Genomic DNA, 142,617 nt, shown 5'->3' with positions numbered 1-142,617 from the left:
TTATGATGCTTTTCTTCTCCCATGATTTGAGCTCTGCTCATTAGACTGCAGCGGGTTTTTCTGCAAGTTACGTAACAAAAAACAGTAGTCCATGCCCAAAGAAAAAGATCAAAGAAAGATCACTTGTAATACTGAAGCATTCAGCGAATATGCTGACCAGACACCACTTAGGTGACCGCCAGGACTAAGAAAGGGACATCCAGTAGAAGAGAAATGCAGGCAAATTAGTTCTAGGAAAGGGGTGTTTGTGTATGAGATAGGAGGCACATTAAAACGAATCTGTATTTTCAGGGAGGAATAAATACTCTGGTGTGAACTTTCACCACACACATCAGATTCAAGGAGACACTCTTCCCTGTGTCCGACGCTGATAAAGAATGTCTGCTTTCTAATGCTTCAAGTGAACAAAAACATTTATTCTACAGCTACTATCCTACCATAAATGTCCTATCTTCTACCTAAGTTTCTACAACTATATGCTTCCCCTCCCACAGCTCCCACTCCCCAAGTCTTGAAGTTATGTACAAAAGGGCCGAAGGAAGCAGACGAGGCCCTTCTCAGCAGCCTGGATTTCAGTTCCGAGGGGCCCTGGAGGATCCACATCACTCAGATGACGGGCGGGCGGTGCTGGTTGTCCCCTGCGGGCATCGCTGCATCTCCCCACGGCGGCCGCTGTCCCAGCCCGTTTCTCCGCAGATCCTCCAGCTCTCTCCGGGGCCGCTGGCGGGGCACAGGGCTCGGTGCCCGGTCCCCATCGGCGAGTCTCCGGCGCCGGCCGCCTCCAGGAGCCGCATCCTCCTGCGCCTCCCGCTGCTGCCGCTGCCGCCACCGCACCACGAAGGGATGGAGGCGGCGGGGCCGACGTGGGGCCCGCCCGGCACGGTTCTGCAGCCCCTGCAGCAGGCGGATGGCCCCAATGGGCCCCTGGCAGATGGGGCAGGCGGCAGCGGGGTCGTGGCCGGCCTGGTGCTGGATGCAGGCGTGGCAGAACACGTGCCCACAGGGCTCCACGGCAGCAGCGGGGCTCCGCAGGAAATCCACGCAGATGCGGCAGACCCGGACGGCTCCTGGCGCTGGTGCCTCTGGCCCGACCTCCGCCATCGGTGCTCCCGGAGCTGCCTCCTCTCGGCTGCTGGCAGGACTTGAAGGGTTGGCTGCCACTTGTGGCACTCTGAGCTTCCTCAAGGACTCGCAGGGCTCCGAGGCTCCCTGGTAACTGCAGCACTGGGAAGCTCCTCGGCTGCCAGTGAGTCACAGCCTGAGTGCTCTGGCTCTGCCCAACGCTGGTGGTTATAGTTACCCAAGTGGTGTCACAGTGACCGAGTGGTGACATCACAGGGTTCTGCGGGACACGCCCAGCAGCTCCCCCATCCACAGAGATGGATCCTGTGGCACAAAGCCCACCTGGCAGTGGCCTGCACACCTCAGTGTTCACCCAGGTCCCTTCCAGGCGGTCCCTGCCGGGCTGGGGCTGTGCCAGTCCCACCACCAGGACCTGCAGAGGACCTGCTCTGCACAGCTGCTTCCCATGGCGTGTCCTGGGGCTGCACCTCCTCTTTGACATGGAAAAAGTATTTTCTCGGAAGGAAGAGGCCAATTTGGATATTGACCGATTGAAGGTGGACACGCCTCTGAGAACACAGAGAGGTTAAAAGCAGAATTCCCAGGAGAACTCGCTCTCTTTGGCTCCGGTCAGGTTGCAGTGCTGTGCTCTCCCCTGCCCGGCCGTGGCTGGGTGGGGAGGGTGAGGCCCATGGCCTGACTGAGGTGGGCCCAAGGGTGGAGGGACTGGAGCCGGGCTGGGCCCCTGCAGATGGAAGGGTGGAGAAATCTGGGATGTCTCCGTTCCCCCCCAGACTCTCTCTCTCTCTCTTTCTCGAGAGAGAGAAAGAGACAGCAGCAGCAGTTTTTATCAGCAGTTCACTGGGGGGAAGGAGAGGAACAGGGGGGCCGCAAGGTGCCCAGCTGCCTGTGGGAGCCAGAGCCTGGGCATCAAGCCATCCTTGGGAGTCGGGTCTTTTCACCCTTCCTGAGAAATGAAAGCTTTGTGAAATTCTTCCCCTCCTTGGTTTGAAAGAGAGCAAGAGAGACAGCTTGAACCCTGGGATGTTAGAAGGAGAAATTCTAGCTGGGAGGAGATGAGGAGTGGTTTTTTGGCTGGACTTTTCTTGCTCACCACAAACTGAACCAATTTTGTTCCTCCAAGAGTGACTGTATTTTAGGAGGATGCCAGTGAGCCAAAGAGACCTGCTTCAGGTGGGAAAAGATAGAAGAGGAGCGAACAGAGGAAAGTTAGGGGGTTTGTGGTGGTGCCCCCTGTCCTCAGAGAAGGAGAAGAGAAGAAGGTCTCTGTTCTTGGGCCCTCGGCCTCAGGGATAAACGGGGGGGGACTGAGGCGCCAAAAATGAAAAACTGAACTGTTGTTTTTTCCCCCTCTTGGCAGGGCATCCTTGAAAGGAAAAGTCCTAAAAGCAGTCTGTCCATCCATGCATTAGTGGTGAGAGCACTGTGCATGGAAAGGAGAAGGGTCACCATGGCAAACTTTTTCTCCGGGCGGTGCCATGTGTGACATGGAAGCACAGGATGTGGCAGCTGTGTTTCTTGGGCGGTCTGTGGCACAGGAGAGACTCTGTTCCCTTGATGGACTGAGTATCGATCGTCTGGAGGGTGGAAACCTGATTGGGGTCCAGATTGTGTCTCGCTGTGGTTTGTTGGAGTTGGGTAGTGGGAGGAGGAATGCTTTTCAAGGTTTTCATTTTGTGTGGGTTCATTTTCCTTTCTTTTTTTCCTTTTATAGTAGTAGCCTAATAAATTTTTCTTTCTGAAATTAAGCTTGGGCCTGCTTTGCTCTGTTCTCAATTGCATTTCACAGCATTCAATTGAGAGATTGCATTTTAATGCGGATATTGGCATTGTGCGGGTGTCAAACCATGACACCTGCCCAGGGGGAGGACTGCTCGGCCCTTGGTCGAACTTCAGGAGGTTCCATCAGCCCATTTCTCCAGCTTGTTGTGGTCCTTTTCTGGTGTCTCAGCAGCTCCTCCCGCTGCAGGAAATTCAGCCAAACTGCTGAGGGTGCCCTGGGCCCCATTAATCAGGCCACTATCAAGAAGGAAGAGGCCTGGTCCCAGGACTGACACCTGGGCTGCACTGCTGATGATCAGCCTCGAGCTCAGCTTCATGCTGCTGATCAACATCCTCTACTTAAAAACCAGGAACAGTTAAAAGCACCTCCTCACACGGTAGAGCTTATTTGCAGAGTTCTGCTTCCCCCAAGGCTCCTGCTTTCTTCAAACTGATGAGGAATGTCTGGGTGATCATTTATCAGCCCCAGTGAGCATTTTCCCCTTCAAATACAGCAGCTCTGGAATACAGCATAGGAGGATCTGTTGAGTCTCTTGCCTCTTCCACCACTTTTCCTGCAATATACCTTTTATCTTCCTGCTGAAAATGCCACTGTAGCACTACATATTGACACCACCTCTTGGAATAATTATGTGCCCTCTAAAAAATGCCAATCACTGTTTTTTTTTAAATCTTAACATTTTAATAATAATAACGTTATTATTAAAATAGTAATACAATTAGAGTAATAAAATTTAGAGTTAGGACAACTAAAAGACAATAAAAAGCAAAGAATTAGGGACGTCTGGATGCTCTTGGACACTAAGTCACAAATAGTATACCTTGTGAACAAAGGAATAACTTTAAAAGCAATAGCCGGTTGCATACTCATATATCTTTCATGCTTATGCATACGTTTTATTAAAAACAAAAGTTCTTGTATGTCAACTGTTTCCTTTAATACCCATGGCGCTTGGAGTCTGAGCAAGGCCTGAAGAAATTAGCTTCGTCAGATAAGACAGCAATACATTCTTTTTCTTTGGATGATTTAGGTATTCCTCAAAGTACGGATCTCATTCCTTAGAAAAACCCTTCACATAGCAGAGTTTCTATTTTAATATTATGTGAGAGCCTAAAACTATATGTAACACACTACTAAAGAGAATTAATGCAGCATAACTTTCTAACATTACACATCTAATATTAAAAGTAACAGTTGTGAAAAGCCAATCATATAATATGTATTTTTCACATACCCGAAAGTGAGATTAAAAAACAAACTAGGTTAAATGTTGAAACCCAAAGTGATATTGCTACATTTACTTTTTCTTAAAAGAGAAAAGGAAGAAGACAGGCCAGTGGGGCTAGCCAAGAATGATCCGGTGGAGCACAGGGAAGGTGTTACCAGCACCGTGGGCCCGGCGCTGCCTCACAGAGCGCCGTGGGTCTTTGGCAGCTGAAGTCCATCGGACAGCGGCAGTGCAGGAGCAGAGCCAGGCAGCCGGAGCTGCACTGGGGGAGGGCACGAGCACACAGCAAAGACTCCGACACTCTGCAGATTTGGCAGCTGCAGCTGCCAAATATTGAAGCATTCAGTGATTATGCCCTCCAGACACCCCTTTAGATGAAATCCGGGCTTAAAAAAGAACTTCAAGTAGAAGGCAAATGCATGCAAATTATTTGGAGGTAAGTGGTATTTGGGTATTAGACAGGAGCCGCATTGCAATGAATAAGTATGTTCAGGATGGAACAAATATCCTGTTGTGAACTTTCATCACACACATCAGATTCAAGGAGACACTCTTCCCTGTGTCCAACGCTGATAAAGAATGTCTGCTTTCTAATGCTTCAAATAAACAAAAATGTTTATTCTACAGCTACTATCCTAATATGAACGTCCTATCCTCTCTCTAAGTTTCTACAACTATATGATTTCCCTCCCACACCGCCCACTCCCCCAGTCTTGAAGTTATATACAAAAGGAGATGTATGTACAAAAGTTATGTACATAAAGCAGACGAGGCCCTTCTCAGCAGCCTGGATTTCAGTTCCGAGGGGCCCTGGAGGATCCACATCACTCAGATGACGGGCGGGCGGTGCTGGTTGTCCCCTGCGGGCATCGCTGCATCTCCCCACGGCGGCCGCTGTCCCAGCCCGTTTCTCCGCAGATCCTCCAGCTCTCTCCGGGGCCGCTGGCGGGGCACAGGGCTCGGTGCCCGGTCCCCATCGGCGAGTCTCCGGCGCCGGCCGCCTCCAGGAGCCGCATCCTCCTGCGCCTCCCGCTGCTGCCGCTGCCGCCACCGCACCACGAAGGGATGGAGGCGGCGGGGCCGACGTGGGGCCCGCCCGGCACGGTTCTGCAGCCCCTGCAGCAGGCGGATGGCCCCAATGGGCCCCTGGCAGATGGGGCAGGCGGCAGCGGGGTCGTGGCCGGCCTGGTGCTGGATGCAGGCGTGGCAGAACACGTGCCCGCAGGGCTCCACGGCAGCAGCGGGGCTCCGCAGGAAATCCACGCAGATGCGGCAGACCCGGACGGCTCCTGGCGCTGGTGCCTCTGGCCCGACCTCCGCCATCGGTGCTCCCGGAGCTGGCTCCTCTAGGCTGCTGGCAGGACTGAAGCCTTGGCTGCCACTTGTGGCACTCTGAGCTTCCTCAAGGACTCGCAGGGCTCCGAGGCTCCCTGGTCACTGCAGCACTGGGAAGCTCCTCGGCTGCCAGTGAGTCACAGCCTGAGTGCTCTGGCTCTGCCCAACGCTGGTGGTTATAGTTACCCAAGTGGTGTCACAGTGACCGAGTGGTGACATCACAGGGTTCTGCGGGACACGCCCAGCAGCTCCCCCATCCACAGACATGGATCCTGTGGCACAAAGCCCACCTGGCAGTGGCCTGCACACCTCAGTGTTCACCCAGGTCCCTTCCAGGCTGTCCCTGCTGGGGTGGGGCTGTGCCAGGCCCACCACCAGGACCTGCCGAGGACCTGCTCTGCAGAGCTGCTTCCCATGGCGTGTCCTGGGGCTGCACCTCCTGTTTGACATGGAAAAATTATTTTCTTGGAAGGAAGAGGCCAATTTGGATATTGACCGATTGAAGGTGGACACGCCTCTGAGAACACAGAGAGGTTAAAAGCAGAATTCCCAGGAGAACTCGCTCTCTTTGGTTCCGGTCAGGTTGCAGTGCTGTGCTCTCCCCTGCCCGGGCGTGGCTGGGTGGGGAGGGTGAGGCCCATGGCCTGACTGAGGTGGGCCCAAGGGTGGAGGGACTGGAGCCGGGCTGGGCCCCTGCAGATGGAAGGGTGGAGAAATCTGGGATGTCTCCGTTCCCCCCCAGACTCTCTCTCTCTTACTCGAGAGAGAGAAAGAGAGAGCAGCAGCAGTTTTTATCAACAGTTCACAGGAAGGAAGGAGAAGAGCAGGGGGCCGCAAGGTGCCCAGCTGCCTGTGGGAGCCAGAGCCTGGGCATCAAGCCATCCTTGGGAGTCGGGAATTTTAACCCTTCCTGAGAAATGAAAGCTTTGTGAAATTTTTCCCCTCCTTGGTTTGAAAGAGAGCAAGAGAGACAGCTTGGACCCTGGGATGTTAGAAGGAGAAATTCTAGATGGGAGGAGATGAGGAGTGGTGTTTTGGCTGGACTTCTCCTTGTTCACCACAAACGGAACCAATTTTTTTCCTCCAAGAGAGACTGTATTTTAGGACGATGCCAGTGAGCCAAAGAGACCTGCTTCAGGTGGGAAAAGATAGAAGAGGAGCGAACAGAGGAAAGTTAGGGGGTTTGTGGTGGTGCCTCCTGGTCTCAGAGAAGGAGAAGAGAAGAAGATCTCTGTTCTTGGGCTCTCGGCCTCAGGGATAAACGGGGGGGGACTGAGGCCTCAAAAATGAAAAACTGAACTGTTGTTTTTTGCCCCTCTTTGCAGGGCATCCTTGAAAGGAAAAGTCCTAAAAGCAGTCTGTCCATCCATGCATTAGTAGTGAGAGCACTGTGCATGGAAAGGAGAAGGGTCACCATGGCAAACTTTTTCTCCGGGCGGTGCCATGTGTGACATGGAAGCACAGGATGTAGCAGCTGTGTTTCTTGGGGGGTCTGTGGCACAGGAGAGACTCTGTTCCCTTGATGGACTGAGTATCGATTCTCTGGAGGGTGGAATCCTGATTGGGGTCCAGATTGTGTCTCGCTGTGGTTTGTTGGAGTTGGGTAGTGGGAGGAGGAATGCTTTTCAAGGTTTTCATTTTGTGTGGATTTTTTTTCCTTTCTTTTTTTCCTTTTATAGTAGTAGCCTAATAAAGTTTTCATTCTGTAATTAAGCTTGGGCCTGCTTTGCTCTGTTCTCAATTGCATTTCACAGCATTCAATTGAGAGATTGCATTTTCATGGGGACATTGGCATTGTGCGGGTGTCAAACCATGACACCTGCCCAGCGGGAGGACTGCTCGGCCCTTGGTCAAACTTCAGGAGGTTCCATCAGCCCATTTCTCCAGCTTGGTGTGGTCCTTTTCTGGTGTCTCAGCAGCTCCTCCCGCTGCAGGAAATTCAGCCAAACTGCTGAGGGTGCCCTGGGCCCCATTAATCAGGCCACTATCAAGAAGGAAGAGGCCTGGTCCCAGGACTGACACCTGGGCTGCACTGCTGATGATCAGCCTCTAGCTCAGCTTCATGCTGCTGATCAACATCCTCTACTTAGAAACCAGGAACAGTTAAAATCACCTCCTCACACGGCAGAGCTTATTTGCAGAGTTCTGCTTCCCCCAAGGCTCCTGCTTTCTTCAAACTGATGAGGAATGTCTGGGTGATCATTTATCAGCCCCAGTGAGCATTTTCCCCTTCAAATACAGCAGCTCTGGAATACAGCAGAGGATCTGTTGAGTCTCTTGCCTCTTCCACCACTTTTCCTGCAATATACCTTTTATCTTCCTGCTGAAAATGCCACTGTAGCACTACACACTGACACCACCTCTTGGAATAATTATGTGCCCTGTAAAAAATGCCAATCACTGGTTTTTTAAAATTCTTAACATTTTAATAATAATAAAGTTATTATTAAAATAGTAATACAATTAGAGCAATAAAATTTAGAGTTCGGACAATTAAAAGACAATAAAAACCAAAGAATTAGGGATGTCTGGATGTTCTTGGACACTAAGTCACGAATAGTATACCTTGTGAACAAAGGAATAACTTTAAAAGCAATAGCCGGTTGCATACTCATATATCTTTCATGCTTATGCATACGTTTTATTAAAAACAAAAGCTCTTGTATGTCAACTGTTTCCTTTAATACCCATGGCGCTTCGAGTCTGAGCAAGGCCTGAAGAAATTAGCTGTGTCAGATAAGACAACGATAAATTCTTTTTCTTTGGATGATTTAGGTATTCCTCAAAGTAAGGATCTCATTCCTTAGAAAAACCCTTCAAATAGCAGAGTTTCTATTTTAATATTATGTTAGAACCTAAAACTATATGTAACACAGAATTAAAGAGAATTAATACAGCATAATTTTCTAACAATACACATCTAATATTAAAAGTAACATTTGCAAAAAGCCAATCATATAATATGTATTTTTCACATACCCGAAAGTGAGATTAAAACACAAACTAGGTTAAATGTTGAAACCCAAAGTGATATTGCTACATTTACTTTTTCTTAAAAGAGAAAAGGAAGAAGACAGGCCAGTGGGGCTAGCCAAGAATGATCCGGTGGAGCACAGGGAAGGTGTTACCAGCACCGTGGGCCCGGCGCTGCCTCACAGAGCGCCGTGGGTCTTTGGCAGCTGAAGTCCATCGGACAGCGGCAGTGCAGGAGCAGAGCCAGGCAGCCGGAGCTGCACTGGGGGAGGGCACGAGCACACAGCAAAGACTCCGACACTCTGCAGATTTGGCAGCTGCAGCTGCCAAATATTGAAGCATTCAGTGAATATGCCCACCAGAGACCCCTTTAGATGAAATCCGGGCCTAAAACAGATCTTCAAGTAGAAGGCAAATGCATGCAAATTATTTGGAGGTAAGTGGTATTTGGGTATTAGACAGGGGCCGCATTGTAATGAATATGTATGTTCAGGATGGAACAAATATCCTGTTGTGAACTTTCACCACACACATCAGATTCAAGGAGACACTCTTCCCTGTGTCCGACGCTGATAAAGAATGTTTGCTTTCTAATGCTTCAAATGAACAAAAATGTTTATTCTACAGCTACTATCCTAATATGAACGTCCTATCCTCTCTCTAAGTTTCTACGACTATATGCTTTCCCTCCCACACCACCCACTCCCCCAGTCTTGAAGTTATATAAAAAAGGAGATGTATGTACAAAAGTTATGTACATAAAGCAGACGAGGCCCTTCTCAGCAGCCTGGATTTCAGTTCCGAGGGGCCCTGGAGGATCCACATCACTCAGATGACGGGCGGGCGGTGCTGGTTGTCCCCTGCGGGCATCGCTGCCTCTCCCCACGGCGGCCGCTGTCCCAGCCCGTTTCTCCGCAGATCCTCCAGCTCTCTCCGGGGCCGCTGGCGGGGCACAGGGCTCGGTGCCCGGTCCCCATCGGCGAGTCTCCGGCGCCGGCCGCCTCCAGGAGCCGCATCCTCCTGCGCCTCCCGCTGCTGCCGCTGCCGCCACCGCACCACGAAGGGATGGAGGCGGCGGGGCCGACGTGGGGCCCGCCCGGCACGGTTCTGCAGCCCCTGCAGCAGGCGGATGGCCCCAATGGGCCCCTGGCAGATGGGGCAGGCGGCAGCGGGGTCGTGGCCGGCCTGGTGCTGGATGCAGGCGTGGCAGAACACGTGCCCGCAGGGCTCCACGGCAGCAGCGGGGCTCCGCAGGAAATCCACGCAGATGCGGCAGACCCGGACGGCTCCTGGCGCTGGTGCCTCTGGCCCGACCTCCGCCATCGGTGCTCCCGGAGCTGCCTCCTCTCGGCTGCTGGCAGGAACTCGAAGCCTTGGCTGCCACTTGTGGACTTGGAGATTCCTCCAAAGTCACTGGCAGGACTTGGAGGCTCCTCAGTCAGTGGCAGCACTCAGAAGCTCTTCAGTCACTGGCAGCTCTCGGAATATTCTCAGACTCTGGAAACACAGAGGCTCCTCGGACACTGGCAGCACTGGGAAGCTCCTCGGCTGCCAGTGAGTCACAGCCTGAGTGCTCTGGCTCTGCCCAACGCTGGTGGTTATAGTTACCCAAGTGGTGTCACAGTGACCGAGTGGTGACATCACAGGGTTCTGCGGGACACGCCCAGCAGCTCCCCCATCCACAGAGATGGATCCTGTGGCACAAAGCCCACCTGGCAGTGGCCTGCACACCTCAGTGTTCACCCAGGTCCCTTCCAGGCGGTCCCTGCCGGGGTGGGGCTGTGCCAGTCACACCACCAGGATCTGCCGAGGACCTGCTCTGCAGAGCTGCTTCCCATGGCGTGTCCTGGGGCTGCATCTCCTGTTTGACATAGAAAAAGTATTTTCTCGGAAGGAAGAGGCCAATTTGGAGATTGACCGATCGGAGGTGGACACGCCTCTGAGAACACAGAGAGGTTAAAAGCAGAATTCCCAGGAGAACTCGCTCTCTTTGGTTCCGGTCAGGTTGCAGTGCTGTGCTCTCCCCTGCCCGGCCGTGGCTGGGTGGGGAGGGTGAGGCCCATGGCCTGACTGAGGTGGGCCCAAGGGTGGAGGGACTGGAGCCGGGCTGGGCCCCTGCAGATGGAAGGGTGGAGAAATCTGGGATGTCTCCGTTCCCCCCCAGACTCTCTCTCTCTTTCTCAAGAGAGAGAAATAGACAGCAGCAGCAGTTTTTATCAGCAGTTCACTGGGGGGAAGGAGAGGAGCGGGGGGGCCGCAAGGTGCCCAGCTGCCTGTGGGAGCCAGAGCCTGGGCATCAATCCATCCTTGGGAGTCGGGACTTCTCACCCTTCCTGAGAAATGAAAGCTTTGTGAAATTTTTCCCCTCCTTGGTTTGAAAGAGACCAAGAGAGACAGCTTGGACCCTGGGATGTTAGAAGGAGAAATTCTAGCTGGGAGGAGATGAGGAGTGGTTTTTTGGCTGGACTTTTCCTTGCTCACCACAAACTGAACCAATTTTGTTCCTCCAAGAGTGACTGTATTTTAGGAGGATGCCAGTGAGCCAAAGAGACCTGCTTCAGGTGGGAAAAGACAGAAGAGGAGCGAACAGAGGAAAGTTAGGGGGTTTGTGTTGGTGGCCCCTGTCCTCAGAGGAGAAGAGAAGATCTCTGTTCTTGGGCCCTCGGCCTCAGGGATAATCGGGGGGGACTGAGGCCCCAAAAATGAAAAACTGAACTGTTGTTTTTTCCCCCTCTTGGCAGGGCATCCTTGAAAGGAAAAGTCCTAAAAGCAGTCTGTCCATCCATGCATTAGTAGTGAGAGCACTGTGCATGGAAAGGAGAAGGGTCACCATGGCAAACTTTTTCTCCGGGCGGTGCCATGTGTGACATGGAAGCACAGGATGTGGCAGCTGTGTTTCTTGGGGGGTCTGTGGCACAGGAGAGACTCTGTTCCCTTGATGGACTGAGTATCGATTGTCTGGAGGGTGGAATCCTGATTGGGGTCCAGATTGTGTCTCGCTGTGGTTTGTTGGAGTTGGGTAGTGGAAGGAGGAATGCTTTTCAAGGTTCTCATTTTGTGTTGGTTTTTTCCTTTTTTTTTTTCCTTTTATAGTAGTAGCCTAATAAAGTTTCCTTTCTGTAATTAAGCTTGGGCCTACTTTGCTCTGTTCTCCATTGAGTTTCACAGCATTCAATTGAGAGATTGCATTTTCATGGGGACATTGGCATTGTGCAGGTGTCAAACCATGACACCTGCCCAGGGGGAGGACTGCTCGGTCCTTGGTCGAACTTCAGGAGGTTCCATCAGCCCATTTCTCCAGCTTGTTGTGGTCCTTTTCTGGTGTCTCAGCAGCTCCTCCCACTGCAGGAAATTCAGCCAAACTGCTGAGGGTGCCCTGGGCCCCATTAATCAGGCCACTATCAAGAAGGAAGAGGCCTGGTCCCAGGACTGACACCTGGGCTGCACTGCTGATGATCAGCCTCGAGCTCAGCTTCATGCTGCTGATCAACATCCTCTACTTAAAAACCAGGAACAACAGTTAAAAGCACCTCCTCGCACGGCAGAGCTTATTTGCAGAGTTCTGCTTCCCCCAAGGCTCCTGCTTTCTTCAAACTGATGAGGAATGTCTGGGTGATCATTTATCAGACCCTGTGAGCATTTTCCCCTTCAAATACAGCAGCTCTGGAATACAGCAGAGGATCTGTTGAGTCTCTTGCCTCTTCCACCACTTTTCCTGCAATATACCTTTTATCTTCCTGCTGAAAATGCCACTGTAGCAACTACATTTTGACACCACCTCTTGGAATAATTATGTGCCCTGTACAAAATGCCAATCACTGTTTTTTTTTAATTCTTAACATTTTAATAATAATAAAGTTATTATTAAAATAGTAATACAATTAGAGTAATAAAATTTAGAGTTAGGACAACTAAAAGACAATAAAAAGCAAAGAATTAGGGACGTCTGGATGCTCTTGGACACTAAGTCACAAACAGTATACCTTGTGAACAAAGGAATAACTTTAAAAGCAATAGCCGTTTGCATACTCATATATCTTTCATGCTTATGCATACGTTTTATTAAAAACAAGAGCTCTGTCTCTTGTATGTCAACTGTTTCCTTTAATACCCATGGCGCTTTGAGTCTGAGCAAGGCCTGAAGAAATTAGCTTCGTGAGATGAGACAATGATACATTATTTTTCTTTGGATGATTTAGGTATTCCTCAAAGTAAGGATCTCATTCCTCAGAAAAACCCTTCACATAGCAGAGTTTCTATTTTAATATTATGTTAGAACCTAAAACTATATGTAACACACTACTAAAGAGAATTAATGCAGCATAACTTTCTAACATTACACATCTAATATTAAAAGTAACAGTTGCGAAAAGCCAATCATATAATATGTATTTTTCACATACCCGAAAGGGAGATTAAAAAACAAACTAGGTTAAATGTTGGGATACAAAAAGAATCGAAAAAAGAGAGGCCAGTGGGGCTAGCCAAGAATGATCCGGTGGAGCACAGGGAAGGTGTTACCAGCACCGTGGGCCCGGCGCTGCCTCACAGAGCGCCGTGGGTCTTTGGCAGCTGAAGTCCATCGGACAGCGGCAGTGCAGGAGCAGAGCCAGGCAGCCGGAGCTGCACTGGGGGAGGGCACGAGCACACAGCAAAGACTCTGACACTCTGCAGATTTAGCAGCTGCAGCTGCCAAATATTGAAGCATTCAGTGATTATGCCCACCAGACACCCCTTTAGATGAAATCCGGGCTTAAAAAAGAACTTCAAGTAGAAGGCAAATGCATGCAAATTATTTGGAGGTAAGTGGTATTTGGGTATTAGACAGGAGCCGCATTGTAATGAATATGTATGTTCAGGATGGAACAAATATCCTGCTGTGAACTTTCACCACACACATCAGATTCAAGGAGACACTCTTCCCTGTGTCCAACGCTGATAAAGAATATCTGCTTTCTAATGCTTCAAATGAACAAAAATGTTTATTCTACAGCTACTATCCTAATATGAACGTCCTATCCTCTCTCTAAGTTTCTACAACTATATGATTTCCCTCCCACACCGCCCACTCCCCAAGTCTTGAAGATATGTACAAAAGGAGATGTATGTACAAAAGTTATGTACATAAAGCAGACGAGGCCCTTCTCAGCAGCCTGGATTTCAGTTCCGAGGGGCCCTGGAGGATCCACATCACTCAGATGACGGGCGGGCGGTGCTGGTTGTCCCCTGCGGGCATCGCTGCATCTCCCCACGGCGGCCGCTGTCCCAGCCCGTTTCTCCGCAGATCCTCCAGCTCTCTCCGGGGCCGCTGGCGGGGCACAGGGCTCGGTGCCCGGTCCCCATCGGCGAGTCTCCGGCGCCGGCCGCCTCCAGGAGCCGCATCCTCCTGCGCCTCCCGCTGCTGCCGCTGCCGCCACCGCACCACGAAGGGATGGAGGCGGCGGGGCCGACGTGGGGCCCGCCCGGCACGGTTCTGCAGCCCCTGCAGCAGGCGGATGGCCCCAATGGGCCCCTGGCAGATGGGGCAGGCGGCAGCGGGGTCGTGGCCGGCCTGGTGCTGGATGCAGGCGTGGCAGAACACGTGCCCGCAGGGCTCCACGGCAGCAGCGGGGCTCCGCAGGAAATCCACGCAGATGCGGCAGACCCGGACGGCTCCTGGCGCTGGTGCCTCTGGCCCGACCTCCGCCATCGGTGCTCCCGGAGCTGCCTCCTCTCGGCTGCTGGCAGGAACTGAAGGCTTGGCTGCCACTTGTGGCACTCTGAGCTTCCTCAAGGACTCGCAGGGCTCCGAGGCTCCCTGGTCACTGCAGCACTGGGAAGCTCCTCGGCTGCCAGTGAGTCACAGCCTGAGTGCTCTGGCTCTGCCCAACGCTGGTGGTTATAGTTACCCAAGTGGTGTCACAGTGACCGAGTGGTGACATCACAGGGTTCTGCGGGACACGCCCAGCAGCTCCCCCATCCACAGAGATGGATCCTGTGGCACAAAGCCCACCTGGCAGTGGCCTGCACACCTCAGTGTTCACCCAGGTCCCTTCCAGGCGGTCCCTGCTGGGGTGGGGCTGTGCCAGTCCCGCCGCCAGGACCTGCAGAGGACCTGCTCTGCAGAGCTGCTTCCCATGGCGTGTCCTGGGGCTGCACCTCCTGTTTGACATGGAAAAAGTATTTTCTCGGAAGGAAGAGGCCAATTTGGATATGGACCGATTGAAGGTGGACACGCCTCTGAGAACACAGAGAGGTTAAAAGCAGAATTCCCAGGAGAACTCGCTCTCTTTGGTTCCGGTCAGGTTGCAGTGCTGTGCTCTCCCCTGCCCGGCCGTGGCTGGGTGGGGAGGGGAAGGCCCATGGCCTGACTGAGGTGGGCCCAAGGGTGGAGGGACTGGAGCCGGGCTGGGCCCCTGCAGATGGAAGGGTGGAGAAATCTGGGATGTCTCCGTTCCCCCCCAGACTCTCTCTCTCTTTCTCGAGAGAGAGAAAGAGACAGCAGCAGCAGTTTTTATCAGCAGTTCACTGGGGGGAAGGAGAAGAGCGGGGTGGCCGCAAGGTGCCCAGCTGCCTGTGGGAGCCAGAGCCTGGGCATCAAGCCATCCTTGGGAGTCGGGACTTTTCACCCTTCCTGAGAAACGAAAGCTTTGTGAAATTTTTCCCCTCCTTGGTTTGAAAGAGAGCAAGAGAGACAGCTTGGACCCTGGGATGTTAGAAGGAGAAATTCTAGCTGGGAGGAGATGAGGAGTGGTTTTTTGGCTGGACTTTTCCTTGCTCACCACAAACTGAACCAATTTTGTTCCTCCAAGAGGGACTGTATTTTAGGAGGATGCCAGTGAGCCAAAGAGACCTGCTTCAGGTGGGAAAAGACAGAAGAGGAGCGAACAGAGGAAAGTTAGGGGGTTTGTGGTGGTGCCCCCTGTCCTCAGAGAAGGAGAAGAGAAGATCTCTCTTCTTGGGCCCTCGGCCTCAGGGATAAACGGGGGGGGACTGAGGCGCCAAAAATGAAAAACTGAACTGTTGTTTTTTCCCCCTCTTGGCAGGGCATCCTTGAAAGGAAAAGTCCTAAAAGCAGTCTGTCCATCCATGCATTAGTGGTGAGAGCACTGTGCATGGAAAGGAGAAGGGTCACCATGGCAAACTTTTTCTCCGGGCGGTGCCATGTGTGACATGGAAGCACAGGATGTGGCAGCTGTGTTTCTTGGGGGGTCTGTGGCACAGGAGAGACTCTGTTCCCTTGATGGACTGAGTATCGATTGTCTGGAGGGTGGAATCCTGATTGGGGTCCAGATTGTGTCTCAGTGTGGTTTGTTGGAGTTGGGTAGTGGGAGGAGGAATGCTTTTCAAGGTTTTCATTTTGTGTGGGTTTATTTTCCTTTCTTTTTTTCCTTTTATAGTAGTAGCCTGATAAAGTTTTCTTTCTGTAATTAAGCTTGGGCCTGCTTTGCTCTGTTCTCAATTGCATTTCACAGCATTCAATTGAGAGATTGCATTTTAATGCGGACATTGGCATTGTGCGGGTGTCAAACCATGACACCTGCCCAGGGGGAGGACTGCTCGGCCCTTGGTCGAACTTCAGGAGGTTCCATCAGCCCATTTCTCCTGCTTGTTGTCGTCCATTTCTGGTGTCTCAGGAGCTCCTCCCGCTGCAGGAAATTCAGCCAAACTGCTGAGGGTGCCCTGGGCCCCATTAATCAGGCCACTATCAAGAAGGAAGAGGCCTGGTCCCAGGACTGACACCTGGGCTGCACTGCTGATGATCAGCCTCGAGCTCAGCTTTATGCTGCTGATCAACATCCTCTACTTAAAAACCAGGAGCAACAGTTAAAATCACCTCCTCGCACGGCAGAGCTTAGTTGCAGAGTTCTGCTTCCCCCAAGGCTCCTGCTTTCTTCAAACTGATGAGGAATGTCTGGGTGATCATTTATCAGACCCTGTGAGCATTTTCCCCTTCAAATACAGCAGCTCTGGAATACAGCAGAGGATCTGTTGAGTCTCTTGCCTCTTCCACCACTTTTCCTGCAATATACCTTTTATCTTCCTGCTGAAAATGCCACTGTAGCACTACACACTGACACCACCTCTTGGAATAATTATGTGCCCTGTAAGAAATGCCAATCGCTGTTTTTTTTTAATTCTTATCATTTTAATAATAATAAAGTTATTATTAAAATAGTAATACAATTAGAGTAATAAAATTTAGAGTTAGGACAACTAAAAGACAATAAAAAGCAAAGAATTAGGGACGTCTGGATGCTCTTGGACACTAAGTCACAAACAGTATACCTTGTGAACAAAGGAATAACTTTAAAAGCAATAGCCGGTTGCATACTCATATATCTTTCATGCTTATGCATACGTTTTATTAAAAACAAGAGCTCTGTCTCTTGTATGTCAACTGTTTCCTTTAATACCCATGGCGCTTTGAGTCTGAGCAAGGCCTGAAGAAATTAGCTTCGTGAGATGAGACAATGATACATTATTTTTCTTTGGATGATTTAGGTATTCCTCAAAGTAAGGATCTCATTCCTTAGAAAAACCCTTCACATAGCAGAGTTTCTATTTTAATATGATGTTAGAACCTAAAACTATATGTAACACACTACTAAAGAGAATTAATGCAGCATAACTTTCTAACATTACACATCTAATATTAAAAGTAACAGTTGCGAAAAGCCAATCATATAATATGTATTTCTCACATACCCGAAAGTGAGATTAAAAAACAAACTAGGTTGAATGTTGGGATACAAAGAGAATCGAAAAAAGAGAGGCCAGTGGGGCTAGCCAAGAATGATCCGGTGGAGCACAGGGAAGGTGTTACCAGCACCGTGGGCCCGGCGCTGCCTCACAGAGCGCCGTGGGTCTTTGGCAGCTGAAGTCCATCGGACAGCGGCAGTGCAGGAGCAGAGCCAGGCAGCCGGAGCTGCACTGGGGGAGGGCACGAGCACACAGCAAAGACTCCGACACTCTGCAGATTTGGCAGCTGCAGCTGCCAAATATTGAAGCATTCAGTGATTATGCCCACCAGACACCCCTTTAGATGAAATCCGGGCTTAAAAAAGAACTTCAAGTAGAAGGCAAATGCATGCAAATTATTTGGAGGTAAGTGGTATTTGGGTGTTAGACAGGAGCCGCATTGTAATGAATATGTATGTTCAGGATGGAACAAATATCCTGTTGTGAACTTTCACCACACACATCAGATTCAAGGAGACACTCTTCCCTGTGTCCAACGCTGATAAAGAATATCTGCTTTCTAATGCTTCAAATGAACAAAAATGTTTATTCTACAGCTTCTATCCTAATATGAAGGTCCTATCCTCTCTCTAAGTTTCTACAACTATATGCTTTCCCTCCCACACCGCCCACTCCCCCAGTCTTGAAGATATGTACAAAAGGAGATGTATGTACAAAAGTTATGTACATAAAGCAGACAAGGCCCTTCTCAGCAGCCTGGATTTCAGTTCCGAGGGGCCCTGGAGGATCCACATCACTCAGATGACGGGCGGGCGGTGCTGGTTGTCCCCTGCGGGCATCGCTGCATCTCCCCACGGCGGCCGCTGTCCCAGCCCGTTTCTCCGCAGATCCTCCAGCTCTCTCCGGGGCCGCTGGCGGGGCACAGGGCTCGGTGCCCGGTCCCCATCGGCGAGTCTCCGGCGCCGGCCGCCTCCAGGAGCCGCATCCTCCTGCGCCTCCCGCTGCTGCCGCTGCCGCCACCGCACCACGAAGGGATGGAGGCGGCGGGGCCGACGTGGGGCCCGCCCGGCACGGTTCTGCAGCCCCTGCAGCAGGCGGATGGCCCCAATGGGCCCCTGGCAGATGGGGCAGGCGGCAGCGGGGTCGTGGCCGGCCTGGTGCTGGATGCAGGCGTGGCAGAACACGTGCCCGCAGGGCTCCACGGCAGCAGCGGGGCTCCGCAGGAAATCCACGCAGATGCGGCAGACCCGGACGGCTCCTGGCGCTGGTGCCTCTGGCCCGACCTCCGCCATCGGTGCTCCCGGAGCTGGCTCCTCTCGGCTGCTGGCAGGAACTGAAGGCTTGGCTGCCACTTGTGGCACTCTGAGATTCCTCCAAAGTCACTGGCAGGACTTGGAGGCTCCTCAGTCAGTGGCAGCACTCGGAAGCTCTTCGGTCACTGGCAAAACAGGGAAGATCCTCAGACTGTGAAAGCCCAGAGGCTCCTCGGACACTGGCAGCACTGGGAAGCTCCTCGGCTGCCAGTGAGTCACAGCCTGAGTGCTCTGACTCTGCCCAACGCTGGTGGTTATAGTTACCCAAGTGGTGTCACAGTGACCGAGTGGTGACATCACAGGGTTCTGCGGGACACGCCCAGCAGCTCCCCCATCCACAGAGATGGATCCTGTGGCACAAAGCCCACCTGGCAGTGGCCTGCACACCTCAGTGTTCACCCAGGTCCCTTCCAGGCGGTCCCTGCTGGGGTGGGGCTGTGCCAGTCCCACCACCAGGACCTGCAGAGGACCTGCTCTGCAGAGCTGCTTCCCATGGCGTGTCCTGGGGCTGCACCTCCTGTTTGACATGGAAAAAGTATTTTCTCGGAAGGAAGAGGCCAATTTGGATATTGACCGATTGAAGGTGGACACGCCTCTGAGAACACAGGGAGGTTAAAAGCAGAATTCCCAGGACAATTCGCTGTCTTTGGTTCCGGTCAGGTTGCAGTGCTGTGCTCTCCCCTGCCCGGCCGTGGCTGGGTGGGGAGGGGAAGGCCCATGGCCTGACTGAGGTGGGCCCAAGGGTGGAGGGACTGGAGCCGGGCTGGGCCCCTGCAGATGGAAGGGTGGAGAAATTTGGGATGTCTCCGTTCCCCCCCAGACTCTCTCTCTCTTTCTCAAGAGAGAGAAAGAGACAGCAGCAGCAGTTTTTATCAGCAGTTCACTGGGGGGAAGGAGAAGAGCGGGGGTGCCGCAAGGTGCCCAGCTGCCTGTGGGAGCCAGAGCCTGGGCATCAAGCCATCCTTGGGAGTCGGGACTTTTCACCCTTCCTGAGAAACGAAAGCTTTGTGAAATTTTTCCCCTCCTTTCTTTGAAAGAAGGGAAGAGAGACAGCTTGGACCCTGGGATGTTAGAAGGAGAATTTCTAGATGGGAGGAGATGAGGAGTGGTTTTATGGCTGGACTTTTCTTGCTCACCACAAACTGAACCAATTTTGTTCCTCCAAGAGGGACTGTATTTTAGGAGGATGCCAGTGAGCCAAAGAGACCTGCTTCAGGTGGGAAAAGATAGAAGAGGAGCGAACAGAGGAAAGTTAGGGGGTTTGTGGTGGTGCCTCCTGTCCTCAGAGAAGGAGAAGAGAAGATCTCTCTTCTTGGGCCCTCGGCCTCAGGGATAAACGGGGGGGGACTGAGGCCTCAAAAATGAAAAACTGAACTGTTGTTTTTTCCCCCTCTTGGCAGGGCATCCTTGAAAGGAAAAGTCCTAAAAGCAGTCTGTCCATCCATGCATTAGTGGTGAGAGCACTGTGCATGGAAAGGAGAAGGGTCACCATGGCAAACTTTTTCTCCGGGCGGTGCCATGTGTGACATGGAAGCACAGGATGTGGCAGCTGTGTTTCTTGGGGGGTCTGTGGCACAGGAGAGACTCTGTTCCCTTGATGGACTGAGTATCGATCGTCTGGAGGGTGGAAACCTTATTGGGGTCCAGATTGTGTCTCAGTGTGGTTTTGTTGGAGTTGGGTAGTGGGAGGAGGAATGCTTTTCAAGGTTTTCATTTTGTGTGGGCTTTTTTTCCTTTCTTTTTTTCCTTTTATAGTAGTAGCCTAATAAAGTTTTCTTTCTGTAATTAAGGTTGGGCCTGCTTTGCTCTGTTCTCAATTGCATTTCACAGCATTCAATTGAGAGATTGCATTTTAATGCGGACATTGGCATTGTGCGGGTGTCAAACCATGACACCTGCCCAGGGGGAGGACTGCTCGGCCCTTGGTCGAACTTCAGGAGGTTCCATCAGCCCATTTCTCCTGCTTGTTGTTGTCCTTTTCTGGTGTCTCAGCAGTTCCTCCCACTGCAGGAAATTCAGCCAAACTGCTGAGGGTGCCCTGGGCCCCATTAATCAGGCCACTATCATGAAAGAAGAGGCCTGGTCCCAGGACTGACACCTGGGCTGCACTGCTGATGATCAGCCTCGAGTTCAGCTTCATGCTGCTGATCAACATCCTCTACTTAAAAACCAGGAACAACAGTTAAAATCACCTCCTCGCACGGCAGAGCTTATTTGCAGAGTTCTGCTTCCCCCAAGGCTCCTGCTTTCTTCAAACTGATGAGGAATGTCTGGGTGATCATTTATCAGACCCAGTGAGCATTTTCCCCTTCAAATACAGCAGCTCTGGAATACAGCAGAGGATCTGTTGAGTCTCTTGCCTCTTCCACCACTTTTCCTGCAATATACCTTTTATCTTCCTGCTGAAAATGCCACTGTAGCAACTACATTTTGACACCACCTCTTGGAATAATTATGTGCCCTGTAAAAAATGCCAATCACTGTTTTTTTTTTAAATCTTAACATTTTAATAATAATAAAGTTATTATTAAAATAGTAATACAATTAGAGTAATAAAATTTAGAGTTAGGACAACTAAAAGACAATAAAAAGCAAAGAATTAGGGACGTCTGGATGCTCTTGGACACTAAGTCACGAATAGTATACCTTGTGAACAAAGGAATAACTTTAAAAGCAATAGCCCGTTGCATACTCATATATCTTTCATGCTTATGCATACGTTTTATTAAAGACAAAAGCTCTTGTATGTCAACTGTTTCCTTTAATACCCATGGCGCTTCGAGTCTGAGCGAGGTCTGAAGAAATTAGCTTCGTCAGATAAGACAACGATACATTCTTTTTCTTTGGATGATTTAGGTATTCCCCAAAGTAAGGATCTCATTCCTTAGAAAAACCCTTCACATAGCAGAGTTTCTATTTTAATATTATGTGAGAACCTAAAACTATATGTAACACACTACTAAAGAGAATTAATGCAGCATAACTTTCTAACAATACACATCTAATAATAAAAGTAACATTTGCAAAAAGCCAATCATATAATATGTATTTTTCACATACCCGAAAATGAGATTAAAACACAAACTAGGTTAAATGTTGAAACCCAAAGTGATATTGCTACATTTACTTTTTCTTAAAAGAGAAAAGGAAGAAGACTGGCCAGTGGGGCTAGCCAAGAATGATCTGGTGAAGCACAGGGAAGGTGTTACCAGCACCGTGGGCCCGGCGCTGCCTCACAGAGCGCCGTGGGTCTTTGGCAGCTGAAGTCCATCGGACAGCGGCAGTGCAGGAGCAGAGCCAGGCAGCCGGAGCTGCACTGGGGGAGGGCAGGAGCACACAGCAAAGACTCCGACACTCTGCAGATTTGGCAGCTGCAGCTGCCAAATATTGAAGCATTCAGTGAATATGCCCACCAGAGACCCCTTTAGATGAAATCCAGGTCTAAAACAGATCTTCAAGTAGAAGGCAAATGCATGCAAATTATTTGGAGGTAAGTGGTATTTGGGTATTAGACAGGAGCCGCATTGCAATGAATAAGTATGTTCAGGATGGAACAAATATCCTGTTGTGAACTTTCACCACACACATCAGATTCAAGGAGACACTCTTCCCTGTGTCCGACGCTGATAAAGAATATCTGCTTTCTAATGCTTCAAATGAACAAAAATGTTTATTCTACAGCTACTATCCTAATATAAACGTCCTATCCTCTCTCTAAGTTTCTACAACTATATGCTTTCCCTCCCACACCGCCCACTCCCCCAGTCTTGAAGTTATATACAAAAGGAGATGTATGTACAAAGGTTAGGTACATAAAGCAGACGAGGCCCTTCTCAGCAGCCTGGATTTCAGTTCCGAGGGGCCCTGGAGGATCCACATCAATCAGATGACGGGCAGGCGGTGCTGGTTGTCCCCTGCGGGCATCGCTGCATCTCCCCAAGGCGGCCGCTGTCCCAGCCCATTTCTGCGCAGATCCTCCAGCTCTCTCCGGGGCCGCTGGCGGGGCACAGGGCTCGGTGCCCGGTCCCCATCGGCGAGTCTCCGGCGCCGGCCGCCTCCAGGAGCCGCATCCTCCTGCGCCTCCCGCTGCTGCCGCTGCCGCCACCGCACCACGAAGGGATGGAGGCGGCGGGGCCGACGTGGGGCCCGCCCGGCACGGTTCTGCAGCCCCTGCAGCAGGCGGATGGCCCCAATGGGCCCCTGGCAGATGGGGCAGGCGGCAGCGGGGTCGTGGCCGGCCTGGTGCTGGATGCAGGCGTGGCAGAACACGTGCCCGCAGGGCTCCACGGCAGCAGCGGGGCTCCGCAGGAAATCCACGCAGATGCGGCAGACCCGGACGGCTCCTGGCGCTGGTGCCTCTGGCCCGACCTCCGCCATCGGTGCTCCCGGAGCTGGCTCCTCTCGGCTGCTGGCAGGAACTGAAGGCTTGGCTGCCACTTGTGGCACTCTGAGATTCCTCCAAAGTCACTGGCAGGACTTGGAGGCTCCTCAGTCAGTGGCAGCACTCGGAAGCTCTTCGGTCACTGGCAAAACAGGGAAGATCCTCAGACTGTGAAAGCCCAGAGGCTCCTCGGACACTGGCAGCACTGGGAAGCTCCTCGGCTGCCAGTGAGTCACAGCCTGAGTGCTCTGGCTCTGCCCAACGCTGGTGGTTATAGTTACCCAAGTGGTGTCACAGTGACCGAGTGGTGACATCACAGGGTTCTGCAGGACACGCCCAGCAGCTCCCCCATCCACAGAGATGGATCCTGTGGCACAAAGCCCACCTGGCAGTGGCCTGCACACCTCAGTGTTCACCCAGGTCCCTTCCAGGCGGTCCCTGCTGGGGTGGGGCTGTGCCAGTCCCACCACCAGGACCTGCAGAGGACCTGCTCTGCAGAGCTGCTTCCCATGGCGTGTCCTGGGGCTGCACCTCCTGTTTGACATGGAAAAAGTATTTTCTCGGAAGGAAGAGGCCAATTTGGATATTGACCGATTGAAGGTGGACACGCCTCTGAGAACACAGGGAGGTTAAAAGCAGAATTCCCAGGAGAACTCGCTCTCTTTGGTTCCGGTCAGGTTGCAGTGCTGTGCTCTCCCCTGCCCGGCCGTGGCTGGGTGGGGAGGGGAAGGCCCATGGCCTGACTGAGGTGGGCCCAAGGGTGGAGGGACTGGAGCCGGGCTGGGCCCCTGCAGATGGAAGGGTGGAGAAATTTGGGATGTCTCCGTTCCCCCCCAGACTCTCTCTCTCTTTCTCAAGAGAGAGAAAGAGACAGCAGCAGCAGTTTTTATCAGCAGTTCACTGGCGGGAAGGAGAGGAGCGGGGGGGCCGCAAGGTGCCCAGCTGCCTGTGGGAGCCAGAGCCTGGGCATCAAGCCATCCTTGGGAGTCGTGACTTTTAACCCTTCCTGAGAAATGAAAGCTTTGTGAAATTTTTCCCCTCCTTGGTTTGAAAGAGAGCAAGAGAGACAGCTTGGACCCTGGGATGGTAGAAAGAGAAATTCTAGATGGGAGGAGATGAGGAGTGGTGTTTTGGCTGGACTTTTCCTTGTTCACCACAAACTGAACCAATTTTGTTCCTCCAAGAGTGACTGTATTTTAGGAGGATGCCAGTGAGCCAAAGAGACCTGCTTCAGGTGGGAAAAGATAGAAGAGGAGCGAACAGAGGAAAGTTAGGGGGTTTGTGGTGGTGCCCCCTGTCCTCAGAGAAGGAGAAGAGAAGAGAAGAAGATCTCTGTTCTTGGGCCCTCGGCCTCAGGGATAAATGGGGGGGGGGGGGGAACTGAGGCCCCAAAAATGAAAAACTGAACTGTTGTTTTTTCCCCCTCTTGGCAGGGCATCCTTGAAAGGAAAAGTCCTAAAAGCAGTCTGTCCATCCATGCATTAGTGGTGAGAGCACTGTGCATGGAAAGGAGAAGGGTCACCATGGCAAACTTTTTCTCCGGGCGGTGCCATGTGTGACATGGAAGCACAGGATGTGGCAGCTGTGTTTCTTGGGGGGTCTGTGGCACAGGAGAGACTCTGTTCCCTTGATGGACTGAGTATCGATTGTCTGGAGGGTGGAATCCTGATTGGGGTCCAGATTGTGTCTCAGTGTGGTTTGTTGGAGTTGGGTAGTGGAAGGAGGAATGCTTTTCAAGGTTTTCATTTTGTGTGGGTTTTTTCCTTTCTTTTTTTCCTTCTATAGTAGTAGCCTAATAAAGTTGTCTTTCTGTAATTAAGCTTGGGCCTGCTTTGCTCTGTTCTCAATTGCATTTCACAGCATTCAATTGAGAGATTGCATTTTCATGGGGACATTGGCATTGTGCAGGTGTCAAACCATGACACCTGCCCAGGGGGAGGACTGCTCGGCCCTTGGTTGAACTTCAGGAGGTTCCATCAGCCCATTTCTCCAGCTTGTTGTGGTCCTTTTCTGGTGTCTCAGCAGTTCCTCCCACTGCAGGAAATTCAGCCAAACTGCTGAGGGTGCCCTGGGCCCCATTAATCAGGCCACTATCAAGAAGGAAGAGGCCTGGTCCCAGGACTGACACCTGGGCTGCACTGCTGATGATCAGCCTCGAGCTCAGCTTCATGCTGCTGATCAACATCCTCTACTTAGAAACCAGGAACAACAGTTAAAATCACCTCCTCACACGGCAGAGCTTATTTGCAGAGTTCTGCTTCCCCCAAGGCTCCTGCTTTCTTCAAACTGATGAGGAATGTCTGGGTGATCATTTATCAGACCCTGTGAGCATTTTCCCCTTCAAATACAGCAGCTCTGGAATACAGCAGAGGATCTGTTGAGACTCTTGCCTCTTCCACCACTTTTCCTGCAATATACCTTTTATCTTCCTGCTGAAAATGCCACTGTAGCAACTACATTTTGACACCACCTCTTGGAATAATTATGTGCCCTGTAAAAAATGCCAATCACTGGTTTTTTAAAATTCTTAACATTTTAATAATAATAAAGTTAGTATTAAAATAGTAATACAATTAGAGTAATAAAATTTAGAGTTAGGACAACTAAAAGACAATAAAAAGCAAAGAATTAGGGACGTCTGGATGCTCTTGGACACTAAGTCTAGGACAGTATACCTTGTGAACAAAGGAATAACTTTAAAAGCAATAGCCGGTTGCATACTCATATATCTTTCATGCTTATGCATACGTTTTATTAAAAACAAAAGCTCTTGTATGTCAACTGTTTCCTTTAATACCCATGGCGCTTTGAGTCTGAGCAAGGCCTGAAGAAATTAGCTGTGTCAGATAAGACAACGATAAATTCTTTTTCTTTGGATGATTTAGGTATTCCTCAAAGTAAGGATCTCATTCCTTAGAAAAACCCTTCACATACCAGAGTTTCTATTTTAATATTATGTGAGAACCTAAAACTATATGTAACACACTACTAAAGAGAATTAATACAGCATAATTTTCTAACAATACACATCTAATATTAAAAGTAACATTTGCAAAAAGCCAATCATATAATATGTATTTTTCACATACCCGGAAGTGAGATTAAAACACAAACTAGGTTAAATGTTGAAACCCAAAGTGATATTGCTACATTTACTTTTTCTTAAAAGAGAAAAGGAAGAAGACAGGCCAGTGGGGCTAGCCAAGAATGATCCGGTGGAGCACAGGGAAGGTGTTACCAGCACCGTGGGCCCGGCGCTGCCTCACAGAGCGCCGTGGGTCTTTGGCAGCTGAAGTCCATCGGACAGCGGCAGTGCAGGAGCAGAGCCAGGCAGCCGGAGCTGCACTGGGGGAGGGCAGGAGCACACAGCAAAGACTCCGACACTCTGCAGATTTGGCAGCTGCAGCTGCCAAATATTGAAGCATTCAGTGATTATGCCCACCAGACACCCCTTTAGATGAAATCCGGGCCTAAGACACATCTTCAAGTAGAAGGCAAATGCATGCAAATTATTTGGAGGTAAGTGGTATTTGGGTATTAGACAGGAGCCGCATTGTAATGAATATGTATGTTCAGGATGGAACAAATATCCTGTTGTGAACTTTCACCACACACATCAGATTCAAGGAGACACTCTTCCCTGTGTCCGACGCTGATAAAGAATGTCTGCTTTCTAATACTTCAAGTGAACAAAAACATTTATTCTACAGCTACTATCCTAACATAAATGTCCTATCTTCTACCTAAGTTTCTACAACTATGTGCTTCCCCTCCCACAGCTCCCACTCCCCAAGTCTTGAAGATATGTACAAATTGGCCGAAGAAAGCAGACGAGGCCCTTCTCAGCAGCCTGGATTTCAGTTCCGAGGGGCCCTGGAGGATCCACATCACTCAGATGACGGGCGGGCGGTGCTGGTTGTCCCCTGCGGGCATCGCTGCATCTCCCCAAGGCGGCCGCTGTCCCAGCCCGTTTCTCCGCAGATCCTCCAGCTCTCTCCGGGGCCGCTGGCGGGGCACAGGGCTCGGTGCCCGGTCCCCATCGGCGAGTCTCCGGCGCCGGCCGCCTCCAGGAGCCGCATCCTCCTGCGCCTCCCGCTGCTGCCGCTGCCGCCACCGCACCACGAAGGGATGGAGGCGGCGGGGCCGACGTGGGGCCCGCCCGGCACGGTTCTGCAGCCCCTGCAGCAGGCGGATGGCCCCAATGGGCCCCTGGCAGATGGGGCAGGCGGCAGCGGGGTCGTGGCCGGCCTGGTGCTGGATGCAGGCGTGGCAGAACACGTGCCCGCAGGGCTCCACGGCAGCAGCGGGGCTCCGCAGGAAATCCACGCAGATGCGGCAGACCCGGACGGCTCCTGGCGCTGGTGCCTCTGGCCCGACCTCCGCCATCGGTGCTCCCGGAGCTGGCTCCTCTCGGCTGCTGGCAGGACTCGAAGCCTTGGCTGCCACTTGTGGCACTCTGAGCTTCCTCAAGGACTCGCAGGGCTCCGAGGCTCCCTGGTCACTGCAGCACTGGGAAGCTCCTCGGCTGCCAGTGAGTCACAGCCTGAGTGCTCTGGCTCTGCCCAACGCTGGTGGTTATAGTTACCCAAGTGGTGTCACAGTGACCGAGTGGTGACATCACAGGGTTCTGCGGGACACGCCCAGCAGCTCCCCCATCCACAGAGATGGATCCTGTGGCACAAAGCCCACCTGGCAGTGGCCTGCACACCTCAGTGTTCACCCAGGTCCCTTCCAGGCGGTCCCTGCTGGGGTGGGGCTGTGCCAGTCCCACCACCAGGACCTGCAGAGGACCTGCTCTGCAGAGCTGCTTCCCATGGCGTGTCCTGGGGCTGCACCTCACCAGGGGATGGACTGATCGGCCCTTGGCTGAACTTCAGGAGGTTCCATCAGCCCATTTCTCCAGTTTGTCGAAGTCACTGAGGCTGCATCAGCATATCCTGCTGTCAGACGTTCTATAGAGTACTGCAACTAATCTTCTTGGTTTGGTTTCTAAACTTTATTTTTATATTTCATATCTTTGATATCTCAAAAGCAATGGAAATTCAGGGAATGTGGGTTTGAGAACCTCCTGTTTCTAGAACTTGCAAAACTTAGTGTTTTGTGTCTAACTGATGCTGTGGGGCAGCCACTGGGAGACTGATGAGATCTGGGAGCCTCCCCAAGGACTGTGTCTTTGCAGAAGCACTGCTGCTGGAATCACAGAGCATGATGTGCTCTCTCTTAGTTGTGAGAATAAAGTCAGAGGGACTGGGAAGAGCTTTCTTTTTCTGTTGCTCAGGGTGCTCAGGGAGCAGATGTCTTCTCACTTCTGGAGACCCATGGAGCAGTAAAGGAGGCCAGGAGGAATCAGTCAGTGAACACCTCAGGAAGAGAAGGAATGACCCCACACACCCCATACCAGGGCACTGGCTGCAGACCCAGCCCTGCTGGGTGGGCTCCGTTTTCTGACAAAGGCTGTATGTGAAGCAGGAGCTCAAAAGTCACATGAAGATCAGACAGGAGAAGGGCATTGCTGCTACATTTCTGCTGCAGTGCCCAGCGATAAAGCTGTAGAAATGGGGCTGTTGGGTGCTTAATGCTGCCACCTTCCTATATTTCCCTGGAGCAGGACTTAGACTGCAGGATTAATAAGAAACAGGAATCATCCTGCTATTGAAAATGTGAATATAAAAACTTCAAAGGGCAGAAAATCTGCCAGAGCTGTAAATCCTGATCCTGAGTTTTAAGGAAATATAGACTATATAACTATTATTAGTTATGTATGCTATATAACTTAGACCAAAGTTACAAAGTGCTTATGGGACGTAAGTTTTAAGATATCAATATAACCTGATATATCTATCTAACCCGGCATTAATATAACCTAAATAATGATTTTTTATATATTTAAATACCCTGATACCTATATAAGCTGAATTATAGCTTTTTATACATATATAATCTGAATCATAACTTTTATACCTCATATCCTGATATAAAAAACGTTTTATACAATGTAATGGCTAATATATGGTTGATGAGTTCATTAACGCTGAATAGACAAAAAAAACCCAAAAAAACAAACCCTAGACACGTGGATAGCTTTAGAAATAGGTAAGTATAGTACTAATGAAAAATAAATAAATAAACAAACACCTGCTCTACATAGACCTCTACATGCTGGATTTATTTCCAGCCTAACTTTTGGCCATCATATGCAGCCACTCTTCCAAGAACCTTAAAGCTTGTTTTAGTAATCTATTTCTCTTTTGAAGGATTCTGTAAAAATTGCTTATGTCAATAAATCTGTTAAAACGGAGAGTGAAAAACTGGGTCACAACACGCTCTATGCTTGCCTTAAATCTGGACAAGAATAAAATCACTTGCAATATTTTCCGCTGCCCAGCCCAGCTGTTTTCTGCACTTTAAGCCCACACCTCAGGTCCCGCAGCCCCCTCATCTCCTGCCACCGGCTTTGCTGCCCGTTGTTTGCCCCGCCGGCTGTGCCCGCCTCCGCCATTCCCGCCAGCGCTGCGGGGCTGCTGCTGCAGCCCATTCTGCCGGCTGTACCCCGTGGGTTTGTGCAGCCAAGCCAAGCCAAGCCAAGCCAAGCCAAGCCAAGCCAAGCCAAGCCCCTTTTCTCTCCCTGCCCCTCACCAGCGCCGCCATCCCCGTGTGAGGGAGGCGGCCGAGCCCGCGCCACAGCGCCCCCTGCCGGCGCGGGGGAATCACCGCAGCCCTGCCCGCCCATAGCCAGCAGCGCCCCTGGCGGCAGCGGCCGGCACTGCACCAAGGGGAAAGCGCCGCAGCCGGGAGCGGCGGTGGGGTTGGTGCTGGGTTTGGGGTTGGTGTTTCGTTTGGGGTTGGTGATGGGTTTGGGGTTTGTGTTCTGTTTGGGGTTTGTGTTCTGTTTGGGGTTTGTGTTCTGTTTGGGGCTGATGCTGGGTTTGGGGTTTGTGTTCTGTTTGGGGTTAATGTTCTGTTTGGGGTTTGTGTTCTGTTTGGGGTTTGTGTTCTGTTTGGGGTTGGTGCTGGGTTTGGGGTTTGTGTTCTGTTTGGGGTTTGTGTTCCGTTTGGGGTTGGTGCTGGGTTTGGGGTTTGTGTTGGGTTTGGGGTTTGTGTTCTGTTTGGGGTTTGTGTTCTGTTTGGGGTTGGTGCTGGGTTTGGGGTTTGTGCTGGGTTTGGGGTTTGTGTTCTGTTTGGGGTTTGTGTTCTGTTTGGGGTTGGTGTTTCGTTTGGGGTTGGTGATGGGTTTGGGGTTTGTGTTCTGTTTGAGGTTTGTGTTCCGTTTGGGGTTGGTGCTGGGTTTGGGGTTTGTGTTCTGTTTGAGGTCTGTGTTCTGTTTGGGGTTGGTGCTGGGTTTGGGGTTTGTGTTCTGTTTGGGGTTTGTGTTCTTTTTGGGGTTGGTGCTGGTTTGGGGTTGGTGCTGGGTTTGGGGTTTGTGTTGGGTTTGGAGTTTGTGTTCTGTTTGGGGCTGGTGCTGGGTTTGGGGTTTGTGTTGGGTTTGGGGTTTGTGTTCTTTTTGGGGTTTGTGTTCTGTTTGGGGCTGGTGCTGGGTTTGGGGTTTGTGTTGGGTTTGGGGTTTGTGTTGGGTTTGGGGTTTGTGTTCTGTTTGGGGTTTATGTTCTGTTTGCGGTTTGTGTTCTGTTTGGGGTTTGTGTTCCATTTGGGGTTGGTGCTGGGTTTGGGGTTTGTCCTGGGTTTGGAGTTTGTGTTCTGTTTGGGGTTTGTGTTCTGTTTGGGGTTGGTGCTGGGTTTGGGGTTTGTGTTGGGTTTGGGGTTTGTGTTCCGTTTGGGGTTGGTGCTGGGTTTGGGGTTTGTCCTGGGTTTGGGGTTTGTCCTGGGTTTGGGGTTTGTGTTCTGTTTGGGGTTTGTGCTGGGTTTGGGGTTGGTGCTGGGTTTGGGGTTGGTGCTGGGTTTGAGGTTTGTGTTTCGTTTGGGGTTTGTGCTCTGTTTGGGGTTTGTGCTGGGTTTGGGGTTGGTGCTGGGTTTGGGGTTTGTGTTATGTTTGGGGTTTGTGTTTCGTTTGGGGTTTGTGCTCAGTTTGGGGTTTGTGATCTGTTTGGCGTCTCTGCTCTGTTTGGGGTTTGTGTTCTGTTTGGGGTTTGTTTTCTGTTTGATGATGCTGCTGTTGGTGTTTGTTTGCCTTGTTTTATATATATTTGTAAAGAACTGTTATTCCTTTTCCAATTTCTTTGCCCAAAAGCCCTGTAATTTCAAAGTTATAATAACTTGGAGGGTTCCCACCTTCCTTGGCAGACACCTGTCCTTTAAACCAAGATAACATGGTACGGTGATTTGGGAAGACAAACAGCATCACTCCACACATCCCCATCTTCCTCCTTCTTCCACCCAGATTTACATGCTGAGCATGATGCCATAAAGTCTGGAATATCCAGCTGGGGTCACCTGTCCTGGGTGTGTCCCCTCCCAGCTTTCCATGCACTCCCAGCCTTCTTCCCAGTGCACCCATAAAAGGGGCAGGGAAGGCTTTGGCTCTGTGAAAGTTCTGTTAGCAATAACAAAAAACTTTCTAGATTAGCAACCCTGTATTCAGCACAAATCCAAAACACATTCATGCCAGCCACTGCCTGGAAGAAAATTAACTCTACCCTGGCCAAAACGAATACACCTATATAACCTGAAATTTTATTCAAGTTGGTGATAGAACAGATATACATTAATATTTTTTTATCAATTTTAATCCTCTGACTTTTATTTGGAATACAGTACTAGTTACAGATATTCTGCCACATGGAAGGGAGTTTTCAATTTTCCCTTCATAGATTTTAAAGCATCTTTAGAATCTCCCAACATTGACAATCTCTCCCATCTTACTAGACTTAGAAAGGATTTCTTCTTTTTCTCATGCTCATCCTGATTATATATATGTTTATTGCTTCATTCACAGCCATTTTCAACTCATATTTGTCCTGGTTTGTAAGATAAGCTTGTATTCTATTTGCCATCTGTTGGAGGTTGGGCAGGTTTGTTATCTCTTCCAAGAACAATGGTTTGCTTGGAAGAGGTAATCGTTTGTTAATGGGCCATTGACTGACTCAATGCAAGCCTGGTAACGTTACACCATCCCACTGTGAGATGCTCCACCCAGAGGGGGAAGCCAAGCACTTTTTATTGTATAAAGGGGTACCTTTTGGGGGACAGAGCAGCTCTCTCTTTGTGGGATTTCCCAGAGAAGCAGCTCCTTCGGCAGGACTCCCGAGAGAAGCGGCCGGAGCGCGCTGAGGCGGCGGCGGCGGAGCTCGGAGGCGGCCCCAGCACAGAGGAAGACCAGCCCCACTGCCACCAGATCTTCAGAGGAAAACTATACCCTTCTAAAGATCACCACTTCAGCTGCAATTCATCAACCACTGCAAGAGGAGCAGCTATCATTTCAAACGGACTGCTACCAACACCCCGAATCCTCAGGTTGTGGACTTTATCACTAGTTTTGTTTGTACCAATTGCATTTGCCTTTTTAAATTGTTATCTAGTTTTCTCCTAGTAAAGAATTGTTACTCCCATTCCCATATCTTTGCCTGAGAGCCTTTTAATTTAAAAATCCTGGTAATTAGGAGGGAGGGGGTTTACCTTCTCCATTGCACAGGAGGCTTTTGCCCTCCTTCACAGACTCCTGTCTTGTCAAACCAAGACAATATTTTAAGCCTAAAACAGGATTTTTCAACTCTCAAGATGCTGAAAACCATAATTTGATTAAACAGCCATATTTGATATGAATAAATCAGAAGCAAAAGGAAGTGCATGCCCAAGCTTCTCTGTATCCTGACTGCTGAGTCTGGACCACATGTGCATGTGGTCAGGAATGAGCCCAGGCACCACTGCCCCTGCCATAAGCACCCCGAGGCTCTTACACTGACTCACAATGAATGAAGGTGTTGATAAAGTGAACTGAGAAAGTATTTTTCAGCTCTTAGGGCACTCCTCTGGGTCTGGGAAACTGCAGATGTGAAACTTGACCTACCACTTCCTGGAGATGCTCTTAGCAGCAGATGGCCCCTTCTCCCTCTTGGACCTCTGGTTTACCTGCCTGAGCATGGGATCTTCTCCCACTGCTCAGAGAGAGGAACCCTTTCCCTGTGAGACCGTGGGGTTCCTCCCACAGGAGACAGCTCTCTGTGAACTTCTCCAGCGTGGCTCCAATCCCACGAGCAGCAGTCCTCCCAAAACTGCTGTGGCATGGGTCCCTCTTCCACGGGGTGCAGCCCTCCAAGGACAGGCTGCTCCAGCCTGGAAGCAAAAGTCCTCTCTGTCCCCTGGGTCTCCCACAGGATCACAGCCTCCTCCAGCATCCACCTGCTCCAGCATGGGCACCTTCCCCAGGGGCTGGGGATGGATCTCTGCATCCCCCGTGGATCTCTGAATCCCCCAATGGATTCTCCATGGGCTGGAGGTGGATTCTCTGCATCCCCCGTGGATCCCCATGGGCTGGGGGTGGATCTCTGCATCCCCCGTGGATCCCCATGGGCTGGGGGTGGATTCTCTGCATCCCCCATGGATCCCCAGGGCTGGGGGTGGATCTCTGCTTCCCCTATGGATCCCTAGGGGCTGCAGGGTCACAGCTGTCTCACCATGGTCTCACCCTGGTCTCACCATGTCTGCAGAGGAATCTTGGCTCTGGCCCCTGCAGCACCTCCTGCCCCTCCTTCCCCACTGACCTTGGTGTCTCCACATTGTTCCCCTCACATGTTCTCAGCTTCTCCTCTTCTCTGGCTAGAAAAAGCTGTGTCCCCCATTATTTTAATTTTCTTCTTCAATCTGTTACCACAGAGATGTCGCCAACCTCAGTCACTGGCCCAGCCTTGGCCAGCAGCATGTCCATCCTCAGAGCCAGCAGGGACTGGCCCTGCCAGATATGGTGGAAGTTTCCAGCAGCTTCCCACAGAAGCCATCTCCATGGCCACCCTGGGTACCAAAAACCAGGCTGTGCAAAACCAACACACTGCTGAACTGCAGAAGTAGGTCCACAGCACAGGTAGCCACAAGTTCCAGGGGGAAGGAGTTCAGTTTGCTTTCTGTCAAAACTGAACTTCAGACTCCGAGGCTTCCTGGTGAAAACAGCCTTCAGCTGTACCTTGGTGGCTTCAGCAGCAGTTTTGGCTTACTTGCCAGAGCTCAGCATTCTGTACCTGGCTAACATAAATCATACACGTACTCTGGCCTGATGCCTGTGAAGATTCACCTCCTCAGGGAGACCAGGGTGTTACCAAACCCATGAAAGTACAGGGACAAGTCTGGTGATTGCTGCTACTGCCACAACTGCATGGCCAGAGACTCCTCCCACCAGGGAAGATTCTGTTTGCACCTGTCTAGAAGCAGCTCAATTGCTGGTCAGACTTTCAGAGAAGTCTCTTCAGGCTTTCCCCTTCCTGTTCCACCTACCCAACAGATGTGAAAAAAGATCACAGAAACCTGCCATCAAATGGAGCAAAATGACTTCTGGACATCAGGACAAGGAGATCTCTGCTCAGAGACCATTAGTTGTGGGCAAAAATCCACTCACCGTAGGCTACAAAAGAGAGACAAGTGTGTGTCTGGGGACACTGGGGCAAGGAGGCTGGCAGCAGTGTGAAGTACACTTGTGAAGGCCATGGAGTGTCAGAATAAAGAGAAAATACATCAGCGTGTCTCCACAGGGGTGAGAGGGAGAGGAAAGAAAACAAGCAGACAACTCCAAAGTGCTGTCTGGTGAAATGTGTTGAGTTCCAGAGGACAACAGAGCTTTGCAGAGGCAGGGACAGTATATTTTACCTGCTCAAGTGTCCTCCTGAAGTCAGGCTTGAATTTATTACTTTGTATTCTCTTATTTCAGGGTTGCAACTACACACTACAGATATTCCAGGCTCTTCTCTGAATCATGACAACTGTTCCCGTCCTGTAATGGCCTGCTGGGCGTTCAAACAGGAAATTATGGGAGCTGGTGCCACGTGAACATTAGAAGGGTGTTAGAAACAACACGTCAGGGAGAGTGAGCAGGCCAGCAGTGATCAGTCCTCCAAGAAACACCAAGGAGGGCAGTGCCAGGAAAGAAGAGGCAGCGGGAGTGGGGTGGGGAGGGTGTGACGGGACAGGAGGCACCGAAGAGGGGACGCGGGGACCTGAGGCACCGTGGGACGGGCGAGACAGGATGAGGCACCGTGGGGGCTGTCGGTGAGGAAGGGGGCTGAGCAGGGAGCTCCGGGCCTAGCGGCGGCTCCGCGGCCGCGGGCGGAGCGGAGGCGGCGCCGGGCGCGCTCGGGTTCGTTGTAGTAACGGCCGCGATGGCGGCGCGGCCGCCGCTGCCCGACTCGGTGCTGGTGCGGGTCTTGGCGCTGCTGCCGCTGCGGGACCGGCTGCGAGCGGCCAGGTAGGGTCTGCCCGGGCGGGACCGGCCGCCTGGCGGTTCCCCGCCCCGGCGCTGACCGCCGATCGCCTCCCCGCAGGGTCTGCCGGCGGTGGCAGCAGCTGGCGCAGGACCGAGCGGTGTGGACACATGTGGATCTGAGCCCTCACCGGGTACGGGCCGCCCGTCCGCACCGGGCCGGGCCGCGGGGAGAGCTCCCCGGGCAGGAGGGATGGGGGGAGGCGGGGTCACCCCGCCGTGCACGGAGTGAGTGCGGGTCCCCGCTGCAGGGACGGCTGAGGGAACGGCGGGAACCGCCCCCTGCCACAGGGGCCCCGGCCCGCCGCAGCCCTGGCACGGCGCCCTTTCGCCCCCAGATCAGCCGCCGCACGCTGTGGCACCTGGTGCGGCACCGCCTCCCGGACAGCCTCTGCACGCTGCGGCTGCGGGGCGCGCCGCGCTCCCGCGGCAAGCAGCGGCTCCTCTCGCCGGCGCTGCTGGCCGCCCTTCGGGAGCGCTGCCCCCAGCTGCACCGGCTGTGCCTGACCGAGACCGACCTCCGCCATGTCCCGTACGAGAGCATGCCCGCCTCTGTCACCACGCTGGAGCTGAGCCTTTGCGACATCCCCGATGCCTGGTTCTGCGTTTCCCCTTCGGTGCCACCACCGCAGGTACAACACCTGGCTATCCACAGCATTCCCACCTTTTCTGACAATCATCTTCTTGACATTTCCTCACAGAGCCACTTGAAGGCACTGAGCCTTTGTGGCACCTACCGTGTCACTGATACGGGGATCCAAGCAGCAGCTCCACACCTGGAAGAGCTTGAGCGCCTGACTCTGCGGCACTGCATCATTGGTGATGCTGCCTTGGTGTTCATCGGGCGCCACATGAAGCAGCTCCGCTACCTGGAAATCAGCAATGCCTACTTCCTGACAAACAGGGGGCTGGTTGCTATTGTGGTGCTGGAGCGCCTGGAGACCCTGTGCCTTGACCTCTATGATTTGGTCTCCCTTGGTACTGTTATCGCTTTGTTGCAAGTGCTGCCTCGCCTGAACCACCTCAAATTAGGTGGAACTTGCTTTGAAGATGAGCTCCTCAGTAAAATTCAGGAGAATTTTCCACATTGCACCATATCTCACAGCCTGTGACAGCCTGAAGTGCTATTCTTCCTTAGTACACCTGAAGTGCTCCTTTTTTTATTTTTTTGAAAAGGCCGTTTTCCTGTAGCTTTGGGACAGAATTCCCGTTGGCCTTAAAATATTACAGTTTTTTCACATAAATACAGAGCTTGTCATGTAAATAAGGTTTTTAACAAGCTTTTGGTAGGATTCCCCCTCCTTGTTTTCCATGTATCAGAGGAATAGGGAAGCTGGGAAGCACACCCAGCCTTTGGGAACCCCACTGACCAAAAACTGGGGTGATGACAAGTTTAAGCTCTGTCTTCTCCTCTTTCTCCACTGCCGAAGGTTAGGCAGCAGCTTAATGAGTGCAGAATTCAAGGAGTGAAGTGAAGCACCAGTCTGTTACGGAAAAAACAGACCTGGCAGCCAAAACCTCACAATTACCAATTCCTTCTCTTTTCCTTCAAATTCAGATCTTCAAGTCACTTGTCAGACTGGTCATGTGGATCCCTGAACACCTGGTCCCAAGAGCCAGACATCCCGTTTGCCCCCAGGCATTGCTGGGGCTGCTGTTACCTCTGGTTTTGCTGGTAACATCCACGTTTTCTTATCACCTTTTATTGTCTGTGCTCACATCCTCTTCCTCCCCCATCCCCCAGTATCCTAACACCAGATAACCACCTAAATGTTATGTTGTTATTCTTAATTTTCAGTCGATATTTTTGAGCAAATATTGTATTTATTTTAAAAAACTTGCAAGCTTCTAATTTTCATTTGAATCCTTGTTTCTTAGGACTTGGGGTTTTTTTTAGTTTTAACCTGCTTCAGCATCTCTCCTGCCCCTTAGGCCAGCCTTCCTTGTGACAAGAGCATCCCACAGGAAACAGAGTGGGACAATTTAAGCTTCAGCTGAGCCTTTTCTGCCCTGTTTTCATCCCAAACAGCCCCTGCCCTCCATTCAGCTGCAGCACATGCAATAATTCTTTGGGTTTCAGACAGTCCTGGATGGCAGTGACCCTCCCTGGGGTGAAATTCTCATTGCTGTCAGGCAGCCTTTGTACCCTTGCCTTTTTTTTTGTTCTTAAACCCACTCTCAGGGTAGCTTCAGGGCAAATACCCAAAGGTAAAACGTTGCAGCTCTGCCTTGGAAAGCATCCCAAGGCTGCTGACTTAGTAACTACCACTCTGCGTTTATCCCAGACAAGGAGATTAACACTGGTGGAATCAGCCTTATTAAAACCTCCAGCATTCCCTGTTCCAGCACTCTCTGAGATGGGGAGGGACAGTACAACAGGAAAAGGGAAACTCAAAACCAGTAAAAATCCATCAGCCAGTCAAGGCACAGTGAGAGGCAGCAAGAACCTCAATGTTTTCCTGATCTTTGCAGCGGGATTTTTGCAATCCTGAGGCACAACAACAGAATATCCCCACAGTCACAACATGCCAGTTTTCCATTCACTAACTGCTGAACAGGGAACAGCAATTACAAATTGATATGGTGCAAAGTGGAGTGTTTTAGGTTTGAAAACAGGAGGGGAGCTGTAAATATTGGATTACTATGGATAAATTATGGGAATAAAAAACTGAAAGGTCTTTAATCAGCAGTTCTGGTTCTGCTCACCCTCCCCACATACCTGCTTGAAGCTCTTTGGAGGGCTGTTCTTGACCTTTATTTCTTCTGATTTCCAAATTCAAGGGGTTTCTACTCAGTTCATCTCCATTTCTTCTTTTGCTGACTTGAGCGTTTCTTCCCCCAGCCCCACCTTCTCAGTGACAAATATATCACACATCATTACATCAAAGCCCAAATGTTTTAAAAAAATACATAATAAATGTCCAACAGAGACAGCTAAACCTTCAGCAAAACTAGGACACAAAACTGGTCCTAGCATCCTGAGAGAAGCAGCAGTCCACAGCCCTCAAAGTGAAAGAAAACTCAGAGAAACCACAAAATCTGAGGTTATCAATCATTGCTGCAATGACCAAGCGGCTCCTTTGCCTCTTCACACACCAGCTTACACACATGTACCACGATTTCATACATGTGTATATTTAATATTCATACCCAGGTGTTTTAGCAGATCCAAATCCGTTTTATTTTCTCAGCCAAGTGCATCTGCATGTGCCTGGGAGCCTGAAGGATGCCGATGGCACACAGAGTTGAGGAGGAAGGTGCTGACAGCAGGGTGTGTGCGTGCACTGGCCGTTTTGGCCAGCAACAGCTTTCTCAGCTGGCACTTCTGTGAGCTACACTTTTGCCCGTGGTTTTCAAGTTTGTAGCTGGACTCCATGAGGCAGAAAAAAATTTATTAGCACAGAGGAGTCCGTTTTGAGTGTGGTGCAAACAGGAGTTTGCTCTTGGAAGGGGAAGGTCGGTGAAATCTTTCTGTCCCGACACAGATTATTTGAGAGCAGTGACGTTTTGAACTTGGATCTGCATTTTGGGTGGTTTACAGCTAGAAAAGATGAATTTCCTTCTTTTGCAAGTCCACACCGCCATCGTGCGGTGTGCTTTGTGAGCGCTGACAGTGCCCAGGGAAAAGTCACGCCCTTTCTCTCCTGGCGCTGTTAGTGTGGGAACGGTTGGTGTAGGGGTTTCGTTGGGGATCCTGAATCTTCGAGACTGAAAGAATATCATCCTGCATGTAGCTGGGAAGGAAGACGAATCGTCTCACCGTTGGCTGGGCAGTTTATAGGCTGCAAAAGAAAAGCAAAGAGCACGGATTCTTTTTCCCCTAGAACCTTTTCCAGGGGAGCAAGTGCTGAACGTTTTTAGTTTTGTAACTGGACTCTGCAAGGGGAAAGGGAAGGCCAGGGCTTTTTTGTTTTAGGACCTACAGTAGGAGAATCATTGCTGGACATGTTAAGTTTTGAAGCTGGGTTTTGGAGATTGAAAGAATGTGATGGTACATGCAGCTAAGCAGGAAAATTCATGACTCCAGAGTGTGGTTGCTTTTCACAGGATGCAAGTTAAATGTTGAGACAGTAACAGCTTGCTCAACCAGTGCTGGTCTGCACCTTCCCCCTGCCTCATGTGAGCCACACCAAACACATTGGTGCAATATTGTAGTTTTCTTCTCAGCTTTCTACCACAGTATTTGCTGAATCTTGGAGTCTAAAGCTAAAAGGAATTGTTTCAACATAAATCTCGAATAGGAACCTGTGCCAGCACAGATAGGGGTCACTGACCTTCTCCCTTACAGCAGATAACCAGAATTTGGAAGTCAATTGTGCAGTCACTCTCTTCTTGGAGCTTTTAAGTTTGCAGACAACCATGGTGCTCTGCAGGTTAATTCTCAGCCTTATGTAGCATCACACACTTGCAGTCTGACATGTAAATTCACTGTGGTGCAGAACAGTGTATCTGCACAGAAGCACACCAGCACATTGCACTTCTGGAGGTGCAAATCAAATTTCCAGCATGGGCTCCTGGATGGGAATTACAGTTAATTTCCACAGGAAGGAAAGCACATAGGCCCAGTTCTTTAGGTGCAGGTCAGAGGTGACCTAGGGGAGGAAAAGTCCAGGCACACATCTGACCCAGCAGCTTCCGGCTAGGAGAGATCCTTGGATGTACAGGGGCATTCAGAATTTCTGCCATGGACTCCCAGATGAGAATGACAGTGCATTTCCATGGCAAGGAAAGCACACAGCCCCAGTGTTTCAGGTGCACTTGAAAAGTGGCCAAGGGGAGGCCAATGCCAGCCAGACTTGTCTGTGCTGGCAGCTTTAATGTGGGAGTAATCCTTGCATATACTGAATTTTAGAGGTGCAATCCAAATTTTGCACATGGGCTCCTGGGGAAAAAAAAAAAGGAATTTTCTTCTCCATAGGAAGGAAAACTCAAAGCTCCAGTGTTTCAGGTACAGATGAGAGACAGCCCAGGGGAAGTCAAGGCCAGTGGGATCCATATGTCCTGACAACTTCTGTCTGGGAGCAATTCTACAAGTAGACTACAGCATAACACAAAACAGTGCAGGATATCAAGGTACTTATATTAAAGCTAGCAACAGAAACAGTACTGGTTAGGAGTCAAATGTAACTGACCACTGAAAAGATGATAATGTACACAGATTCCTTTCACTTAAGCTTCGAGGGAGTAACTGCAAAGCAGGCAGCCCTGCTCATAGGAAAAACTACACATTTCCAAGCATAGAAAATTTCTGCTTTGTCAAAGTTTGGTGTAGCTTTTATAAAGTGAGGTGTCTGTCAGTCAGAAATTCAGCTTTATATTCCAGATGCCAGACCAGTCTTAATCCCACAGCACCAAAATAACTCAATACAAGACAGCTTGTCCTGTGTGAGTTATCTGACCAGTTAACAAGTAACAGATAGGCTCTTGTGTGGGGCAGATGTGCTGCTGCAGAGGTGGAGTCCCACTTTCAGCCCTGGGTGCCTGGCTGTGAAGGATGACCCTTTTCTACAGGAAGGAAATCCTGCTGCCCCAGTGTCTGTGGGGCAGCTGAGAGGCCATCCCCAGGAAGCCAAGGATAGTGAGATCTGTCAGTCTGGCAGCTTTTGCCTGGGAGTGATCCTTGGATGTTCAGTTTTGGGAGGCAGAATCCAGATTTCAGCCATGGAGGCCTGGCTACAAGGGACTGCTCCGGTGGTGCAGCGTCTCTGGGCAGTGAGAGGCATCCCCATGGCCCTGCCCGGAATCGCTCTGCGAGGCTGAGCCTGCCCCCATCACCCTTGGCCCTGCCTATCAGTCACTCCGAGTGGATGACTCTAATCTCAATTACGTTTAGCACCGCCTGTCAATCCATCTCCTGGGTTGATCCCCCCCATCATCACTTTTAGTTCTGCCCGTCAATCACTGACAGGCTCATCCCAGGTTTAGAGCTCTTCACAACCGACAGAGCCCTCAGGGACCCCGCGGCCCTGCACAGCCCACATATCCCTCACCGGCACCATCGCACTCACGGCCCTGGCAGGCTCCGCAGCCCGCCCAGAGCCCCCCGTCCCCGCACCGCCCTCAGCCCTCCCGCCCTCAGCGCCCCGCGGCCCTCACGAGCCCCGCGCACGCGCCCCGCGCCTCCCGCCCCCGCGCATGCGCAGCGCTCCGCGGGCTGCGGCCGCGCGTTCCGCTGTGCCCCGGATGTGCCCCTGCCCCGGAACATGGCGGCGCCGGGCTGGGCGGAGGGAGCCTGGTAGCGCCCGGTGCCGTCCCCGCCATGGCGGACCTGGGCCGGCAGCTCCACGAGTACCTGGCCCAGTCCAAGGCTGCTGCTGCTGCCACCGGCCCCAGCGCGGCGCCCGCACCGCCGGCCGCCGGCGGCTCGCAGGAGGAGGCGGGGGACGGCGGCGGGCTGCGGGCCTGGCTGGGGGCGCTGAACGCGCTCCCGGCGGGCGCTCCCCCCGGCGCCACGGTGTGGCCGTGGACGGGAGAGGAGGACCCGTGGCTGCGGGGGCTGTCGCGCTGGCAGCGGCTGGCGGGCAGCGGGCTGTGCGCGCTTCTGGCCGCGCTGTGCTTCGCGCTGGCCGGGCTGTGCGCGCCGCTGCTGCTGCTGCGCGCCCGCAAGTTCGCGCTGCTCTGGTCGCTGGGCTCGCTGTGCGCGCTGGGCGCCGCCGCGCTGCTGCGCGGGCCCGCCCGGCTGCTGCGGGAGCCCGGCCGCGGGGCGCTGCTGTACCTCGGGGCGCTCCTCGGGACGCTGTACGCCGCGCTGGGGCTGCGCAGCACCGCGCTGACGGCGCTGGGCGCCGCCGCGCAGCTCGGCATCGCCGCCGCCGCGCTCCTGGCCGCGCTGCCCGGCGGCGCCGCCGGCCTGCGCCGCCTGGCCGGGCTGCTCCGCGCCGCGCTGTGCGGCCGGGGCAAGGCGCTGCCGCTGTGAGCCCGGCGCAACGGCGGAGGAGCGGCGCGGCCCCGCGGGAGCCCCTCGCACACGGGCCGGGAGCCTCGCGATGTGTTCAGCCGCCTCCGAGACGGGGGACGCCGCTTCTCTTCGCCTCCTCCGCGTCCTGGCACGTTTTCCTCGGTAGCGCCCGAGGAGCAGCGGCAGGGCTGGCAGCCCCGGTGACGCGGAGCTGCAGCGCTGTGTGCGGTGTCAGCCTGCCGAGCCGCCCCGGGCTCGTTACTCGCCTCACCAGGGCTCGGCATCGCTCCACCTCTGGGTGGGGAGCCGCAGCATCGCTCGTGCCTCCAGCCTGGGGCCGTGTGGCTGCTGCACGGCTGCTGCGGAGCGCCGCATCGGAGCCCGTGCGCTGCCCCTGCGGATTCGCCCGGTGCTGAGGAGCAGCTGAGGTGCGCAAGGCTGACGGATGCCGAAACACGAAGATGATTTAGCAAAATGCGATCGAGGCTAGGGGACGACATTGAAAAATTAACTGGTTTTGTGCTGACCCCTACACTATGAACACATACTGTTTTTGCTGTCACCTCAGACCAGTGGTGAATACGAAGACTGTGGCCAATGAACTGCATTTCTCTCTAAAAAGCAGCTTTAAAATAACCATCCAGTAAGTGAAACAAACTTTCCTGGGGCTGTGGATCACAAAAACTGCCCATACTTGCAAGGGGTGGGGGTGTTCTGCATGATCGTGAGAGGATGCAAAGTGCAAATGTTGGTTAAGAGCACTGGCGTTTGCAGGTACTGCTGTAAGGGACCAAACTGGGCTTTAAAGTGGGAGCTTCAGCTCTTAGAACTTTACTTTTGTTTATAGATATTGCTCTCTGAACTTGAGCAGGAGTTGCTTACTTGTCCCAGCCCGACCTTCAAAAATAGATTTGCCAGTAATTGGAGCTCTGCTTCAGTGCAGAAACTGAGCTGCCTTAGGAGGGTGCTGAATTCAGGCTGACAGAGCTGGGTTGCTCCAGTTTGGGCCAGGTACTGGACAGCTGCAAGGAAATGGGACCATGGGGCCTCACCTGCACAGAGCCCCCGTGAGTATCTCACTGAGCATTTGTGCCTCATGGAGAAAATAAAGCCTGCAATACTTACCTGCTATCACTATTTAGTTTTAATATATTTACCAAATACTTTTCTGAATTAAACTGAAATTGTTAAAGAGGGTGCTTAAGTGTACATAGATTGCTTTAATAAAAATATTTGTGCCCAGTTGTCAGTATAGACATTTCCCTATTGGTCACTTTTTTCCATTAAGAATGTAGATCAGAGCTATCAGAATAGCATTAAATTAGCTCTCTTGTTTTTACAGTTTCAAAGTTACAGTATGTAAAATTAATTTTATTCCTAAAAGCAGTGTAAAATTAAATCTGAGACAACCTCTGAAGTAACAGATAGAGCATAAGAGTCTATGTGCAGCACTGGTAAAATAACATGACCTGAGGAACACAGAAATATATTCCCAGTAAATAACTGTACCCATTTCCCAGTAACAGTGGGTCACACTATCACAGACTGGGAAGCTACTTCTGTCTCTTCTGCTATGCTGTTACCTTCCAAGATTTTGTAGAAACTATATCTAATTATCAAATTTTCTTTTTACTTTTTGAGCATATGATTGTGAAATACTTCAAAACTCCATTGAAAAAGCTGCCCCTTGAAGAGTATTACTTAACATTAAGTACCATAATTGTTTAAAGAACTAACCAATCATCAGAGGAAATAAAAGTTTTCTAGATAATACTGGGTTTTCTCTTGTTACATACACTTTAACTTGTTTTGGTAGAGGACTGTGGTTTAATTAAAGCCTGAAGCTCATCCTGTAATTCATATAGTATTAGACCTCTTTTAGCACCTTAAACATACATCAGGCTTGCTAAATGAAAAGAGAGCAAGCTTTCCTCTTTGCCAATGATGAAATCATTAGTATTTCTCATGAAAACTTCAGGACAAATCCCAGCTCCCAGACATACACCCAAAGGGCCCAAAGTCCTTCAGATAGAGCTAAAAAGCATTTTTTCTCAAGGGACAAACTCAGACATATCAGATATATCTCAGCTGTTTCTAGAGAACTCCTTTAAGACCATTCTCCCTCTCCTGACACCCATGAGAAGGATTTTATAAGCTGACAATCAGTTACAATTTTCAAATGTGATTTGATACACCACAAATTAAAAACCAAGTAGAAAAAGGTACTTGTGACTGAGTGAACCAAGAGAACAGCAGTTAAGCATCTGTGCTTTGATGTCTTTAAGTAAGATGGGACATAGGGCTTGAGCCAGTCTTTGGTAAAACTGACTATGAGAAGATGCAACAGCTGCATGTGTTGCTGGGTTGCAGGAGCCTCTAGAAATAAGTCTCATCCTGATTATAGCCTGAAATTCAAGGCAGGAGAGAGGGAAGCCTGAAGCAGGAGAGAGGGGGTAGTGATTTTTTATTATATTTTCAATATAGGACCTTCCTGAGGGGTACCTGCAGAGAAGTACTTACGTGGTAACATTTTCACTGAGGCTTTAGGTGTTAAAGGAGCCTTCTGGTAACGTGGTGGCTGGAGATGATTAACAGGAATGATTTGTGGGGAAAACAAACTCATGGTTGGTAAGTAGCTTTATTATGAAATGTGGAAAATAGGAATAACCCCTCCTCCTCATTTCCCTTCTTTAGTAAAATCAGACAACAATATCCTAAAGAAAAGACACTTAAAAAAACTTATAATTGCACTTCAGCAATTACTGCACCAGACTCTGCTGAACACCCATAGCTTTAAACATTGTGTCACACAGCTGCTGTAAAACATATCAATCAAGCTGCTGAACTTTCTTTCTCAGTTTCTATAAACAGATGCTGTTTTGAACAAAAATCTGTGGCTTGCCTAGGTGAAGTGTAGAATGCCAATCTTTGCTGTGATGTCTGTTTTAGGATCCAGGTTATGTAACTCACAATATGTCTTTGACAACTTGTTCTAAACATTATTTCACTCTTTTCTGTTTCAGGATGGCAGACTAGCAAGCAGTGGTGATTGCCTGCATTTTGGAATTTTAACCTCAGCACCACTGTACACACCTGTGGCTAAAGGTGAAAATGAAACTTCTCCATACATGATAAACCAAAACCCTGGGAATCGGCTCTCAGTATTTTAAATGGCTGAGATTTCAGGAGGTAGTACTGTTGCTGCATCTGAAACACAAGTTTGCCTAAATACAACCCTCTGTAGTAATAGGTGAGTAAAGAATCACACACTATTGATTTTTTTTGTTAATTTTTGCTCAAATTACATTCTGTATTCATACAAAACCAACGTAACTCTTTGACAAACTGTACATATAGAAACAAATTTCTGTCTGGAGGTGAACTGAAATCTGTGGAGATGCTCCATGTTCCACAACACTTAAAAGAAATTCCAGCTCTTGACAAAATAAGAAAGTGAGGGGAATAGGAGTGGAAAGAACAAAACAAAGGTAGCTACAATATTGCAGCTAGAGGCAAATGACTGATTCAGGAAAATAAAGACCCCTGTTAGGAACTAATGCACATTCAGTTATCCCAGTTAAGAGTCCAGGTTCGTGGCATTGCAGGTGAGTCCAGAGTAGCAGTCTATTTAAATATTGTCCCACAAGGACTGGGCATGACCCAGTCAAAGCCTCTTCTATCGGCCTCGGCCACCCCGAGATCCTCCTCTCCGGGACTGGCCAGAGTTCATGTTATTTCCTCGTCCCCAATTGCTGCTGCTCCTTCCTCCTCGAGAAGGGTTTGCCCCAGGGCCTCCACCAAAGGCTTCATCCCTGTGGAATCCATCGTGGTGGTCTCCATCTAGAGAACTGGACCTCCCAGATTTCGGCGCTCTCTGTGAAGGTCCTGAATTTCCTCGTCCTGCAAAGGAAGCACAAGCAGTTACTGGAGTAAGTTTCAGCTGAGTCTCTTCTCAGACATGGCAGATACTGAGCTGGTTCTACTGTGGTGTCATCATTCATAAACCAGCTCTAGCTGAGACCTGCAATTTTATGTCTCCTCCCTCAGTAGAATTTTCTTATGCAGATTTAATGTCTCCATTACAGTTCAGAAAATGGACAACCATCAAGCAATTCCTTGGGAATTAAAGGAGCTTATATTTGATACTGTCAGCAGTTACTGAAATGAAGTCAGAACAGTGATAGCTTTTCCTCCAAACTGCCAGTTCTTGTGCTTCACACTGGGGCTCTCTGTTTTGATTGCAAAATATACTATTTTAAAATGCAAAATGGAGACATAGCAGTGTTAACAAATTGAGACAGTCGAGGTTGATGGTGAACATCATGAGTAACATTACTGTTTTGTTCCATTTTTTTTCTAAAAATAATGGGAAAATGCTTTATTTCACTACTAACTGGAACAAGAAGTACTCAAGTTCTGACTTCCAGGAATAGAATTTTCTAATTCTCACATACCTTTTTGGTTTTGATATGTTTGATATAAAAAACAAAAAAACCCAACCCAATTTATTAGCCTAAAATAAGAAGCAGTATTGTGAGAAAACAAAATCAGTGCTTGTTTTTAGGACACATACTACAGCTAAATTCAGGTATTTTTGCTGCACTTTAGCAAGAGTGATTGTTCCATGTAAAACAGTCACCAAACTGTTTCACAGAAACATTAATGAAGTTTTAGTCTTCAAAGAATTTTACCAATACAACTGAAGGTGACATAGCCCCCGTATGAATAAGTATTGTTCATGGTTTGGCAGGCTTTCTGCCATCATTCTACACTTCCTTTAGCATATTATGAGTTAAATACCACACTTCTGCCTGGACAACAATTGTTTTGAGTTTAATGAAGAATCTGATAGAGTTATTACAATCATTACTGAAGCTGGAAAAGGAATCCTTACAGAATTGATAGATGCTGGCTAAATTGAGAACTACAGCATGTGGATATGGAAGGAAAAATACTGGTAGAGAAGTTTATCAACAGAGTTTCATTCAAAACATCTGTGAAGAAATGATAAAACCTGGGACTAGAGTCCATGCAGAGGAGGAGTGACAAGCAGTTAAAACTGAATGAGCTTTGGGACAGTGGTGAGAGAAATGGGCTGGGATTCAGTGTTCAGTGGCATCAGAGACAAAGTTGTGCAGTCTAACAGCAACAAATTCAGCTGCAGGCTGCCAGCTCACCATCAGGAAGCAAAAGAGGACATTTGTCACTGATCACTACCTGACAGTGAGTAGTCAATGTAAGGACATTAAAGAAAGACAGTATTTACACAAGAGAACAGAAGTCCTGAGATCTGTAAGAAACAGGATCAAGAACTGGTGTGATGCTAACAGCAATGACTCCAAAAGAATGTGTTCTGTGGGTTACAGTAGCATGGGACCACTTAGAGGGAACTACACCACCAGGGACTATTAAGAAAGAATAGAGAAAGTGGAAGAAATACAAGAGAACTGTAGAAACCCATGGCTGCACCACATCTTAAATAGTGTGTGCAATTCCTACTTACCTCATTTAATTTAGAAAAGGATAATTTAAAACTCAGAATAGCACATAGAAAGTAACAAGGCTAGTGGAAGAGACAGAACACTTTCTAGAAAGAATAAAGAAATCAGAGCTCTGACTTGGAGAAGAGCTCGTTCAGGCTGGAAGTGGTGGAGTTCAGTGCAGAGGTGGCATTCAGTAATAACAGGGACCAACATTCAACTTAATTACAGCACAAGACATCAAATAAAATTAGTGAATGATAAGCATAGATCAAGGGGAAAACATCCCTACTTTTTTTTTTAAGTACAGTCTACTGCAATTAAGTTTTAGAGATCTGTCCATGGATGTTGTGTATACCAAAAGTTTATATGATTCTTAAAGCAATTAGAGACATACACAAAAGGTAACTAGAAAGCCATTAAAAATAAAAATAATGTTTTAGTAAGTCAGATCTTCAGAGGTGTAGAGAGCACTTCAGGGATATATCACTCCAGGCTCAATATTCTTATATTTGAATTAAAGAACTCAAATATAATGCTCTTATATTTGAGTTAAAGAATAGTTGTTTATTAATATTAATAAATATTAATATTAGTATTAATATTTATTATATTAATAAACAACTATTCTGAAAATTATGGGAAAATGCTCTTAATGAGTTTTGCAGCTGAGTAACAGGGAACCGAAAACCAACTACTTTTGAACAGGGCAATAAAGAAGGGGATTCTGCATGCTGGAGATAAGATCTGGATTTGATGTTTTGAAAATCCCTCTGTTCTTATGTTCCTGTAAGACTGGTCTTTAACTTCCCAGCTGGTAAAATCAGATATTTACCACCTCAGCTTTATCCCCTCTGAACAGAGAAGTTCTGGATACACTGAATACTGAAAATACATGCCAGTGTTACTTAAGGGTTCCAATCAAAGGGTTTTTTTACCTTTGCCCCTCTCCTCTGGAGGTCCACCTGGAGCATCCATGTCTCTGTGGTCAGAGGTTCCCGGTCCATCGTGCCAGGGGCGTTTCCGTGGTGGCAGTGAGGCCATATCCATGCCCTGGAGTGAAGAGGAACGTTCTCTGTTGGCTGGAGAATGCCCATCATGAGGAGGGTGATCTGGACGAGGACCTGTGCACGAAAACAAAGGATAAGTAATGTTTATTGGATCATTATTCCTCATTTTTGAAGGCAGCCACATAAATTTACAAACTGCCCACAGTGTTTGGCACACAGTTTGAAGTTAAAATTATGTAAAGCTTCTCCTCTGTCTCGTTTCCTAGTAAAAAAGCTAGAGGTCAAACAGATTCTAAAGATGATGGGAAAAAAAAAGTGTGGCAGATGGAAAAAATGTAAAGTGTTCTTTCCCGTATTTTAAAGACAATCACACCTTCATTCATTTTTGCTTTGTTTTCCTTGGCATTTTACAGCTCTGTCTTGTCCCATATGGGTTTGCCTTTAGTAAGACAACTGCAAATATAAGCTGTTAGACATTGCAGCTGGAAAGATACCAACACAGAAAAAGATTACTGTTGGCATTAATAAACCTAGTAAAAAAAAACTCCATGACATGTGATTTAGTCATCCAGAGGTGACAAAACTGCCTGGGCACTTCTGGACTGTACAACACAACCGAAAATCAAGGCTTTGAGGCTACAATCACTTTTATTCATTAAGACAGCTGTATAGTTTTCCCTAAGTTCTGTATAGTTAAATTCTGTATAGTTCTTTTTTCCTAAATTTAAAAGACCAAAGAACTGCATTGGACTTTTTTCATGGTAAAATTCAGGTAGCGAACATGTGAGGTACAGGAAAAAGGCATGATTTTTAAAATATTTTTTTTAAGTTATTATATTGTAGAAGTCTACAAGCCTCACCAAATTTTTTACCTGGTTCTCTGTTTCCATCCCAGGATTCTGGTTTCCTCCCTCCTTCAAAGCGTGGGAATTCATCTGGAGTAGGAAGCAAACCCTTCCGAGCTCCTGAGCAGTAAGAGAAGCAGGGGACAGGAGTGAGAAGAGACATTGCATTCATGCGAATGATGTCGTCTCTCCAAGAAATGCCTTTCCTTCCTCATCCTTGCATTTCTGTGTGGAAGAGCATTCCCCTTACCTCTCAGAGCACCTCGACCTCGTCCCCGAGCACCATGGTCCCTTCCTCTGGAGTTTTCATCTGGAGAGTCAAAAGCATCATCTGGCCCAAAATCTTCAGGGCCAGGAAAGCCATCTCTGCCCCTGGGTCCCCGGCCCTCGTGTCTTGAGGGTCCTCCTCTTCGGAAGCTACAACAAAGAACATTATACAAACGTGGTTTTTAGGCATAATTGAGTCAGCTTCAGTTTAATTATCAACTAATTTCTAAACTGTTTCATTTAATGCTACAGCACATACAGTTACTAAAACAGGATTTGTAGGTGGGAAAGTGCCCATTTTTGCCTTTGAGCACTTTGATAGTAAGCTTTGTAATCTTCCTCTCACATTTCCTTCCACTGATTATGTTGGCTTTTCATACAAGAAAAATATTATTAAACACACTGCATTCATTTAATGAAAAGGTGGGAAGAACAACTGATGAGTGATGATAGATACAAGGTGAGGTAAGGCAAGGTATAAGTGAGTTTCCCTTAACTCTGATGGTCTTACATTCCCCTTCCCTTTTTTCCTTTCCATTTCCATCATAAAACAAACTGAAAACATAGAAGCGATGAGAGTCATGGCTATAACAAAACATTACAGGATCTCATTCCTATTAGTTCTATGATTCTTTTGCCAGACAACTCTCCTTTTCATTCCATTCTTCAAAGTTTACAATTTTAGCAAATGCATCTAGACTGCCCTTGTATGTATAGGCATAGTGACAGCTGAACAGTGCACAGTGGCATTCTGCAACCTGAAGAGCAGTTTAACCAACTGCAGTAATGAATTTTGTGTTGCAAAATGTGATTATGGCCCTGAAATTGATAATTGCTGTCTATTAAGTACCAAGGGCATCCTCAGGAATTTGCTACAATTGGGTTCTGCACTGCATCTTAGTGAGTGCAGCCTCCTCCAGCACTGCACTGGGGGCTGGGACAGCTCTTCAGAGGGGAGAATGGCTCTTCATGAGCTGTCAGTGCCATGCCAGGTAAGCCTGCAGCTGGCTGTGTGAATAACTAGCAGTTCTGTTCCTGGCATAAGCAGTTCAAACACCTGAAGGGTTTGCAAAGCTCAGCCCTGCCCTGTGAGGATGCCTGTCTATCACAGCTCAGCTGAGGTGGCACAGGCACACTGCTGTCCCCACCGTGCCACCCACGCTACTCTGCCCACCCTCAGTGACAGCACACGGTGTGGAGCTCTCCTTGCCCAGTCACAGGTGCCTCCCACCTCCCCAGTGTTCCCAGTTCCACTCTGGCTGAACTGGAAGCATCACAGTATTCCCATGGTGTTGGCTGTGTGCAGCATCCCCTTCCCCAGCTCATTAAAGACACAGTGCATCCTATTACAAGCAAAACTTTAGATACTTTTATTTAGAATTTTAACAACATTAACCTTTTAATTACAAATTTAAATATTTTAACAGTAGTCATAACACAATACAATATTTTTAAACTTTTACATTGTTTTTAATAAAAAACAATAGGTCTGTCTCCACCTCCCAGAAAACAAACACAATACAGAGAGGAGGCTGCTGTGCCTGTACAGGTACAACAGTGGATGGAGGAGTGCTTTGTATGGACCATGAACCATTTACATTAACCTGGATGGTTTGGGAAAACAAACTCAACAGTTTCAGGTACAAATGGTTCAAATAATCACAGAGCAGTATTGTTTAGCCTTGAAACAGCACAGTCCTCTAGAGGTTTCTTAGAGGGCCTCCTGCTTTAATACTGATATGGTGTGATTCGACTTAGCTTGGAAATTACCAAGATTTTCAACACGAGGTCCCAGGGCTGCAGGAACAGGGCCTTTCCTATTTCAGGCAACTTATGGACACAGCTGAGTTTTGGAATCTACGATACCTGTGCCTGACACAGCCACAGCTCCTAATATTGTGTTATGGATATCCTTATTTGCCTTTTCATATCAGTCACACATAAAACCCTGCCTTGCATCGGGTTCCGTTCCTGTTTGACTGCTCTCACATCTTCTTCCCCGAGGCCTAGGACCTTACTGTACACAACTACACACTGTGCAGATTTAGCAGGCAGGAAGAGGCAGGTCTCTGCAGTAGAAGCATCATGTTGATATAGAGTAAGAACAGGACAGGGATGAAAAGGATGGGAAATTAGAGAGAAACACACATACACACATTTGCCTCTCATGCTTGATCAAACCAGTTACAATCTCAATTTCAAACCAAGTCAGCTAAAGGAGTGGTTGGGATTAAGTCCACCACAGCATCTGCAGTAAATGGCACCTAGTTCACCTTCATTTCAAGAAAATCATCAAATGTACAAGCACAGTGAGCCTTTTAGAGCCCTGTGCCATTTCATTTCAAACTCTCTGGGCAAACACTTGTACTCTGATAAATAGAACACTCTTAGTTCAAAAGTCAGATTTACAGGTCACAAGGTTCTTGTTTCCCTTCCTGAAACTTTTTAAAGATCAGGACCATAATAAAATACTTGCCAGTCCCTAAGCATTTTCAATGTAAGATCTGAAAAATCTCTACTGAGCTTCTGAAAGTCTTGTCTGCTGTGTCTTTTAGAGTTCTGTGATGCAGACCATTGGACCACTTGACCATCCAACTGGATTTTCTCTGGCTTTACTTTTTAAAAATGGCTTTAATTGTTACCTTCTTTAAGTTACTGTTCATTTCTTTTCATACTCTTCACACAAAAGGAAGTTACATCTTACAGAGCTAGGTAGAAAATAGCTAAAAGAAGAGCTGTATAGATGCAAAGTAAAAGGAATGTAAGAAAATGATTAAAAAGGCAACTAAAACACACAAAATTCACATTATGTGGAGACCACAGCATATTGGTAACAAGCACATGTTCTTATACATAGAGACTTGGTGGTCAGTGAGAGGCTTAGACCATGGAGGCCAAATTTCATTTAATTAAACTAACATAAATCTGGAGCAATTTTGCTGATAATTCATTTCAGAGACAGCATTAATTCCTCCATATTTACATTGGTAACTAAAAGCAAATTTATCCCTTTGCGATTTATTCAGAGATTGTGAGCAATGACAAGGACATTGCTGTAAATCAGATTATTTTTGAGTTCTTTGCTTGGCATTAAGAAATAAGTCAAAAAGAGGAATAAAATTTCTACAAGCAAACGCATGAAAAAATAGTCTCAACAGTCCAACAGATGCTGTAAGTCTGTCCCTTCTGTCTGGCAGTCACATCACTGTTCCTGCTCCTTACGAGGGCATTGCATCTCATCCTACAGTCTCTACAGTCATGCTGTAGTTTGTGACTGGAGACAGAATCTCAAAATCCACTTCTAGGGTTCAAAAGTTTGTCACTTTAACCTTTAAGTCTCCTCTCAATTTTCATCAAAACGGTCTCAGATCTTCATCCTGTGTCACTGGATCTTCTCTACAAACTTTCCCCCTTCTCTTTACTTACTGTTTAAAGACACGGAAGCTGCTGTGTACAATGACCATTTTTCAAGTTTTCTTCTATTACTGAATGATTTTTATGGACTCTACACTCAGGTATATTAGAGTTTTCATTTCCTTATTGGTTTCCAGTTTATAAATCTGAAACAGATAGACTCCTTAATGAAAAGGAAACCAGGAATAAAAGAGTTCCCTCCATTTACCCTTTAACCCAAGAAAGAGAAGTGGATTTATTCTTACCTCTCGTCTCGCCTTCCTCGGAAGCGCGCATCCTCGGGATCCCGTGGGTATCTGTCATCTGAAGGTCTCCGTCCTTCCCAAGCACCAGGAGGCCCCCGGTTGGAACCACCTCCTTCAAATTCCCTGTGATCAGGAGGAAAGGGAGGCCCAGGTCCACCTCGTCTCCATTTCTCATCTTGCAATGGTGGGCCTCCTCTCCCCTCAAACTCCCGCAGTCGATGGCCAAATCTCTTGTCTGGGTGGAAATCATCCCGGAAGTCGTCGGGCCGGTCGAAGTCATCGTGGAAATCGGGGTGAGGTCCCCGTCTGTCGGGCATGCCCCTGCTGTCCCTGCCGTCACTCCAGTCCTGCCCCCCTCGGAACAGGCCCCTCTCGGGCCCGTGCTCGGGGCCGCCGCTGTTCTGCTCGTGCCGCCGGTCCGACAGCGGGCCCAGGTGATGGTTGGGTGGCCCACGGGCATCACCTTGAGGGACAACAAAAATCACAGCAGGTTTCTGTAACCGTTTCTACATCGCTTCAGGATGCTCTAGTTCATAGAGTTCTAGAAAGTATATAGGATACATTTCACATGAAACAGTATTTCCGGGAAAATTTTTCCTGTATATCCCAGCCCACACCTATGGAAGCTTTTCTGTCAGCCAAGGCCTTGCACTGTGCTCCAGCCATTTCTCCCAGGCTGCACTGCACTGGGACAGCCCCTCTTGGAGGAGACTGACTCCCAGGAGAACAGACAATATGTTAATTACCTTTATTAAGACCAGGTCCTTGGTTGTGAGGGCCCAGACGACCTTGTCCTCCTTGCTGCCCCAGGCCTGGTATCAGCGGAGGAGGACCCGGGTTCTGTCCGTCCTGTGAGCATGGAAGAACAAAAGCCACATGAATTGCCATGTGTGAGTAATTAAACATTTTTGTAGGAGTGCAAAACAATTTTCTTTCCATAAGGTCTACATCTGCACAGGTTGTACAACAGAAACAGCTCATGTTCCAATGGTTTCAGCCTCACATCAGTGGTTTCAGACAATCACATCAGTAATGCTTCAGTCACTGAGAAACACCATTTCATAAGAGACAGCTCTGCAGGTATTCATATTTTATCTGTCACAGCCAAAGAAGATAAAGCTCATATTCTTCCTGAGTATGAATATTCCGTAAGAATGTATTGAATTTATTGAGTATTTGATACAAATATTCTGTTCCTTTGGAGGAACAGAGGAATTTTCCTAAGGGAAATGTGTAAATTTGTTTGAAAATTATTATGTAATGCCCGATTTACAGGCAGTTAAAGAGCTTCACAGACCAAAGACTTCTTTGTTCATTTGGAAATGAACAGAAAAGAGAAACTATATATACAAAAATAAGTACTAAGAATGTTGGGATGAGGGGACAACAATAGGGCCATAAGGAATCCTCTTCTCTAAACACCTGTAAGTTGCTAACATGAGTTTCATTTTAAACATGATGGCAAAGTTCATTTTTCTCCATTTTAGGATTAAAAAAAGCAGAGGCAGTACAGTAGGCAGAGTTTTGTGTGCTTTATGTGATCCCAAAGAAAAAAATAAAGTATGTACGTGCCTTTTTGGTATTTTTTCCTCTTTTTTTTTTTTTTTTTTGGTGAATTTTAAAGGATAAATTAATGCTCTTTAAATTCAGCTGCTGTCACAGACTCATGAAAGATTTTGACAGGTACCAAAACTACAGGACCTGCTGTGGTGACACTGGTTGGAAAACTGTTCAGATGATGCTCTGATTCTGCCTTTCAACAGCACAGGCCTGACAAAAAGTCCTCATTTGGGGTTTGTGCTGGACTGGAACTGAAAAGTGACATGTAGAGAATTTACACTGCAGATATAAAATCTAACAATAAAAATATGAACCAGAGACCTGGAACCTGCAGGACTGCTATACAAAACCTTCCTACGCTGACATGACCAAAAAGCCAATCCCCCACAAACCCTTACTAGAAACCCCTAAAAATATAATTTCTTCCTAGATATGTCCAGTATAAAAGATTTAGACTTGGCCTTCACACCGACTTGTTAAAACCCTTTCAGCCTGCAGTCTGGAAATACTTAAAGACCTGTACTCCAGCACACCCCTGGGTCGTAATTACACTGCTTAACTTCTCCAGGAATCAAATAATTTTAATGCTCTAAATTAATTTTGAGAAACACTACCTTTTTGTTTCTGGTTGCAGAGAAGCAGAAAGTTTATTTGTGCATTTACCTCATCATATCTTGAAATATCGCTTTAAATTAAAAATTTATATTCAACTGCAATGTAGGTGATAAACACAAGAAAGCACACAAATATGTACTATAAACTGTATTTGCATCAAGTAATTTTGTAAGCATGTTGGAAAAATAAGCAAAATAAAAGATCTGGCTTAGTGTCCATTAAAAAAAAAAAACCAAAAACCAAAATCCCCAAAAATACTTTTCTTATGATGGAATGTTGACTGGAGTCCAGAACAAATCCATCCTCTGACTAGGTAGAGCCAGCTATCACAGTGATTCTGCTGTTCCTGAGCAAAACCTTGCTGGAGTTCCAGGATTTCCCATCTATTTAGCAGATGCTTACTTAAAGTAATTTTTATGGAACTTCTTCCATTTATTTAACCAAACCAGCAGTTTTTAGCACACAGTAAATAACTCTCCTTAGCAGAAACCTTGCTTACAAACAAACCATGCTTTGCCAACTGGGAACACAGAGCTCTAACTCTGCATTTTCATGGGATTTTTGTTTCAAAATTCATTCCAGGCCTCAAACTGGGATTGAGCTGGAAAATATGCAGAGTTTAGAAAGAGGTACTTTACTAAAAGCTGAAAATGGCCTTCTGCATTTCAGCAAATCCAGCGTAGAGCCAGGGCAGGTAACAGCAATATCTTATGTGGAGATTAAGCCTTGCAATTATCTATAATTGTTCTGTGTTAATGCCACAAACCCTTGTTAAAGCAGATATTCACACACCTCTGCTACTGAAAAGGAAGACAAGTGATTTGAACAAGTTTACAGAAGAAAAAAGCCAAATCCAGAACACAAAACAAACTCAAGTCTATTGTTAAAAAAATGATATATGGGGTCTTTTTAAACAGGAACTACAGTTATATTCATATTACAAAGAAGCAAAATGGAACAGAACCTGACATTATGAATTTTAAAATACATTAATTTTTAAAAGCCATTACCATACTAAAGGTGCACAAGGAAGGAAGAATGGGTTAAAATACCTTACTGTGTCATTTTTTTAGTGTCTGTAAAAACCTTTAAGATAGCAACAGTCAAAGAAAATAACCAGCCACCTATCAAAAGCACCCTAGTGAATTCTAAAGTGTCAGTGGCAAGAGCAGACAAGGACAGCTCTCCACAAACAAGGCAATTACTCTCAAAGGAAAATTAATTTCCCTGGGGTAGCAATGAGGAACAACTCTGCTGGTTTAAGTTATATAGTTGGGGAACCAACACTGGTTTGTGTAACTTTGATATTTGTGAAATCTCAGCAGCAGTAGCACATTAACAGCCTTCTGGAGGGAATAATTCATTTGTAAAGAAAAAATATTCAAATAAACCCACAACTTGTTGGCTACTCTGCTTCAATCTGAAAATGAGTCTCGGAGCTAAAGCTCATTTGAATGTTCAGTTCCTCATTGTGATTGGTACTGGACTACACATTAAGTACTCTACGTGTCTAAAGCCTTGACTGAAATTACTGAGTGCAGGTCTAAAAGAGACAATTCTGGTTAAAAAACACCACACATTTTCTTTTTTCAATTAAGTACAGTTGGGTTTTTTTTCCCCAAACTTCCCTTTCAAAATTCACCTAGAACTGAAGACACTTGAGACAAAGTAAGAACTGGTGCTATCCAGCTAGGAATTGATGGGAGGCAATAACCACAGAGAGCTCTGTGTGATGTGTAGTAGGGCAGAAAATGGAAAGTGCTGTGTCTCTCTGCACTTAAGAGTCAACTGTTAAGTGCAACCAGACCTAAGCTGGTTCGAGGTATGTCAGCATCTATGGTAAATCCATCCCACAGTTTGGATTAACTACTCTGGACAACTGAGAGTTGGCAATATCTAGCTTTAATACATACATGTGACTTTTCTTCTGTTTAGTTTCTTAACATTTGACTTTTATTAATGCTTGTCTGCTCCCCATGAAATACCTTGCTTAAGACAGTTCAGTGTCTTTAAATATAAAAAAAAAAAAGAAAAAAAAAAGGACTTTCTCTTAAGGTTACATATTTTCACAGCAGACTGGTTTTTGTACTACTGTTCCCAACAATCCCATTTCCAGTTACCTGTCATAGAATCATGATTACTTTGGGTTGAAAGTGACCTTAAAGATCACCTATTTCCAATGCCCCTGCCATGGGCAGGGACACCTTGTGCTGTTCCCCAGCTATAGAACCCTTTTAATCATCACTTCAGTTTTCCTGAGGTCTCAGCAAGGAATACCCAATGTCCATTCTCTCAGCTCCTGCTGTGCACCTCTCTTGCACAGACAGTTACCATTCCCACCTTCTGAGAACTCCCCTTGTTCCAAAGACCCCCACGTACCTGATTGAAGGGGGGACGAGGCCCATCACCCAACAGAGGCGTTTTCTGCTGCTGGAAGGGCAGAGGGCCCTGGGAAGGGTGCGGCCCCCTGGAAGGGTTTGGCTGTCCCTGAGGTCCTTGCATGTTTCCTTGAGGCCCCACCAAAGAGCCTTGTGGAGGTCCCTGCTGGCCCTGGGGACCAGGTGGCCCACGCATTTCTTGTGGCGGTCCCAGCATTGAACCTTGAGGTGGGGGTCCCTGAAGGCCCCGCATCTCCTGGGGACCGTGTCCTAGTAAACCACTTTGCATATGAGGACCTCTCATTTCTTGTGGATGACCCATCATCATCCCTTGTGGATTAGGTCCCTGGTTATCTCTGGGTCCTGGTGGACCCTGCATGCCTCTCGGATTAAGTCCCATCAAAGGCCCTTGGGATATAGGGCCCTGCATGCCTTGAGATCCCGGGGCTCCTTGCATGCCGTGGGGAAGAGGTCCTTGCATTCCTCGTGGGCCGGGTGGCCCCTGCATTCCTTGACCTCCAGGGGGACCCTGAGGACCCAGGTGACCTTGTGGGCCAGGTGGGCCCTGTGGTCCTAAATGAGCCTGAGACCCGGGCAGGCCCTGCGGTCCCAAGTGTCCCTGAGGGCCAGCGCTACCCTGGGGACCTGGGGGCCCCATCGGCCCATGAGGGCCCGGATGTCTCTGCATTCCTTGATGTCCATGTAAATCCTGAGGCCGTGGCATTCCTTGTGGAGGCCCTTGGGGGCCTGGAGGTCCTTGTGGTCCCATGAACCCTTGTGGACCTCCAGCTCCTTGGTGTAATGGACCTTGAGGTCCCATTTGTCCTTGGGGTCCCGGAGGTCTGAACTGTCCTTGTGGACCGGGGGGTCCCATCTGAGGCATATTCATTGGCATCTGCTGAGGTGGAAGGGGCTGCTGAAACCCTTGAGGCATCTGTGACATCGGGCCTTGCCCTGGGAAAGGCTGAGGTCCATGGAGAGATCCTCCTGGGGGCGGTGGCTGCACTTGCTCAGCTTGCTTTTGTGCAAGTCTCTCAATTTTCAGTTGCTGTCCAAAAAAGAGAGACAGAAAATCAACTAAGCACAGAAGTACGTTACAAGTAAAAATCATAAGCAGTCCTTCAATTTCACAGGAATTTAAGAATGCTTCCCTTGTAACAAACAGAAATCACCAACTGAAGAGACCCACTGGTAAAGTGAGATGTGGGGGCCTCCCTGAGGGATTCACATCATCACATATTAACTGCAATATCCTGTCCAATGAGATGTCTTTTTGTAAAAAGTGAAAACAGCCAAATAGGTCAAACTGCTGCAGGAAGCTGCTCACTTTAGTGCTTAAGTCCAAATCCGCCCCAGAAAGAGCTAAAGCAAACTTGTTAATCCCTGTGTTTCCACACGTACCTCCAGGAGTTGTGGGTTTGTGTACTGAAGTGCTGCCATTTCCTGCTCAATCTCTGCCTGTGATTTCTTTTTCTCCTCCAGCTTAATATCCTCCTTTCTATCATTCAATGGCTCAGGTGGGGGAGGCAAAGGAACTTTATTTTGCATCCATGCCTACAAAGATCAGGAAACACAAGATTAATTCTGTAGAACAACATGTGTGCAACATATTGCTGCAATGAGAAAGAATATGCTGAAACATTTTGTAGTATGGACACTTGAAAGTAAAAACAATGCTGAATAAAATTTCCTCATCTTCTAAATTGTTCCCAGGTACAGATACAACATAGAAGGTAGTTAATAAAATAGTTTGTGTTTAAATAGCAATCCAACTAGCTACTGTGGTAAATTGCATGGGGTGTTGATACAGGAGAGCTGTAAAATCCAAAACATTTCAAAAGACACAAACCTTTTGAAGCTGAGAAAAAAACAAGTTGTTCTGTTCACTGTATCAGGTACTTACCTGCTGAAACTGTGCTGGTATTGGTTTTGCATAGGGAACTTTTTTCTGTGGCACTTTCTTTTGGTCCTTTTGCATTACTTCCTCCATTCCCCAGTCCAGCCCTGGGATTGTCATTTCAATGTCATTGGACTCATCTTTCCCTTTGGCACCAGGGAAACAAACAGTCAGAGCAATGCAGGCTTACACAAAGATCCTTTATTTTTTCACAGAGGCTTTCAGATCATCCTTTTTTACACAGCAAATATGCACAACACAGAACTTTAGAAAAGAGCATCTGTGCTCCCAAAGAATATGAAAAGAATGAAAAAGAAGTCACACAGTATCTGTATTGCTCAGGAGAATGCTTTTCCATAGCTATTACTTACCCATCTGCTCCTGCTCCATAGCTATTTTCAACTGCTCAGGTATTCCCATCCCAGGAATAACTGCCAGGCTGTTGGGCTCCAGATCATCTAGAGAGAAAAACAACAAATATTTATACTTGGAAAATATTTCTTTACATTACTATTTCATCCCTTTGGATTCTCACATGCTTTTACCATTAGTATCATATTCCAATAGTAAATAGATATTTTACAACTGGTAGGTCACAATTTAGTTTCATACATGAATTACAGGATATTCAAAGAACTGCAAGTTCAGATTCATAAATACACCCCAAAAGGTCAAAAACTATGTCCTTTCAGGAAGGTTACATTTAAGGCAGAAGCTTAGAAAAAGAAATAACAACCATAATCAATCCCATTTTTGTTATAACAAATCTGTATATTTTAAAATTTAACTTGTATTAAAGTGCTGCATTTTTATATCCCCCCCTTAAAAAAAAAAAAAAAAACAAAACAACCCAAAAAAACAAAAAAAAAAACCAAAACAAATAATCAAAAATCTGAAGACACAGATCCAACTACAGGTGGCTGAGGCACACCATTGAGCTGGGATAAATCCTTAAGAGTAAAGTTTAAAGGTTTTAGTGGAATTCTTGTTGCTTTTCCTGTTGTAGTTCAGGACTGTGGGAAGCCTTGAAGACAGATGAAGTCTTCAGGAAGAAAAGTAAACTGGAGATATTGCCAGAGGGAGAGCCAAAACGTCTTCCTGTGATTGACAGAGCAGGTCTTACCTCCTGGAGCTGTGGAAACAGAAGAAAACCCATTGTTGGAATGATGATCAATGATAATAAGGGCAGTAAAATCATCCTTACAAAAAGGTATTTTTGCCTATGTGGTCCCCAATGCTATAATTCTGCTTCCTCACCTTACCCAGAAGTGTCACCTAATGATCTAGGCCTGTTCCTGACCCCAATGCTCTTACTTCCCTATTGAGGAAAAATGCCTCACCATATTCCACACCATCCTCTGACATCCCAGGCAGCAGGTTCAAGTTGTAACGATCTCTCATTTTATCTCCAGGCCGATTTCTAGTCCAAAACTTGCTGTCAAAAGGAATTTACATTATCTCATTAAAGGGTCAAGAGCATTAACAACTTCTAATCTAATTAGTTCTTTGATTTTTAGTATAAGATCTTGATTATGGAAGGATTCAACTCTTACTAAATCAAGTTTAGCTCTAGACCTGAACACAGGGTATGAGCTTCAAGCCAAAAATAAAAAACCCAAAAAATATTGTAGTGAATTACATGGTGGAAAGTTAGAGGATACTTCAAAGTGCAATGAATGTTAATTACAAGGGATCAACATCAGATCATGAAAAAAAGAATATTTCTAGTCCATCCAAAAACTTCTTGCTCAAGTATATTCTTCATATACACTAAATGTACACATGCCTCTGCAAAAATGTACTGCATTTATAAAATAAATTATGTTTATAGCATGTCCAACCTAAAAACACAAACTACAGCCTTTGAATGTGTCTGCAATATGAAAATACATGACCAGCAGATGATCTGCAGGAAAAATTGCTGTGAAGATATGAGTATTTCTTCAGCAAGAAAATACATAAATTATTTTTTTTAAACTTTTCTTCAGTGAATTTAAAAACTCCCACCAACCAAAATCATAATATTTGTTACAAGAGGTCAAATTCTACCTTGTAATATAAAATGTCACATAGTGCTTCGTATTAACATAAATTGTGTCTCTGCTTTGGCCACTGGTTGTGTGGCCAGAACCATCCCAATCTATTTATTCACTGATGCCAAACACTGTTCTGGTTTCTAAAAATAAATACACTCTCTTAGACCTTCTCTTTAAATACTTGAAATTACCTGGTGTGATCATTTGATCCTGAACACAGAATGTGTCCGAGGGGATGCCATGCCAGACTCCAGATCATTCCTTCATGGGCCATTTCCATCCCACCAACCTCCTTCTCAACCCTGATGCATAAAAAAAAAATAATCACACACAGCTGAGTATCTCCTACAGCTACAAGAGAAAACTTCTGCTATTCAGCTGTTGTTCATCCTCTATCCCATATTTTGTCAAATTTAAGCCTCTGTAATTTTTCTACTGGATTAACTGATTGTTCCCTGTGGTTTTAATAGGCAGTTCAGTAATGTAGGGATTTTTAACTGTACATTTAAAACCAAAATAATTCCAGCACCTCAGAACAAGCTTTAAGAGATTCATCACCATCTCAACACGTGACTGGTTTTGTGCAAGCAATCGTATCCTTTAAAGCACATTTCTACAGGAAAACATCTTCATAAATTAGGCATATTAACAAATTCCTCAGGTACAGAGAAAAACTATTATCATAAATATGCAGGTTAAATATGGTCTCAAAGGGGAAAAGAGGTATTTTGTGTTTTGTCACAGCTGACCAACACCTTTCCAACATGCTGATGAAAATGCCACGTACCCAACATGCCAGAAAAGCAAGGAGCCATCAGACCCTCCACTGGCAAACAGCCCTTCATGAACAGGATGCCAGGCCACAGCTGAAACACACAGTAAGCCACGATCACCAGGTGTAATACTAAGATTTCTAATGAATGGAAATAAATTTAATTTTAAATCAAAGCTTAATAATAACAATCTCCATAACAAAAAAAAATTCTAACCTGTGGCCTCTTTCTTATGCCCCCTGAAGACCTGAAGTTCTTCCTTCAGGTTCCGGATGTCGAAGAGCTTGCAGAGGTGGTCACGAGAAGCTGTCAGCAGCCAGTTGCCATTGAGATTCAGTTTCACCTCCATCACTGTGTTTTTGTGAGCATGTCTGCAAGCAGAGAGAAACAAACAGATTGTTTGTCCTGAAGCTGATTTCTCAAACACAGATAAAAATGTGTCATTTGCCAGTCACAAATATTCAGGTCAATAACAAGGCAGTTCAGGCTACTAAAGCAGAACTGGGGCTTTCTGTGCAAAGGCCCCGTGCTTTGATCCCGGTCTTTTGCAAAGCAACTGGGAGCACTCACTGACACAGTATCCAGTTATTGTGCACGTTTCTGCTGCAGCATAACAAAGTTTTTATCAGCCAGATGAAACATCTCGTTTGTTATTCCCTACCTCAGTCTGTATAAGAACTGTGTGGCTAGATTTTCTGTGAAGAAGAACAAAGTAAATTTAAATAATGAATGTTAAAGTCTCAATTTTCCAGGTACAGACTTGTCCTCATCTAATAATTTTCTGGCACAGGTGAAGCACTAGCTTCATGTGTGAAGCAACTGTGTATGGCTGAAAAGTTGTGAGGAAAAGGACTATAGAAGGGAATTAAGAAAAGATTATTTTATAAAGTTAGTTTATATTTGAGCAAATCAAAAGTCTGTGGGTAAGAACTTACAGTGTGGCAAGGCTCTGGCCAGTCTTTGGATCCCAGAACTTGATGGGCTGTTGGCTATCTTTGCTTCCTGAAACAACTAATCCCTTTGTTGGATGCCAGTCAACACATTTCACATCTGCTCCATGGCCTGTTAAAATAAAAATTGTCCATTCTGAGATTTCACAGACACTCAAAAATTATAGGATGCACACCTTATAACTAATTTAAAACTGAATGAAAAACATCACAGAGCACAGATTACAAAACATAAACTAAATAAAATCTCTTCCCAAGTTATTTAGCTTGCCTTTCTTCCCACTAATTAATAGGAGCATTTTCCCCTCAGATTATGCCCTCAAATCAAGCTCACTGGAAAAATTATCTAAGAAACTTCTGTTTAAATTGGTACTTTTCTTTAGCCTTTGGCCTTATACAACTTCACAGTATTTTAAATGTAGCACTGATGAAGCATTTATGTGGAGGTGGAGGAGGTAAAATGATTGTGTGACACTTCAGTTTCAGTGAAAAACTGAGGAAATATAAAGCAAATACCTATTTGTTCCTATCCTATCAGTACTATCCTTTTACTGTCCTGTCACAAAATAAGCAAAGAAATTAAATAATGGATCTGAAAACTAAATTAGTGATGAAAAGAAACCTTATGAGATGTGATCTCTTACCAGTTTACAGGGATTCAGGTTTTTCCAATGCTTAAGTGTTAGCAAAGAAAAACCCCTGTGATACAATTTCTTTTTAAATTGACTGAACTTGAGAGAGAATCAGTGCTGTTCAGATGAGCTAAAATTCATAAAAAAAAAAAAAAAAAGCCTGTTCCTGCTGCATGATAAAATGAGGTTTCTGAGGTTAACTATAGGAATGAAATAAGAGGCTATAATTTCTTTCTCCAATCTCTCTCCACACCAGCCCACTTCAAGAGAGGGCCAACAATAATGTCCATCCCAGAAAATGAGGCAGCATGAAGCAACTGAAGAAAAAAGCAATTTGAGACAGGAGGGTCTGCCTGCAACATGAAGGCACTGAAGTGATAGATGGCATGGAAGAATGGGAGCACACTCCAGGAAAGAGTAAGGATTGCCATCAATCAGACAGCTCCCACACACACTGCTCTGCTACACACTGGAACACATAAGTTTAAGCAGCACAAGCTGCCTTAACTCAGATCTCACTTTGAAAAGACATTAAAAATAACTGTCAGTTGAAATTTTCCTGAGGCCACAGAAAAATCAGATTAGAATTGATGCCCTTCTGAGCCCTGAAATCACAAGCCAAAGATTAAAAGGATCAAGGTGGTTACTGTTCATTGAAGGATCTTTCAGGTGCACTTATGGCAAAATGCACAACAGAATGCACACATGATATTGGGCTATGCGACTTTTGTAAGTTTAGCAAACTACCATAATTGACAAGAATCCCCAGTTAAAAGTACAGTTAATGAAATAATTCCCCCCTTGGTTCAGCCTCCTACTAAAGCCTCCCCCCTTTCTCCTAGCCCCACATTGTTTATGTCTACATACATGGGGAGGTAGAAGAATGGCCTTGGTTCACTGAAAAAGAAAGATTTGAATGGGATTCCAGGAATGTGTCTGTCTAACAAAGTACTGGAAAAGTACTGAATGCTAGCTAAGAAACCATGGAACTGTACAGTAAGAGTCTACAGAGCTAGGAATATATGAAAAATATATAAAAAAGCAAAAATCTTTTCGCATCAGAATAAGGAATATACTTTATCTTAAAATAGAAGAAAATTCTTAACATGTAGAGCACACTCTCAAGTAAGTTCAACTTTCCTCCTCTCTGGAGGAAAGGACAGACAGGGAAGAGGTTCTTGAGCAAAGAAGAAATGAATCCAGCATTGGCAAATATATGGGAACAACTATAAGAACTGACTGACAATATAGATGAAGGAACCCAATTCCTCCCCAGCCACAGCAGGCAGAATTGTCTTTGGAATATTTGGGGTTTCAGGGACGAGCAAGATCCTCAAGTTGCCAAGACCATCAATGTACTCTGGTGGTCTGGGTTACCAACACAGAGGCACCCTGAGATGTAGTGTTTCCTTTCTCTCTGGCTTTTCTAATGCAGAGAGAAGTGAAAGGCACTGTCTGTCTGCATTTGCTATGACTAAACCTCTTGACTAAACCATGAAGCTGAATGCTGAACAAATCTTGCTTCCCAGTGCTTATTTGGAAGCAACAATTCAGCCAGGATTAAGGGAGAAAGTGCTCCTCCTCCACAGGGGAGAGGAATCCATGCTCGCAGATTTCCAGCTAAGGATATTCTGTAGGTAGTTGTTTTCATGCAGTCCCCAGGGAAAGAAAGATTTTAATTCAAGGCCCTTATAAAAAACACTCCATTGAAGTTAATACTTAGTTGAATCATATGAAAATGTGTTCAGACTAGAATGCTTGAGTATGATCATAGATATGAAATAAAAAACCTGCATAGACTGAAGTGACATTGGCACTGCTGCTCCTGAAACGAAGACAACTAGCAATGGAGAAGCACAGGAAAACACAGGGCTAACTACGCTTGATGGCAAATATTGCATCCAGAAAACAAGTGATGCTTGTGAAAGGCCATCTCTGGGTGACAGCTCATCTTGTGCAAGGCCCTGCTTTAGGCTCTTCTTGAGTTAAGCCAGCCCAAACACAAATATGTGCCCTGAGAAAGAAAAGGTTTAGAATGGGCAATTTTAAACAGAGTAACTGAAGCACCCACCCTTTCAAAGTCTTCAGAAGGGAGAGGCAGTGACAGCATGGGCTGACAGAGCTGAGAGGCAGAAGATGCCAGGACACTCAGAACTTGTAACCAGGGCAAATAAACCATTGGGTACTTATCAAAATGTTTTTGGCTATCAGCACATTAATACTGTCCATAGAGATCAGAAGAAACTTATAATATTTAAAAACATAATTGTTATAATCTTTGTATGATTGAGCAGGTAACTGGCATTTATTTCCTGCAGAGAGCATTCTTCCAACCAGTGCACTCTGGATTATGGCAGCAGAGGGGAAAGCTGGGACCCTCCTTTGAAATCTAAGCAGTGATGGCTCCTGCCCTCCACAGAGCCATCTCAGCCCCAGCTCTGCAGAAATGGGATCATCACACACTTAGCTTCATTGCATTAGGAAGCTAAAGCTTTCTCAAGAGAAAATAAATTTTTCCCTACTACAACTGTACTTTAAATAAACTATTCACAAGGGACAAACTAACTCAGAACATTCACATAACCAAAATAACTGAATAGCATCATCTAATCAGACCTTGCTTAATTTCTTTTAAAACAGAAGCAATTGATGTTGTATATTACTTTTCCTTCTTTCTGCTGAGAGATGGGCACACTATTATCCGTAATGAGACACATGATGCAGAAAATACATTTAAAATAACATTCCAGAGGAAAAAGCCACCTCACAGATTTTATTTCACAGTTGTTTTCAGTTCTTAGTATTGGGAATCAGCCTCTCTTCTGGTACAAAACCCCCCTGTCCCCAGACACCAAGCTCAGAAAAACTTAATTCATACAAATCTCTGCCGTTTACATTCCCTGTTTGCTGACAACAGCTTCTGCTCAGTAATTTCAACAGTTATGAACACACTTATCTCCCTCTTTCCTCAGAGCTCCAGGGTGAGAATTCCTCTCTGAACAATTCCTTCTCCTTTGCATGGACCTTATTATCAACTCCCAGTCTTGTAGGGACGCTTTATGGATAAATGAATTGAAATGTGTGAATTGTGTAGGAGTTGTGGCAATAGAAGTCCCCATAAACCAACCAAAATGAAAGACTGAAGGCAAAGATTTTTGAGAAACTCAAGTAATTTAAAATCATGAGTGAAAATCTGAGCATAAACCTACATACAAACACTTGTTGATTTTACTTACTACAAATTTTTCCAACCATTTAACAAAATGTACAGAAAAACAAAGGCAGGCACATATAGTACCTTTGAAAAGCTCAGATACAAAAGCAGTTCCCTACTATTATCTTTCATATGCATAATAAATGCTTTGAGTACCCTTAGTCACTATCTTCTTAATTAAAATACTGACTGTTAGTACTTCTAGCCAATATCTTTGAAGGGTTGATCTTTAAAAGACACTGAACAGAAATCCTGGCTAGTGAAAGACCTAACAAGCTGTCATAAGATTATGTCTAATGGTATTTGATCAAATCAAGTATGTCAGAAGTCTGAAAAGCACACATATTATAAGGACATTATTTTTCCCCTCCTCACACTAATTTCTGCATTTAGGACTTTCTGAACATAGCTTACAGTGTAAAAAAGCTAGTTTCAATCATTGTCTCTATATTACAGTCTATAAAATATCCATATATTTTACAATGCAACTGTGTATAGCAGTTATAGATATATCAGGTTTATTGCTGTAGCTTAACTGCTCTGTTTTATATTCTTTCCCCATGGGATGTGCCCCATTCTGAATGCACATAAATTTAAAGAGAATTTTATATAGATGATATTAGAAAATTTCTAGATCCTTCTCAGCAACTATGTGAATGTAGACACTTACACTAAGATGCCAGTCTTAAGGCATCTTCACATTTTAACACCCACATTCCAAATAAAATAGGTATTTATAACATTTTATATTTTAAAGAATTAACAATAATTTAACTGCAATGATACTGTTTGTCATTTAGAATTATATTTGTTTGAATTTTTTTAAATGCTGTTCTAAGAGGGGAGTAAACAGAGTTATGTATCCTGCACCCAGCCTGGTTAGATCAAAGCTTTTTTTGTCACCACACACTGACACTAACCTTCCTGTTGTCTGTGTCCCCAAAACAACACCACACCTCTCAGAGAGCAGGGCCTTGGCACAGGATTACCAAGGGATCTGCAAAGAAATCCTCTAAACATGAACCAAACAAGTATCTTGGAGTCTGCCTATAGCCTGTACCATCAACTTAGGAAAAGCCAAACCAGAAAAAATTAATTTTATAAGAATATAAAGTAATTTGAAGCCTCACACTGATAGTTTATGTCGAAGTAACTATTGAACAGCATTAGATCTTACAAAAACCAAGCTAAGGTACTCCACCCCTAAAAAAGAGTGCAAGGAAGAAGGGACAGAAAAGTGCAAGTCAAAGATAATGGAAACAATGTTAGCAGAAAGGAACTGTAAGTTTTCTACACAATTCCATTAGAAGTTGCTATTTGCTTCCAGGCTATTAGACAAATTGGATTATTCTGCCATTATTCTGTTCCATTTTTATAAAAGGCTTTTGAAATGTCATGTGGCAGTTACCCACTCCCCAGAAATCCCCTGTTCCATGTACAGCTCACTGAGGAACTGAATACCCCACACCTAAAAGAGCCTGGGTACAGTTTTGGTCCCACTGATCACCTCAGCACTAAGGGCAGGTATGTATTTAATTCCAGTCATTTTGTGTTCTTTGCCCTATCAACTTATGTGAACTGTCCTCATCCAAGAGGTGTCCTGGGAGCTCCTGTGCTTCCTCTTCTCCACTCCAAGAATGAACACCACAGAAACTCTCCCTCTACAGATACACAGCCAGCCTGTGCTTTTTAGCATCGTGTGGGAGGTTGGTGCATAGTAAATTAAGGGAAAAGCTCCTATCAGTCTTCACTGGATTAAGAATAATCCTCCCACCCTACTTTTAGACTTCTGTACCACAAACACAAGTTTTACTGTCCTTTCTTTGCTCAGTCTAGCTCTTTTCTAGTTTATTAAACTTGTTTTCTAGAGTAACAGAAGAGAGACTGCTAGTTTTAATTTACCTACAGGGGATGTCTTCTAGATCCTTAGTATTCCATTAATTCAGCCACAGAAAGGGACATAATTCATAGTTGTTTAAAAATTTACAAATAATTTTCTTACACTTCTGTAATAATAATTTCTTCCCAGACAAAAGCTCTTGTAACAGGACACTTTATCATCTGTGAAATCAGGAGAGTAAGAAACAATAATAATCACCTAAACAATCACTAATGAAACAGGTGTGGGTAAACAAATTACTTTCCCCAAGATTACCCAGAACAGGTAATCAGTGTTTCCATAAATGAGTTTAGAATTTGTATGTGCTCATCCCAAACTGTGAACAGTTTGAATTCTACACAGCCCCAATGAACCGGCAAAAACAAAAATTAAATTTAATGCTAATTGTGTGTTTGCTTGGCTTGGTAATGGTAAATGCACTGTAAGAATAATGCATAAAAGTTATTACATGACATGTAATTACCAGTAAAGTGAATTATTTACACCTGGGGAAATTCAATGACAGTATTTTCTGTAAGGGCTTGCTTGTAGCAAGGGGAAGTAAAGCAGCTGAGTTCCAGTGTACCTGGGAACTGGTCATGAAGGGTTAAGTTTTTATAGTGACCATAATTAAACTTAGAGGGATTGTTTAAAATCTTCAATTCACTGAAGTTGAGCAACTCCCAAAGCTGAAATGAATTGTTTTGAACAGAACCAAAAATCACAGAGCTGAAGATGTTTGCTAGTTTAGATCTGTGGGGTCAGGTCCATGTTTTTTAATCATTATGTTCATGCTAGAGTTTACAAACACTATAAAGATACCTTTCCTTTTAGACATATTTTCTTTTCTTTAATTCCTGAAGCTATTTTTGGGCTTTATCATTACCTACACCTAATCAGGTTATTTATGCTGTAAAATGTCAGGACAAAACAAGTCCAATTGAGACCAGCATCTGTAACATGTCAAGAGCTGTTTAACATTCTCTTTGTGAGAACAACACCAAAAATATCAATTAAATATGCACGTTTCACTATTTCTAACCATAAGATACAGTTAAGTCATATCTAGATTGACCACAAATAATTATCAACACTAAGTTATTTTAGTATGTAAAAATATTACTAAAATGTCACTAATTTTGCTTAAACAGCATTCAGATATTTTAACTTACCAGCAATTTTATGCACTTAATCCCCTATTTATATCATTAGGAGCAGCTCTGTCACGGAGATCACCCATGTGATGATGCTTTAGATGCAGCACAGTGCTTTAGTGCAATATAGCAGTCATTATTTCTACTTAAAAGGTCACTACTGATCTTCAAAAAAAAACCTATTAGAAAGCTCAGAGCTAGCTCAGAAGAAATTACAGGGAAAAAAGGGCAGAAAGTGTCAAAAGAGAAGATATACCACGTTAGAACTTCCAACACCTTCTTATTCCAAATAGAAATGCGAGTGCTTAGCAGTAATGCAGCTGAATTCAAGGACCAAGACAGGTTTTCCTCACAGTTAAATTATTTATGAAACACAGATTGGATTCTACTTTGCACTCAGACAGTTATCTACTAAAATTCTCACTGCATATTATTTATTATTTCTTTGCATGTACTTATTAGAGAATGAAAAGGGAGCTTTTTAAATTGCAAAAGGTGAAACCAAAATTTTTTTTTCTGGTTACATTACCTGTAAAGTAGCTGGGACTAGATGTTCTTTTCTATTAAAAAATTAGCCAGCCTACTTTGAAAGCAGCAACACACTTGCTTTTCATTGATAGAAAATATTTATTTACAAGGGCATTTACATTTAACGATAAGAAAAATATGGTACAAGAAACATTAAAAAATGAACAGCAGTTGTAAGAAAATCTCTCATGCTTCATAACATCAACATCTGACAGGAGCCAAACCCCCAGTCCCTCAGGAAGCGTCCCACAGTTTTCTACTGCTTGTTTTCTGGCACCTTCCTTAGAGTACCTGGCACTGGTCACTGATCTGACAATGCCTGCACTGCCTCCAAGGAGTGCTGAGTGCCTGGAGCCCCCAGGCAGGACTGAGCACACCCAACACAGCCTGGCAAGAACAGGGGGAAACACAACAGGGATGAGGACAGCTGTGCCCAAGAGGGGAACAACACTGCTCCTTCAAGGGCAGTAAAAGCATGAACAGATGAGAAATTCCATTTTGTCAATCATGAGTCTGCAGTTTCAATAGCTTTATGGCCTCATATCTGGGTAAAGAATCAAATTGCTGGGCAGTATATTCTTTTGTAAAAATAGACCGAACTATTTTTCACATGAAAACGTTCCCAGTCAAGTCCTCCAAACATGGACTAAACAAGTGTCTTGGAGTCTGCCTATAGCCTGTACCATCAACTTAATAAAAGCCAAACCATAAAAAATGAATTTGATTAGCTATCAAATAATTTATCAAGTAATAAGCCTCACAGTGACAGTGTGTCAAAGTAACCACTGAACAGTCAGAACACACACTTGTATTTTATGAATCAAGAACAAAGTGAGGCATGAGTTACAAACTGGTGCCTGAAGCCAAGATTCCAGGAACTGATGGGATTTCAAGATGAACTGAACCTAGAGTAGCTTCAGTGGGGTTTTCTAAATACATACTGAGAAACTAGTTCTGGTCACTAATTGCTGAAAAAGGTGATTTGGTGTGGTTACTTCCTGCCAACAGGGAATCAAAACCCTCACCTTTCCTCCAGCACTCTTCTGCCAAGCCTTTGCCTGTTCCACCTTGTGTGACACCATTAAGCGTCACAAAAAATTTGTGACACTGCGACAGTTTTACCGAAAACACAGAAAGTAATGCAAAGAAGGAATGTCAAAAGCACAGTATCAATTTGGATGTATTCTGAAATTAACTTGAACTTAATAAAGAAACTTTGGTGCATCCTAAAATTCAGCCTGGCAATTTAGTTAACAGAGGAGAAAGGAAGGAAATTGGGGCAGACTCTGCAGAGCTTAGTACCTCCTTGCCTCTAGCTCTCTGCTTTGACCAAAATTTTGGTTGAGGTTCTAAGTGGTAAAATCAGAATACTTAGCTCCCAGCTAAGCTCTCTGGGAAGAGAACAAAGACTTCCAGAAAAGCTAAGAGTAGCCATTAATATTATTTTCCAGTAATTATTTCCTTTAACATCCTGCTGGACACACATTTGAGTTCTGCTGATGAGTATGGCCATTGCAAGAGAAAAAAACAGACCAAATACCTACTTTAGAGATTAATTCAAGCTTCAAACCCCTGTGTGGTCAGAGGTTTCTCTCAGCAGACAGAGAACTCTCTCAGAGAATTCCCTCAGCAAGCTGCAAAAAACTAAGAAAAGTATTTGTGGATGTCAGTAAAAGAAGTTGCAAGAAGTCTTCTCTTGATAAACCCTTACTGCCAAGTGAACCCAGAATCTTTTAATAAAAACACCCAACACAGGAGGACTACCAAGATCTTTCAGTTAACTTGATATTCTTTAACTGGAAGAAGAGCTTTCAATGTGTTTTCATGGTTAAGATGACAGGACAGCTTCCTACCTTTTTAACATCCCTTTGAGAGAAGAACTATCAACTGTCAGTCAAGTAAATCACTTTTAGAGACAGCCATGATCATCTGGCCAGACCCAGATGAGCACTTGTCCAGCCAGGTGCTCACTTTAATGGACAGCACTTCTACAGAAAAGATGCTTTTCTTCTTGCCAGCCAAAAAATACATGTAAGCTATTTCTGACAGTCAGTTTACCATTAGAAAATATCTCATAATTATGAGCCCACTGCAATGTCAAGCAAAGAAATACTGAGTTTAGGTACAGAGAAGCTGGGAAAACTATTTTCTTTGGTTGTAGGGCAAAAAGTGCATGACTGACAATACTCCAAGTAGCACAAGCACAGCAGCAGGCCCAGAGTGAGGTGATGTGGCAGACAAAGATTATCAAACTTTACACAGACTGCAGGAAAATATTTGTGTCAGTCAATAACCCAATTAGCAAGTGTAAAAGATCCAAGAAGGAATGTGAAGACAGTTTCAACTGGGAAGCAGCAGGTCCACTGAAATAAACTGGTGGCAGAAAGCAGAGCACTGAGTTACAAAGCACTGCCCTTTCTGAACGTACATAATTCTCATCTCAAGCAGAAAGGGCCAATTTTCAAGCAACTGAAATACAAAAGGGCTGAAAAATTACAGGAGCAGAAACTCACCTAATGAACAGAATACCATGAACTGAAACAGAAAAAATCTGGCATGTAATTATCACATGTAACATCACACTACTACACAGGCATGTTTAATTTAGCTGTGATTTTGGGACTAATGAGAAAAAACACAGCAAAATTTTAAAAAATAACAATCTCAGTGAAAAAGTGTAATTGAAATGCAGGAGACAAACAATGATTTGAATAATGTTACAGACACCTAAGAGAGAGAAACCCTTTGTTTGAAATTTTAAGCAGCAGAGATGAGGTCAGGCGAGAGACAGAAACAAGGAACATTTTCTGCCTTAGTTTAAATTTCTGCACCATCAGTGCTCTCATTTCCTTTATTTTCCTGACTTTCCTCTATCGCCACTACACTCCCAGTCCTCGCTTTCTTGCCACCTAATAATTCTGAAATTTATGAAAATATGTTCCTCTTTTAGATTTAAAAATAACACTGCAGTTCGTAAGTAAGTAGAGAAATGCAAATATATTTTATTTCTGTTTCAATTCTAAAAAGAAGTGCCTTATTAAACAACTGTTTTGCAGTGTGGCTGTACAAATATCTATGAAGCCATCTAAAATTCTGTGCATCCTCATGTAAAATTTTAAATTCTACAAGCACATGAATGGATCTAAAACAAAGCTCTTCACATGTGACTGAACAGAGAGACAGGGAAAAATATGATTTGCAAAACTTACCAGGGATTTTGTGCAATAAGACCTAACAAAGAAAGGGAGAGATGTCAACAGGAAGAAGTGGGATAAAACAATCCAAATAATATTTAAGTAACTCAGCTATATCAAAACCAGGGGGGAAAAGTATGGAGAACATGTAAAGATAACATATATGGGCATGAGAAGAAAGGCAAAGGGGCTATTACCAGTTTAAGTGGGTTTACAAACAAAAGTGCTGGCAACAATTTGTGGAAAATCCTGTCCTCAGATTCATTCATTTTGTTCACAGGCAGATGTGAACAAAACAAGAGATGTAATTTTTAAAGTACAGGAGAAAAAATTGCTGCTACTACTTCTTAATGTAAAAAAAAAAAAAAAAAATAGGTGTGACACAGGTTTCCTATGACATGTTAGAGACTGTTCTTTCAGGACCAGAACAGAGGATACAGGAATCAAACACATCCCACACATCAGGCTATGGATAGATGAAACACTTCTCCCAACCCTTCTGTGCTTCTGGAAGTCACTACCAGTTGGATTGTTTCACTGCCGGCCTCAAAAGAGTAAAAACATCAGCCAAGACATGAATATTGTTCACCTCTGTGATGCAGGTTATGACTGAATTTGTATTTGAGTCTACAGGGACATGTAGACAGCAGCATGTTACAAAGTCCCAAAATGAGATAAAGAAACGATGCTGAATTTGGCAGGAAAGAGGCCTAAAAGCCTACTGCAACTGTAACTGCAGTGTTATGTTCTCATGAAGCAATCAGAATTTCCACAAGAAAACATGTTGATTAGAACAGGAAAATGACTCCTCAGAAGCAGAAAAATATTCAATTTCAGTGCTACACCAACAGCTCCTGGCTGTTATTGCACACCCCTCCATGTTAGTACCAGATACATTGTCTAATATTTCAAAATGAAAATTTTTCAAATACTTAAAACAGAAACTTTGTTTCTTACACTCAGTGGAAAAATAAGTTAGTCTGAAGTACTTTTTGAACTAAAGCTATTGCAGAGCTTTAAAAAAGCTTCAAAAATTTAATAAGAAGTTCTAGACAATACATAGAACCAAAATTCTAGAGAATACATTAAAAAGTCAAATGACATGGACAAAATAATTGCCAAGACAGAGAATGTCCATCTATTTCTAAGTGCAAAAAAAGAAGTTTGACCATCTCTCCAGCAACACTGAGAAAAAATAAACATTTTAGTTTTTCTGAAACAATGATCTTGCCTGAAGAATTTTAACTGTGTCTGCTTTGATATGGGATGAGCACAACAGGAGGACTATTAATACCAGAGATTTTAACTTCACCATTCTGGAAATACATGTTGAAAATATTAACAAGTTATCTATGGGGCTTTTTTTGGCCTGGATTTTGGACCATTTATTATACAAAACCAGCACCACAAAAGACACCTGTTTAACTTCAAATCATCTGCAACTGTGTACAAAATGTGGCTCAAACCACCAAAAGAAAACATCACTTATATGAGAAATTTAAAATAAAAGGCAAAAAAGAACAAGTGATTACTGGGACAATGTGGTTCAGAAAGAAGCTTTTTCCTAATGAATCTTTAGATTTCTCTCAGTGCTTTCTGTAGCAGCATTTAAAACTTTTCATCTTGCACATACCAAAAGGAAGAAAATAGAAAATATCTTTCCAGACTCAGAAATATACCAAGCAGTTCACATAATCACAATGAACTAGGTCCACATATGAAGCTCCAGAGACAGGAGACGGCTAAAAAGCAACCTTGGGAAGATGGAAAATTTGGAAAATAACAGGCAGAAGGAAGTAGGTTAAGCACAAAAATAATGAGGGGAAGGTCATGGCCAGGATGAGGCTGCTCTCCTGGCCTGGAGTGGAACTGATCTGTGCTCTTCCAATAAAACACCTTTTACAGTGCTGTGTGTGATGTCTGTAGCTAAGCTGAGAAATGGGAAAATGCAGGATTTATCTTCTAGGAAGTCGGACTTTAGAAATCTTCTATGAAATAAAATTACTGATTAAGTGAATCAGTGTTGTGGGAGAGGCAGGGAAAAAAGTCACCTCTTCACTTGCACAGATACATTTCCGTACACAGTCTCAAAAGCATAGACCAAAGAAAGATGACTATCATGAGAGAAGATGGTATAATTTCTGTTTGAGAAAGACTAGGTAAGAGCATGTCAGTGCTCCTGAAGTAATCCGCTCAGGAAACTGAAAAATACCAAATATATTTGTTGGCTAAATCATGCAAGTGCTGCCAAACTTACATTTTGATTTTTTAGTATTTCTGTTAACACAGCAACTCTGTATTGGGGAGTAAAGTGCTTTTTTAACCCTGAAAAGTTAACCAAAAACAAAAAAAGAAGCTTTAACAGGTATAATCCCATGTCAACAGTTTATTTTCAGTGCGAACAAAATACAGTTATTGTTTCAGTACACAGAATACACCTCCATTAGGCTGGTCTGTTTTTGGAATACACACTCCCATGTGAATTATCTGCTCTAGCAAGATGCAGTTTTACAAGAGTCAGTGTACCATGCAGGAGACCAGCTGCAAGAAGCACTGCACTGGGGAGAGGTGCAGCAGGCTGGGGAACACCTGAGCCTGGAAACAGGAGCTTCATCTGCTGGAGACTGGGCTGGGAGACTCCAGCAGCAGCAGGGCCCTGATCTGCCTGAGACAGCAGCAGAGCTGTGCCCTGGGATCACTGCTCCTCCCCACACAGCACTGGGGATTGAGCTCTGCAGTCTGCGTGACACATGCCATGCCACAGCAGCACTAAATATTCCTGCCCTCATGCACAAATGAGTACACCTTCACAGAAGTTTTTGTTATATAAAAGTTATATAGCCTGATTATCCACCAAGTGGTTTTAGGAAGACTTTCTGCTCCTCTGTGAATTATTTTTTTAAGGGGGATACATTTGCAGAATTATTAGTGCAATTTATCATTTTTTTACTAGCAGGTGATTTGTTCAGGCTGATTGGAACTAGAATTAGGACAAAACATCTGGTGAGCAGAACACATCACCTGAAGCAGCTGGGTGACCATTCCCAGCCCTGCAGATGTCCAGTCCACAGTAACAGCAATCCAAGAACCACGGACAGTAACAAACTGAAAAATTAATTACCTCCTCAATCCTAAACTTGAGTCCTTCCTGTGCAAGGACTGCAAGGAGTAGATACATCAGGAAAAACATTCTGATACTCTTCATGTCTAATAAATGCAACATTAATTTCTAAGTTTTTTAATATGGCACTTTATGTCAAATTAAATTCTAATTTCAATTCCCAACACCATTCCCTTTTATAAACCAATAATGAACTATGCTTGTTAGTTACTTGTGATAATTGCAGCTGCTAAGTATTTCTCAGAAAAATTGCCTCATGCCTATTCCTTACTTGCAAAATAACTTCAAGTAAACTTACTAAGTAAATAATTCCATCTTACAAAAAAGTTTTTAAAAAACTTATTCAAATACCAACATTCTGTTGGAAAAAGTCATTAATTTAGTAAATAAATATTGTGCAATGGGTTAAAAACAAGGTGCAACAATGGGTTAAAAACTAGTGCAACACCTAGTAATCCACTTTTGTGGAAAACCCCTGTGACTCAGAACCTGCTTTGAATTTCAGTGAATTACTGTAATTTGCTACACGTGTGGAAGTGATGATACCTGAAATGACAGAGCTGTGCAGGAAATAATGCATCTTCAACCACTGCAGATGAATTGTCAGTATTTCTAGCCAAGCTTACTAGGAACAGACACCCTTGTGGTGATATTGCAGACTGAAACACCCACAGTTAAGTGCTCTTAGGGACAAAGACTGGGTAATCCTTGAGGAATTGTCATGCAGGGAAAAGAAAATGGCAGGGGAGAGCATCTGGCAACGTGTGCAAAGCTGTGAGCAAGCAGCACATGTTTTCCAGCCAGGAAGGGGTGGCTGCATTCCTCCAAACATGGCTGGCAGCAGTGCACCTGCTATTTAAAGCTTCAGTTTTATGTGACCACTGGAATTCTAAATTAATACAAGCACAGAAATTCCTGATTGCATTTTTAGAAAAGCTCTGTTTAAAAGTGCCGCAAATGCAATATGTGCTACAGAAATGACACCTCCAACCTGCTTGTGTAGGTGACTGGAAGAAGCTTTTCTTCCTCCTTCCCTTTAGAAGCAAGGGATATTCCTGACAAACTAGGAATAGTGTGAAACAAAGAACCTACCTTTGCCCAAAGAATAATTGCAGAATAATTAAATATAATTAAAACAATTGTCTCGTTGGATTTAGCTTTTTACATTTGTAATTGTAACACCATGTGCTCACTTATAAGTCTCTGGAGAAGAGAGACTTCCAAAAGGAGAATGGCAATCAAGAGTAATCAATATTCATCAATATTATTAATTAATATAATATTCCTAAGGGCTAAATTTAGCAAAGCAGCTAAGATAATAATGCTTTTGAGAGTGTATGTATTGCTAAACAGAAAAAACCTTTTTACAGTCATTTTAAGTAGGTGAGTCCCTGTTAGGGAAGCAACAGAGTCATTGTTTGAAGATTTCAGGACATAAAGCAAGATCTGGATGAAAAATGCATCTTCTTATCCAACTACATCACCTGACCTAAAATAAGCAAGTTTCTGCATCCTTAAAAAGGGCTGGTGTAGCCTTAAAAAACCCAAAAAATCCCAAACAACAAAACCCTATTCTTTTCTCTCACTGTATCAGCTGGTCTAATTAAAACCTCTGTTTCTGCTTATGAATTATGCATGGCTAAGAAGAACAGAAGGCAGACAAAGAAAAGGCACGATTCTTCTTGACCAGGCACAAACAGCAAGCAGGAACACCCAGCATTCTATCAAGCTACAGACTCAATAAATCCTTAGAAAACAGAGATATATTGCTAACAACTGAAAGTACCTAAGCTATATAGAAATAGCTTTTAAAACTATCCAGATTGTATTTCCCATGTGCACCTCTACCTTGTTCTCTATTAATTACAATTCAAATGGGAAAATTTTGTCTGCAAGTTTTGAAATGTGTCGTTACTCCTTTCTAAACTCAGATGTAGTAAAAACACCAAGACAAATCTGGCCTGCACTTTTCATGTTTTAAGACAAAACAGCTTCTAAAATTTTTTTTTTTAAGGTAATTGCAGTCTCAATATTCAGTAATGTGCAGTCTTCTTTTAAAATGCTAAACTCAGAAATTAAGTAATTTTGGTTTAGACACTACAGTCAAGACCTGGAACAGGTGTGGGAATGAACAGTGAATTGTACTTTGTGGCCCAGCTCTTACTTGAAAGAAAAATAGGAAAAAAAGATTATCTAACACCCGTTTCACCTGGATGTAAAGGATTATTTTTGTAAACTCAGCAGGTCTACTTAGGGGATCTCTGGAGAAGCTGGGAATGTGATTTAGAGAAATGCAGCTTCAGGAACACTAATGCACACAGACAAATCTAGGCTGCCCTACTCCAAGGAGTAAAGCATCTACCTAAATCACTTTTTTCTTCTTATTTTTTCTTTTAAACCAAACACTTTCCATTTAACTGTGCATGGATTTTACAGCTTTACAACACAACCTGCAAAGTCTTTTTCAAGACTGCATGATTTTGACACATAAAAGAAAGCAGCAAACAAGTATTAAGGTGATAAAATGTGCCACTGGGACCATTACAGATGTTTACATAAAATTATATATGCAAATATAACAATTACACATATTTTGTGTGTGTGTGTATATATATCTGTAGGTATTGGTTTACCTCACTTACTACATCAGCAGAAGCTTTGAAGATGCTGACAGCACACATCACACCTTCCATCTTATTGACAACAAAGTTTTAATGTTTGTTGTACACAGAAGTTCTGAAACTTCAGTGATTACTCTAACATACTATTAGTTCCTAGGAAATGATCTAACATTTAGCATCTCTAAAAAAAGACCCACTAAACATGAAACTTTTCCAATCTAACTAACATGCATTTCCTCAAGCATGTTAAAAGCTGCTAGAAAAATAAACTAAAAAAAAAAATTTTTTTTTTGATTTTTTTTTCAAGATCAGTTCCTTATGTCACATATGCTGGTGGACAGCTGAATCCTACATCAGTAGGATTTTTGCTGCCTTTGGCAAAACAGAGGAATTCAGTCTAATCACTGAATCAGTACCCCAGGAGGACTGGGTAAGTCAGGCTGAAGACATCTCAGAAGTCTCTTGTTCAATCTGCTGCTCAAAGCTATGGAGTCAGAGCAGGTTACTCAGAGATTTATCCAGGTTCAGTCTGAAAATCTCCAAAGGCAGAGACTGCACAAGCCCTAGTTAGTTAAGCAAAGCTCTCACATTCTTCTACTGCCCTAGTAAGAGAACAGGTGAAAAAAAAATACCCTGAACATGAGATCATCTCTGCACTGAAAAAGGACTTTTAAATGTGTTTTCCACTGGATGAGAAATGGAGATAAACTATTTTCTTTTTTAGAACTTTTAACTTTACTAAAATATTTATTTTTATAATGGCAACATATCTGGAACACCAATGAGTTTGAACTCATTTGAACTTCTGGGGATTCCCATTAAACTTGTACCTAAGTGGGAAATTACACATGAATACCATCTCTACATCAATTTGTGCTACATATCTCCAAATATTAAAAAAGGTGAAAATTTCCTTTTCAAAGAAGAATGTTTTACTCTATCTAATGGCTTGGGACAAGTGCCTCCCACAGAAGGTTGGAAGGAGGGGTGGATTCAGCTCTTCACTGAATCCAAAAACAACACTCAATTTTTTTAGTCTTTGAGGGCAGTGATTATTTATAAAGCCAGAAAGCACCTCAACCTCTGATGAAAAATAGATCTCAAGGAGCACTAGGCTTTGTGTTAAGGTCTTTCTATCCAAATTCTGAGGATTCTGTAAATGTGTATCAGAGCTACTTTTTCCTTAAATCTTAACACAGACAAAAAAATAAAGCTGAATAAGGCTATCTGCAGAAAAGAAGTTCAAGTGTAAAAGTATTGTATAATTATTTAGACTTGATTTCTCCAGCATATAACAATATGCTGCTAGTAATACGATTCTGAGCTCCATTTTTTTCATTTCTTCATTTTACCCTTTGAAAACTAGAATAGTTACAGTTATTACAGCAGTATTACAACTACTAATTTATAAAGTTATTACGACTCTCATTAGAGGATCTTTTTAAGTGATGAAGTTTAAAATATAAGATTTTAATACAATATCTACAATATTTTTATGCTCTCCATCATTCTAAACAAACAGGCAGAGAAAAACACCTATTGTACATATGGCAGAAAATACACATCTGCCAGCATACACAGAAAGCTGGGTTTGTTTTTTACTAAAAGGTATTTTTCTTCCCAATATTAAGCAGCTCAGGTAACACATTCCTCAACTTTTTTGAATAAAAATTTGAAGTTTACCCTCCAAGATCCTGGTGACTTGGAAGAAGCACCTGTTTAATGTTCAGCTTTTCAGGCTCATATTTATATAAGGTGAGTTCCCTTTAAAAACTAATTTTGGTGAGCAGAAAGTTTCACACAAAATTCCTATCAATGGTCAAAACCAGATGAAGATCACCCTCTGTCTTCAATGACAATGTAATTAATACTTGTAGTACTTGTCTACACCAGCAAATTAAACTGCAATGATACAACTACTTCTCTGTGTGGCTGTAGCTACATCTGGAATAGCTCACTACATAAATCCAGTGGGGCAAAATCAATGAATACACAATGACAAATATTAAGAAAATATTGAATATATGAAAAAAAAAAAAATATATTATTAATAAAAATAATAACTAGCTGATGCATTGAACTGGACAGCTTGTGCAATGTATCAAAATAATGTTTTGCAGAACTAGAAATATCAGATGTCTCCACTGAATTAATAATTACAAATAGTAATCAAAACTGTCTAGGATAGAAGAATTGTCAAACCTCATCTGTGAAACTTTTTATAAGATAAATATATTTTGTGTAGTTTTAGATTTCTCCTGTACAGTTAGATTTGTCATACTTACAGGTGTGCTTCTTTGAAGCTAAGACACTAACAGAACTAATACTTATGAATTAAAAAAAAAATCTCCCCCTAAAATCCTTCCCTTTATAAATGAATATATAAAAATTTCACAACAGCTACTTTACCTGAAGACACATTTATACTTTCAACAGCAAAAATCAAAATGTCTTCCTCAAGAAGTGTTTTGTTTCAACAAAAACCCTTATCTGTGAGTAGAAAAACTAAGTGACAATTTGTATTTTCACTGTGAGATAAGGATCAGTCCCTTAGAAAGTTCTGGCACTGAAGTTAGTAAGTCTTGAGTACATGCTTGCACGCTTAATCTCCTCAGCTACTTTCTGCAGAAGCATACACATATATCCTGGCCATACTCCCAGCTGAAGTGAACCAGACCTAACCTTAGATCTGAGGAGACACTTTAGATGCTTCAATTTTAGAGCTGTAAAGTGCCAAAGGTTAAAAAGAAGAAAAAGAAAAAAATAAGTCCATATAGCTTCACAGGGACTACTAAAGGAGATAATGAATTTTAATCAGGTGGTAGAGATCCTTTTTCCTAGGTGGAGTCAGAACAATGGCATCCTTCTCTCATTAACAGCACCAAGCTGGGCAATCACCAACCACACGAACTTCACCAAGGGCAAGTGCTGGGTTCTGCACCTGGGACAGCTGTGTGCATGGGCTGGGAATGAGGGATGGACAGCAGCTGTGGGAAGTCCTGATGGGATGGCTGAAGGTGGGTCCGTGGTGTCCTGGCAGCCAGGAGGGCCAGCCATGCTGTGGGGAGCCAGTCAAGGAGGGATTGTCCTGCTCTGCTCTGACCTGGGGCAGCCTCACCTCGAGTGCTGGGGCAGGTTGGGGCATCACAACATGAGACATGAAGTTTCAGACAGAGTTCAAAGGAGGCCATGAGGATTGTGAAAGGTCTAGAGGGGAAACCATGTGGGGAGCAGCTGAGGTCATTTGATCTGTTCAGCCTGGAAGAGGCTGAGGGGACCTCACTGCAGCCTACAACCTCCTTGTGAGGGGGAAGGGGAGGAGAAGACACTGATCTCTTCACTCTCGTGACCAGTGACAGCACCCAGGTCAACAGCTAGAGCTGAGTTAGGAGAGGTTTATGTTGGACATCAGGAAAGTTTTTCACCCAGATAGTTGAGCACTGGAACAGTCCCCAGGAAGTGGTCACAGCACCAAGCCTGACAGAGTTCAAGAAGGGTTTGGAGAATACTCTTGGGCAAATGATGTGAACCTTGGGGATAACCAGGACTAAAGAGTTGGACTCCATGATTCTTGGGGGTCTCCTCCAACTCAGTATATTCTATGATTCACTCCATGTTCATCTTCAGAACAAGCACAGAGCATGTTCCTAACTCTACTCAATCAGTCTGAGTCTCTACAAGCCATGACACAGAACACAAAATGTAAGAGATTTTGGGGGTACTGTTACCACACAGATGAGCAAATATACACTCTTGGCACATTCTGCACTGCCCATTTGTGTCCATGTGTGTCACTCAGCCATAACACCCCTGCCTCTCCAGTGGCTGATCCAGTAACTCAGGTTGCCCAAAATTATTTACAAAATGCCCACTGTGACTTGCCAAGTTCCACCACACCTCATTCTCATCCCCACACTCACACTGTCACCATCTTTTCTCAATCCTTACACAAGATGTTGTTAGTTTTTTCATACTGACACAGCCTCCACACTTTCCTCACATTTCCTATGCTTCTTATTTCCAGCCACCTTTCACACAGATTTATTCAGGATTCTTATTTATCCCTTTTCTCCTGGTCTGTTATACAATCCCATTTCAGCAAATTCCCAAGTAAAATTTTGATTGTGTCTTCCTAAAAATGCAATGCATAACAAGCAGGATCAGCTTTCTCATGAAGAAGTTAATGCCAGGCACGTATGAAAGACATAAAAAAATGCCACTGTATTTTAGGGAAAACATTTGCAAGCTTTCCCATCTCCCAGGGACTGGCTGTCCCTAGCAACACATAATCTCAAATATGAGATTATGGTACCAATCACATGACAAAACTTGATGCCAAGTGTCTCACTACTAAACCTAGAATAGCACTCGGAGCTAAATGTAAGAATAACAGGAAATAATTTAAGTATGTAGAATAGAAATGCTGCAAAGAATATATCAAATGCTTTGCAAAGTTTATGCTAACCTAGATGCACAAAAGCTTTTAGCACAGTAACAGGATATAAAAAGATAAAAGTTAAATTAAGAGTTTTGTTTAACTCATGCAAGTGGCATCAAGAAGCCTGCACAAAAAGTTTCTAAGGACTGACATAGATTATTTTCAGTAAGGAACTGTGTTTTTCTATTTTCTGAAGACTTCCATCACTTATTCTAAAAGAGCTTCATTCTATCTGTGCTCTCTGAAAAAACGGTATGTCAAAAAGAGTCCATTAAAAATCTCATTAATGAAGCGTCCAATTCTGAGTACTCATCCATGTAAGACTTCATCAGAGATGAGTTACTAATATAACTAGCTTAAGGCTAATTACAGATATGTATTTCTGTTTTGTTGAGAACTTCTGCTATGACAGATACACGTGAGTAGATACCCAGAAGCCACCATCCTCAATGGCCTGCCTCCTTTTCAACAACCACACTTGTGCTGAGAAAGGAAGACTGGTAACACCTTAGCATCAGCATTCAAATGCCTCTGTAATTTAAGATTTTATCATTACTATGAATATAATCTGCTTAGATTGTGTTTTTCTTCCTCCACAATCATGAGCAGGGCTGAAGGACAAAGCTCTCACTGCAGTGTGTCCTGAGCCCTACAAAGAGTATTGTGCACAATTATTTTTAATTCCATGTGAAGTCATAACTGATGGAAATCAAGTTCTCATCCCTCAAGTACTTAAAACTAACAACCTGTAAAAAATGGTTTCACCTAGTTCAGTATTTATCTACCCCTTGCAATCATCAGACACATAAAAGGAACCAGAGGCAAGAAATCCTAGCAATGCAGGGAGTTCTTATGGAACCATTCTGTATTTCTGCAGCACTGAGAGCTGGCTGTCCTGGGAAACACTGAGGTTTCTCATTATTCCTCCAAGCTTAACAGAATAGGTGGGTTACAAATATTAAGTGTAAAATTTGCCCTTGGGCTCAATGTAAGTATCTGTAAAACTTTCAGGACAATTTTAAGGGATGAAAATATTTCAAAGTTATATCTGAAAGAATCTCTTTCTTGCACAGTGTCTCTTGGTTCTTGTCTCATGAAAAGCCTTGACAGAAATGTGCAGTGTAACTTTTTTATAGCTTAATGCTGTGATTCATGTCTTGTGATCTCTTTTACCCGTTCCTTGAGAATTCTATGCATTTCCTATTAATTTTTCAGGATTTTCAAAACACTGGCTGTAGATAAGAATCAGAACTCTAAGACTTAGTATGCTGTACACTACTCACAAATTATGAACTACAGTTTTTAGGCATATCAGGTGCCACCAGCTCCAAGAGCAGTCTTCAATATCCTCTAATTCTCCTGGAATTGTTTTAGGAAGCAGAGCAAAAGCCTGAAGCTATCACCTTATCACTATTTTTTAATCACCTCCACGTAGTGGTTCAACTCCAAATTTTCCTTCAAGCCAGAACACTTCACAAATAGAAAGCTGATGTAAGTCAATACAGTAGGCTAGCTTCTCAACTCTCAGAAGGATTTTTACTTCTAACACTTAGAGAAGTGGCTATTTCAATGAAGCCTACCTATAATAAAGTTTCCTATGCAGAGAAAACCAATGCACTTTAATCCTCAAAGTCATTACCAGGAATAATGCTGTGCTACCAGACAATACCTGAACACGTTTTAGTAGCCTCAAGCAAGAAATGGGATAATTCCATCTAATGCAGGTCATATCCACCATCCTAACAAGCAGCAGTAACTGAGATTAGCTACAAGCTCAGAAAAGGGTGTAAGTATTCCCACTTGAAGTCCCTGGTGCTACTTAACTGTGAACAAAGTGTAGAGAAAGATGCTAAGGAAATACATGCACTGTGACACCTTCCATTTATGAAGCAAGAAATTGTGTACAATATTTGTAGCTTTTAGTCTCAAAAAGGCAGAGACATTTCCTAATGAAAGGAGAAAGGTGTGTGAGACTATAAAGAGTCCACCATGCACAAAAAATCAAAGAAGCACAGCAGGATTACTGGCATAACACAAGTAGCAGAACAGCAGAGCTCCTGCATCAAAGATTGTGCAAGTGACCCCATTTGTGTAGGGGAAAAACCTCTCACAGATTCACTATCAACATAAATTCCTTAACATTTCCTGTGCCTAATGCATGTGAAAAGTACAGCTATTTGCTGCTCCTCAACTGATTTAGCTGCAACACCTCTCTCCCCCAGCCCCAGTTCAGTTTTGGTAACGAAGATTGATGAAAATCAGAGAGCTGCAAGAGCAGCTGGCAAACAAAACATCCACCAACAAAGAGGAGACCGAGCTGGTCCAATCCAGCATTCCAAAACAGATCATCTTTTTAAGTTCAAAAATTCAAGGACTTGCCTTCTTTAGATTGATATGGTTGGTGCCACTATCAGCCAGGTCTCATTTCATCCTGAGCTTCTGTTCTGAGTAAAAAATTTCTGAAATTCATGCAGGGATGCACAAGTAGATTAGATGAAGTTTCAAATATACCTGAAATCCCAACGGTCTATAGAAGCAATCCGCACCAAAGAAACCCTGAATGTTTAAAAAATAGGTCTCCTTACAAGAAATATGGTACTGACATACATGCATTTCTGGAATTTACTTCTCTTAGCTGAGACAAGGGAAAAAAAAGAAAAACCTCATATAAGGGTAGTAAAGTGCTGGGTTTTTTTTTTTTAAATTACCCAATGCAGAGTTCAATTATGCTCCAAGAAAAGGAAGCAGTTTTAGAAGTTACTTGCTTCAAGGCTAAGAGCTGGATAATAATGCATGATTAAAAATGAGGGACCAAGATGAAGATGTAGCTCTGGAACTCAGCTTCTTTTTACCCATGGAACTCATGTCTACATTAAGCACAAGATTTGCTATTCAACTGAGGAAAAAAACTCTGAAGAGATCCTTCTCTTTCAGGTGGAAAGTGCACAGAATACAAACCTTACAATAGATTTAAACAGCTTAAAGGGCTTTATTTTTTAATAAAGACTGAGAAATGCAAGAGAAGGAAGGAATAAATCCTTCAGTTATTTCAGTATGAATAGAGGTGGAAACACTTTTTCAGAACCTGTGAGCAGATGAAAAGACTGTTTACCACAATTGCTGTGACTTCTGCAGGCTCAAACACATGGGTTATTTTGTAGGTGACAGTGTTAAAAATTAGATGTTGTTACAAACTGCATATTTCAAATCCAGACAGAATGCAATAAAATCTTGATTGCCTTTAATTGTTTGAATTAGGCTAAGACAAATCTTTTATCAAGTCTACCACCCTGGCTGAAAGACTGTTTAATGTATCACCCTATTTTAGAGACAGAAAATAGAAAAACCTATCTACAAAGTATTTTTAAAAGCATGGGTTATACCATCCTTCAGAGAGCTGGGTGGAGTCATGCCCCCTGCAAAAGACCTATTAAGGCAGGTAACTCTGAAATCCTGGGAATACAGAACTCATCTACACGTCAGAATTAAAAGATTACAGTTGTCCCAAGCACTCAGTTCTACTGGATGACTGTGAGAGGAAGGAGAAGGAATGATAAGGGTGACTGAGATATCCAAAATCTATTTGTAGCCTTCTAGCCCACGATGTCATGCTGGAAATAATTAAGCAATCATGTGTTTATTAATGACCTACCCAAAATATTCCCAGGGATACATCAGCACAGACACACTACCCAGAACATCGCTGCCACCAGTAAAAATCAGCAATGGTATTAATTTCTCATATAAATAAAGGGACATGAATGTTGTACTGCATACAATTTTTCACTAGATGTTTTCAGTATTATTAATAGCCATCCATGTGTATGTTCCTACAGAAATGTTCCCAGCATTAACTTCATTGCAACAGTTTAGACAAAAGATCTGAGATTTTATTGGAAATGCCATTCAGAGGAACATTATTGTCAGAAAAATAATATGTTGCTATACTTGAGCCTGTTTTCCATGTCTTATTTTTAAAATAACTTTTTTTTACCATCCTGAAGTTCCTACATATATATTTAAGTAAGTGCACTAAATTGCACTCGTTACCACCATCAAGATGGTGAAATGACAGAAATTCACACAGGGAAAAGCAACTGGTGCAAATCAGGATCACAGCAGCTCTACCTCAAGAGAAAAGCCAGGCAATACGGGCTGTGGAGAAGCAATGATATTCAATGCTATTTCCTCCACCTACAAGTTCTTCCAAGATAATTCACTTGAATTATTTAAAGATGGTTCCGCAAGAAAACAAGAATTTAATCCTATTTATGTCTTTAGGGTATTAAAAAGGAGCCTGATAAATCTGCATGTACTGCCAACTAAATGCCCAAACTCCCCCTCCTGTGCCCTAGAAAGCTATGGTGGTAAAAAAAGCAGCCAAAGAACATTAAGCAGTGAAAAACTGGGCAGCAAAAAGGGACTTGGAGACTGAAGAAATCAGACTCAGAACCTCTGGCACGACCTATGAAGAACCCTGGAAGGTGTCCTGGTTATCTTCACTTTGAGGAATTTAAGGGCAGTGAATACAGTTAAGTGTATCTCATGCAGCCCGTGTATTCATACCTTGAACTACTGGAAGGAAAAATGCACAGCCTACTTCAGATAGCTGAAAGAACTGCAGGAAAACCTTAAATCATCTCATGTCATTTACCACTTCCCTTGTTTTGCCAATACTCCTCAGAAGATAAGTCTAGAATTGCTGCTTCAGGCCACTTTCAAGGGAACCATTTCAATAAACAATAGGAATATTAATTTGCTCTAATGCAAGCAAAAGCACCTGCAATAAATCTATGGAATTCTTTTTTGTATCAGCAAAGTTTATCCCAGTAACTTTAATGCTCTCTACAGAATTGCTTTAAAAGCATTCCTTACCGTTAGAATCTTCAAATCTGTTTTTTAAAATATCTTCCTTAATTGGTTGTTGAAAAAATAATTCAGAACAACGTATCAACATATTATCCCTGTGAGTGCTGATATTTTTAATTAATATATCTGACTGTAAACTGATAGTTACATTTGACTTTTATAATTCCACGTGACAATTTGAAGAACACCTTAACATGTCAAGTGAAACTCTGGACCTAAAGGCCACTTCCTTCAACTTCCCAGCACCAATATTATCCAGAATAGCTGTATGATGTGTGAAAGTAGGAAATAATTTCCCAGCATTGTGTTTGACCTAAACAATGTACATAAAATCCCTTTGACATAGTGGCACTAAAATTTTAATTTACAGATCACTAACTGGATGGCAATGGTGTTAGTATTTACACAATTGGAAGGCTGTACTCAGCAAAGTATTACAGGTCACACTTGTAATATGTAAAAGCAGAATGCACATGGAGAAGCCAAAAGCTGAAGATCAGTATCCTAAAGCCTTAAGCACTAACCTCCAAATAAAAGAGTGAAAGCTTGTATTTTCTACTAAGAAAATTGTGTTACTCATCAGTTCTTTCAAATAACTTCTGACCATATTTAAAACCAGTCCTAGAGACCAAAGCCAAATCAAACCTCTGTATTTGCAGAGACATCCTCCCAACAATCAGGGATTTGGGTATTGTTTTCCTTTGGTGTGGGGGATTTTCTTGCTGATGTTCTTTGGGTTTAGGTTGGGGTTTGGTGGTTTTTTGCTTATCTGACAGTAGAAACAAGGAATAATCTCCCCTATTGAATTTTATCCAAAGATGGTAAAGTTTTCAAACCACTTCCAACTTACGTGAAAAGTGAAGTATGTTGTGGTAAGATGATAGAAGTAGAAGCAAATGTATTCTTTATAGAATGATGTGCAAACTAAAAATTGAATATTGAGATATATAAACTAAGAAACTATAGGCTACTTCTGTCTGAGGTCTACTCACAATCAGATGTTAACATACACAAGGTAACAGAAGAAAATGTAGTGCAAGTTCTGTTCCCTACAGCCTAAATTAAATACTTTTCTCCTTCTACTTTACATAGAACACTGAAAGAAAATAGAAGTGCAGAGATTTTTATAACCTTGACAATTCTGCTTGGAGGCAACCCCTATTTCCTCCCCATGGTTAGAGCATACCTGGAGGCAGGTACATAATATGTTTAGGGCAGAAAGATTTCTCTGTAAACAATCAAGCAAAAGAGTCCTAAATCTGTTTGAGGCCTTCCAGAGTAACAGGTGTAAAGTATATAACCTAGAAATTGGTTTGCCAGGTCCTGCAAAGAACACACCTATCATAATGTCCATGGACACATGCTACTAAAATATCATCACTGCAGTAATGCTGAAGCTCAATGTCTTTGCAAAGTAGTGGTGTTTAAAAGTAAGATATTTGTAAAACAAGAGGAGTCAAATGAAACAGGGAGAGCTTGACTTTGTAAGATATGGAATGCAGGTCCAAGTTGGAGACATGATTTAATAAAAAGATTCCTTAATTTAGGAAAGCACTGTAAAAGCTCACACACCTAGAACTGAAAGCCCATGGTTTTGTTCCATACCTTCTTTGCAGATTATGTGCAAATCTACGGCCCTCAGTCTCATAGCAGCCTTTTAATATATTCTTATTAAATTATGTACCTTGGACATCTCTGCAAAAAAAGGAATAGCTATCAGAAGCTACTGTTACTGCTCATTTAGCAGTGCAGCAAGAGAAGGAGAAAGGCTCAAGAAGGCCAGTGGAAAGGCACCAGAATTTAGTGTACGTAGATGTTAGACAGAAACTTGAACCATAGCTAGGATTATTTGCCTGTGCTACAAAAGATGTGATTAAAATTTACCTGTTGTCTCTACTTAAATACTCTTCCTCTTAAGGAATGAGAAATAACCACTTTGCCTCTGAAGAAATCAGAATGAAAGGTACACCCATGAAAAGAAAAGAAGCCTCTGCATGAAGATGCATGTTCTGAAATAACAGCGGTCACAAAGATTAAGCTTTGGAGAAAGATAAATGTATTCCTGATCCAGAAACAGCTGTTTCTACCTAATTAGGAGCAGTAAAATGTCCTTCTAGCCACCTCCACTGTCTAGAGCTCAAGGGGAGAGTAAACAGTATAATGCCCCTGTGAACTGCAGCCTCTCTGAATATAAGGCACCTAGAGCAGCAGCCAAACAAAAACTTGTTTGGAGCATTAAGAAAAAAATTGTAGGCAAGCTGATAATTTTGTATTGTGAACATCTAATTAAAAAAAAAAAAAAGTTTTCCCCCTCTTGAAATACCCCAATCAGTACTTTTGGTACACATACCTCGAAGAATTCTCTCCTCATGGCAACGTAGAAAGTCCCAGATTCTAACAGTGCCGTCGTCAGAGCATGTAGCAAATTTATTATCCGTGGGTGAGAAACTGTTACATGAAGACACACAGCAGGGGAAAGAAGTCAGCATTTAACAGATTATCTATGCTTCTCAGACAGGGCAAAATTATACTGTAATGTGTTATACACTGAAGGAGGCATTTGAACATAGGCACTTCTAAGTGAATACAGTGCCTGCCAAACGGCACTTCACCACAAGACATGAATTCAGCATAGGATTACTATTGCATTGCAGTCCCCTGTCAAATGAGGAAAAAATCTGTCATTTATTCTTAGCACCCTCCTGTCTGTGACTGCACATAGTAGTGCCTTCTCTGCAGGATGAGATACAACATCAATACAGTTTGGTAACTGTCAGCCTAGATTTTCATGTTTGGTAATACCACAAGAAAGTGACACTGCATAGAAGCACAGGAGAACAGTTCTTAGGAAAAAAAACTCCTCTTCAGTCACAGGTGCTTTGCAGCAGAGAAGCAAAACATAAGGGAAAGCTGGTTACAGAAAAATGCTACGTGGTTTAACTGTTGGGGGAAAAAAACCTATATAAAACAAACATTTATAAGAGCAATTTGGAAACACTCCCTCTTATTACACCCCACCAACAACATGAAAAGAATCCTAGAGACACGTAAGCAGCTTCCAGGTTCAGCAGTTAATATTGATTGATGAAAGTCACTGGAAAAGCAAGGAGTTATTTAACCATGTGAATAGGGCCAGAACACCTCCAATAACGACAGGCACTCAACTTTCTTTCTGGTGCAGTGAAAGACCACAAGGGAGTCCTTGTGAAATTCTAGATCTTTATGATCAAGAAAAGGCCTAAAGCAGTAGAGAAATTCAGTGCATGGCCATGATAGTCAGACAATAACTGAATCCAAAGTAAGCACTTCTCATAACCAAACTCTGGCAGAAAATGCTGCAGCCTACCAAGAAAAATGGTGACTTTAGTGGAAAGCGAGTTTGTGGCAGTGAACCTTTATCACCAAGGGCCAGCACCTGAACCCAAAGAAACACTGTTTTAGCACCATTTGGGATCTGCAGCTTCTCTTCAGACTTACTTCAAAAACATTTACTAAAAATTATATGCAGGTTTGCTCTAGAAACACCCTTCATTTACATCTTACTGATAAATATCACTTTGGATTTGATTTTTATAAAGACATTTGCACAACTGAGGCATCAACACTGAACCAAGAGAATATCCTACAATCTTCTTTTCAATGGCTTTCTTACAGTTTCAAGCTTGAAGAACCCATTCAGTATTAACATTAGACTTCTGTATGTGGTAGTCTGCGTGGGTATTTAGTATTACTGGAAGTCTTGGCTTCACCAAGCCAAGCAGTTCTTCACTTTATTTAGTGTTTTATTATTTTGTGAGAACTATGCAGGTGTTTTATTTCTGAAGGCTTTATATTTTATTCAGTTAGATTATTAAAGACTGAATTCTTTATTTGGAATGAAATTGTTGTCTTACACAGTGCGTATAAAAAGGAATAACTGATACACATCGTCACCATATAAAAATGAAAAGAATACCAGTGCAAAATGCGGCAGACAAATACATCTCTAACATATTGCAGAGGCGGATACTGGGACAATACTAATTCAGAAAGGTGCCAGCAAAACGGTGAGAATGTGGAAACAAAAGGAAATCCTGTGTTTATGTGGTGCAGGAAGTTTCCCAGAATCTGACAGAACCCATGCATTTCTGCACCCAGAATACACTTAGAGAACAGTCTAATCATGGCAATAGGTACTACAGAAAATGGTATATTGTGTATAAACCTGGCCTCTCTAATCGCCTCCTTATGTGCCTGGAACATCTTGACGTTGTTCATGTTGGACTGCCAGTATTTCACATATCCCCCGTGGTCTGCTGTCAGCATCCACATATCATTGTGTGACCAAGTCATAGCCCTTACAGGGCTGTCGTGAGCCTGCAAATTCAGAAACAGAACTTCTAGCAAACACATTCGAATACTGTCTGATCCACACAAACACTGAAGTTACTACAGTTCCAACTTAACAGCTGCAGTGAGGAAATGACAACAATGATGATCTAATTACATTCAAGATGCTGGGGGGAAAAATCTCTTACTCTGTATAAAATGGTCTTCTAAATAACAAGAGTATTTGCACTTTGTTTTCAAAGTGTTTCTTTATTATTACAAATACTCCTAGTACATTCTCGAGAACAGTTAATATAGAAGATGGAGGTGGAATGAGAAGCATGAAATCAATTGCCTGTAGCCATGGCCTGACATGGGATCACAACAGAACAGAAGATCTCTAAGGCTCCCATCACCATTCAGACCACAGACCCATGATGAACAGGGTGAAGATGTTTTCCTAAAACATGCTCCAAGACCTCAAGGAAATACAAAGAAATCTTGACAGATTACTTTACCTGCAATATTGTTTCAAAATTGAAAGTCAGTCCATTCCATAAAGTGAACTCCCCACTAGATGCACCAGTGACCAAGCGCCTCCCCTCAGGAGTCCACTGCAAAAGAAACATTTAACTAAACTGTGCAAATATAACATTCAAATATTTCTTCACAATTCTCCAAACAAATCATGAGCTTTTTCAGGGACTCTGTGGAAATGGAAGCTACTAAATGATTTTCTAGAGGATATGAGAAGGCTGAACTGTGCCAGAGGACTTTTGTAACAACAGGACAAAGCCCACTGTAAAAGCAACGAAAAATTCTAGTTGTAAAGAAGAAACAGCTTATTGGCACCAATGCATTTCTAGCACACAATATACATACTAAACAATACTTGTGACATCATGGAAAAGTCATTAAAAGCTGCTATGAGACTCAAACAGCACAGAGACCAAATTTCCTTTTGAGTGAAGACATGCCAGGTCTCCGAAATGTAATAAGGAAGGTAGGAATTGCAACCCAAACTCTTGTCTACTCAGACTTTACAATTTATTTTCCTAAAGCTCTCCATAGAAAGACTGGACACAGAAGCAGTCCATACACTGTACACTTTATTTTTATTTAAAGATGCTTTAACTGCCATCTTGTCAGTCTTGTCTTAACTGCCGTCTTGCCAGAATCAGTCTAATTCAAATTAAGACAACACAACAAAGTAATTCCAACACTGTACTCACCCTGACAACAAACACTGGGCATTTTACTTTATTAGTAGATGTCCGAACAAATTTTGTTGTCACAGCATTCATAGGATTGTTCAGCATACCTATAGGAGGGACCAACTGTAAGAGAAGAAAGAAAAGATTTACTGATGACATTGAAATCAGAACCTTCAAGAAAAGAACACATTCTAAACACCTATTTTTGGAAAAGCGAGGTTATCATTTGCAGGGATATTAGCAGGAGTAAGTTGGTAGAAGTGTTTCAAAGTCTGCATGATTTAACAACACAAACATCCAGAAACAGCATCTTCAAGAGCAGTGTTGCAATCTCAGTGCACGATGAAAGTTCTATGCACAGAAACTAAAAGCCTGTCCAACCTTAAGATCCCTTCATGGACACGGATTCCAACAGAACAAAATAACGTAGAGTGAAAATATCCTTCATAGCTTAAAGGCTTTTTGCAGATACAAAAATAACTTCAGCTGGCATGTAGAATCCTTCCTATCTTCTGGATAAATTTTACTTGCACAACTTTATCAGGGAATAGGAGAATTTTACTTACATCATTGTAATATCCTGCATCGGGCTGGATCGCTCGCATGTCTCGTTGGTCTCTCTGCCACACTCTATTCTGGAAAGAAGAAAACAACTCCTAGTTCATAAAGTGCACTTTCTTGTTAAATAACAGAAAATAATAAACACATGGAGATCCTGTTTGTGAAATTCTAAAGTGCACCAAGGATTTGAGAATGAACTGCGTTGAGAGTTTGGACTCAGGAAAAAGAACATGTGGAATTTATGCTCTGTAATAAAAGGAATCAGGAATGTTTGAAGTGTTAATTTCATCAGATTGAAGTAACTCCAGGAAAGCAGCAGTCCTATGTAACAAGGAACTTTATTGTGGTACTCTGCTGCCCAGTGTCAAAGGTTTATATTCAGGACAAGAATTTACACCATGAGGGCTGTGCCGATGAACTCCCCATGAAATCCACACAGCAGCACAAGCTACAAAGGGACTTTTTGCAGTGCCAGCATAAAGGCAACGCTTTCAAAAGGCCAAAACTTAGAAGACCAAGGGATAACAATGCCTTCAGTTGTTAAATTATGTGAGTTGTCAAACAAAACCTCAAAAACACTTCTTATGAATTTAGGATTATTTATTTTGGCTTTGTGCCACAGACCCTACCAATTTGGATCTCTGCACATACAATCTAGGTAAAACGTTCCCAGCGTGCACCACTCAAGTTTGCTACAACTTCTCAAGCCAAGAGCAAATTACACATTTTCTTGGTTGGTTATTTTTTTTCTAGAACCACATTAAATTAAATCAGCAGTACTGAAGCCAGCAGACAGAGATCAGATTGGGTTTTTTTGTATGTTGTAACTGTGTTAATAAACACAGTTTTGAGGTACTTATTTCGGCCACAGTAAAAAGGGTCCTGAACTTCAAAATTGTTTTTTTTAGAATAGTCCACTACTTATAGAATCCCTTATGGGGCATTCCTAAAACATAAGAATGTGTTAAAAATGTTTGATGTTCAAACATATCTTAGAAGATAATGGATTAGTTATTATGAAAACCTTCTGTTAACACCTACAAGTTGTAACCATGCACTGGCCAGAGCAGATGGAATTAATTTCATCACATTTTTGCAATGTTGCTCTTGCAGCTCCAACAATGCCACTATTTAGATTTCATTCTATTTCTACCAGGGTAACATCCACTACTCATAGAGTAAATCTTGGATGAGAAAAATATATTTCTTAAATAATGCCATCCCATCAGGTGAGCCAAATACGCATTTTTACAGAAACATTTCTTCAATAAAACCTAATGTTTAAGTTTTTCTCTATTTCTTAATTGTATAGAAATTACTTTCAGAGGCCACACTGCAAGCTGAAGCGTTATTTACTAAAGTGATGAGAAAACATTTCTAGTATCCTGATTTTTGGAGGGAAAGGGGCAATGGTTCATCTTCCATTTTCGGAAATTTCTGTTTCAAAACAAAAATAAGAACAACTACATTATTTATAATCAGTTTATGAAAAGTCAGAACATTACATAAGATATTTAAAAGTTGCATTTTATCTTCAGATACACAACACTTGCAGTTTTATTATCAATGCTCAACCTCCTCTTTTTATAAACAATATAACAAATTTACAAGCATTTGTAATTTTTATTGAAAACGCAGCACTGTGGCAAGCTCATTTCTCTCCCTCTCAGGATTTTTCGTAGAGGTGCATAGAGAGAAATGAAAGAGAAAACAATTTCTATTTCTGCTCCTTGTTTTCCTATGTGGAATGTGTCTGGAGAATTGTTTACCTGGAGTGAGTGCTTGATTGGATTCTGGTGAGGATTGTTTGAGCCTGATGGCCAATCCAACCCACCTGGGGCTGGACTCGAGAGAGAGGGTCATGAGTTGAGTTAGAGTCAGAGAAAGTAGTATGTAGTTTTAGCATCCTCCTTTTATGTAGCATATAAATGTATTTTAACATAGTTATGAAAAAGAAATCATTCATTGTCGCTGTGGGACACGTGAAAGCACAACGCAGACTACCTGCTGCTTGCAAGGTAAAAAAGGGACGTTTATTATCTGACTCTGTCTTTTATACCTTCCCAAAGGTGACATTAGATTGGAGAGTGAAGAATGGGCCACCTCTCCAAAGACATTGGACAAACCACTAGTACATTAAGTGTTCTCCACTCCCATAAAAGAATGTAAACAATACGTTGTTTACAGAAATTGTGTGGGAAAGTTCTCCAAAGGAATGTAAACTCAGAAGGCTTTAGGAAGTCTTAAGAATCAGGGTGACAATTCAGCCTTCTGAATTGAGTCAGACATCGTCATTTCTTCCCATTAGGTTCACCTGCATTTACAACACAGCATTACATCTCCCAGTATTCCATATTCCTCTGCGGAAACCGAAACAGGAAGAAGAAGAAGATTTCTAAACAAAAATCAACAACTCCCTTTACTGACCTCCAAATATTTGATGACAGAAGGGTTGTAGTCTATGGTCTTCCTGTTGACGGCTTTCCTCATGCGCTTGCCGTCGAAGGTGAGCTGCTGCATGGCCTGCTGCTGGGCGAAGTCGGGCCGCTTGTAGAAGAGCTGCCGCGGCGCCTGGTGCTGGAAGCGCGGCATGTGGAAGAAGCGGGGCGGGGAGCCGATCTCCGTGGCCATGGCTGCGTCCTGCCCCGAGGCTGCAGAGGTACAGCACAGCTCAGCACACAGGCACTGCTGCAAGCAAGACTTCTCTACAAATTCAATGCCCGCAAAGCATGAGAAAATCCCACTTCAGCATGCCAAAAGTCCCACTTCAGCATCTCCCCTCATTTGGAGTAACAGCTAAGGAAATTACTGTTTCTGTTAAAAAAAAAAAGTGCAGATTCCTCTGAATAATTATTGGTTTTCCTCCGTGCCACATAACACCAACATCAAAGCAGGTAAATAATTTTGAATTCCGTATTGAAATACATCACTGTTAGGTTTGCGTTATTACGCCTAAACTAAAACTGTGCAGGAAAATAATGTCCTAAGTAAAACAGTATAAATAAATGCAAGAAATGGCAAGAACCTTCAACAGAGGATATTTCAGATTCAGTATAAAAAACAGTAAACACCACATTAATAATAATTTAATTTAGCTATTAAAAGAGAAAAAGTTTTCAAATGTTAACTCAGCATCTTATTCTATGACCTAAAAATAAAATTGCACTTCTTTCACACAGCTTCTTGTAAATGGACCACAGATCACATTCTACCTGTACATGTATTTCCAATTCCATGACTGCAAAATAAATGAATTACACATTTAACAAGGAAATACACCTAAGACTCACTGAGAATGTTAAGAAAATGTGAGGGACAGGGAGAAAATACCAATATTCAGAATTTTTCTGACAGAAGGAAATGAGTGTAATATATCATTTTTCAGTCTAAGAAGTCCTTAAGTGGTGAGATTACAGCAACTTCTTCAGAGCTGAAACTACACTGTATGCAGTCTTTAAAGTGTATACTAACTTCAGACTAAGCACTGACACACATGCTGAACCAACAAAAGCTCGAATTACAATTTGAACATGTTCTCCTCCATATTCTAAACTCACTTTGTAAAAGATTTTAACCAAATGAAACTAGCATTGTTATAAAGAGAATCCAAAAACACCTAGAAACTCTTTTGCACAAAGGGTTAAGTGTTTACACAAAAGCAAAGTACATGTAATAAAAAAAAAAGGAAATAGCAGATTCCTTTTTTAAAGACTACATCATCTGCTTGTAAATTGATTAATGTGCTTTCCTATATAGTCAAAATACTTGTATCCTCAATTTGAAAGAGCTGAAAAGTTGTTTCACTGCCAATTTTACAATTTTATCTTGCTATTTTTGATCCCAGTAGTTAAAAAATATTTCCCTTTTTAAGTAGTAAAATAAAGCTAAGATAGAAATGCTGGATAGAGGAGACTGCTTAAAAGCAGCAGAGTTTGATTCTTTTTAAGAGGCTCTTTCTAACCACTAGGAGCAGGCTGTCCTTAAAGTATCAGGCGTTTGTTGGCACAGAGCAGGGAACAGCACTGCAAACTCAGGGCTTACACTCTCCTTTTCATGCTAAAAGTGTGACAGCTATGGAACAAGCTACCTCCAGCACCCAGCTCCTCTACACAAACAACTCCCACACCAAAGCCATCACAACTATTCTCCACTCAAGACAAACAAGTTCAAACTAAACCAGCACATCTCCATGAGTGGGGTAAGGAAATTTAACACCTCTGGCAGGTGTAGCATCTTATTAGATCAACTTGGTAACTGGAATGAAGGGGGGAAGACAGAGAACACCTTGTAAAACCCAAATCTTCATCTGAAAGCTCATATGCCTGGAAGTTGCCCCACTCCAGGCATCCAGGTGGTCTAACCAGACCCCACCATGTGTCTGCTTGCTCCAAAGCACCACTGGAACACACAGCTAGAACATTCAGGTTGCTTGAAAGAAGGTATCCAAACTTCCACACACAGGAATTACTTCAAGACCCCCTAACACCATGTCAAATTCTCTTAAAACTTGGCAGGAGATACCAAACTGTTGCAAAGAAGGTTTCAAGTGTTAAATATTAAAGGTAAAATTTTATTGCTGGGGGTTTATATCAAAAAAGAGAAAGTGGCTTTTTCAAATGAGCAGAACAAGCTGGCATTAAACATACAAGTCCATTAAGTCTCCTAAATGGTAGTTATTTGATAGTCAGAGGAAAAAAAAACCCACAAAAAGCAACAGCACACCACAAGAAGCCCCAGAAACCCAGACGAAATTTCCAGTATTACTCTATCTCAAGTATCAAGTTTGACACTCCCTTATACAATTGAGTGCCCTAAACCAGAGAGAAAAAAGTATTTTTTTCAAAACCATACATCTATACTTGCTAATAGGCAATGCAAAAACAAGCATCAAAAACTGAAACCAAGAATGTGGACAAAGATCTATACTGGAGCTTCCAAAAAAATTTCTGACTTTCAAGAAAAAAATTGCAACAACCAAGAAAACATCCCAAAAATCCCTTTTAGGAAAACACTGCAAAGTAGCAAGTTAAGACTTTATTTTCATGTTCCAGGGGAAGAAAAAAATCTGCCAAAGAAATTTTCTGCATTACTATCGTTGGTAAATACAGCACTAGGTGTGATATGGGTCAGTTTGGACTGCAATAGTTTCAGGTGAGTCCAGCCAGTGTCTAGCTTAAATCAGCATAAACAACCTTCCCTTAAGGTGCAATCCATGTCAGTAAAAAGTAGGACCAAAGCCATAAACAGGTTAAGGACACCTCTTCATGCCTACAGATCCTTCCACACTCAGGATTCTGACAAGACAATAAGTGATACCACAACTACAACAACATGACAGATAAATGAGGAATTTATATTCTGTTTCTTCAACTTCTGAGATCTTTTCATGCCTCTTAGCATGAAAAGACCTCTATCTGCATTACCAGCTCTGAGAAAAGTATTGTTTATCCAGTTGCTTAGGACCATTTTCTTCTAATAATTGCTTCAAACATTGTTTTATCCACATAATACCCTCATCACATCATGTGTGCATATGACCAGTATATAATCTATGGATATGTAAAAAATGTGTGCACATACACATATATTAGGGCATATACACACCAAGTGAAGCTTCCAAACAAAGCAGCTTTAGAAATAAATGGTTTTGGCTCATACTTCTCACATGAAACCAGAGCATTTTTTCTCAAAGACCTCTATTCAAGTCAGAAAAATATACCCATTTAATGGTTATCAGTATCCTACTTGGTCTACTGTTGGAACAAACCAAACGCTCAGCAGGCTCTCCTTAAAATCTTTTTTATTAACTACAATGTCAGAATTCAGCATGTCTATTAGCTAAAGCTCCTTTTGTATTGGCAGTGTGAGCAGAAACATGCAAAGAAATATTAGAGGACATGGCACAATACAGTGTAGTAACATCTGATTTCCTAGTTTAAGCAAAGTACCAACCTTTTTCTTTATTTTAGAGTCCATCAACAGGAGTTTAAATGGAAGAAACCACATCTTCCTTAATTCACACAATTAGAAGCAACAACAAGATTTGTTTCCAACATCTGGCATAAGTCACTTCTCCTTTTATTGTTTCTGGACAGTAATGTTAACAACCAATTGCTTTTTCTTCTAATTCATTATACCCTTATCATAATGTGAACTATTCCATTTTTCCATGCAGCCTTATTAGTTTTTCACTCCCTGTCCCCATGAAGACCCCATTCAAAGCCTGGCACATTTTGAGAAATAAATGAATTTGTGATATAGAGCCTACAGAGCAAGGCCTTCATTCCTCCCTAGTAGTGCCATAAAGGATGACAGGTCTATTAATGCCATCAAGCAATCAGAGGGATGTTACTGGAGAACAGAATTAAAAGTGAAAAAAGTCCCAAAAATCTCACACCCAGAGCAGCATGGAGTAAAGGCAGATGGATTTGGACAGTTTATTTGCTTTTTAAAATGAGCAAAAAGGCACATACAGTATTAGTCAATTACAGAAAATGGTTACTGCTAATTAATGTACCCAAATAAGGCTAAAAAGGTAATACTGGCATTTAACACAGTAACATAGTTACTTTACTATCTTATTTGGATATGGTTTGCATTAAGTCTTGAAAATTGACAGATTGCAACTTCAATCATGCAACCAAAGCATTTCACACATAATTTCACTGAATCAAAACAAAACAAATTAGGGTACTCAAACCAAACTAAAACCACCAAACTAGTAAAGCTTGGAGAAAGAGAGTCATGGCTTATATTAAATACATCACTACTTATAGGTAGCTCAATAGTACAAGAAAAAAAAAACTGAGTTATGTATAATCTTGACCTATTTCATACAATTTATGCAAAAAATAAAGCTCATCATTAATGAAATAGTTAACTGTACCTAAAACATCCCTGCATATTTAAGAGGTATTTTTAATTGAAGGTGAAGAAACTTGGGTGGAATACAGTGTTATAAACTGAGTATGTCATAAGAAAAGTATGTTTCCAAATGGGAGCAAAGAAGATTCTGGTGCAGAGTGCAGGCAGCAGTCACTTTGCAAACCCCACACTGCTCACTAAACACAACACCCCAAAGCTTAGCAGACATTGCCTGAAATGGCTACAGCAGCCAAGGAAAAGGAGTGCTACACATTTCCTACACATACAGTGTATCTGTAGAACACTTCTTTAAATTATAAAGCACACACAGGCTCTAAAGCCAGCCCTTTTCCAGTGTAACACAAACAGCGAGAGTTGACAGGAGTTATTTGCACTGCAACAGCTCACAGGAGTTCAAAACACATGGTTTGGGACACTTGGTGAAAAACACAGGATTGGAGAAAAGCTACCTCAGCTTCCTGAGCCTAAGAATAAGGTAAGAACAACACAGTGCAAAGGCACCTTGCCAAGTCTACTGTTCAATACATCTTTGATTAGCAAAGCACTTTTATATCTACAATGTATAGACAACTATATTTCTTTTAAAAATTAAGATGTTCCACTGTCAGTAGTCATCTCTGAGGAAACATCTCTCTGCATTTTTATATTTGTGTATTAAGAAATCTATAAGTGCATCTGAATAAGCACACCTGTTCAGAAAAACAGTAATATCAAATACAATTTAATGTTATTCCTTTCCCTCTTTTACAGAGTTTCAACTCTTAATATCCACATTCCAAAAGAGCTGCCTTTCTTTTCTCCTTTGGGAATTGTGCATTCCTGCTCTGGACACCAGCAGTGGATCCTTCCATGGCTTCCCCTTCCTAAGGAAAGCACTTTCTTGGTCTCTTCATCTGCCTCTTTCCTTTCCTGGGAATCCTACCTCTTCCCAGTGCAAAAGAATTAAGTGGAAAGACATATTCCAGACATAAATATTAAATTTTTTCCCATCTTCAGCAACCATGTTTTAGAAAACAAAATATATTTAAAAAATTATATATATATATATATATATATATATATATATATATATATATTTAAAAAAACCCAAACATGCATGCACACATACATTTCTCTATTGCACAAAAACAGAGCCTCCCATCCTGGTTAAAGACTGAGAAAAGTGGCAGACAAGTTCTTGAAATCATAAAATTTCCAGGCAGCAGTTTACACAGAAAAAAAAAAAAGGATTCTTCACTTCTCCAAATCATTAAATTATCGTCCAATATTTTAAACTAAATGAGAGACCCAAAATCATCTCTCTTTTAAAAAGAAAATTAACCTGAGCAGAAGGTTTGTTTTCAGTCAGGGTCTCTCCATCTCCCTTGCTTCACCCACCAATAGGAATGGAACAAGAGAGCTGCAGGTATGCTTAAAACCTGCAAAAGTATCAGAAAATCACATTACCAAAGCTACTGTAAAACCAGCACTAGCAGCATCAAGCTACTACCACATTTTCCTGAAGATACACTTGAAATCTGCCAAAAGGAATTGCCATGTCTGTCAATGAATTAATCTCTCACAGCAGATGAGATGTGGTTTATACTCCATTCAGATGCCACCATTTTTCTAAAGAAAAGATTTATCTTACATTTCCTTCACTGCAAATAAGGCAAATCCACTTAGAAAACACTGACAAAAGCATGGAAAAAAAGCCCCACTATGCCAAATTACAGATGAACTGAAAACAGATTCTGACCAATTTCCCAAATTGTTTTGTGTTTCAATTTCCTACTGCATTGGAAAAACACTTAATCAGATTCACAAAACCAGATTACCCAATGTCTGGATAATTCTACATCTTTGTGAGACAAAAAAAAAAAAAAAATCAAAAATCTCAAGTAATTTTGAGTACTTTTCTTATTACATGTAGGCTGTATTATTTTTATTTCAGAACAGATTTGAGACAGATTAAGCAGTTTCATTAGACTATAATGGTATATTTCCCACTGATTATGAGAGAGAATTCGTGTATTAAGCAGGATTATAAAATTAGTTCAAAAACTAGATTCAATAATAGAACTACAAAGTTGCTCAACTTTTTAGTCAAAAGCAGACCTCTAACTGTAGAAAAAACCAGCTGTGTACAGTTCTTGACCTCTGAATATTTTAAAATATTATTTGCACTTTTGAATTATGTAAAGGCACTGCAGCATGCATATTTGTATGCATATCTCAAAAGATTTTTTACAAGGCATACAGATGTGAGCACAAAAAGTTAAAACTTAAAACCAAAACCATTCTTAGAATTTGAGAGACTCCTTAATTATTTACAGGTGCTGGAGATCCATAATACAGCAAATCAATAAACTCAAGGCAAAAATACTGCCCTGTGTTATACAACACTGCTATTATGCAACACCCCTATTCTCTGCAGCAGGCACTTTTTCCCTGGCCTCTACTGCTCTGCTCCCAACACACATCTGCAATCATTCTCTATTGTATTCTATTTGTGAAGCAAACTTTCCTAGAAATGAGGTTTAAATTCTGACTATGCAAATCAAGGGAAAGAATTTAGCAGCTTTCCCCATTCAAATCATTGTGTTCCAACAGAAAATGTAAAAAAATAAAATAAAAAATCTAATTTTTAATTAAAATTGCAGAAATATACTTCAATTAATAATTGTCAAACTCACAATAAACTACCCTGCCCAAAAGGCTCACAGACCTGTTCTTATTTCAAAATACTCCAAAGCTTTCTGCTTTATGCAGTCCAAAATCTACAACACTGGCATGACCAAAAGCCTGAAATGCAGCAGCACTTTTTTCTCCTTTAACTTCAGTTCTGTATTTTCACAATGCCCAGTTTCACCACGAAGATCAAACCTCTGGATTTTCCACAGAACACATACATATCCACACACTATATAGACTGTAAAAGGACAGAACGTGCAACATAGCCAAATGGGATTATGTTGATGCAGTTTTGGATTTAAAGGGTTTATTTATTCCCTGCAGGAAAAGGAGTGTTGATATTTAATAGACAAAAAGGGCCTACACCTTTAAATTTCACATAAAAACACACGATGTTCAAGAACTTCTGAAACAGGAGAGCAAACTTACAAATGGAGTTACCTAAAATCCCAAGGGAGAGCACCTGCAAACAGCCAGTCTGGAGGTCTTTGTTACAGAGAGAAAAGCTTCAACAGTTGTGCCTGCTTAGGTACATGTAAGTTACAGACATTTTAACACCTTCTTTAAATGCTTCCTTCAAATTTTGGATTTCTAGTACCCAACAAATACCCTATCATAATCAAATCACAAACATTTCATTATTTTATGTTCAAGCTGAACACTTGACTCATTTCAGAGCAGACATATTTACAGGAGATAACGTGTTTATATACATTATAAAAAAACCCTCAAAATACTTCACAGGACTCAGCTGCTGCTTTACCTCTCTGGCTATAGTACAGAAAACTGTGCCACAGCCTGGAATCACTGCCTTTCTGCACCTCACAGAAGCAAATTCTGTGAGCTAAAGTTTCTTGAGCTGTACTTCAAAACAAACAGGAAAGCAGCCACAGCTTGCACCTCAGCTAGAAGATCGACAGGATTTGCTTTGCTGCCATGATTTTACCATTACCAATTGGATACCTTGGTTTTACCTTAAAGTTTATTCACAATATATTTTTAATAGAGCATTTTTCCTCCCTCTAAACTTACTAAATACCTCTTTATTTCAACTGCTGCTTAGTATTTATCAAGAGGGGCATTATAACCTAAACTGTCCTTTATTGTGAGTCCCTGTGATAACAGAAATTCATCTTACCTACTGAAGACTCACAGCTTGGTTTTCATGCTGAAGTGATTACTGATGCTGCCTTACCTTAGAGCTGCTACTTTGTCAGAAACAAAACTTTAGGAATGATGTTTAAAACACATAAACGTGACGTGACAGAGACTAAAAAAAATTACATATGAAAAGCAGTTTAAAAGAAGAAAACAAGGATTAGGATCCTTGCTAATCTTAAATATCAAGACCCTCTTCAGCTGGTTATAATATCAAAACTCAGTGAACAAAAGCCACAGCAGAATCTGTGTGAATGCTCCTCCCAGTTTCACTGAAGATGCAGCTGGCCTTCCTGGTGAGAACGTTGCTGTTTGCTGTTCTCTTGGCACGGACAGCTCTCGGGGCTGCTCTGTGAGCAGCCACTCGTTCTGCAGCTGCCACAAGCCAGCAGGCTCTGCCTCCCACGGAGAGCTCTGCAGGGCTCCCTGCTCATCTCCAGGTGCTCATGGGGAGCCATTCCTCAAGTCCCTCTTGGCTCAAGTACTACTGCAGGTACATAACGGGATGGACAGGGACAGACACGAGAGGAGGAGAAGGAGTGACAAGAAATTCTCCAAAGAAGTTCTTCAGAGGACTTTATTATCAGTGGAAGGGAAAAGGACTAGAAGGACTATGGCTGTTTGTAGGGCAAAACTGAAATAGGAAACACAGCAAATTGTCTTTTCTTCAGGAACAACATCCTGAAATTCTGATGATTAAAAAAATAAAGTTGATATAACCTAGCAACAGTTTCCTTTTCCTCAGTCACACTATGCAACAGAAACATACATTTTAATATAATAAACACAGCTGAGTATCTGAGACCCAAAGAGTTGCAAATTCAATGCTGAAAAGACACCTAAGCCTTTTTAGTACCTGGGAAAAATAGTAAAATCTGGGAATTAGTAAGAGTTACATGTTACAAAGATTTACTTTTCACAACCTTTATCTGTTAAGTGATTACCAAACATACCCAGAACTCTTGCAACATTTGCTTTTAAACAGAAGAGAAGCTGCTAACATTGACAGAATTAAGAAAATCTTTACTTCATGACCCCAGGAATGCTCACTCCCTGCCCCCTTCTCCCCCCTTTAATGTTACTCAGGCCCATCTTCTGACAAAGCAATGTCATTTGCCATGCCAGCTTCTGGGCCAAATAAAGGCAAAATAATGCCTTAATCTTCTATAATTACACAATTGAAGTCTGGAAGAGGTACCAGGGGGCAAGATGACAGTGCTATCATGTGTGATCATGTGAAAAAGTGTCTTTTTATGCTGAGAAGTGTAAGAAGGTTAAAAAAAAAAAAAAAAAAAACAACTAAAAGCAATGTTTTTCAGCAGTTATGAACTGTATTTCAAAGATCCTTTTCCTGCTTCTCTCTCCAGAAGAGATTTTATATCTCAGTAGAAACTCCAAGATAAAAGAACTTTTTATTTTGCTGCATATTTTAATGTTAAAATCTATTTATCACCAGTGTCCATACCCTAAATTGCATCCAGAGATGAAGACTTTGTGCAACCCATCTTCTGGGCACCTCAAGGTTATTTTCACACCTTATGTATTCAAGGTAAGGAAATAAGAGACTAATCAACCCTACATCCACACTGCAGAATAAATGGCACACAATATACTACCCTACAATGTTCTCATTACAATATCCAAGAGGTTTTTAAGGGATTTTTTATTCTCTTGTCATAAAAAGATGTAGCAGATGCACACATACTTATCCAAGACAGAAATTTGTTATCTGCCCCAACAGCAGAGTAGCTAAATTAGCAACTACATTTACAACAAAATATGTAAATTAATACCTACAGTTGTTATGCCTAGACTTAGCTGATTAAGAGACACCATTAAGCAAAAGTAGTAGAATTGCAGCAAACAATTAAAACATTACTCAATCACACAATGCTGCTAAACAAGGCTGATGAACCCTGCTAATTATCAGTGCTCCCCATTTTTGTTTTACTGTTGAAACCAAAGACTTAAAAATGAACAAAAAAACCCCAACAAATCTGATCAAACACCTGCTACATCAAGAAAACAATCAAAGAAAATGGCACTTAGACAACTATTTTGATTAAATAAAGTTCTGACTACAGATTATTCATGTGAAGATCTTCAGAACTGTAGCTTCTCACTATCTGCTTCAGTTAAGATTTGAAAGTCTAGCATATATACATACTATTCTTTTGCCACAGTATGGTGTGGAAGATTAATGCATTAACCCCTGTTTGCTGGTGGTTAGGCTAGAGACTCTTCAATCCCATGAGGAACAAACTTCCAGTAGGAAAAAAGAAACCTTGTTGTTTATTGTAGCTTCAAGCTCCCAGTGTAAAAAATTATAAATATCACTTGAGCAGTCCTATTTTCAAACATAACCAACCTAGATATTTCTCCTATAACAAGAAACTTTCAATACCAGAACACTTTCTAAACTGATGGGTGATGTATAGACATCTCATACAACCGAAAATGAATTAAAAATGCACTTTCTTTTAACTGGAATCACAGAGCCAGTTTGTTCCAGGAATATGTTTTCTGATCTTCGCTTGTGGATTATGAGCTATGCAAATGCCTATATATGGTTATGTAAATATATGTATAGATATATATACACAAATTGCTAAAAAAACCACTCTTAAATTCTTTAAATTTACTAAATTCTTCAGTAAACAACCTTTGCTTTCACCATTTAGTACAGTTCAATAAAAGCACATTATCACCTTCTGCAGCAATAAATTTCTCAGTAAAGGAAAGTCAAGCTCACACAAAGCATTCCAAGGAGAAAGGGTTCAATGTCAGATTCTCCTCAAACACAAAAGTCATCCATCTCCCCATGAGAATGACAATTCAGTAGAAGAGCACATCACCAGAGAGCTTCAGTTTCCAAAGGTGGAGTTCTCCAAAAGTTCTCTAAAGTCCCTCAGCATTTCTTTCCTACTTCCTATGTCCTGCTTTTAGAATATCAGGAAGTTTTCCTGTCAAAAGCAGCATTTTCATCACCAGTTCTAGGTCAGTATTTTCATCTTACTACACAGAAAGCTTGGCAGCTGTGGCTTATATTAGTCAGGATTCTACAAAGATATTACTAGAAATAGCTACTTCATTTAGGCTTAGATTTGCTAAGGAGACCAAAATATTTGCATCCATCCATAGAAAAAGATGCAAAATATGGTTTGATGACTGATTCTAGCATGACTTTAGCTTCAAACTCTGTAATTGAGAAACAGTGCAAACACTGCAGAATAAACATACTCATTCAGTCTGCACTCCTCCTCCCTGCAATTCTGCACAATCCCCAACTTTTCTTGTGGTAGAACCGTAACATTTCCCCAGTCTCTGCAATGGTTTGCTCACAAACATGGCCCAACAGGAAGAAATTTTCAAAGGTAGGCAGTGATTTTTACTGGGATGGGGGAAGGAGGACAAGGGTAGAGTGGTTGCTTGTGACCACACAAGGTAAGTGCAGCCATAGCTACTGAGGGAACTTCAGCACCGAATTGCTGAGCTGACCCAAATCCAAACTAAAAGTGCTGAGGCCAAAACCAAAGCAGCCCTGGCTTGAGCCCAAGTGTGTGCTCCCTCCATTACCCCTCCTTCAAGCCAACATAAACATCTGATGACCACACTGGCCATGCACCTAAAAAGCTGCTCAGTGTTATGAGACCATTTTCACTAACACTGGACAAAACTCAAGAGCAGCCTGCCAGGCAGCTGACTACTGAGAATTCCAGGGAATAACTCCACTGACCCGGGAGGAAGAGCAAAGGATCAGAAGCAGGACGAGCAGGCATTACCACTGAGCAATTCCATCCCAGATTACTGCACAGCTCCACAGCCCTCAGGCTGTAAATCCAGCACTTCCATTAGCTGGAGCTGTGCTGCTGCTTAACCAGCTCCAGGTGCAGCTCCTGTCAAACCCAAAACTGCAGATGAATACTCCTATGCCCACAGTAAATAAAACATAAGTCACTGTGCTGCCAAAACTGCACCATGAACACAAAACTATACCAAACACAAACTGCTAAAGACTCCTTATCCAGTCTCTGGCCTCTTTCAAAAGACAAATTAACATATTATTTTCTATAATCTTTCTTTTGGATTTGGGATAATCATTTAAAGGAATCCTAAAATGCTTAAGCTGCAGAAACATGGATTAATTCATGTACCCCTCTGCTCATACTGATTTACATAAAACATTATTATAAAGAACTGATCAGTGTCAACAAATCTATAGTTCTAGTGGCAAAACTACTTTTGGCCTATCCCACCAGACTGCTGAACTTCATGGCACTCTCTTTTGGGTAATGTCACAGGTGAGTGACTAAATTCCAAGCTTTGTGACCAACAACTTCAGATCCAAACTTGGTACTGCAGACACAACCATAGTTTTAGGGATATATTTTGAGCTGATTTGTCGGATCAGACCAGTGCACACTGCCTCCCACCAGGCTCACCATCACCCAGTGCAGCCAGGTCAGAGCTATGGCAGAGACAGGGATTTGCCATCACCTCCTCTTTCCCACCTCACTGGTTCCAGAACCAGTGTTTAACATCCAGGCCAAAACAGAAATGTGAGCCAGACTAAACAAAATATCCGATTTCTGCTCACAGAAACGGTCCCCCTGTACAGCCGCCTGCACTGCTGCATTAACTTCTGGACAGGCAGAAGAATATTAACATTTTGATGATTTAAAATTATAGATTAAATAAAATGTATAACTACACTGATATTTTCAAAGCTTCAAAAGTTAATAGAATTTATTTTTTTGAACCAATATACTTTATTATACTGAAGACTGATTAAATAGCACCAAAGAGCTCATGTGGCATGTTATTGTTCTTTGCATCTAAATCAACTAACAAAGTAAACAGAAAATTTAAAGTGCTCAGATTTAACAACAGTGTATGGGAAAAAATCCTATTAAAATGAAAAATGAAGTTGAATATAAAGTTCTCTTTTACTGATAGAAAAAAAAAATGTATCAGGGTCACTTGGTGCAATATCAAAGAGGAAGAAATGTTTTAATTTGTGCCTAAAGAATGTGAAAAATTGCTCATACTTTTTTTATGTTCTATTTATATGTGTAAGAACACTGATATGTAATTGTTTGGAACAACACAAGCTTTATCAGGGTTAGACAGTGACATTGACTACTGTAGAGAGCCTCTCCTTGTACTGGTAGGGAAAATGTGAAATAAGCCCCAATTAGTGAAAGTGCTCAGAACAGCAGCCCAGCTTTGGTGTGAGGTAGAGCAGGATCAGTTAAGTGAGTCCCCTGGTCTCCAGGATCCCTCCCCACACAGACTGAGCTCCTGATCACTGCACAGCCCCAGGCAGGAGTGGAACCACTGCAAACTCACTGCCTCGACAGCAAACTGGCAGCAAAAGTGCCATGAGCACACAGAGGAAGCTTTCCTGCTAAACACACACTTCAATCCCCATTCAGGTTTCACAACAGCATGACTGGGACACCCAGCCCGAGTGTGGAGAGCAGGTTGAACCAGAAGTGGCATTATGAAATACTGAATAACTTTTTTAAATACTAGTGAGCAAGAACAGATTGCTGGGAAGTTTAGCACCATCTGGGAAATTGGTGACCATGGATGCTCCAAAGTAAAGTGAAATTACTAGCAAAACACAAACCAAAACCAGTTAGCTACCAAAGACTCTACTTTTCTGCTCTTACCTTCAGATATTTTCTATGAGAAGCAAAACCCAAAGTTATCTTAAAGTTTTAATCTTTTGAAAGACCCTTGGCACATCTCCTCCCCCAGCACCATGCTCTAACAATGTTCAGTTTCTGTAGTAACCCCACCAACCAGGCCTGCATACCTGTATTTTTACTTTTGTTAACATAACAACCCAGTATCAGGAATGTAAACATGGCAAATAAAGAACAAATTTTGTAAAATTCACAAACACACTGCAGATAGCTACCAGCTTGTTTTCACAAGTAGTTTTCTAAATTATAACCTCTATCTGAGCAAGGCCAAAATTGTTTTCATTTCCAGTGTTACTGAACCAAGTCTTGAAATTCCATAGATACCTGCCTAACAGATGCATAAAATACTTTGCATGGAATAATCCCAGTACAGATTTAAACTGTATTCCTTCCATATGTCTACTCAGCCCAATGCCTTCTCCATGACTATTTTGTTCAGGCAAGTCAGAAGATTCCTCTGCTAGGGATGGGAACAAAACAGGAGACTCCTTACCCCGTCCTCAGACCAAGGTCTCTCTACTGCAGCAAAAGGAGGCACTCCTAGTACCTCTATCTCAAGCACAGTTTAAGATAATTAGACTTTTAATTCCTGTGCTGATATCACAAAGACAAAACTGATGAGAAATGTTCAATTCCAACAGTCCAATATTTACTGCTAAAGGGTTCAGTGGAGGACCAACACTTCAGACAACAGGGAATGGCTGTCACTGTTTGCAGTGACTGATATTTAAATCAAAATGTTTTAGCAGCTCTATGAGTAGTTACTCACATATAACATTCTCTGCAGCTCTAAGGGTTTTTTCTCCCTCCAATCTTTCAGCACTTTATTTTTAGTATCTACACTTTCAGATCTTCTCATTAGAACTACTACAACACAACTGAACAAGGTGTTAAGAATCAGATTTTTTAAACACATTTAATAATTATATATTCTTACAGTAAGATGATGGGAGAATATTGCAGCAAATCACTGAGAAGTAAATATCAGTTTACTTGAAAAAGAACTTGGGAGCCCTGAAGTCTTTTGGCACAACACTTTTTGCACACTATAAACTGACACACAGTATTGCCTCTCTTAAAGGAAGGACAGAGCATAAGGTAAGCATAAAAGTTGGAGCATTGAGTTAAGCAAAAAGGAATGAAAATATGCTGCAAGACGGAAGAGGGATTACTGCCTACATAGAAAAACAGATTCCCAAATAGTATCCACAAACTGTAAGCAAGGATGTAATGAGGCAAAGACTTGTAGAGCACAGAACTACTTACCTATGACAACTTTGTCAGACAGATGTGTTCAAGCAACTACTAATATTAAAAAACACTACATCTGAGAGTATACAACTATTTACTCATAACAAAGACGATAACAATCAGCACGAGAGAAATAACATACACCTCTAAGGAGGCAGGAAGTTTAGTGAGCTCTCTCCAAGGGAAAATCACTGAGCTATTTCTTTCAAGTTGAACTCGTCCCCTGGGTTTGCTTCCCGTGCACAGGCTGATGAGTCCCAGTCAGTGGAATGTGACACCACACGATCACCAGTCCCTCCACCGTGCCAGCAGAAGGGTCTGCTGCACAGGGCTGTGTGTTATTGCATCGCAGGGAACATACTCCAACAACAGTGGTGTTCCACAGCTTTATACAGTACACAACGTGAGCAACAGCCCTCTCGGGATCCGTAGGAAAATAGAAAATAATACTTTCCCATTCTTCTACCAATGCTTTTTAGTCCTACAGAACTAAGACCGTTCTTTACTGGCAAATGTAGTTATCTCAACTGGCATCTGAGAAGCTTAATTTTAACCTAACGTAGTACTCTATGTCTGTGGCCTCTTCTCTCTCCTTAAACCAGAGGATTACCCATGTAAAGAACCACATAAGTAAAAAATTCGCGGTATCTAACACGGTTTATAATGGCCAGAACTTCCCAGCCCTATGTTCAAAGCAGCCACAACCCGATCTCCACTCGGATCCAAGGCGGAGGAAAAAATAATACTAAAAAATAATAACATTGAAAGAAGTAGAAAAAGCCAGGACTGAGAGACTCGCACGAAGCCACCGACAGACACCTGTGCACTAAAGAGAGCAGGGGCCCGGCTGTCCGCTCCCAGGCCGGGCCCTCGAGCACACCCCACCACAGGGCCCTAGCTCAGCTCTCGCCGCCGCCCCGGGCGCCCCGGCGCGGGGAGCCCCTGCTCCCGCCGGCGGCCCCCGCCCTGCCCCGGCCGCGCCGCTCCAGGGCCGCGGCCTAAAGATGGCGGAGGGGGCCGCGCTTCCCTGGCTGCTCCCCCGCCCCACCCGACACTGAGCCGCACTCACCGCCCAGTCAGCCTCTCGTACCGGGACTCGGCGGCCCACCAACGCCTCGCCGCCCGCCTCGTCCTCCTGGCTCCGGCAAACTCCGCCGCCGCCGCCTCACGACCCGCGGCCGCCCGCCATCTTCCCTCCGCCTCCCCCGCCAGCAGCGCACGCGCCCCACGCCCGCGCGCACGCGCACTACGTCAGGGCGCGCGGGCGGGGGCGCCGCGCCTCAAGGGCCTCGGGCGGAAACGCGCGTGCGCACTTGAGCTGGGGCGGGGCGCGCGCCGCTTCCGCGAGCCGACCCGGCCGGCGCACCAATCACAGGGCGAGAGTGTGCAGAGCTGCGCGCATGCGCGGAGGGCCCGGCGGGGCCGGCCCGCCTGTGGTGGGGCCTGAGGGAGCGCCCAGGGTCCCTCAGAGCCGCCGGGCCGGGACCTGCTCCGGACACTCCCGGGACCGCCGGGCCAGCGGCTCCAGCGTGCTGTTTATTACACATAACATTGCCAAAGAGGCACTGCCGGCGGCCAGAGCGATAGTTGCTTCCGGGCACAGCCGTGTTGTGCGCTGCTCCGTGATAGTTCTCACGCTCAACAAACGTCCAAGCGCTACAAGACACTCCGCCTGGTGAGGCTCCCAGAAATACCTTTGGAATGGGCTGCCCTGGGAGGTGGTGGAGTCACCGTCTCTGGAGGTGTTTGAGGCAAGGTTGGAGGTGGCACTCAGTGCCCTGCTATAGTTGACATGGTGGTGTCGCTCAGAGGCTGGACTCGATCTCAGAGGTCTTTCCAAAGCTAATCGATTGTGTGATTGCATTCTCCGCTGTCCCCAGTACCGGGCTTCAGAGCACAAGCAAAACCTACTAATCTCAAAACTCATAATAATCTATTTGTGTAGGATAGTGCAAACTCCTGAGATCATTTACAGATCACTAGGTCTGTTACACTCAGGGTGCTCACAAAGGCATCAAGTAGCAAGGGAGTGTAGACAGAGGTGCAGAATGGCTTTTTTCCCTGAATTAGTTGTGATTAAGACCTAAGAGTCTGTGTTTAGATGAAAATGTCTTAAAGCTGCTTAAACAGTAACATTTTACAGAGCAAACCCTGTTCAGCAGGAGCAGCTTCTAGGAAGCATATGCTGTATCCAAAGGGGATGCTAAGCTTTATAAAATAAAGGTTTGCCACCTTGGTTTTTCCTCTTCAGTTAGAATTATTCTGACCCTGGTAAAATTCCTGTGGTTGGTTACAGATGCATGTGTGGTTTATAGGCCTGCAGAAGCCACTGCCAGCCCAGCTCACACACAAATGTCTGAGGTAATGTGCTCCAGGTGAGATGAGCCCAACAGTTGTCACATTCTCAGCCTCTCAGCACAGCAGCAACGTTACATTTCTAGTAATATTTTATTTCCCTTCCTTTTGTAAGATCAGTGAGATTATTGATCACAAATACACAAATTATCTTAAAAGATCTGTCTGTCACTCTCTCCCAACTTTCCTGCAAAATTTTTCTTCTTTCAGGTGGGGTGGTATAAAATCGCAAGACTTGAAAGGGCTTGTTTAAGAAGTTTATCCTACACAAAAGAACATTCCTTTCAAATAAAAGCTAACAATCTGTGACTCTCCCAGCAGCTCAGCTCTGATAGCACTGGGTGTGTGATCCCCACAGGCTGCATCAGGAGCCAGCCCTCCACGGTGTCACGTTATTTATGGTTTGGTTTCATCTCAGTATTAGGGCAGTTAGCAACTTAGTTAAGGAGTCCATCCCCCCAGGGGTGGATGCCTGGCTCTGTTAACATTAAAATTATTTGGTTTCTTCACCTTTTTTTCTGTAGCAGGATACAGATTGGGTGTCTGCAATCACTTGGCACAGAACAGGGGAGCAGAGAAGGAGATGCTGCCCCAATGCTTTCCCACTGTGATCGTAGGAACACCTCTGATCTGTCCTAAACTGCACTGGGGTTATTAAACTCTTGGAGTCCCCAGATCTCCAGGATCTATTCATTAAAAAGGTCCTCATTAACAAAATCATAATATGTACCTAATATTTATAAAACATACAACTTTAGTTTAAAAATATCTTTTAATTTAGACTAAACAATAATAGAAAAATATTGAAGCTGGAAAAATGCACTGTCCCAATCAAACAATAAAACAAACAAAAAACACCACAGATACTGATGCTGCTCATCACTGAACCTTCTGAGAACCAAGACCAAGATTCTGCATCCTTTAGAAGCTCCTAAAAAACACAAAATCACATCTACATTTCTGGTAAAAACCAAAAGTGTTGAAAATGTACAACCTGGGGAGAGGGATTAGGGAAGAAACATAAATACTTGAGCCACTGGGAAAAGGCCTTTCAGGTTCTTTGCTCTCACAATACAGGGGGTCCTTGTCAACATACACATGGAACAAACCAAAAGGACAATGCTGATCTCCAGTCTGAATGCACCTGTGGCAACACAGCACTGGAGCACCCTGCATCCACAACTGCTCTCACTCAGCTGGGAGCTGGACTGATCCAGAGGGCTGAGAAACAGCCCAGCTCTTCAGGTTTTTCTGCTCAGATAAAGGGGCTGAGGGTTAACCTTAATACTGGAAGCTGCGTTTAGTCTGAATGTCGTCAAGAATCTGTTGTAATTCTTCATCTTCAAACCGGCCCTCCAGGCTGCAAGGTAAGAGCAATAAAGAGACATTAAAGGTTTCAGAAATCATCTCTCTCCCTTGATTTATTTCAGTCATAACTCTCTCCTGTCAGTCTCAACACACTGTGTCACCTACCTGTGACCACTAGGAACCACCTTTGACATCACTTTACAAAGAGTGCTCTAATCCCTATGCACTGCTTCCTCTTTACATGACAAAACTCCTTCTTCCCAGAAATTTCACAACTTGTTTTCAAAAAAGGCAAGGCAGGTGTAAGCAGAACTCTAAATGAAGTCCATGTAGCTGCATGCTCATAAGCCAGTCCATTCTTGCTATGAAATCCTAACATAAAATCATGGAATGGTTTGGGTTGGAAGGGATGTTGAAGATGAACTCATTCCAACCCCCTGCCATGGATAGGGAGGGACACATTGCACTAGACCAAGTTGTTCAGAGCCACATCCAGCCTGGCTTTGGACACTTCCAGGGATGGGGCAGCCACAGCTTCTCTGGGCACCCTGTGCCAGGGCCTCACCACCCTCACAGGGATGAATTTCTCCCCAGTATCTAATCTAAATCTACCCTCAGCTGAGGCCATTCCCTCGTCCTGTCACTACTCTCGTAAAAAGTCTCTTTCCAGGTACTGGGAGCCCATAGTTAGATCATCCCAAAGCCTTCCCTTTTATATAATGATGAATAAGGAAGAAACTGTAATTCAGATGAATGTTTCATTCCCTCCTCTATCTCAGGCCATGAGGTAACCAAACAAGACATGAAGATGTCTTGATTGGTTGCTGCTCCCACAACATTATCCACAAAACAGTTCCTCTGCTCCAACAGAAAACACTCCAAGGAACACAAACACAGCCAGCTAAGAACCCCGATTTAAGAGGTTTGCACTTGATCCAGTAAAAGCTCTCAGAAGTGCATTAGGGACATGTACAAAGTGTGTTGCTGTCAGATCAGTGGGTAGGGGAAGAAAGACTAAGACCAAATGTTTTTCCAGCAAGGCAGCTGGATTGAAGAGAGGATACCAGGGCATGGCTGGCTTTAGATCACAGGGAAGGATACAGCAGCCTTTGTACAATATATAGGTGCTTACCTAGGAATCAGAGCTTTTGCTTCCTCAGCTGTCTCAGGACACAAGTTAGCCAAACATGCCAGTTCAAACTTATGGAGCTTCTTCTGTAGCAGTAAGCTGTAAGGAAAGACAACAATTTGATGGAATCACAAGACAGAAACATAAAAGGGCTTAAACTGAGACAAATGCTTATCTTTTTGCACACTGGTTTTGGCACTGAAGTAATTTTTTTTAAAGAAAAAAGACTCATTAAATAAATGCATAGAGTAAAAAACAAAATCCTATCTGCTAACACCACTTCCCCTGAATTATTCTGCAAAGTCTAGAAAATCCTCCCAATTTAATGCAATCAGCTGTCAGTGAAATACTGAAAACAAAGCAGTCCAGAAGGCTTGACCTGGACAAAGCATAACCTTCCATCAAGAACTTCTTGCCTCATTAGGAAGCCAAAAGACTCAGAATTAAAGAACAAATCACCAACACCACTAAGATGTACTTTTGTAAAGCAGGACCAGTATGAGAGATCCAATTTTCCGACACGGTGTTTGTTCCACCCCGACTTTCCCGCTCACCTGCGCACGCTGGCGATGGTTTCGCGGTTTTTGAAGCGGCTGAAGCGCGCTGTGTAGTTCAAGGTTTTCATGAAGACTTCTGACAGCTCCTGCTCATCCTCCGCGCTCTCGTTCTGCTGCTTGCGGTGCTCGAGCAGCATGTGCACCTCGGAGTTCAGCAGAGTTTCCGCAGTTTCAAATTCTGCAGCCCGAATGAGGGAATGACAGCATGGAAAAAAGGGGAATGTGTTTAAATAGGGGAATTGCACAAGTTTGGTGTGTAATTTAGATCTGGGTAATAAAGAAGTGAAAATGTCTTTCATGGACTTGTGTGAGCTCTTTCACTGGGCAGGGTGGCTCTGAGGTGTAAATACACTTCTAGATATTATACTGCATTAATTTTCTGGAAAAAAAAAAATACACTCTGGGTCTGGACAGCTGGTTTCCTAACTGCAGCTAATTTTGTATTCACAGATTTCCAGAACAGCTTATGTTGGAAGGCACCATAAAAAGCCCATACAGTTCCACCCTTGCCCTGAGCAGGGACATCTTCCACTGTCCCAGGTTGCTCCAAGCCCTGTCCAGCCTGGCCTGGGACATTTCCAGGAATCGGGCAGCCACAGCTTCTCCGGGCACCCTGTGCCAGGGCCTCACCTCCCTCACAGGGAAGAACTCCTGTGTCAACAAACATCACTGAAAAACCTTATATCAAAAACCAACATTTTCTCTACAACCTGGCAGGATTTTAAAAATTATTTTTCAAATACCCTATACACGCCTAGAAGCCCACCTAAGAACCGCCACATCCTAGAAACCATGAGATCCTTAAACATATATAAATCATTTGTTATCCTGATTTTTAACACTGGGGGCTTAGTAGCTGCTGGAGGGGCTTTGAGCAGCGCTCCGGTCCACGGAGCCGCTCGGCGAGGCGCGCACCCTCACAGGCGGCCATTGCCGGCCTCCGACCAGCCGACCCCGCGCTCCTCGCCGGCCCCGCTCGCACCTTTGGGGAAGACGAGCTGCGAGGCGTCCTCCTCCACGTCCGCCGTCCGCGGGTCGCTGCCGCCCGCCGCCATCACCGGAAAGCCACGGCGGAAAGGGCGGCCCCGCCTCACGGCAGGCGGGCGGCTCTCTGGGCGGGGGCGGGCACGGCTCTGCCCGGCTGGGGGCTGAGGGCACTGCCCGGGTGAGGGGCGGGCACGGCTCTGCCCGGATAAGGGCTGAGGGCTGTGCGCGGGTGAGGGCACTGCCCGGGTGAGGGGCGGGCACGGCTCTGCCCGGCTGGGGGATGAGGGCACTGCCCGGGTGAGGGCTGAGGGCACTGCCCGGGTGAGGGGCGGGCACGGCTCTGCCCGGCTGGGGGCTGAGGGCACTGCCCGGGTGAGGGGCGGGCACGGCTCTGCCCGGCTGGGGGCTGAGGGCACTGCCCGGGTGAGGGGCGGGCACGGCTCTGCCCGGCTGGGGGCTGAGGGCACTGCCCGGATAAGGGCTGAGGGCTGTGCGCGGGTGAGGGCACTGCCCGGGTGAGGGGCGGGCACGGCTCTGCCCGGCTGGGGGCTGAGGGCACTGCCCGGCTGGGGGCTGAGGGCACTGCCCGGGTGAGGGCACTGCCCGGGTGAGGGGCGGGCACGGCTCTGCCCGGCTGGGGGCTGAGGGCTCTGCCCGGGTGAGGGCACTGCCCGGGTGAGGGGCGGGCACGGCTCTGCCCGGCTGGGGGCTGAGGGCTCTGCCCGGGTGAGGGCACTGCCCGGGTGAGGGGCGGGCACGGCTCTGCCCGGCTGGGGGATGAGGGCACTGCCCGGGTGAGGGGCGGGCACGGCTCTGCCCGGCTGGGGGATGAGGGCACTGCCCGGGTGAGGGGCGGGCACGGCTCTGCCCGGCTGGGGGCTGAGGGCTCTGCCCGGGTGAGGGCACTGCCCGGGTGAGGGGCGGGCACGGCTCTGCCCGGGTGAGGGCTGAGGGCACTGCCCGGATAAGGGCTGAGGGCTGTACCCGGGTGAGGGCACTGCCCGGGTGAGGGGCGGGAACGGCACTGCCCGGCTGGGGGATGAGGGCACTGCCCGGATAAGGGCTGAGGGCTGTACCCGGGTGAGGGCACTGCCCGGGTGAGGGGCGGGAACGGCACTGCCCGGCTGGGGGATGAGGGCTCTGCCCGGATAAGGGCTGAGGGCTGTGCGCGGGTGAGGGCACTGCCCGGGTGAGGGGCGGGAACGGCACTGCCCGGGTGAGGGCTGAGAGATCTGCCCCGGTGAGGGGCCGGCAACGGCTCTGCCCGGGTGAGAGCTGAGGGCACTGCCTGGATAAGGGCTGAGGGCTGTGCCCGGGTGAGGGGCGGGCACGGCTCTACCCGGGTGAGAGCTGAGGTCCCTGTCCCGGGTGAGGGGCGGGCACGGCTCTACCCGGGTGAAAGCCGAGGTCTCTGTCCCGGTGAGGGGCAGGAACGGCTCTGCCCGGGTGAGAGCTGAGGTCCCAGTCCCGGTGGAGGGCGGGAGCGGCTCTACCCGGGTGAAAGCTGAGGGCACTGCCCGGATAAGGGCTGAGGGCTGTACCCGGGTGAGGGCACTGTCCCGGTGGAGGGCGGGCACGGCTCTACCCGGGTGAAAGCTGAGGTCCCAGTCCCGGTGGAGGGCGGGAGCGGCTCTACCCGGGTGAGAGCTGAGGGCACTGCCCGGATAAGGGCTGAGGGCTGTACCCGGGTGAGGGCACTGTCCCGGTGGAGGGTGGGAGCGGCTCTACCCGGGTGAAAGCTGAGGTCCCAGTCCCGGTGAGGGGCGGGCACGGCTCTACCCGGGTGAAAGCCGAGGTCCCTGTCCCGGTGGAGGGTGGGCACGGCTCTACCCGGGTGAAAGCTGAGGTCCCAGTCCCGGTGGAGGGCGGGAGCGGCTCTACCCGGGTGAAAGCTGAGGGCACTGCCCGGATAAGGGCTGAGGGCTGTACCCGGGTGAGGTCCCAGTCCCGGTGGAGGGCGGGAGCGGCTCTACCCGGGTGAGAGCTGAGGTCCCAGTCCCGGTGGAGGGCGGGCACGGCTCTACCCGGGTGAAAGCCGAGGTCCCAGTCCCGGTGGAGGGTGGGAGCGGCTCTACCCGGGTGAGAGCTGAGGTCCCAGTCCCGGTGGAGGGCGGGAGCGGCTCTCTCCTCCGTGCGGGCTGAGGGCGCGGCTGCTTGTCCCTCTCTGAAGGGCGGCGGCCGGTTCTGTCCTGGGCGCTGCTGAGGATAAAGGAGCTCGGCTGCCGCTGTGGGCACGGAGGAGAAGCAGCGGGAGCAGGGAGGCTGAGTGCCAACTAAACAGCTCTCAGAGGTGTGTTTAAGCTCGCTCAGTAATTAGCTGCTTTTTGAGAGGGAGAGCAGCGGGATGCTGAACGTGGTATGTATGAACAGAGGGCAAACAGCTGCGACAGACCGAGACTGCAAGTCCCTAACAGGAGGGTGTACCCAGGTGGGGTCAGCCTCTTCCCACAGGCGACGACAGGACACAGTATTAAGGTGGGCCAGGGGAGGCTTGTGTTGAATATCATGGATTTCTCCACTGAAAGGATGATTAGACATTGAAGTGGGCTGCCTAGGGAGGTGGTGGGGTCACCGTCCCTGGAGGTGTTTGAGGAAAGATTGGAGGTGGCGCTCGGTGGATGGTCTAGTTGACATGGTGGTTTTCACTCAAAGGTTGGACTCAATGACCTTAGAGGTCTTTTCCAACCTAATCAATTGTGTGATCATGAACCCAAAGTCTTACAAGGCACAAAGCAGGGCCCAAGAGCAGGAGTGTGGGGACACCGAGGGAAACAGTACTCGCCCTTCACGTGAGCAAACTCTTCTGCTCTGTTCTTTAAGAAATAACCAAAGAGCTCAAAGCTGCACTGGTGCCCCTCACCAGTCTGCACAGCAGCATCCGCCTGCCCAGGGGCACCCAGACATCAAATGCATCTTCCTTCACACCAGTGGGTCAGGCAGCTACAAACAACTTCATTTCACTACCAGAACATCCTCCAGCTGGACAGCAAACTCTAACCTTAGGAAAATTGTGACTGTGCCAGAATTTCTGTCTAGCTTACTGTGATTAATAGACTTCAGGCTGTAAGGAGGGAGTATTGATATCATAAATAACATACTTCATAAGGAAGGTTAATTTTCAGACTATCCAGAAGCAATCTACAGACCCTTAAAAGTCATAGGCAGGCTGAAAATGAAGATAATTCTCCCAACACTGCCAGCAAAATAACTTGTGGAGCAATGTTTTCCCTAGGGAGCTCACATGTAAGTGCCTAATTGAAGACTCTTAAAGTAATCATCTTATTAGCCCTTACTATGTCATCCTGTGCCCTTAAAGAAAGACAAAAATAGACTGTTGAAGGATTTATTATGAAAACACTCCTATTCTCATAAACTTGTATCTGAGCCTAGGTGAATGGTAAAGGAATGAATTAAAAATAAATTAGAAGAATATGAAGAGATCAAATAATAGATTTTTAATATTTTCTATCTGGATAATGAGCATAGCAGAGAAACTGGAAAATAATTTTCTAAGTGATACAAGCAGAAAGACATTCAGGAAGATGGAATGGAAATATCTTGGGGAACATCTGGCAAATTAAACAATTTCAATTAGGCTTACGAGAAAACAAGGAAATCCATGCCAGATTGAGGAGAGAAGCATTTAAAATCACTTGGAATCCTGATGGCTTCTCAAATAACCTGTCAACTCTGAGCATTGTAATTCTCAGAGCAGTAGGCAGCTCACAGAAGTTTAAGTTATCAATTCCCCTTTTTGTTTTCCCCCAAGGAAAACAAAACTTCTACTTAAGTGTACAAAAACAAGATTTTACAGATGCAGTTAAAGAGGCTATCATGAAAGATTAATTTTATTATCACCGATGTGTTTGGTTAAGGTATCAAGAGCAAAATAAAAATGTTCCTGAATGGAAAGTGCTTCACCCACCTTTTTTTTTTTTTTTTTTTTGGTTTTTTTTTTAGGAATTTAAAAAATAAACTTATAAACCCCATAGTAAATATTGCTCAGCTGCTGCAACAAACCAAACATAGCAGAGTACCTGACCTTTTGTTATTTTTAAAATGCACTGGCTTCTTCCTCACCAATAATGACTGTTTTGGCATTTATGGATGAAATATGCGTAGAAAAGTAAGGTGAGGTTGATTAAAATAGTCACTGACTAAAGGAACTTTCAGGCAGCTTTACTGGTGACATCCTAAAATAAACCTATTGGAAAAAAACACTTGGCCAAATGTAATTTATCATGAACCAAGTCTCTAATATTCCATATTCCAGGCCAAAAAGCTTTGATCCTTGCTGGAGGTATTGAGGAGCAGATTGTAAGACAGACCTATCATGGTAATTCCTGTGTTGCCACAGTCTAAACACAGCTCCTGGAATAACTCATTGCATCTACACAGACCTTACAAAGTGCTCAGCTAAACATCTCCCTGTAATCAAATGTAGGAACAACAAGGATATCCTGTTACCAGCACAAATCTATTTTGTAATATGCTTTCCTTCTAATTCATCAGGAGAAATCTGGTTTTTAATAGGAGTTTTTTAAGCTTTCCAACAGTAATTATGTATTTTCTGTGGAGTGCCAGTGTGATGGCAGATCCTTGTGGAGATAACCACTGAGAGCACCGTGTGCCACTGTAGCCAGCATTGTACAGATGTGTGTGATTTTCATCTATGAACTTAAAGTATAACTCTTCAGGTTTAGGTCTTTACACCATTTTACCTTTATTTTTACTCCATTTAAAATGATATATCCAAACTCATAATGAACAAACATGTATGAGCAAAGTTATATTAATATCCACTAATAAAGTCATAGTAAGACTCTGAATGCAAAACTGCATGATCTGTTAAGTTTTTAAATACATATATGGCATTATCAACTAGTTGGATAATAAATAATTTATGTCAGAATTAATATGACTGTAAGAGCACTCTAGCTGACCATAGAAAATATATGGTTCAATAATCTGGATATTGTTCAGTTTGTAGAATTATAAGTTTAAATAACATGGTAGCAATACTCTCCTATGCTTGCTGTGTTTTTAGAGGGATCATCAAACACATTCACAAGTCATCTTTTCCCAGACAGTGGCAAAACCACCTCAGGAACTTCCCTATCCTACTGCTCCTTGTGCTATCAGTGTATGTGTTAATTTATACCTACACAACCTATAGTTATACCTATATACACCTATATAATATATATAGGTATATATACCTATACAGCTCAATTTATTGTGTTGTATAGGTAAGTGTTCTGATTTTCATTTTTATCTTCAAGGTAAAAATGGCATTTCTCCATCACAGATAAAACAAATTTCTTTTTTGTGTTAAATAAAATGCTAGTATTCTTCGTTGGAAGTATCCTCTAGAAGTTTCTGCCAATCTTTCTGTAATGTGGTTTGGTGCTAAATGACTAATTCATTTTGTTTCTTATTTCAAACAGAAGTAACAACAGAAGAAACTGTTTCCAGGAGAATTATCCTGGTTTATATTTAGCCTGGATTGACCTATTTCAGTGTGCAGTCACATGCACACCCTTCTACCTGGCCTCATCCTCCCTGTGAGCTGCTGAGTGTTCTTGTGGTTATGGAATGCAATGTGCATATAAGAACCTCTGATGAAAGACAGCAGGCAAAGATTTTATGTCTGATTCAACAGGAAAATAAACAAACAAAAAAAAATCAAGTAGGAGAAGCATATGACATGAAAATACACAAATTAAGCCACTGTATTCCTGCCAACAAAGCTGGGAGAACACACTTGGTAACTCCCCTGGGATAGAAGGGATATGAGTAACTTCAGAATTCACAAAGAAATTCAGCTGGAATCAACCTGGAAATCACATTAGTCACAGCACCCACCTCGCATTACCTAGGGGATTGACTTTGTAGCCTTCCTAGTACCAGCACCTGAAAACAGGTTTTTGCTTTATAGTTGTACTATGATGAATGAGCTTCTCAGGCATATTTAAGTCACAACTACCCTCCCCCTTGGTTTGGTTGGTGTTTTTTTAGGGTTTTACAACTGTTCATTGTCATCCAGGGCTGCCCTTCCCAAGACCCACAGGCAGAAAATGTAGCATTTCTAACTATACAGCTCCCATAGATAAAATGTTAACAATTATTTGAAAATGTATGGAAGAAACATATAAGCCAGAGATCCAATTCAAAACTATTCTACAATTCAGTTAATTCTGGCTCAAAGCAAACATTAAAATAGTAAGAATCTGGAAAGATGGGTGTTTTATTCCTCTGAAATAGTTTTTAGATCACCTGAAGACTATAGCCCTAAGGTATAGACAATTTGTTCTCAGTTCATTTTAGAAGACAAAACTCCAAAAGAACAATTCTGAGTTTCAGAAAGATTTAGAGTACTCTACATGTATGTACTTTATACATTTCACCATCATGACAACTGATAGAAAGTTATTGTCAAGCAAACATTATTTCAGGATACAAAGACACTGCTATGCCATTATTAATAAAATGTATTTAATATTTGGTTTTAATTTTCCTACTATTTTTTCTTGCTTTCTTGTAATGAGCCTATTTGATTATTGGTGTATTCCAGACAGCTGTCACCCCACTCTGGCAACCTCCCTGGTTCTGAATATGTGGTGTAATTTACAGGTTTGCTATTCATACAGGATTGCTATTGTCTGTCTGTCTAGATTAGAACAATTTCATCTTATCCCCCATAAAGGCTGTGAGGAATTGTATAAAGAGGACAGTACAAGTAATTTTTATCCATTATGATTTATTCTCTACAATACTTCATTAGAGGATAGAGTTCAATTATTTACACTCAGAAATTATTATATAGGTAGGAGGCAACCAAGTGTAATATAAAGAATTGGTCTGACGTCTCTGCACTGTAGGTCAAAAGAGGTCTCCTGCTTTAAGGAAATAAATTAACCAAAAAAACCCCAATAAAACAACATGTAATTTCTGAATACAAACAGAAAACAGCACTAATAGTCAGTGAAGACTGCAGAGGTTTGTTAATGTACTATGAAAAGAAATTATCCTGTGCAAAGGTTAAAATGAACTCTTAGATTTCCTTACAGACTTTTTTTTGTTCTGATAAATTGTAGATATGTGATATTTTGACCATATAACATTCCCAAACTGAAATGGCTTCAGTTGAGATTGACTGTTGAACAACATGGAAAAAAAAATTAAGAACCTCACAGTGGAAACATTTCAACACTGACATACTCCAGTGATCAAAGACATTCTCCTGTAGTTACCATAAAACAAAGACATTTCATCATTGCAGTGAGATTATTTATCAGTTGTGGTTGTCATGAGAATAAGCCCTTCTAGACCAAAAGGCACTTGCTTCTAAGGATGAGTTAATCCAGATCAGACCAGGTAACAGTTGCTTTGAGGAGTAGTTCTAACCAGCTGTCCCAGCCAAGCAAACACAGAGAAAATCTCACATCAATTGGCCAATTTTGGTTGTCTCCATCTTGAGGCAATTCAAACTACAGTTTGTGCCCAATTCACCTCTTTCATCCTTATGCATAGCTGCCATGTAATGATCTAGAAACGGGATTATTTCCTGAGACCACCTGTCCTTGCCATACATTTCTCTGAGCTGACTTAGCTATTGACACAGTTTTCAACTGATTTTATAGCTGGACCCTTATGGGACTAATGCTGAGAGGACCTGTTCCTTAGGCAGCAGACCAATGTTTCTGATCTGCCAGCTTCTCTTCTCACTGCAACAAGACAAGAACACAGTACATATTTAGAGGCATTTATGTTTTGTTTGTGTTTTTTTAAACAGACTGAGTGGGGAAATAGAAGTGGGAGAGGATAAGACTTCCCCAGTCCCAAATCACCTGTCCCACTTCAGGCTTAAGCCAACCAAGTTTCTCAATCCTAAAATTCTGTTCTTTAAAAAAATGACAGCTAACCCTCCCCACCCCACCCTTTAGTCATCCCCTAGTCAAAGAAACTGAAATCAGGAAAACACTATACACTGTTGAAGACACAGAACAGGGCAAACACCTGAAAAAGAAACAGTATAGTTGAAAAGCCTGGCACTGTACGCCTGCATGACCAGTCTCACCGAGCGTGCTCAGGGGTGAAGTTTTAGCACCATTTTTTGCCTTTTTTTAAACTTTTTAGAAATTAAATTCTAACATAGAACACTTGAACAGTAATGAGTGTAGCCCTATGTATCATACTGTTTGACAGCTGAAAGGTGAGTTGCCTGGAGCTGACCCCACCCTCCCCCATCACTACACGGCACCTGGGCGAGTAACTACAAACTGGAGTGGTTTGTAACGAGACTAATTTACTCTCAGCAGCAGGAAGTCACAAAACAATCCTTTCATCTTAAATTCTTTTCAACATTACAAGGAAAAAGTGTCAATTTGTAGGAATGACCCAATACGGAAGGAAAGCTGGGTCAGTATTGCACCAGTATCCAGAGGAATCCCCCTCACATCTCTCTCCTCCAGCAGAATTTACACCAATGTGAAGCAAAATGGCACAAGTTGTGCCTTGCTTCCTTAGGACCAGGAGCAGCACCCTGCAGTTCTCAGCTTCCTACCAGCCTTATTCCCTGCCAGACCACGGCATAATTTCAGGCTTCAAACACCAGCCAATTATAACACACAAGCAGGCTCAGAAGATGTGTGCAACCAAACAGCCATGACTCTGCTGTGCACTCGTGTTCTCTTCCCCGATCATTACTGAACCTCCAGAAGCTTGGAAAACCAACCAACCAACCCCACCCCCAACTGTATTCTGAAATCCAGTTAGCTCATTGAAAGAGTGTAATAATTTAGAGTTTATGACATCTGTCAATGATGCTGCAGAATACAACTGATAACTTCCCTTCAGAAAAGAGTATTCCTTGTGATCATCAACCACGGGAGAAGAAATACAGAATGCACACAAGTTCCATGCCATTTGGGTAATACAGATTTCCCCACTCAGCGCCTGGATGTGGCAATGACTAAGCTGAGTAAGATAAATCTCACCAGCAAAACTGAACAGCACCATTCCATGGGCCAGGAATAAAGTGGAACACTCACAGCCCCTAAGATCAGTAGTCATACTGGCCAGAGTGGCTGTTCTATCAAAAGGAAGGTCCCCAAGATTGTTAGCTTAAATTAAAACAAATTTCAGTCACTGGTCTCACTTGGACGACTACAGTCAATCTCTGCAAACCCCTCCCCAGCCCTAATCTTATCTCTTACAAATATTTGGAAACAAAATTTGGTCGAAACAAAGACTGTCCAGGGACACTCGAGGATCCTCTCCTCTGCATACACAGCATGTGCCATGTCGCTCTCTTACAGGCAAAACAGCATTGTATTTCATAGCAGGCTTCATCACCAAGAACCCAACCTGCCAAGGATCTGAGCCTTAAAGCCTTCAAGGGTTTACTTAAACAAAGGATTAATTTTTCACATGTTTTCTGTCCATGAGGATGGGGTGCTATCCAGGTGTCCAACCCTCCCCAATATCATGATGTCCGCCTGTGATGCGTGGGGACTGCAATCAGCTCTCAGTTCACAACAGATACCAGAAGTTAAAAAAAAAAAAAAAAAATAACCTAAAAAAAGTTTTGTTGGACTCCGTTGCCCAGGCTGCCAGGGGAATGCTCCTACTTGATCTGGGGGGCTTCCATAACAAACAACTCAAGTTTCCAGAGTGTCAGTAGCACCCAGGAACAGATCAGTCCGAAGAAGCACTTTCACTCCTAAAGGTCTTCTGCACCTCACGACAGTTCGTAGGCATGGAGCCCCAATCCAACTGAACCCCCGCTCGGAGGGAAGGCTGAGATAAGGCTTGGGCCCCTGAAGTCCTGTCACGCTCTCACCCTCCCCCCAGGTCAGTGGGAAGGCAGACTTGGCAACGGAAGCTAGCATCATAAAATGGTGCAGTAATAGAAGTAACTGGACCAGGAAGAGGAGGCGTCTGCCCCGATGATGTCATAGCCGTTGGCAGCGACTGGGGAGTGGGACTGGTCATGCAGCCGTGTGTCAGGAGTAATGATTGTAGAGGGGAGGGGCATGAAGGGTGCCATTCTGGAAACAATGCTGGCGGGAGGCCATGTACTCTGCATAACTGATTGTCACCTTCTCACTGCGGTACCTGCGGGAACAGGCGGAAAAACGACGTCAGACTGCGCAACGTGGAGGGACTCGACGAAGAACATTCACCCCAGACTCCCCTTCAGCTCACAGCCAGTGGTGACCAAGAGGAACCCACTGACATGAATAACCTATTTGAGCTTGAATTAGCTCCAGTGCCCCGAAAGATAAGTCCTAATCAAGTTAATGATAATTAAAGGGATGCCTGAAGTGGCACACAAGAAATAAATGATCGGTTTGTATTCTTTTTTAACCACAAATTGCATGAAAAGCTTGCTGGAAGAAGATTCAACTACAGTGATTAAATAATCAGCATTTCACTATTGTTTACTTTTGTGGTTATTTTCACATTTGAAAAGGTGGTGAAAGAAATGGAGAGGTGGGTAAAGAGAGGTTTATTATAGCACATAAATTACTTAGTCCATGTTGTACAACCAGAATTCACAAAATGTGAAGTTCCTTTGCAGAGGCTGGAGTTTTCGAAGTTCTTCTAAAGCATATTAAATAACAGCCAGCTCCAAAGTGGTTGTGAGTTGCACTAAGATCACATTACGTGAGATTTTAATGAAAACCTTCATCCTGTCACCTCCTGTTAAAGAAAACCCTGCACACTCACCTCATTTCTCTAGAGGTAAAGAATGACTTGATAAATTAGTGTTTCTATATAAAACCAGACAGTCCCAATTTTTACTAACATAAAGGGGGCAGAAACCAATAGGACAGCTGGGGGTATAGAAAACTGGCCAAATTTGAGTGTGGTTTGGTTTTAAAACAGTTGCTACCTATGAATAGCCACAGTATTCACAGATTAGCACACTGAGAAAAGGAAGTTCATTGAAACTATAAAAAAAAAAAAAATCAACCTTTTCAACTGTCAAAGGTTCTGCTTCTGATCTTTCAAATATATAGTAATATTAAAACCAGTGACACTTAGAAAAATGCCAACTTTGATCCTGCATGGACCAAACATATTGTGCTTAATTCCATGTGCATTACATGCCTAACACATGGCATTTGTGATTTGGTCTTTCACACTACATATCCTCTGGAAGAGGCATAAAGACTTACATCAAGCACAAATATTTTAAATCACCCCTAAAACACTATAAAGTAAAATGAAAAGACAACAAATACATTTGCTTACCTGGTAAGTTTAATTGTTTTCCTAAAATCATTGGTAATGGGAGCCTTAAAGCCACCTTTCCTGAGTAAGGAGTCTATGGTCTGGATCTGATCCCAGTCTATTGAAAAATAGAAGCAAGGCAAATTTTTCAATATAAAAAAATATTTCAAAACCACAAGAGATGCATTAAAAGGACTCCAGAAAAACAAGCAACTAAACAGGAAACTCTGAGCTTTAGAAATCCTGGTGTTGAACTGGACATATATGGCCTGATGCATGCACACTATCTGCACATGCCTACCCCTTTAAACTCATACTGGAGCTGGTCTATGAAAGAGCAATTCCATTTTCCATTCCATGTCTTCTTATAAAGGTCTGTGCCTTGTGACTGTTGCAGAGACCCTGAAGTTTTTCATCATGTGCCACTTAGCTCCCTTGAAAATAAGATAATACTAATCTCTTTACATAGACAAATTGGGATTGATGCTCTAGTGATAGCACAGTGCACTGCTATGTGAGAGATCAGAGTTAAAATTCCTACCTTAGTCTTTTGCCCCAGAGCCAGGAGGATGCGACCACTCCACTCTGCTAGGTGGAGGAAAGGAGGAGGCAATATTTTGAGCAGTTACCATGGTGACCACTACTCTATTTGAGTGGGAAGTGTGTTCCAGAGGGGCTGTGTTTCTAGCCCTCCTCTGGAGGATGCTACTTTAGCAAGAATGAGGAGGAAAGTGACTCTCCTGTTGGTACTGTGCAGCGTGCAGTTATCCTAGTTGGTGGGAGAAACATAGAAGAGGAAAGATGCAATGCTGAATGAGGCTGGAAGATCCATACTTTGAGATCCTCTAGTTCTTCAGCCCTAAAATATTCTGGCACTAAAATACAGCTGTGCAAAGATATGGGATGAGAGACAGGCCAGATGAAAACCCAGCAGCAACTGTATCACATGTCAATTGTCAAGATTAAGCCTGGTGGTTCCATGGCACCACTATGAGGACAGCATTGTATTCCATGCCCCACATCGATAGATTTTTACCCAATTCTGTGACACAGTGTGTTGACATGTTTGGCTGCCATCTCAAACCCACCTTGTTCCTTAGCAACCTCAGGTAAATACGTGGCTGTGCGTTTGACACCTTTCTCATTGATGAACTCTATTCTGATCCCATGGATTCCAACCTATAGATGGAAATGAACAGCCAGATAAGAGGTGTTTGCTAGCACTGAGCCCATGACTGAGTTGTCATTCCCACAACACTGTGCATCTCTCTCTCCCTCTGGACAGTTTGGCTTTTGCCTGGGTAAGGTCATTCTCTTCCCCACTCTCTGCTCTTGCCTGGCAGGTCTCACAAGGAGCTCACAGCCACCCTTCTCAGACAAGCCTCACCAGTGGCCCTGCCACTTCTCCTGAGCTAAGTCCTGACAGTTTTCCATCTCTTGTGTCACTCAACAGAGATAAAATCTCTGCATGCAGGAATGATGCCTAAAATTACCCAACTAAAAAGTCCATATATATATTCTTCTTAAATGAAATACACTTCATTGTACAAGGTCCTAAAAACCATTCATACCTTTGGTCTCAACTACTTTTTATTTCCAGTTCCTATCTACACCATCAAAATACTTCCCAAGTTTTTATACAAGTATTTACACCCATTTCCTATTGGCCCAAGTCCATGAACCACTTTCATGTTTCTTTTATTCCCATTCAGATCTCCCCCAACCAAAAGCATATTGCTAGGCCATCCTGTTCCTTCCTTCTAGTTCTCCAGCCCTATTTCTTCTATTCCCAGTCTTCTATCCCCATACATCCCTGTAATGAAGGAGATACATCACCATGTACTAACCCGAACCCGAATGGAACGAGAGAGTGATGCAGAGTTCCAAATGCACCTGTTCTCACCTCCCAGTCCAGGTAGTCACTGGCATCCTCAAAGTTAGTGAGGAGGGAGACAGAGCAGAAGAGTTTGGGCAGCTCCTCGCGGGTCAGGGGGGGAAATCGGCTGTCCTTAAGTGCACTAAAGGGAAGAGAAAATACATCACCCAATACAAGCACCAAAATAAACTGTCAGATGCTCAATTATTTCCCCTTTTGATTATGCCTGCATGGAACATGCTGTCTGCTACTGCAGAGAAAATGATTTGCATCTCTCCCTAATCTAATGAACTGTAATACCAGTGGCAAGCTTCCTGATGCTGTCCAATGCCTACTGCAGGCAGAGAGAAATTACGTGCTACAGATGTCAAAACTGTTACTATGCAAGACAGATTTGACAGTAGCCTTAAAATGTCAACTGCAACTCACCGTTTGCAAAGATGTTCCACTACATCTTGATACATCACCTCACTGTAACTCTCATACACTCAGGTTTATTTCATCATGAAGCATATTACATTGAACTATGTTGATCCAACATCCTAACCTTGAATCCTTACAGATCTTCAGTGAACAAACTAATTTCATATTTATTTCATTTTTGGCAGTTACCTGGTTAATGTATATTCCCTGAGTCCTGAGTGAAGATTCATGGCTGAAAAGGTCCCGATGCAGCCACGAAGCCGCTTGTCTCGCCCCGTCTTCCACGTCACAAAGAGTGGACTGAAAAGGCAGAAAAGGAAAGAAACCCTCCAGCCTCTACAGATATTTGGCTGCTAAGGGGAAACAACCAAGGTATGAAAGAGCCCCATGCCTTTGCTTTCTCTCCCTCCAGATGAGACAAGTTAGCTTTTTATACTACCACTTCTATAAATCCGATTTGGAGTAAAAGCTTTTGTTTTTGCTTTTTAAGGAATGAAAAGAAAACCAGATTTTTTTTCTCCCTGTTATTTCCATGAGGATCTGACTTCTGGGTCCATCCCTAAGGCTCAAGCAGTTTATGTCCACCTCTTTTGCTTACCTTACATTTGAATTGTATTTATACATATTTTATCCTCTTGAAAACATATCTAAAACACTATTGTTCCTACTCATACATCACCTGGATTTCCACTTTCCTGTCTACCATCACAAATTTATAGGCACAACAGTAGATTCTCAAACTCAGCAGGCTCATTTCAAGCTGTTCAACTCCAACTCCTGATTAGGCCTTAAAGAATAGCAAGTTCAAAATAATAGAGCTCTATGAAGAGATAAACAGGTAAAGATGACTGTGAACATTAAATACAAAAAAATTAACTTCTACAGAAGTGAGTGGAATTGCAAAGAGCTGTACAGAGAAGCACTAAAAGGACAGTGGTGGTTGCAGCTCTACATGAATGTCCAAACATCTGCAAAATTCTGTAAGGCAACTGATAATGGTGACCTAATTATAAAAACAGGATGAGTGATTCTGTGACTTGTTCAGAGTACTGAATGCAAGACATCAGTCTGTGGCTTTCTACTGAACTTTAAGCAATATGATAACATATGATTTTCTGAGATTAAAACAACATTGACAGGAGTTTTGAACCATCAAGACTGATTTGACAGCATAGCTCAGACACTTACTTTCTTCAAACTCTTGAAGCTTTTGTGAGCAATGTACCTCTGCAACAAACCCTTACAAAAATACCAAGAGGTTCTGTTCAGACAACAAAACCAGCATGGATGATTGCTCAAACATAGCAACAGAACTTCTTATGCCCGAGTAGTGAGAACACCATTTAAACTGTAGGAATAAATCAATGAATGCCCAGTGACGTTCCTCAGAGCAGAATGGAACTAAATCCATCACAGCATAAAATCATCATTCAGGATCTAGTCACCAACTGTGACCAATGGCAAAAGTACTGCCCAAAAGAGCAATTAGCCCTTGAGTGATAATTGTGAAGGACTTTGCCCACAGAGGAAGTGGAAACACCCTTCCACACCCAACAACAACCTCAAGGGGATTTACTGTTCTAGTTTTCCAGTAACACTTCGAGGCAACTAAAGGATATAATTTTTCTACATTTTAATCTATCATGTGTTGAAAGAGCAAACAGAAAAAGAATATAAGAAAATACATCAGAAAACTTAAAAAAAATATACTAAACTTACGCAGGAAATCTCTGAAAAGCACTACTGTCACAAGTTCAGTGGAAATTTACCTTAATCTAATAAAAATTTTGAAAGTACTTGCTCAGGCCATGTGACACTCAACCCAAAGAGAAAAAGCAAGGGAGAACATAAAAACCATCACTCACAGAATACAAACCTAAGCAAATTCCCCTTAAATTCAAATTGTAGGTTCACAGTTTCAATTTACCTCTTTCCCCTTCCAAAGGGAAAAAAAATCCCACAACCCATCTTTCCACTGGGCTGCAGCACAGCTTTATGCATCTATAATAGAAGAGGTATTATCAGAGGGGAGAGGATAATTGCTTTCAGAAGGCTGTATATTTTAAAATACCTTAAAGCACATTTAAAACCATTTTTCATTGTGGTCAGAAGAACTGAGGCATAAAAAAACCCCATATGATTCTGTACACATAGATAAAATTTCACTATTTTCACTGCAAAGAAGATGATGTTTCTGTCTCTGAAGAATAAATGCACTCAGCAAATTGCAGGTGCAGCTGACAATAAGGCCATTGTTCCAGAGCCCCTCCTTGAAAAGTGTTATTTCCCAGATGTACTGAGAAAAGTCACAACAATCTTTTGTCCATGTTCACCCAAGAGCATTTACTGGTAGTTTGCAGCCATATCCTCAGCAGATTATGTCAACTGTTTCTTCCCCAGCCACAACATTCCACTTTATATATGTTTGATGAGGATTTTTAGGCTGAGAGGAACTAAAACTAACAGCAACTAAAAATTAGCTTCATCAATTGCAACTACAAAGGGAATTTTAAAGTAGAAAAATACAGTTTGTTTGAGTCAGGGCTTAGCTTGTACTTGGGAAAAACCTGTTACAGAACAGATCTTATGATGCAAGTATCTTATTATTTGTCTTGTATGGCAACTAGAAACTTCCATGGTATAGTTTTAGCACCAGCTTCTAATACCTACTATTAAAAAAATCAACCTAAAGTACAAAAGTGGAAAAAGTAACCAACTACTTGCATAGGCTCCAATTTGTAATTACTTGCACTAACCTGATTAGTAAAGGGGATATTTCCTTCCTTTGCCAAGTTAATTCAGACATAACTAGGCTTGCAATGCCACTATCTCTCCATTGATCTGTGACCATCACTGCTAACACTGGATTAAGGGAATTGTACTTCACAGCTGTCTACTAGCTCCATAATTCCCATCAAGAGTGTTGTCCATGTGCACATCCCCTCGGGCTGGTGACTGAAATTCACGGGGTTTTCAATCCATAACTCTGTAACTTGCATGTTATTACACTGTTTATGCCAAATCCTGAGCTTCACACCTGCTTTTAGCTTTACTTTAAAGTTCAGCACCAGTTTAAAACCCAGTCTAAAAACAGGCCATGCCTCTTTCTATTCAATCAACAGGCTCTTCTCTGTCTGTCCTGAGAGACTCCTGGTATAAACCTTTGTTTTGTCCTAAGATCTCTTATATTGACATTAATTATGTCAGAAAAGGCCACAATTAAAATTATTTCTGTATGTTCACTTTGCTTACTCCTGTGTTTGATGACATTTGGCTTGAAATTAATTACAAGATTGTCTCAAGTGGGGCAGTTCTGCCTTGTGTGCTGCCCTCCAAGAGAGCAAACCCCATGCTCTTCCCTGGGGTATGCCCATTTCCTAGGAGCAACAGAATAAATGCTGAAACACAAGAAAATCCAGGTAAGCATTTGCTGACAGGGGAAGAGAAAGGAAGGGCTGTGGTGTGGTTGATGTGGTTTGTTGGTGTGCTGATCTAATAGACTTGTAATCATGAGCACTGAAATAACCAGTGAACAATTTTTAACTTTTCAAATCTGGGCATGAAATTCAACCAGCTGCTATTCCCCAAAGGACATCCTTTTTGATACTAGTCAACAGAAAAAGCAACAAAATCCAGCCAGAAATCTCCTCTGACACCAAAAGAATGCAGCTCTATAAAACCATCCCTCTTACCGGCTTAACAGAACCACAGCAAGTAACTCTTTGCACTCCAAGTGACAAAACAAACAGCAGACTGACACCAAATGCTCCAAAGGGAGCCCACTCAGTGTAGGTATGAATACCAGAAATATTTCAGCCTGCGGAGTCCCTGGAATTCTTTGATATCCTAGTCCAGAGCATTTCTCTGTTAATTTGTATTTACAGTATTAAACAGCTTACTCTGCGGCAGCATTCAGAGCATGTATCCATAATCCAGCAGGAATAATAACTGCATGGAAGCACAACCTACATCCACCCTGACAGCAGAAAGGTGGGCAGACATTGAATACACAGAAAGAAAGTCCTTGACCTGTTTAAGCCTTTGTTCCTTACATCAATTTAAAATTCATTAGCTTAAATTAAGGATGTCAGCAACTTTTTATTTTATCTATTGTTCTGGAGGAGGCCCCGGAGGAGTGTCAGAAGGTCCATCTGTCACTGATCTTTCCCATAAAATTCTTCTAACAAACATTTTAACAACATTAACATTTCCACACCTACGCAGTCAACCTTCAGATAAACATTAGCTAAATCTCACCAAAGTGAAACAGCTTCATAAATCTTTCTCCTCACTTCTGTTCATACACATCTCCTTTCCTCCTAACCTTGGTATCGTCCTTGAAAGTTAACTCTCTTTTCAGTGCTGGCTTCATGGTTGGACTCAAAGGTTTTTCCAACTTAAATGATCCTAGGATTTCTCCTCACATTGCCCAGCTAGCGTGATCTCCCTGACACATCTTCTATAACTGGTAATTTTTAGATTCCCCTCCCTGCTAAACCCATTCACTTGGAGAGCTGAAAACTTCTTTGAGTGTCCTTGTCCAACCCTCACCAGCCCAGCATTTGTTTCAGGATGAACTGGAAACTTGTTCGAACTTCAACTTCCTACTTTATTCCCTTTCCATTTGCTTTGCAGAAGGAAGTCTCCTCCCTTCTCCAAGTCAATGTTCCACATCAGAAACTGGAGCTTTTTCAAATTAATGACATTATTTAACTGTTTTTTTAGTACAATTTTGTAGGTGGTACTACTTAGTTAATTTTTTGCAGAGGAATCTTCTTACAAAGCAGGGGACAAACTTTACCAGAACATTACCATGAAGTGGGCTTGCACTCCTCCACAAAGAACACAGTGCCTCATGGAACACACCAGACTGTGAGCTGAAGAAGCACCACACCTTTTCACACTTGGCCTAGCTCTTTCTGTAAAGCTGAGCATTTTCTCTCTCGAAGGACACTCTTTAAAGCTCACTCACCTCCACCAACAAACAGCACTTCAATCTTTTGTGCACTTACAGTGCACCCTTTTGTTCCCAGCAGACAAAGTAAGGAGCAGAGTGCCCACCTTTCTCCCTGCACACCACCCTTCCCACCCCCCAGAGGAAACCCTTCACCCTTCCCCAACCACAGCACAGCTCTGGAAGGTGTTTCCCAGCTTTGCTCCCACATAAGGATGTACTCACTAGGGGTCGTTGGTAAATCGAGGAAGCCGTGGCTGAGGGAACCCGTAGAGATGACAGTAGAGTACATCAAAGCAGTAGCAGCACATCTCTGCTGTCACCACCAGATTCTTGGTGCTGTTGGCAGTTCCATTGGGCCGAGTAAGTGGGCTCAGAGCTCCTGAAGTGGGATTCATTCGAGTAATTGGGGAATTTCCTGGGCCCAAAGTCAAGTCAGATACGTTCTCCCTTCCATTATTCCCATCTGTATGCTGGTGGTTCTGAAGAGGACCTGAACTGGAGCTTGGTACAGTTGTGGTCTGATTCCCATGACTGTGCGTTCCACTCCCAGACAATTTGGGCTTCTTCACCCCACAACAGCCAGCTGCCAGCTTGGGCTCAAGTGGAGGAACACAGCGTCTTTTTCCCATCCTGCTTCAAAACTCGCTGCCTGGAGCACTGCAGAACCCTGGCACGGAGGGGTGGGGAGGGGGGAAAAGCATTACACAGAGAGTTACAGGTGAAAAACCAACAGCTGCTTCCTTGCTTCTGCCACAAACAGCGGAAGAAAACCCTTCAAGGCACGTGACCAAATACAGCACTAAAGGCAGCTCAGCAGAATGGGTGTTTTCACACATAGATTGGAAGAGCATGGACACAACATGCATGCAGTCACACTTTCCAAGGTACTGAACACTTTAATAGGCGGCTCATCACAAAAAACAGTCACCAGAGTTCCCATAAAAAGAACAAAACTGTGGGAAAACATAAGGAAAAAAGACTTGGGACTACAGATATACCCTAGCCACCACTTTTCCTGCTCACCCAATCCTCCTCAGTCAATACCTGCACCAGTGGAAAAAAAAAGTGCATTTCCCTTCCCTGTTCCTGAGAGAAGAGTGACAGCAGCCCAAAATGACACCTTTGGGGCTGGACTCCCAGGGCTCCAGGTTGCCCTTGATTTAGCACTGGCAACATCAAAGAGGAGCTAAAAGCACTGAAACCACCATTTTCTAAACTACAGACTATTTTCCAGACCACAGACTGGAATCTGCATTTACTTTCTGGTCTGGGTGAATGAATACAGCTCCCAAATAAACATGCCGGGGGTACAGGCAAGATGTGCATGACAGGAAGAGCTGAAGCCAGCACAGTCTGAACAGAGAAAAGTGATAATAGCAGGAAACAGGCATGGTATAAAAAAACCCAACAACCCAGAAGAGTGTTTTGTCTGCAAAGACAAGAATATTAGCTCATGCAGCACAAGAAGGGGCGGAACAAACACAGGGAGGAAAGGCTGTGCAGACAGAGATGAACAAACATGATAGGCAAGGGTTACAGGTCAGCGGCAGGAGCTTAAACGCCAACATCACCGCGAGATCGGAATACACCGGGGGAGAGAAAACAGTCTGTCAAATGGGGCTCAAAGCACGGGCACGTGAGTCACAGAGAACACCACGGGGGACTGAAGTCACACTCAGCTCTCAGGAGCACCAGGGAACTACTGTGACCACCAGAGCAGCCCTCCAACCCTCCCAAGCCGGGAGCACAAACGCGGGGCTGGGGGGTGAGGGATGACACGCACTGAAATTCGGGTTGTGACAACTCCCTCCTTCCTCTGCACGTGCAAAGACAGCAAACTTTGTTCGTGAAGTTTCACCGGTCACAGCAGGAGTCACAGGACTCTGAACTGAACCAGAACTGCTGTAAAGGGTGTTGAGAGGTGCACCTCGCATGCCCGCAGTGCTTGCTCTGCTTAGGAATCCTCACCTCAAGGTTTTAGAAAGATCATAAGGAAGAGTTTACCAGACCTAAGGAAAAGGATAATTTTTTTCTTTGATCTCTACTTTTGCAATAATAATAAAATTTTTTAAAAACAAAAAGAAATCAAACCAGGTAAAAGAAAAGTAAAACTTTGACAAAGCAACCCTGTAAATTCTTCACTGCCTATTTAAAGTAACCTGCTCTGCCTCTTTGAGGGTGCTGAGCCTTATGAGCCTTCCTCAGTTACCACTGCCGGCTCAGCCGCATTGGGGAAAATAAATCATTATTTACTTATCTGGAAGCACAACACTTGATTCAAGATCGGAGACGTGGCAGGGACAGGGGGAGAGCTCCCCTCCCTTCTCCCCTCCTCTGCAGCAGGGGCCTAACAAAGGCGGCCGCTCGGCTCCAGCCCCGCTTCCCGGGAGCTTCCCGGGAGCGCCCCGCGGGCGGGCGGGCGGGGGGCGCCCCGGGGCACCGCCGGGCTCGGGCACACAAACTTTGCGGGGCGCCCGGGGGTGCCGCAGCCCGCTCCGGCCCGGGAACACCCCGGGGCCGCGCCGTGCCCCGGCCCGACCCCCCGAGCAGCGCCGGGGCCGCCAGGGGGCGCCGCGGAGCGGGACCCCCCTGCGGCCTCCCCCAGCCCGGGCCGGGCGGGCGGCGGGGCCCCTCCACCCGCGCCCCCCTCACACCCCCGGCGGTCACCCACCTCCTGCACCCGTCCCGGCTTCTCCTCCGCCTCAGCCCCGCCGCCGCCGCTGCTGCCCCGCAGCCTTCTGCCGCCTCATGGGGCCATGGGCCTGGGCGAGGCTCCCCGGAGAAGCGGGCCCGGCGGGCGGGGGAGCGGGCAGGGCCCGCCGCGGCCGGGGCTTCCCGGGGCGGCCGGAGGACCGGAGCGAGGCCGCGGGCAGGTCCGCCGCTATCCCGGCAGCCTCCTCCTCCTCCTCCTCCTCCCGGCCGTGAGGTAATGAGGGACGGACACTCATAGTCCGCCAGCCTCCCGGCGGCGCCAACACAGCCAAGGGCCCGGGGCGGCCGCTCTGCCCCACGCAGAAACCATAGAGACGCGCGCTTCCGCGCCCGCCCCGTCACGTGAGCACCGCACGTGCGGGAACAAACAGTTCCGGGGACCGGGACGTCACCCGGCGGCAGCGCCGCGCTGCCATTGGCCAGCGGGGCGATGACGGCATGAGGGGGCGGGGCGCGAGGCGGGGAGCGTCCATTGCGCGGCTCCAAGCGGGGGGGAGGCTTTCCTTCCTTTGCTCCCCCCTCGGTGCGGCCCGGCGCGCTGAGGGCGGTCCGTGTGAGGGGAGAGCGGGCGGTGTGAGGGGACAGCGGTCCGTGTGAGGGGAGAGCGGGCGGTGTGAGGGCAGAGCGGTCCGTGTGAGGGCAGAGCGGGCGGTGTGAGGGGACAGCGGGCGGTGTGAGGGGACAGCGGTCCGTGTGAGGGCAGAGCGGGCGGTGTGAGGGCAGAGCGGGCGGTGTGAGGGCAGAGCGGTCCGTGTGAGGGCAGAGCGGGCGGTGTGAAGGGACAGCGGTCCGTGTGAGGGGACAGCGGTCCGTGTGAGGGCAGAGCGGGCGGTGTGAGGGCAGAGCGGTCCGTGTGAGGGCAGAGCGGTCCGTGTGAGGGCACAGCGGGCGGTGTGAGGGGAGAGCGGTCCGTGTGAGGGCACAGCGGGCGGTGTGAGGGCAGAGCGGTCCGTGTGAGGGCACAGCGGGCGGTGTGAGGGGACAGCGGGCGGTGTGAGGGGACAGCGGGCGGTGGGAGGACAGAGCGCGGCTCCGGCCAGGCCTGGGCGCTGAGGGAGATCCGGCCGCTGGGACAGCTTTAATTATAGCCGCGTGTAAGGGATTTACGGCAGGAACCAAAATACCACAACGGCACCGACGCAGAAATTACTCTTTTAGTATTTCCAACTGCCAGCGGGGCACTCAAATCCTTCCGCCTCCACCCTTAACAGCGCCATAAAAACCAAAGCAGAGAAACAGTTACTTCGTCAAGGGTTTAGGGAGAGCTCGTAGTAGAAATAGAGGCTCTGCATTCCACGCTGAGAGAATGCTCTGGCAGCGGGTGGTTTGGAGTCACGGTGGAGGGGACGAGGGCTCTTGTGGCTGTATGAGGTGCATGAGGGATGATAAAGAAAACCACAGCGCTCATTCCCGATTCCCTTCTGACAACACCAGTGAAACTCCTGGGCAAAATGAAGAGCAAACATTGCATAGCCCAGAGTACCCACACTGCACATCAAACCCCAAGGGACAAACTGGCTGAACCCTTTCAAGACTGCAAAATGGAATTTATGCCATTTCTGTTTGAAGCTTAAGCAATAAAGAAGAGCATAAAAACGTGAACTGGAGAAATCTGGTTGAATGTCAGTGGATCTTGCTGTCTCCTATAGAATAGAATCACAGAATGGTTTGGTAGGAAAGGACTTTCAAGCTTGTTTTGTTCCAACCCCTGCCATGGGGGAGCAACCTTCTGCAATTTGCTCCTGGCCTTCAACATTGCATAATCTACATGGTTTGCACAAGAGCACTGTAATTATTGCCATTCTAAGGTTATGGAACAGCATCATCCTTTTAAGTCTAGATGGCAGCCCTAAATAGCAATTTATGAAAACTAAGGTTACAAAGAATCAGGTGAGAATACCCAGAACAGATCAAGAGGGAGGTTCCTAACTTTTGAACCATTTAAAATAATCCTTCCCTCCCTTCTTCCCCCTACATACCTCCCTGCTGGTAATGCCCTGGATTGCACAAACCCCTTTGCCAAGATAAGAAACAGTTCCCAACCTTACAAAAGTCCACTTCACAATCACCACAGAGCTCCTTGTAGAGTCCTTAGGAACCTAGGAGTGTTGGTGCTGTGTTTTATTACCCTGACAACATCAAACACTTAACAAATTG

At 44.3% G+C, this 142,617-nt stretch overlaps 5 protein-coding genes across 10 annotated transcripts; 2 read left to right on the top strand and 3 right to left on the bottom strand.

The window, feature by feature from the left end:
* Positions 1 to 35,035: 35,035 nt before the first annotated feature.
* Positions 35,036 to 36,273, top strand: LOC110474546 (F-box/LRR-repeat protein 12). The gene is made up of 3 exons (XM_031505658.2): positions 35,036 to 35,121; positions 35,198 to 35,270; positions 35,475 to 36,273. The coding sequence occupies exons 1-3, from the start codon at positions 35,036 to 35,038 to the stop codon at positions 36,246 to 36,248; spliced, it is 933 nt and encodes a 310-aa protein (XP_031361518.2). The 3' UTR covers positions 36,249 to 36,273.
* Positions 36,274 to 41,337: 5,064 nt separating this feature from the next.
* SFT2D3 (SFT2 domain containing 3) lies at positions 41,338 to 54,867 on the top strand. Of its 3 annotated transcripts, XM_031505656.2 has the most exons (5): positions 41,338 to 42,677; positions 44,519 to 44,662; positions 45,058 to 45,284; positions 48,474 to 48,661; positions 49,420 to 54,867. In XM_031505656.2, exon 1 carries the CDS (start codon positions 41,396 to 41,398, stop codon positions 42,050 to 42,052), a length of 657 nt encoding a protein of 218 aa, XP_031361516.1. In that variant the 5' UTR covers positions 41,338 to 41,395; the 3' UTR covers positions 42,053 to 42,677; positions 44,519 to 44,662; positions 45,058 to 45,284; positions 48,474 to 48,661; positions 49,420 to 54,867. The 3 variants fall into 3 exon arrangements, with proteins under 3 accessions (XP_031361516.1, XP_077641698.1, XP_077641699.1); XM_077785572.1 differs by having other exon boundaries at positions 48,474 to 54,867; XM_077785573.1 differs by lacking the exon at positions 44,519 to 44,662 and having other exon boundaries at positions 48,474 to 54,867.
* Positions 44,654 to 114,151, bottom strand: WDR33 (WD repeat domain 33). Of its 2 annotated transcripts, XM_021538038.3 has the most exons (23): positions 113,985 to 114,151; positions 97,665 to 97,888; positions 95,243 to 95,311; positions 94,695 to 94,799; positions 93,981 to 94,076; positions 93,359 to 93,510; positions 91,505 to 91,602; positions 63,490 to 63,616; positions 62,771 to 62,925; positions 62,569 to 62,647; positions 61,973 to 62,083; positions 61,086 to 61,180; positions 60,869 to 60,877; positions 60,117 to 60,203; positions 59,752 to 59,891; positions 59,250 to 59,402; positions 57,850 to 58,896; positions 54,042 to 54,144; positions 53,296 to 53,758; positions 49,620 to 49,786; positions 49,397 to 49,489; positions 48,453 to 48,638; positions 44,654 to 45,934 (listed from the first exon to the last, which is right to left on the bottom strand). In XM_021538038.3, the coding sequence occupies exons 2-23, from the start codon at positions 97,866 to 97,868 to the stop codon at positions 45,711 to 45,713; spliced, it is 3,963 nt and encodes a 1,320-aa protein (XP_021393713.2). In that variant the 5' UTR covers positions 97,869 to 97,888; positions 113,985 to 114,151; the 3' UTR covers positions 44,654 to 45,710. The 2 variants fall into 2 exon arrangements, with proteins under 2 accessions (XP_021393713.2, XP_077641696.1); XM_077785570.1 differs by lacking the exons at positions 44,654 to 45,934; positions 48,453 to 48,638; positions 49,397 to 49,489; ... (5 more) ...; positions 59,752 to 59,891; positions 60,117 to 60,203 and having other exon boundaries at positions 60,738 to 60,877; positions 114,006 to 114,142.
* Positions 114,152 to 115,514: 1,363 nt separating this feature from the next.
* On the bottom strand, positions 115,515 to 119,343 carry POLR2D (RNA polymerase II subunit D). Its single transcript, XM_021538027.3, has 4 exons — positions 119,247 to 119,343; positions 118,262 to 118,442; positions 117,711 to 117,806; positions 115,515 to 116,630 (listed from the first exon to the last, which is right to left on the bottom strand). Exons 1-4 carry the CDS (start codon positions 119,317 to 119,319, stop codon positions 116,552 to 116,554), a joined length of 429 nt encoding a protein of 142 aa, XP_021393702.1. The 5' UTR covers positions 119,320 to 119,343; the 3' UTR covers positions 115,515 to 116,551.
* A 6,657-nt stretch (positions 119,344 to 126,000) lies between these two features.
* On the bottom strand, positions 126,001 to 140,589 carry AMMECR1L (AMMECR1 like). Of its 3 annotated transcripts, XM_021538036.3 has the most exons (7): positions 140,420 to 140,589; positions 137,971 to 138,415; positions 132,981 to 133,091; positions 132,396 to 132,510; positions 131,581 to 131,671; positions 130,514 to 130,610; positions 126,001 to 129,370 (listed from the first exon to the last, which is right to left on the bottom strand). In XM_021538036.3, exons 2-7 carry the CDS (start codon positions 138,375 to 138,377, stop codon positions 129,259 to 129,261), a joined length of 933 nt encoding a protein of 310 aa, XP_021393711.1. In that variant the 5' UTR covers positions 138,378 to 138,415; positions 140,420 to 140,589; the 3' UTR covers positions 126,001 to 129,258. The 3 variants fall into 3 exon arrangements, with proteins under 3 accessions (XP_021393711.1, XP_077641694.1, XP_077641695.1); XM_077785568.1 differs by lacking the exon at positions 140,420 to 140,589 and having other exon boundaries at positions 137,971 to 139,479; XM_077785569.1 differs by lacking the exons at positions 126,001 to 129,370; positions 130,514 to 130,610 and having other exon boundaries at positions 131,008 to 131,671.
* Between the last annotated feature and the right edge of the window lie 2,028 nt (positions 140,590 to 142,617).

This window comes from Lonchura striata, chromosome 10, assembly GCF_046129695.1.
Source record: "Lonchura striata isolate bLonStr1 chromosome 10, bLonStr1.mat, whole genome shotgun sequence".
NCBI lineage: Eukaryota > Metazoa > Chordata > Aves > Passeriformes > Estrildidae > Lonchura > Lonchura striata.
The sequence above is the reverse complement of the archived record's forward strand: the minus strand, read 5'-3'. Positions and strand labels throughout refer to the sequence as shown.

Bases quoted from the DNA above. Each gene is read 5' to 3' on its own strand.
- POLR2D (XM_021538027.3), bottom strand. From the start codon at position 119,319: ATGGCGGCGGGCGGCAGCGACCCGCGGACGGCGGACGTGGAGGAGGAC. The intron at 118,443-119,246 runs GTGCGAGCGGGG...TTCGGGCTGCAG, and splicing joins GCAGCTCGTCTTCCCCAAAG to AATTTGAAACTGCGGAAACT. The intron at 117,807-118,261 runs GTGAGCGGGAAA...CTTTCCTTACAG, and splicing joins ACCATCGCCAGCGTGCGCAG to CTTACTGCTACAGAAGAAGC.
- AMMECR1L (XM_021538036.3), bottom strand. From the start codon at position 138,377: ATGGGAAAAAGACGCTGTGTTCCTCCACTTGAGCCCAAGCTGGCAGCT. The intron at 131,672-132,395 runs GTGAGAACAGGT...TTCCATCTATAG, and splicing joins GTGACTACCTGGACTGGGAG to GTTGGAATCCATGGGATCAG. The intron at 130,611-131,580 runs GTGGGTTTGAGA...ATTTTTCAATAG, and splicing joins TGAGGTTGCTAAGGAACAAG to ACTGGGATCAGATCCAGACC.
- LOC110474546 (XM_031505658.2), top strand. From the start codon at position 35,036: ATGGCGGCGCGGCCGCCGCTGCCCGACTCGGTGCTGGTGCGGGTCTTG. The intron at 35,122-35,197 runs GTAGGGTCTGCC...GCCTCCCCGCAG, and splicing joins GACCGGCTGCGAGCGGCCAG to GGTCTGCCGGCGGTGGCAGC. The intron at 35,271-35,474 runs GTACGGGCCGCC...TTTCGCCCCCAG, and splicing joins TGGATCTGAGCCCTCACCGG to ATCAGCCGCCGCACGCTGTG.
- WDR33 (XM_021538038.3), bottom strand. From the start codon at position 97,868: ATGGCCACGGAGATCGGCTCCCCGCCCCGCTTCTTCCACATGCCGCGC. The intron at 53,759-54,041 runs GTAATTAACATA...TTGTCCCTCAAG, and splicing joins AGGACCTGGTCTTAATAAAG to GTGATGCCCGTGGGCCACCC. The intron at 45,935-48,452 runs GTAAAAAAACCC...CTTCCTTTGCAG, and splicing joins TCCAGAGGAGAGGGGCAAAG to GACGAGGAAATTCAGGACCT.
- SFT2D3 (XM_077785573.1), top strand. From the start codon at position 41,396: ATGGCGGACCTGGGCCGGCAGCTCCACGAGTACCTGGCCCAGTCCAAG.